The sequence below is a fragment of the Engystomops pustulosus genome, chromosome 11 (assembly GCF_040894005.1).
Source record: "Engystomops pustulosus chromosome 11, aEngPut4.maternal, whole genome shotgun sequence".
Classification (NCBI taxonomy): domain Eukaryota; kingdom Metazoa; phylum Chordata; class Amphibia; order Anura; family Leptodactylidae; genus Engystomops; species Engystomops pustulosus.
In genome coordinates, this window is record NC_092421.1 from 76,899,397 (window position 1) to 77,043,575 (window position 144,179).

The 144,179-nt window shown below is 47.1% G+C and overlaps 6 protein-coding genes across 6 annotated transcripts; all 6 read right to left on the reverse strand.

Moving 5' to 3' along the window:
* Positions 1 to 6,347: 6,347 nt before the first annotated feature.
* On the reverse strand, positions 6,348 to 7,283 carry LOC140105489 (olfactory receptor 5B21-like). Its single transcript, XM_072129435.1, has one exon. The coding sequence runs from the start codon at positions 7,281 to 7,283 to the stop codon at positions 6,348 to 6,350; it is 936 nt and encodes a 311-aa protein (XP_071985536.1).
* Positions 7,284 to 23,961: 16,678 nt separating this feature from the next.
* On the reverse strand, positions 23,962 to 24,897 carry LOC140105490 (olfactory receptor 9G9-like). The gene has a single exon (XM_072129436.1). The coding sequence runs from the start codon at positions 24,895 to 24,897 to the stop codon at positions 23,962 to 23,964; it is 936 nt and encodes a 311-aa protein (XP_071985537.1).
* An 8,804-nt stretch (positions 24,898 to 33,701) lies between these two features.
* LOC140105491 (olfactory receptor 5AR1-like) lies at positions 33,702 to 34,628 on the reverse strand. The gene has a single exon (XM_072129437.1). The coding sequence runs from the start codon at positions 34,626 to 34,628 to the stop codon at positions 33,702 to 33,704; it is 927 nt and encodes a 308-aa protein (XP_071985538.1).
* Positions 34,629 to 49,807: 15,179 nt separating this feature from the next.
* Positions 49,808 to 50,731, reverse strand: LOC140105492 (olfactory receptor 8D4-like). The gene has a single exon (XM_072129438.1). The coding sequence runs from the start codon at positions 50,729 to 50,731 to the stop codon at positions 49,808 to 49,810; it is 924 nt and encodes a 307-aa protein (XP_071985539.1).
* Positions 50,732 to 54,926: 4,195 nt separating this feature from the next.
* Positions 54,927 to 58,921, reverse strand: NPM3 (nucleophosmin/nucleoplasmin 3). The gene is made up of 5 exons (XM_072130062.1): positions 58,766 to 58,921; positions 57,792 to 57,877; positions 57,571 to 57,690; positions 55,623 to 55,716; positions 54,927 to 55,520 (listed from the first exon to the last, which is right to left on the reverse strand). The coding sequence occupies exons 1-5, from the start codon at positions 58,782 to 58,784 to the stop codon at positions 55,411 to 55,413; spliced, it is 429 nt and encodes a 142-aa protein (XP_071986163.1). The 5' UTR covers positions 58,785 to 58,921; the 3' UTR covers positions 54,927 to 55,410.
* A 10,515-nt stretch (positions 58,922 to 69,436) lies between these two features.
* Positions 69,437 to 98,758, reverse strand: OGA (O-GlcNAcase). The gene is made up of 16 exons (XM_072130477.1): positions 98,248 to 98,758; positions 91,423 to 91,474; positions 91,188 to 91,285; positions 88,916 to 89,046; positions 88,657 to 88,828; positions 88,474 to 88,572; positions 86,380 to 86,664; positions 86,107 to 86,265; positions 84,541 to 85,145; positions 82,307 to 82,481; positions 75,598 to 75,683; positions 74,641 to 74,745; positions 73,612 to 73,700; positions 72,116 to 72,308; positions 71,553 to 71,712; positions 69,437 to 70,225 (listed from the first exon to the last, which is right to left on the reverse strand). Exons 1-16 carry the CDS (start codon positions 98,417 to 98,419, stop codon positions 70,089 to 70,091), a joined length of 2,718 nt encoding a protein of 905 aa, XP_071986578.1. The 5' UTR covers positions 98,420 to 98,758; the 3' UTR covers positions 69,437 to 70,088.
* Between the last annotated feature and the right edge of the window lie 45,421 nt (positions 98,759 to 144,179).

Consider the following 144,179-nt stretch of genomic DNA (forward strand, 5'->3'; position numbering starts at 1 on the left):
TATAGGACTCGCCTCCGTCTCAGAAGCACTGTGTTCACCCGGCCTATCAACCCAGCTTGGGTCTGTCACCTCATCATCCTCCGATCCCTCAGTCTGCTCCCCCCTCGGACTTCCTGCCCTGACAACAACTTCACCACTGTCTGACAACCGTGTCTCCTCATCGTCCGACACCTCTTTACACACTTCTTCCACTACGTCAATAATGTCATCATCACCCACAGACTGCGACTGGTGGAAAACCTGGGCATCGGAAAATTGCTCAGCAGCAACCGGACAAGTGGTTTGTGACTGTGGGTATGGTACTAGCTGCACTACTAATGCCAGCAAGCCCAGCCACAAGCAAACAAAAAAAAGGAAAATATAACGCTATTGTAGGCCTAAGTAAGCCGTTGGGGTTCTCCTATGGCTATTTTGTAGCCTACACTGAAAGCACACTGCTTTGCAAGATGAGTTTGAGCTATAAAATGAAATAAAGGTAAAAAAAATAAATAAATCAGCACACTCTGCCTAATTCTAATCAAACCCCTAATAAATTTTCCCACTTTGGTGTTTGAGGTGGATATGTGTGTCACTAAGAGCTAAACACAACGGTCGCAGGTCTCCCAGCAAATTCCTCACAATATGGTACTAGCTGCACTACTAGTGCCAGCAAGCCCAGCCACAAGCAAATAAAAAAAAAAATTTATAACGTTATTGTAGCCCTAAGAAGGGCTGTTGGGTTCTTGTAGAATCACTCCTGCCTAACACTATTCTAATAGAACAGCCTAACGCTTTCCCTGACCAGCAGCAACTCTCTCCCTAGCGGCATCCAGACACAGAATGATCCGAGCAGCGCGGGCAGCGGCTAGTCTATTCCAGGGTCAACTGATCTGGCCAGCCAACCACTGCTATCGACGTGTAAGGGTACCACGTCATGCTGGGTGGAGTGCAGAGTCTCCTGGCTTGTGATTGGCTCTGTTTCTGGCCGCCAAAAAGCAAAACGGCGGGAGATGCCATTTTCTCGAGCGGGCGAAGCATTCGTCCGAGCAACGAGCAATTTCGAGTACGCTAATGCTCGAACGAGCATCAAGCTCGGACGAGTATGTTCGCTCATCTCTAATAGCCATACCACACAAAATGGGTCTGATGTGTTATCTTAATAGTTGTAGGATTCTAAACATGTTCTAGTTCAGGCTGCAGCACCATCCTTGGCCTGAAAGGACGCACGATTGAGTGTGAATTTGTACTTATGATAGCTGAGATGGACAGTATCCACTCACATTTCTCTCCTGGTCTTCACTGTCTGGTTGTAAGGGATCTGGTCCAATCACCTTCTGGACCTGGACCTGGACTTCCCTGCTATCTCAGTGCTTGTTATAAGTCTTATTTGGAGAAAGCTGGTGTTTATCTTGACTTCCGTTTCTTGGATTCCTTGACCCTTTGCATGCTTTTGACCATCAGTTTTGGCTATCGATTCTGTACTGCATTGTCCCCTTGGTTGTTTGTATTCTTCAATCTTTCTCTTTGTGTTTGCACTGATGCAGTAAGAGACGTGTTACCTACTGCTTAGGGTAGGTTAGGTAATTAGGTAGGGATAGCTGGGAAGCAGGTTTAGCCTTTGGACTCACTTTCCTTATCTGTCTTCTAGTCCATTAGAAATAAAGAATGAATTTTAGTGCCTTTATTTTATTAACATGTTTTTCCAGCACCAAATCTTGAGCCCCCTCTTAAGTGGCATTATGATAACTCAACTTTTTTTTCATTTTACAGATGGTATATTGAGTTGGAACACTTCTTTATTTTCAAATAAAATATGAAGGTAGCTTCAAAATATTAATTTTCACAAGGGGCAACAGACAAAAAAGTGGTGGAAATGGTGGTGGCATCACATTTCCCCTTACCGGGTAGACAAATGGCCTTGTGACTTAGGAAGTGGTGGAACAGTTTGGGCCAACTGAAGCAGCAGGGGAAGTCTTAGATGTTTCAAGGCATTTTTGGTGACTCAGCCACTGCAGCTCATCTTAACTCTGCAGGTAGATGCTTTATGGACTGGTATCACAGCGTGCAATTGACATGTGTTTTGCTGCCGACACCCTGTGCAATGGCTTTTGTTTCCTGTGTCCCTGCCCGTGGGTAGTAGCAGGCAAAGACGTGGCTATGGGCTGACTGCTGCGCCTTGGCCCAATTTTGCTTGTTTGGCCAGCGGCCCCTTCCTGGCCCTCACCACTTTATCTGAAGTATCCCTTTCAGGTCCCTTTCAGTATCCCTGGCCCGTGTAAGGTCAAGAACCTCATCATCACCCCTCACTTCTTCTACCATTGAGCCCTCATCAGTACTCTCCTTCTCTACACAGTGCAAAAAGTCACAGCCATTGAAAGTTGTGTTTCAACATCATCATAGGTTTCTTCTGATGGTCCTTTGTTCACACTCTCATCCTCCATTTACATTTTTTGGGAATCTTTTAGATGAATGTAGTGGACGCGTGTTGGGCAGTATGCCACCGAAACACATTGGGGCACACCTACTTACCCGGTCCTGTCGCGATCCAGAGGCACATTCTCGGATGAGGATTCGGGTCTTCCGGCGATTCACATAGGTCATGCGCCCGGTGTCCACCAGGTGTCGCTGGTGGACCCTGAGTAAATGTGCCCCATTGTCCACTACATCCATCGGAAAATAAACGTTTTGAACAAAAGAGCAGGGCGTGTCAGCCTTTGTTGTGTGCTTCTGTGTGATTTGAAATGGGGTGAGGTAGATGGTTGTGCACTTTCAACTGAGAATAAGCGTGATGAAGATGACCCGATTAAAATTGAGGCATTGTCTGCCATGTAAGTGACCAATGTATTAACTTCATGTGGCCTTTTGGGGTCTACTAGTACATACTGCACACCCTGGCACCTACTTGCACCTGAGTAAGTTGAAGCAGAGACGGAACATCTCCTCTACCTACAGCACCAGCTCCATCACCACCAGCAGCCGGGCCCCTTCAATGTCTCTTTATTCCTGATTTTCTCATTTTAAAAGACCTGTGGTGCCAAACTACACCATGACATAATTTTTAAGAACTAGGTATTAATGCACACTAATTACTAACAACAGCACCTTTGTGATCCATATATTAGTGCAAGCTATTCACCAACAACAGCAGCTTTATGCATTGGTATTAGTGCATGCTTTTGACTGACAACAACTTTATGATCTGTATATGAGTGGAAGCTATTCACTGACAACAGAACCTTTATAATCTAGGTATTAGTGTGAACTATTCACTGACAACAGCACCTTTATAATCTAGGTGTTAGGGGTGCTATTCACTGACGAAACCACCTTTATGATTTTGAAGGAGCTGAAAACTATACAGAGGACCTTCAAGATCTTGCTTGTTGATGCAGTAAATGCTAATATTACTGTCTGGTCTTTCCAAGTATTGCTGTATAATCCTCTATAAGCAGTGATAGTATCCCTGCATGATAGCAGCCTATAAGCAGCCTAAAGCAGTTCTTCAGAGTGTCCTTAAAAGGGCAATTATATTGTTTGCTTCTGTACCTAAGAACAGCAGCCTTGCCTCTATACCTAAGAGTTCTTGCCTATCTGATTGACCCTATGAAGAGCAGCAACCTCTCCCTAACTCTGTCTCCTGTGTGGGAATCTTTTAGATGAATGTAGTGGACGCGTGTTGAGCAGTATGCCACCGAAACACATTGGGGCACACCTACTTACCCGGTCCTGTCGCGATCCAGAGGCACATTCTCGGACGAGGATTCGGGTCTTCCGGCGATTCACATAGGTCATGCGCCCGATGTCCACCAGGTGTCGCTGGTGGACCCTTAGTAAATGTTCCCCATTGTCCACTACATCCATCTGAAAATAAACATTTTGAACAAAAGAGCAGGGCGTGTCAGCCTTTGTTCTGTGGTTCTGTGTGATTTGAAATGGGGTGAGGTAGATGGTTGTGCACTTTCAACTGAGAATAAGCATGATGAAGATGACCCGATTAAAATTGAGGCATAGTCTGCCATGTAAGTGACCAATGTATTAACTTCATGTGGCCTTTTGGGGTCTACTAGTACATACTGCACACCCTGGCACCTACTACACCATGACATAATTTTTAAGAACTAGGTATTAATGCACACTAATTACTAACAACAGCACCTTTGTGATTCATATATTAGTGCAATCTATTCACCAACAACAGCAGCTTTATGCATTGGTATTAGTGCATGCTTTTGACTGACAACAACAACTTTATGATCCGTATATGAGTGGAAGCTATTCACTGACAACAGAACCTTTATAATCTAGGTATTAGTTTGAACTATTCACTGACAACAGCACCTTTATAATCTAGGTGTTAGGGGTGGTATTCACTGACGAAACCACCTTTATGATTTTGAAGGAGCTGAAAACTATACAGAGGACCTTCACGATCTTGCTTGTTGATGCAGTAAATGCTAATATTACTGTCTGGTCTTTCCAAGTAATGCTGTATAATCCTCTGTAAGCAGTGATAGTACCCCTGCACGATAACAGCCTATAAGCAGCCTAAAGCAGTTCTTCAGAGTGTCCTTAAAAGGGCAATTATATTGTTTGCATCTGTCCCTAAGAACAGCAGCCTTGCCTCTATACCTAAGAGTTCTTGCCTATCTGATTGACCCTATGAAGAGCAGCAACCTCTCCCTAGTTCTGTCTCCTGTGTGTAATGGTGTCTGGACATGTGACCCTGCTCTTATATTGCAGAGTCATGTGTTGAGCCCGGCCAAACACAGGCTCTACAGGGGAAATGTCTGTAGCTAATAAGCGGCTGCAAGCTATTCGCTTGGCTGCTTCTGCAAACATGGACCCGGATCATGAGCAGCAATGCTTGTTCAGTCTCCTGGTCCATGGATGTCATTCGCACACTGAGCCACCAGTCCAAAAAGCCATAACATAGACTCTGGCACAGTCAAGTCGTGTAGGATGTGACTGGTTCAGCATAATGAAAGTGAGGATGTCCACATTGTCTGTAGATAACTGGATACTCTTGTCGGTGATGACACCCCCAACCACGCTCTGACAGCACAATAGTCGCAAGGAAGGACAGCACCTGCAAGGCATAGAGGGTAGGCTCCAGCCACATGTCTTATTTTTCCACCCAGAAATTGAACGGGGAGGACCCATCCTTCAGTACCAGGAGGTGTGTGGACAGATAATCCTCCACATTCTACCTCCTGGTACTTGGCGGTGGGGGTTCTTAAAGAGAATTGAACCACATTCCACATTGTGGCCATGATCACTCACCCTCCCAAGTTTTGGTTTGATTTTTTTTTCCAGTAAACTTTTGTTTTGGTCCAAAATATTTCACTTGCTGAAGGGGTATTAGCTAAAAAGCAACCAATAATTTCCTCTGGATTCATAAATTACCCATATGATTTCAGTTTTATTTTAAAAAGCAAAAATAAATCTCCAATCTGTTTTATAAAGTGTCTCTTTTCTGTTGGCTCTGAAAGTAATGGATACATTCAACCTATTCTAGCTTCTTCTAATTTCAGATTTTAACCTATATTTGCTGGGCCATGGGAAAATTTAGAGGAAAAAATAATGGACCACATTTATTAAAGTGTTTGCCCCAGTTTTCTATCTGATTGCGCACTGAAAATAACTTATAATCTAAGTGTTTGCACCAATTTTGCATCACAAAATTCTGTACCTAAAGAAACGTTCTGCTGATTCGGATCCTGCATATTGTGTCACACTCTGTCCATGGCAACCAATTACAGCCCCCCCCCCCTTTAAAATATTCAAGAGCACTGGTAAAATGAAAGCTGAGCTGTAATTGGGCAACTAGGAATTTTCTGACTTTCAGACAGCTTGATAAATCTGCCCCTGTATGTTAAAGATGCACCCAAAAAAAGCAAACATCCCGGTATCGGTATTCAATAATCTGCCGCACCCTGTACATTAGAGAGGAAACTGCACATAGTACACTCTGCACTACTTTTGATAAATCTGGCCCAATATGTGTCAGTTAGGAAAAAATGTACTTTACTGCTTGTCTAAAAAAAACACAACCGTTTTTTCTACCCTGTCCTTGAAAATAACACAATGGTGTTTAGAAGCACTTGAAATGAATATGACAGAAAAAAATGAAAAATATACATTTCTCAGTCAGAGGAAATCTTTACTGTACATACACATTTTTGTGTAAATTTTTCACATGAATGGGAAAAAATGTTAATAAAATTCTCCCATTTTTATATGTAGATTTTCTTGCACAAATTGTCAAGAATTTAGGGGTTAACCTTTACTTAAGTCAAAAACACACCACAAATATTTAAACATTTGATGTAAACAAAGAACAGAAGATTATATCAGAGATTACAATAGACCTAAAGATTAGTCAAAATTTGCTTCTTTATCCTGCGCAGAGCGTCCTTCACCTCCTGATTTTTCAAGCTGTAAATAAGAGGGTTGAGCATTGGAATGACTCCTGCGTACAATATGGCAAACACCTTGTCCTGGTCCATGGAGAAGCTGGACTTGGGTCTCAGATACATGCCAAATAATGTTCCATAAAACAAGAGGATGACTGTGAGATGCGAGGAGCAGGTGGAGAAGGTTTTGTGTCTTCCTTCTTTAGAGTTAATCTTTAGGATTGTTGAGATGATGTATATGTAGGACACCAATGTCATCCCTGAAGGGAAAAAGCTAATGGCTGCACTTGGTCCATGTATTACTGTCTCTATAGTACGCGTGTCACTACAAGAGAGCATCATTAAGGGCTTCATATCACAAAATAAATGGTCGATCTTGTTAGAGTCACAAAATCTACAAGATGAAAAGAGGATGGCATAAATAATGCCCTCAAAGAATCCCAAGGTCCACGACATCCATGACATCAAGGAACAGACTTGTAGACTCATGAAGTGAGAGTAACGTAGAGGGTGACATATGGCCACATAGCGATCATAAGCCATGGCCGCCAGGATGAAGTATTCTGTCACCATGAGCAACACAAAGAAGAAGACCTGAGTCATACAACCATTGTAGGAGATGACATTGTTACCAGTTAGAAAGATGTCCAATAACTTGGGCAAAACCATCGAAGAGAAGGACATGTCCAATACAGACATGTTACACAGGAAGATATACATGGGACGGTGAAAGTGATGATAAAAGCAAAACAGACAAGTTGTTAGAGAATTTCCAATTAATGTTGCTACATAGATGGCCAGAAATATGAAGAATAAACCCAACTGGAAGCTCGGAAGCTCATGGAAGCCAAGGAGGACAAATTCAGTGATGGTGGAGTTTTTTAACTTCATGTAACATCATAGATCAGATAATTATCTTTTGAGAAATAATTGATCTCACATGTAGCAGAAAGCGCGACTCACCAGAATGACAATAGAAAAAGAGAAGATTTTCAGAGAACATTATATAGAAGATTCATTCAATGGAACATTGCACTGGAGGTTTGAACTTTTGTAATGAAGAAACCTGGGAATTGTAACAAGTCTAGTTAAATTGTATGTAAAAATTGTTGGGAGTTTTAATAATTAAGATGTTGTAATGATTACATTGTAGGTTAAAACTTATTGAAGACAAAAGGTAGATTGACATCTGTTCCTAAACCATCCCAAAAACCCGAATTTCTGAAAAATTCAACAAATCTGGTCAACAAGTGCAATTCAAATCCAAATGATTTCACTTGGGCCACTGGGAAACTCCAATTACTTCACATGTAAAGAATATATTTGGTAAGCTGGGTGCATGACTCTTTATGACTAGCTAATCAAGAGTAACATACGGATATATATTACAATATTACACAATGACCCCCCCCAAATAAAAAAAATCACCCCCCAAAACAACACTAAACTAGAAGCTACTTAAAATTTCAGGATGAGTTCCTGGGGAAAACCTGCTTTATCATTTTCATTCAGTTTGTGTTCAGCTTAGGCCTGAGTAAGGGATGGCCCAGTCAGCTGCAGGGGATGGCGTTCATTAGTCCCTTATATGTCCACTATATGTTTACTTGACTATCTCTGGCCTCTCGAATTTGTGATTCGCCGTTATCCAGGATTTGACGCAATCTGTCTGACTTTGCTTGTCTGTTTTCTCTCGTTTTTGTCCCTCTGTGTCTTGAAATCTTTCCTGTGTACCCCATCAAAGTAGGGATTTTCAACCAGAAGTATCTGACTAGAGATGGGCGAATCGATTCAAACGAAGTGGAATTCGGTCCGAATTTCATGGAAAATTCGATTTGTCACGTCATTCTTTTTTTCCCGCTTTTTTAGCTAAATGGCATCAAGCACAACATGCTACATGAGGCAGAGAACTCTGGAAAGGAGAAAGGAACACCCTCGATGACATCTGCAAACCTGTAAGCCAATCAGCGACGGGCAGGCTTATGTGATATCACACAGGCTCACAGCCCTATAAAAACTGTCAGCCATTTGCAATTTCGGCATTTCACACTACATGTGCTGTCTGTAGCGTCTAGTTGCTTTACTGAACTGTGCTGTAGCGATTTCTGCTCCAATCCCAGGGTGTGTGTTTAGGGGGATTTGTATACCCCAAATAGCAGTTCTTTTTTGTTACCAAAGCCACTAGGAAGAAATCTGTTTAATATCTACACAGCACCCTGGGAGAGGACTTCTGCTCCTCTCCCAGGGTGTCTGTTGTGGGGTATCTGTATAACACAAATTCCCATACTTTTGTGTTGATAAAGTTGAAAGCAAGAAATACATGTCAAATCCACAAAGTTTATAGTGATTTTCACTCCAATTACAGGGTGTCTGTTGTGGGGTACCTGTATAACGCAAATTCCCATACTTTTCTGTTGCTAAAGTTGAGAGCATGAAATACGTGTCAGATCTACGTGGTTGATTAACCACTATGTCAGACAGAAAGGTAGCAGGTGGAGTAGGCAGAGGTCGCAGCACAGTAAGGGGATGATGCAGCAGGGGTGACTCTGTGATGCCAGAACTGCCATTGTCATCTAGCAACAGTGTGTTGATCAACAACCCATAGGTTGTTGATTGGTTGACTAGGTCGGTGAATTGTTGGCAGTGAAATCACCACCTCTGCAGTGTGGCAGTTTTTGGTTAAGACACCAGAGGAGCCGAGCGTATGTTTATGTCAAATCTGCGGGCAGAAAGTGAAGCGTGGCCAGGGAGCTAACGTTGGCACCATGGCCCTGCGCCAACAAATGCAGCATCACCATCCAATGGCCTGGGAAAAACATGGAGCAGATGTGGTGGTTCATCCTGCCGCCGCAACAACAGCAGCAGCAGCACCTAGTGGCACACATGCCATTTCAGCCAGGCAAGGCTCCAGCACCTCTACCTAAGGGAGCTGTTTGTCTTTGACATCATCTCCTGGTCCAGATGCTCCTGCTCCACGCTATGCTTGGCACCAGCAGTCGTTGAGTGAGGCAATTACAAAGTGACAACTGTATGCGTCCAGCCATTGTCCAAGTTGTTGGTACTGCAGCCCCTCCCTTTGCAAGTCGTGGACTCTGCACCCTTCAGAGAACTTATGGTTTGTGCCGAACCGAGGAGGAGAGTTCCAAGCCACAATTTTTTTTCCAAAAAGGCATTGCCAACTCTTCATAAAAATATATAGAACAGAAGGTGGGCCAGTCCTTGAGCTTATTGGTTTCTTCCAAGGTGCATGGCAGACATATGTGGAGCTGTAACTACAGTCAGGGCCTGTAAATGTCCTTTATGGCCCACTGGGTGAATGTGCTTCCTGCCCAGCCATACCAACAACTTGAACAAGAGACGCCGCTTTCTCCTCCAGGTTGTCCTCCTCCAAACTGCTGCTCCTGCGCCAGTGTCCGCCTCCTCCTCCTACAATGGCCAGGAAACTGTGCATTCACTTCAGCCATTCTTACAAAGCCAAACACACCCTCCTCGAGTTTCAGTGTCAGAACGGCCTCCCCCAACATAGTCTGATATGCGATGTTTCCACCCGTTGGAATTCCAGCCTCCATATGTTAGACCGCCTGTATGAACAGAGAAAAGCCATTAGTGATATTTTGATGATGCAAGCGGACCGTAGTACTCCCCTGTGTAACTTTGATTTTAGCCACTGGCAGCTCATGCATGACACCTGGTGTTTTCTCAGGCCCTTTGAAGAGTCCACGTTATTTGTCAGTCGCCAGAACTGTGGGATGAATAACGTAATTTCACTGCTTCATGTCCTGGAACTGATGCTGCAAAATCTGTCTGGCCAGGGCACTGGAGAAGTGGAGACTACATCTCATGGCCACATGAGTCCGGTGGTGCAGAACTGGAGGAGGAAGAGGAGGACTTTGGAGCACAAGCAGAGTCTGGTGAAATTAGTGGTTTTTATACAAGAGAGGAGGGGCAGGAGCATCCGGAGCAGGTAAAAGACAAAGCAGATGACCCAGAAGCACCGTGGCAGTATACAGTGGAGTTGGAGGCCGGGAGTCCCTCAGAGTCACTTGCGCAGATGGCCCGCATCATGCTGCTTTGCCTAAATAGTGACAGCTAAATAGTCAACATCCGGCATAGGCATGACTTTTGGCTCTCCACTAGAGATGAGCGAACACACTCGTTCGAGCTTGATGCTCGTTCGAGCATTAGCGTACTCGTAACTGCTCGTTGCTCGGACGAATACTTCACCAGCTCGAGAAAATGGCATCTCCCGTCGTTTTGATTTTTGGCGGCCAGAAACAGAGCCAATCACAAGCCAGGAGACTCTGCACTACACCCAGCATGACGTGGTACCCTTACACGTCGATAGCAGTGGTTGGCTGGCCTGATAGACTAGTCCCCGCCCGCGCTGCTCGCATCATTCTCTGTCTGGATGCCGTTAGGGAGAGAGCTGCTGCTGCTGCAGGGATAGCGTTAGGCTGTTTTATTAGCTTACTTTTAGGCAGGAGTGAGTCTACAAGAACCCAACAGCCCTTGTTAGGGCTAGAATGGCATATATTTTATTTTTTTTTTGTTTGCTTGTGGCTGGCCTTGCTGGCACTAGTAGTGCAGCTAGTACCATATTGTGACGAATTTGCAGGGAGACTTGCGAACGTTATATTTAGCTCTTAGTGACACACATATCCATCTCAAACACCTAAGTGGGACAATTTATTAGGGGTTTGATTGAATTAGGCACAGTCTGCTTTTTCTTTCTTTTTTTTTACTTTTCTTTTTTTTTATAACTCAAAGTCATCAGGCACAGCACAAAATCCAGTAGTGTGCTGTCAGTGTAGGCTAGAAACTAGCCATACGAGAACCCATCAGGCCTTCATAGGGCTACAATAGCGTTATATATTTTATTTTTGGTTGATTTGCTTGTGGCTGGCCTTGCTGGCACTAGTAGTGCAGCTAGTACCACATTGTGATGAATTTGCAGGGAGTCTTGCGAACGTTCTGTTTAGCTCTTAGTGACACACATATCCATCTCAAACACCTAAGTGGGGCAATTTATTAGTGGTTTGATTGAATTAGGCATAGTATGCTTTTTCTTTTCTTTTTTTTTTTCAAAACTAAAAGTCATCAGGCACAGCACAAAATCCTGTTGTGTACTGTCGGTGTAGGTTAGAAACTAGCCATAGCAATAGGATAGCATCGTTTTGTTAAAAAAACAAAAACACAGGAAAAAAACACAAAAAAAAACACAAAAAAAACCACAAAAAAATTTACAGTTAACACTTTAATTTTGAAAATGTTGAACCTGAGGGCTAGGGGTAGAGGACGAGGGCGTGGGCATGCAACTACTGCAGGGGTCAGAGGCCATGGTCCTGGGTGGGGTGAGACACCACCTGCTGATGAGGGAGCAGGGGAACGCCGCAGAGCTACACTCAACAATTCTTCTAGCCATTTTTACACCAGTCAGTCTTCCACGCAGTCCACCCATGTCACCGATATCAGCACTCCTCCAGCTCCTCCACCTCAGCCTCCTCCCCCCCAGTCTGCCCCCTCCCAGGAAAATTTGGCATTTGAACCGGCATACTCTGAGGAACTGTTTTCTGCACCCTTCCCAGAGTCACAAACCACTTGTCCGGTTGCTGCTGAGCTCTTTTCCGATGCCCAGGTTTTCCACCGGTCGCAGTCTGTGGGTAATGATGACATTGTTGACGTAGTGGAAGAAGTGTGTAAAGAGGTGCCGGATGATGAGGAGACACGGTTGTCAGACAGTGGTGAAGTTGTTGTCAGGGCAGGAAGTCCGAGAGGGGAGCAGATTGAGGGATCGGAGGATGATGAGGTGACAGACCCTAGCTGGGTTGATAGGCCGGGTGAACACAGTGCTTCTGAGATGGAGGTGAGTCCTCGACGAGAACAGGTTGGAAGAGGCAGTGGTGGGGCCAGACGAAGAGGCAGGGCCAGAGCTGGTGCAACAGCGTAAAATGTTTCATGTAGTGAAGCTCCCGTGGCGAGGGATAGATTTTCAGAAGTCTGGAGGTTCTTTAAAGAAACACCGGATGACTGACGGACTGTGGTGTGCAACCTGTGCCAAACCAGGATCAGCAGGGGTTCCACCACTACTAGCTTAACTACCACCAGTATGCGCAGGCATATGAATGCCAAACACCCCACTCAATGAAACCAAGGCCGATCACCTCCCGCTGGGCACACCACTGCTCCTTCCCCTGTGTCATCTGCTGCCTCTGCTAGTCAGCCCCCTGCCCAGGACCCCGGCCCAAACACCTCCCGTGCAAAAAACACACCTTTGCCTCCACGATCCTCCACAGCATCCACCAATGTCTCCATGCAAAGCGTTCAGCTCTCCATACCCCAGATGCTGGAGCGCAAGAGGAAATACAGTGCATCGCACCCACACACCCAAGCCCTCAATGTCCACATCTCCTAACTACTTAGCCTGGAGATGCTGCCCTATAGGCTGGTAGAGACCGAGGCCTTTTGCAACCTCATGGCGGCGGCTCCCCCTCAGTGTTCGGTCCCCAGCCGCCACTACTTTTCCAGATGTGCCGTCCCAGTCCTGCACCAGCACGTGTCAGACAAAATCATCCCTGCCCTGACCAACGCCGTTTCTGTCTGCCGGACAGGGCCACTATATATCGCTGACGGCACATTGGGTTAACTTGGTGGAGGCCGGGACCGAGTCTGACCCTGGGGCTGGTCATATACTGCCGACGCCGAGGATTGCGGGGCCTACCTCGGTCCAGGTCTCTCAGGCCTACTATGCCTCCTCCTCCTCCCACTCCTCCTCCACCTCCTCTCCAAATTACCATCCGTGGGCATGGCGCCATCAGTCGGTAGCTTTAGGCACAGCAGCAGTGCCGACGCTAAGCGACAGCAGGCAGTGCTCAAACTGCTGAGCCTAGGCGATAAAAGGCACACCGCCCAAGAGCTATTACAGGGCATCACGGCGCAGACTGATCTGTGGCTGGCACCGCTGAACGGCCGTAACCTGGTGGCGGCTCTGCAACTTGGCAGACTGACACATGTGCCATGCCTGGCCCATGTGTTAAATCTCATAGTTCAGCGGTTCCTCAAGACATACCCCAATCTGTCTGATTTGCTCACGATGGTGCCCCGCATCTGTGCGCATTTCATGAAGTCCAGCACAGATACTGCCACTCTAAGGACAGTGCAGCGCCGCCTCCAACTGCCCGCTCACCGACTGTTGTGCGACGTGCCCACGAGGTGGAATTCAACAATAACCATGTTATCCAGAGTTTACCAGCAGCGCAGAGCGATTGTAGACTGCCAGATGTCAACTTCCACCAGAACTGGTAGTCAGGTCAGTCAGCTTCCTCAAGTCTACAATGAGGAGTGGACGTGGATGTCTGATATCTGTCAGGTGCTGAGTAACTTTGAGAAGTCAACACAGATGGTCAGTGGCGATGCCGCCATCATCAGCCTCACCATCCCGCTGCTTGGCCTGTTGAAAAACTCTCTGGCCAGCATGAAGTCAGAAGCTTTGCGCTCGTCACAAGAGACGGGGGAAGAAGATTCCCTTGTTGATAGCCAAAGCACCCTCAGGTCTGTTTCTCAGCGCATATCAGAGGAGGTGGAGGAGGATGAGGAGGAAGAGGAGGAGAATGTTGGCGAGACAGAAGAGGGGAGCATTGCTCAGACCTTCACTGTTCAGCGTGTATGGGCAGAAGAAGAGGAGTTGGAGGAGTTGGAGGAGGAGGAAATGGAGAGTCAGGCCAGTGAGGGGAGTGATTTCTTGCGAGTTGGTACTCTGGCGCATATGGCAGATTTCATGCTAGGCTGCCTATCCCGTGACCCTCGTGTTCAAAGAATTTATTCCAGCACCGATTACTGGGTATTCACTCTCCTGGACCCACGGTACAAGCAGAATCTTTCCACTCTCATCCCTGGAGAGGAAAGGAGTGTGAGAATGCATGAATACCAGCAGGCCCTGGTGCACAAGCTGAAACAGTATTTCCCTTCTGACAGCGCTAGCGGCAGAAGGCGTACTTCTGCGGGACAAGTAGCGAGGGAGAGTAGGCGAGCAGGCAGCTTGTCGTGCACTGGCAGGGGTACGCTTTACAAGGCCTTTGCCAGTTTTATGTCACCCCAGCAAGACACTGTCACCTGTCCCCAGTCTCGGCAGAGTAGGGCTGATCTTTACAGAAAGATGGTGAGAGAGTACGTAGCTGACCATACCATCGTCCTAAATGATCACACAGCTCCCTACAACTACTGGGTTTCAAAGCTGGACATGTGGCACGAACTGGCGCTGTACGCCTTGGAGGTTCTTGCCTGCCCTGCCGCTAGCGTGTTGTCTGAGCGTTTTTTCAGTGCAGCTGGTGGCATCATCACCGATAAGCGTATACGCCTGTCGACTGACAGCGCTGACAGGCTGACGCTTATCAAGATGAATAAAGCCTGGATTTCTCAGGATTTCCATTCTCCACCAGGTGAAAGAAGCTCAACCTGAATAATGTATGCACTCCTCCTCATTTTCCTCCTTCTCCTCCTCTTTGTACACTAAAGCAGAGGAAACTGGTTATTTTTTGCCAGGGCCAACTGGCTCTAGGTATAGTACTCTATGTATTTAATTTTTCTGGAGGGCCACCTACCTGGTCCTCTGGTTTGAAAACTTTTTTGGACTGCCACATACAGGCACTCAATCTATTTAATTTTTCTGGAGGACCACCTACCTGCTCCTCTGGTTTGAAAACTTTTTTGGACTGCCACATACAGGCACTATCCAAATTTAATTGTCTGCATAGCAGCCTCCACACGTCGTCTTTATAGCTGCCTCCACACATTGTCTCCATTACTACCTCCACACATCATCTCCATAGCTGCCTCCCAAAGTCGTCCATATAGCTGCCTCCATACATGGTCTCCTTTTCAAACGAACTGTGTCAGGCAGAATTTTCGGTTGTTTTCATGGCTTCCACATCAAATTTGTTAACTTTGTCGCCACCCTGCTGTGTTATCCACAAAATATACTGGCAAACTTTTATCATTTACCGATATTATTTTAGCGCTTCTTGCGCATCTGTTTACATTCCCCTCACCACCAGCTCCATCCCAGGATTAGGCAGCCTCAGAGGCATCCATGCATACTGCCCCTGCTGTTTCCTGTCCATTTCGCCTCCACGATCCTCCACAGCGTCCACCAATGTCTCCATGCGCAACTTTCAACTGTCTATACCACAGACGCTGGAGCGCGAGAGGATATACAGCACATCATCCCTTTAGCAAATGAGCTGTGTCAGGCAGAATTTTCAGGTGTTTCACCAGATACATAATAGAACTCGGCGCATCTGTCGCCGCCATGCTGGAGACCTGAAGTTGCAATCATAGCAGCTCAATATGGATGCTCCATACTGTCGCTCTTAATCATGGAACTTTTCCCGGAACAACAATTAAAAATAGAACCACTATGCTATTCCATTATTCCTAGATAAAATATTCAAACGACCCTGCCTGCTTTGAAAATTATAATTTTTTTCAAAGTAAACGCTTCTGGCCCCCAGGCCCATTTTGGGTGGGGAGGAGCCGAGAGACAGGGGCTTGGACAGGCGAAAGCTCGCCTGGCAGCGAACCGCCAGCTCCATCCCAAGATTAGGCAGCCTCAGAGACATCCATGCATGCTGCCCCTGCTGTTTCCTGTCCATTTTGCCTCCACGATCCTCCATAGCGTCCACCAATGTCTCCATGCGCAACTTTCACCTCTCTATACCCCAGACGCTGGAGCGCGAGAGGATATACAACACATCATCCCCTTATCAAACAAGCTGTGTCAGGCAGAATTTTCAGGTGTTTCACCAGATACATAGTGGAACTCGGCCCATCTGTCGCCGCCATGCTGGAGACCTGAAGTTTCAATCATAGCAGCGCAATATGGATGCCCCATACTGTCGCTCTTAATCATGAAAGTCGTCTCCATGGCTGCCTCCACATGTTGTCCCCTTATCAAACGAGCTGTGTCAGGCTCATTTTTCGGGTGTTTCACCAGATACGTTATGGAACTTGGTCACTATGTCACCACCATTCTGTGTTATCGACTAAATATACCGTCAATCTTTTGTTCACATAGGAAATCATTTCAGCGCTTCTTTCTCACCTCCTTTGGTTCCTCTCTGCCGCCTTAACCAGGCAAAATACTGATACATACAGTGCTACACGTTATCCTCGCCAAAAGAAATTTTTTTAATTGGTTTGAAGCCTGTGTCCATTTTGGGTATGTCGCCATGCCACTCTCTAGCCTGCCACTGCTGCAGCTGCCTCTGCATGCCGTCCACTATAGTGCCAGGGTCAATTATTGGATGTTTTAGATGCTATCTAGCTTCATTCGGTCACTCTGTCATCACCATGCTGTTGCCCATAATTTTGGCATAATGGTGCAATTAAGCAGCCTCAGAGGCATCCATGCATGCTGAACCTGGTGTTTCCTGTCCATTTCCATGGTGTTTCCATCATTTTCTGAGGTTTCCAGGTGTTTGGCCAAGCTTCCCTGTGCAGAGCCTTGGTCCCCTTAAAAAATGCTTGAGTCTCCCATTGACTTCAATGGGGTTCGTTATTCGAGACGAGCACTCGAGCATCGGGAAAAGTTTGTCTTGAATAACGAACACCCGAGCATTTTAGTGCTCGCTCATCTCTACTCTCCACCCTTTTGGACCCTCGCTACTGGTCAAAAATAGGTGACATTTTTCCAGCTGCCAAGAGGGAGGAACAACTGGTGTACCATAGAGAAATACTGAAAGGACAGTTGGCCGCTGCCTTTGTGGGCAATTGTCCATCCTCTGCCAGGTCTGACTGAGGTATTCCTGGTAGTGATCGATCACGTACTACTGCCACGGCTGCTGTGGGGAGATTGGGGGGAAGGAGCAGTAGCAGCTCCATCAGCAGCTTAAGTCTGGAGTCCTTAATGAGAAACTTCCTTTACCCCCCCAAGTGAGGAGGGTAGCCGCCACCAGGAGCAGCAGCAGGACATGGAACAGACCCTGCACCAGCACATGGTGGCCTACTTGGACAGCACTTTACCACCTCAGGTAGAGGATCCCCTGGACTACTGGGCAGCCAAACTTGATGCGTGGCCGCAACTTGCGGAGTTTTCAGTAGAGAAGCTGTCCTGCCTGGCTAGTAGGGTGACATCAGAGTGGGTCTTCAGTGCGGGGGGGGCAATCGTTACCGCCACCTCCACACTGTATCATTGTGCCACTCTGTGGGCTCCTCCTGCTGCCTACGCCACCTCCACACTGTATCATTGTGCCACTCTTTGGCTTATCAGGTTGCCACCACCTCCCAACTCTATCATTGTGCCACTCTGTGGGCTCCTGATGCTACTGCTGCTGATGCTACCTCCACACTGTGTCATTGTGCCACTCTGTGGACTCCTGCTGCTGCTGCTGAAGCCACCTCCAAACTATATCATTGTGCTACTCTGTGGCTTACCAGGTTGTCGCCACCTCCATAATTTGTTATTGTGCCACTCTGCGGCCTACTCATGCTGCTGCCAACTGACCGCTATCTCCCTGGAACACCCTGTGATTTCCATAATGCTGTTTTTACCCTCCATCACTCTATGACGTTGCCACTATGTTTAGTTCCCCTTCATTTCATCTGTCAGAAGGAATAAAAAGCTTCAGGATTGATAGCCAAAAGCAGGAGTGGATACAGAACACAAAGGACATGCAAGTATCCCACTTACTGGTCATTTCTGTTTTGGATCAACTCCTATTTGTTTTTGGCTTTAGCAATACTGATGATGGTTTATTGACCCATTGAAAGCGGACACTGATGGATGAAATGAAGGGAAAAATGATTAGTGATGTCAATGCAAAATTACTGCCGACACCCTCTCCACTCTTTTGGGGGGCTTTCCACATGTATCCGCGTTTAACAGAACAAGTTCTGTCGTAATCTATGGAATCATATGAATCATTGTCAGTGTAAAAAGAGTGCACTCTTTGATGTTATAGTGGGATCTTGGCCCTCAGCTCAGTCCTTTCGAGCTGGCACAGACGTTACCTTGTCAGGCTGCGTTCCCGCTTCGCTTATTTGGTGAAGTTGGCCTCTGTAAGTGCACATGGAAGTGAAAAGTGAAGAAATTCTAAGAGCCGCGGCTGTCATGTGAGTGTCATACTAAAACACATTGTTTGAAGACCAAACCACGCTCCCTATGCATATTTAAGCATGGCACAACATTCTACAACACCCTACAGGCTCTCTGCAGCCAGGAAATGCCTGTTTTTTAACGTGATTAGCCATGATTTGATTCGGGTCGAATTGAATTTTAAAAAAAAATTCTGCAAATCTGGTCGAACCGAATTTCAACAAATTCACCAATCTCTATCTCTGACCTTTAGGGTTTGCAAGGATTGTTAGGTAGGTGACAGGGGTTGTGGGTGATTTTAAGGCCTGCACCTCATCCTCTACCTTGAGAGATTAACCAGCCTAATACAATTACTGTATAGACAACAAATAAGCAGGACCTGGTTCAGATGGTTCAGAACCTGGCTGAGCATGTTGGACTGCATGAACAGAACCCATTTTCATCTTCAGGTCAGTCTGTATCTGAACCCAAGGTCAAGTTACCAGATGATTTTAAGTGGAGATAAAAACTTTTTCTTTTCTTTTAGAGAGAGATGTAAGTTATATTTCTGCCTAAGACTCCCATCCTCTAAGAACAATGCCCAAAAGGTGGGCATTATTCTCTCCTATGTGAGGATCCTCAGGAATGGGCATTTTCTCTGTACAGGTATTTCCCGAACTAGTTATAACGAGGGGTTAATACTGCTCCCTTGACTAAAGGTACTATTACTTTTCATACTCTAGAAATGTGGAAAATATTCAAGGGATTAATGAATTGGTGCACGGCTGAAAATGGTCCAACTCTATATTCATGAAGGTGAAACAGAACACCGTAGAGCAGATTTTTGCTGCTCTAAATTTGAGCCCAAGATTTCACCCAAAAAACATTCAAGTAAACTTGAAGAGCCAGAAAAGTGTCGGATTCCCAATCACCGTCAGCTCCACAGAGAATAATGGAGCAGAACGGTCATGCAAAAAATGCAATAAAAAGTGATCAAATAAACATATCAACTCCAGAATGATAGCGTTGCAAAGTACAACATGTCCCATAAAAAACAAGCCATCAACCAGCTCCGTAGCCAAAAAAGTAAAAATGTTATGCCATTTGGAAGATGGTGATGAAAAATGGATAAATTTTTCCCCACATTAGGGTTTTATTTGGCAAATTTAGTAAGTATATAAGTGCACTCGCATGCGCGCAGGGGGGAAGGGGGGGCGTTACCAATAGGTCACTGACCGATGGTAGATATACGCTACAGCATCCAATAGGCTAATCGTAGCTGAGGGTTCTGATTGGCTGAAACCAGCACCATGTCATCAATGACATCACAAACAGAGGTATTATTACCTTGAGTCAAGTGAACAAGAGCACACTCTAGCCCCGGCACCCCTGAGGACGCCACAGTAGTCAAGAGGGCTGAACTATCTATTTTAGCCAGCAGTCAGAGTTAGTGGGATAATGGACAGTCAGTATATGTGATGAATAAGGGGATAATACAAGCTAGTGACAAAGAATCTTAGTGTAACGAGCTCGTGTGGATAGATCTGGATAGCATAGCCGCCATGAATGTGTGTATGTTGATCACTCATTATGGCAATTTAGAGCTATTTAAAGAATCATAATACTGACCCGGCAGTGAGGATCAACCACCGAATACACATAATAGGAAACACATAATAGCACAACGAATACAGAGGCATCGAGTTATACAATGTTGCAAAAATGTATGAAACGTAATTGTGCAACTGGTTGAAAAACAGATATTGTTAATAATGAAAGTGTTACATATTCAGGGAGATTTATCATTAGGCAGGATTTTGAGCAGTTGTCTATGGGGCTCATTTACTAAGGGTCCGACGGATTCGGAAAAAATGCTGAATTTTAAAAACGTTTTATGTTGCAAGATCACGCACTTACATGCACAAGGAAGAAGGTGAACTCCAGCGCACCTCGGCGCAGCAGCGACACCTGGTGGATATCGGGGACACGACCTTAGTGAATCCCGGCAGACCCGAATCCTCATCGGACAACGGGCCGCAGGATCGCAACTGTACCGGGTAAGTAAAAGAGCTCCTATGTGTTAGACCGGCAGGTTTCCAGCAGATTTATAGTCCCGTGTATACCTCACCAGTCGCACGTATGTGTAACATCTACTCAATTTCTGCCTTTTTTGTGATGTTTTTGCACAGGAAATTCTCAGATACCTCAAACATAAAATTGAGCAAAAACTTCGAAATTGAGCAAAAGCTTCGAAATTGTGCAAGTTTGAGTCAAAGGGCATCTACCACCTGGATGAAGGACTGTATGCAAATGAGCCTGACGGGCTCCAGGCTCCATTAACACTTATAGAGTCTGGAGCCCCTCAAGCTCATTTGCATACAGTCCTTCATCCTGGTGGTAGATGCCCTTTAAATCTCCCCCCTGGAGTAGCAATGGTCCCACATACACCACCTTCTATGTGGTGTAGTTTTGCAATAAAATTTACATTCTTTTGAAAATTCTTAGTTGATAAATGTGGTTTATTTTTTCCGCCATTGCGTGACTTTAGAGTTGCGTTTTCTCGCAAAAAAAAATTGCGACAATTACATGCCAAGAAGCTACATAGGACTAATGATAAATCTCTCCTACGCGGCTGAAAGGCTGGCCGTCACACACAATGTAAAATAAAAACAACCCCACAACAGACTACATCATTTTTAATTGTGTGTTGGGAAACCTCTTCCCACGAGGCACATAATAAATATTTTTGTAGTTTCTTTTAAAATATAATTAATAAAAGTGATGTTTTAGCATTATTCTGACCAATGGGTCTCAGTGAGGTCTTTTAGACCTTTTTTGTAAATAAATTTTCAAGTATATGGACCCAGTCAACGATTGTCCACAATTTTTTGGTGTTTAACCCCAAAATGGTAACGCTGGAAAAAGCATCTCGTTCCGCAAAACAATTGTCATCACATGGCCCCAATAACGCAAAAGCTAAAATTTTATAGCCTACAGAAGGGGCCAATGAGGAAAGTAAAATCCTGGCATCCTGGCTCCTTCCCTTCTGCGCCTCGCTGTGCCCCCATAAAACAAGTAACAGCCACATGTGGGGGGTCTCTGCACTCAGGAGAAATTGCAGAACAAATTGTATGGTGGGTTTTCTATTTTTATCTTTTGGAAATGTGTAAATTTTAGGGCTAAATGAACGTATAACCGGCACAATTTGACCATTCTAAATTTCACCTCCATTTTGATTTAATTACTATGAAGATCTCAAGGGGTTAACGATCTTCCTAAAATCTATTTCTGATAGCTTGATATAAATTATCCAGACATTTCATAAATTATGAAAATGTAAAGTAGACATAAGGGAAATGTTATACAGCAACTAATTAAGCTGGTAATTCTATCTGCTTGAAAACGCGAGGATTTAGAATTTTGAAAAAGAAAAAATTTTGCGAATAAACACAAAATTTACCACTACAATGAAGTGCAACATGTAAAAAAAATTATACAACAGAATCGCTTTGATGAGTAACGGTGTTCAAAAGTTATAACTATATAAAGCGACGCAGGTCAGAATCCAACAAATGGGGCTGAGCCGTCAGCTCCAAACTGGCAACGTCCTGAAGGGGTTAATAAAGTGTCCTAGCCAGTTTTGTCTCGCAGCTGCTCTGGGTCCACAAAATTCTGCCTATAAAGAGGCGTTTATTACTGAGACTCGACAGAATTGTGTCACACGCTCTGTGTTAAAGGTGCACCAAAAAAAAAAAAAGTTGGTGCCCACTTCCCGAGCAGTGCAGGAGGCGCCAGTAGTCAATATTCTGCTGCCATCGGTTAACACAACCCCTTACACGCTGCGGTCAAGCATGACCGTGGCGTGTAAGAGTCTTCCTCCTATGGATCAGATCCCGCGTGCCGTCTACTGGGGGATCCGATCCACTTTAGAGCATCGCTGGTTCATGTTTAAGTATGGAAAAGTATAAAAAAAAATAAAAACAGAAAAGTTTGCACATTAGAATAAATGAAAAATAAGTACATAAAAATATAATCCCCTGAATGTCACTTTCCCATAAAAACAATTAATAATGTATAAAAAAACACAAAAAAACACCACATATTTGGTATTGCCTATTCTGTTACAATCTGTATAATAAAACAGAATCATTACTGGACCTGCACGCTGAACGCCAGGGGAAAAAAAAACAAAAAAACGTTCCGAAAACAGAGCATTTCTAATTACATTTTAATTTTAATAAAAAGTGATTAAAAAATGTTCCGCACTCTAAAATAAACCCACTAAAAAGAACAACTCTTTTCGCAAAAATGAAGCCCCTCATCAGATTTGTCAGCTGAAAAAATAAAAAAGTTCTGCATATGAAAAGATGGTGATGCTAAAATGTACAAGATTTTCTCCAAATTAGTTTTTATTCAGTAAAATTGAATAAAATACACAAAACCCCCCACATATTTGGTATCGCTGCATCCGTGACAATCTGCATAATAAAACAGAATTGTGATTAGATCCGCAAAGTGAACCCATAAAAAAAAAACCAAAAATATGCTCCAAATAAAGATAATTTTTCATTAATTCCCCATAAAAAATGCTCTAGAAAGTGATTAAAAAAATGTTATGCACTCTAAAATAAGAACACTAAAAAGAACAATCCTTCTCTCAAATAAAAAAAAAAAGCCCCTAACCAGATTTGTGAGACGAAAAATTTAAAAGTTATGCATACGAAAGACGGTGATGCTAAAATTAACAACTTTTTCGCCAAATTACTTTTTATTCAGTAAAAATGAAAAAAAAAAAAAAAGATCCCCAAGTACCCGAAGGGGTTAAAAATAATGGTATTTAGAAGCACTTTGAATATATGAATATATCAGAACATCAGAACATTTTTCATCTTTACTGTATGTACATTTTTTGTGCACATTTTTGTAAACAATGGGGCAGATTTACTTACCCGGTCCATTCGCGAACCAGCGGCGCGTTCTCTGCGGTGGATTCGGGTCTTCCGGCGATTCACTAAGGCAGCTCCTCCGACGTCCACCAGGTGGCGTTGCTGCGCTGAAAAGCATCTGAATGCACTGAAGTTCACCAAGCCATCGTGGGTGAAGGTAAGCGCATGTCGAGCGACACTTTTTTTTATTTCAAGTGCGGCAGTTTTTCCGAATCCGACGGGTTTTTTTTACGGCCACGCCCCCGATTTCTGTCGCGTGCATGCCAGCGACGATGCGCCACAATCCGATTACGTGCACCGAAATCCCGGGGCAGTACAGGGAAAATCGGCGCAAAACGGAAAATTCTGTTAACCCGTCGCAAAAACGTGAATCGGGCCATTAGTAAATGACCCCCAATATGTAGAAATTCTTGAACAAATTGTAAAGAACTTAGAGGTTAACTTTTACTTAAATCAAAACACCACAAATATGTAAACATTTGAAGTAAACAAAGAACAGAAGATTATATCTTTCATTGTAAAAAATCGTTTACATTTTTTACCAGAGATTACAATAAACCTACAGATTCGTAAAAATTTGCCCTTTTATCCTGCGCAGAGCGTCCTTCACCTCCTGATTTTTCAAGCTATAAATAAGAGGGTTGAGCATTGGAATGACTCCTGCGTACAATATGGCAAACACCTTGTCCTGGTCCATGGAGTAGCTGGACTTTGGCCTCATGTACATGCCAAGGACCGTGCCATAAAACAGAAGTATGACTGTGAGATGTGAGGAGCAGGTGGAGAAGGTTTTGAGTCTTCCTTCTTTAGAGTTAATCTTTAGGATTGTTGAGATGATGTATATGTAGGACACCAAGGACAAGACCGAAGGAACAAAGCCAATGACTGCACTTGGTCCATGTATTACCATCTCTATAGTACGCGTGTCACTACAAGAAAGCATCATTAGAGGCTTCATATCACAAAACAAATGGTCAATCTTGTTAGAGTCACAAAATCTACAAGTTGACATAAGGATGGCATAAATAATGCCCTCAAAGAATCCCAAGGTCCACGACATCCATGACATCAAGGAACAGACTCGTAGACTCATGAAGTGAGAGTAACGTAGAGGAAGACAGATGGCCACATAGCGATCATAAGCCATGGCCGCCAGGATAAGATATTCCGTCACCATGAGCAACACAAAGAAGAAGACCTGAGTCATACAACCATTGTAGGAGATGACATTGTTACCAGTTAGAAAGATGTCCAATAACTTGGGCAGAACCATTGAGGAGAAGGACATATCCAATACAGACATGTTACACAGGAAGATATACATGGGACGGTGAAAGTGATGATAAAAGCAAAACAGACAAGTTGTTAGAGAATTTCCAACTAATGTTGCTACATAGATGGCCAGGAATATGAAGAATAAACCCAACTGGAAGCTCGGAAGCTCATGGAAGCCAAGGAGGACAAATTCAGTGATGGTGGAGTTTTTTAACTTCATATAACATCATAGATCAGGTAATTATCTTTTGAGAAATAATTGATCTCACATGTAGCAGAAAGCGCGACTCACCAGAATGACAATAGAAAAAGAGAAGATTTTCAGAGAACATTATATAGAAGATTCATTCAATGGAACATTGCACTGGAGGTTTGAAGTTTTGTAATGAAGAAACCTGGGAATTGTAACAAGTCTAGTTAAATTGTATGTAAAAATTGTTTATAGTTTTAAAAATTAAGATGTTGTAATGATTACATTCTAGGTTAAAACTTATTGAAGACAAAAGGTAAATTGACATCTGTTCCTAAACCAACTCAAAAAAATCAGAATTACAAAAAGTTGAACAAATCTGGTCATCAAGTGCAATTCAAATCCACATAATATCACTTGAGCCACCGGTATACTCCTATCGAAATCCATTACTTTACATTTATAGAACATATTTGGTAAGCTGGCTGTCACGCACTGGGGTGCGGGAAGAGTCTCTGGGGCTGAAGTCTATGGACTCCCTGGACCTTCGTGGGGGGTAAAGATACTAGACGCAACCTGGGAGCGGAGTCTAACTGGAATCCTGGTCTTCACCAGAGCCTGCAGGAAAGCGGGATGGTCTTTCTGAGGCAGGGAGCCACCAGGTTGCTCCACAGGTGCGACTAGGCCTGCGGTGGTAGCCAAGGTAGGGACACGGGTAGGCAGGACCACGGGTAGGCAGGACCACGGGAAGGCAGGACCATGGGAAGGCAGGACCTCGGGATGGCAGGACCTCGGGATGGCAGGACCTCGGGAAGGCAGGACCTCGGAGCGACGGCTGGCAGTCCCTCGGAAGGACGGCTGGCAGGACCTCGGAAGGAGGGCTGGCAGGACCTCGGAAGACCACTGTGAAGCTGCAGAGGCACAGCAGCAGCTTGCAGGAAAGCCGGAGCAGCTCTGGGAAGCTTCAGAGACGCTGGAGTGGCTTGTGGGAAAGCCAAAGCAGCGATGGGAAGCTGCAGAGGCTGAGGTGCCGCTGGAGCAGCTCTGGGAAGCTACCAAGGCTGAGGCGCAGTTGAAAAAGCTCTGGGAGGCTGCGGAGATTGAGGCATCACTGGAACAGGTCTGGGAGGCTGCAGAGGCTGAGGCACCGCTGGAGCAGCTCTGGGAGGCTGCAGAGCCACTGGAGCAGCTCTGGGAGGCTGCGGAGGCTGAGGCGCCCCTGGAGCAGCTCTGGGAGGCTACGGAGGCTGAGGCACCACTGGAGCAGCTCTGGGAGGCTGCGGTGGCTGAGGCTCCTCTGGAGCAGCTCTGGGAGGCTACGGAGGCTGAGACACCGCTGGAGCAGCTCTGTGAGGCTGCGGAGGCTGAGGCACCGCTGAAGCAGCTCTGGGAGGCTGCAGAGGCTGAGGCACCGCTGGAGCAGTTCTGGGAGGCTGCAGAGGCTGAGGCGCCGCTGGAGCAGCTCTGGGAGGATACGGAGGCTGAGGCGCCGCTGGAGCAGCTCTGGGAGGCTGCAGAGGCGGAGGCGCTGCTGGAGCAGCTCTGGGAGGCAGCGGAGGCTGAGGCGCCGCTGGAGCAACTCTGGGAGGCTCTGGGGACACCAGGACCAAGCAGGACAGGCGAGGTAGCCGAACTTGAGGTGGTTCAAACCTGGACCGCATTTTTGCCAGGAACTTGGTATGGGTAACCATGTCCGGGTCACCACTATCCCATAGAGAAGTAGCCGAGGCCAGGGCCTCTCCAGAGAGCAAACAGTAGACAAACGCCACCTTAGAGCGTTCGGTGGGGAACTGGGAGGACATCAGTTCAAGGTGCTGCGAGCACTGGGAAACAAATCTCTTGCACAACTTGGGGTTGTCATTTGTCAGGCAAAAAATTTTCAGGTCCAGTCTCTACTGCCGGAAAACATAGTGGGGTGACTGGAGCAACAGGAGGAGGAGTCACGGGAGCCTGCTGTTGGGAGACAATCATCCTTTGAAGGGTGGCAGCGAGTTTGTCCAGGAGTTCTTTTTGGGCAGCAACTCCTTGGCAGAGTCCATGGCCGTATCTTACTGTCATGCAATGGGGTGCGGGAAGAGTCTCTGGGGCTAAAGTCTGTGGACTCCCTGGTCCACTGCGGGGGGTAAAGATACTAGTCGCAACCCGGAAGCGGAGTCTAAGTGGACTCCTGGTCTTCGCCAGAGCCCGCCGCAAAGAGGGATCGTCTTGCTGTGGTGGGAAGCCACCAGGTCTCTCCACGGGTGCAACTAGGCCCACAGTGACAGCCAAGGGAGGGACACGGGTAGGCAGGACCAACGGGTAGGCAGGACCACGGGAAGGCAGGACCACGGAAAGGCAGGACCTTGGGATGGCAGGACCCTTGGATGGCAGGACCCTTGGATGGCAGGACCTCAGGATGGCAGGACCTCAGGAAGGCAGGACCTCGGAAGGACGGCTGGCAGGACCTCGGAAGGATGGCTGGCAGGACCTCGGAAGGACGGCTGGCAGGACCTCGGAAGGATGGCTGGCAGGACCTCGGAAGACCACTGGGATACAGGACCACCACAGGATAACCGAGCCGCCACAGGATTACAGGACCACCACAGGATTACAGGACTGTCACAGGATTACAGGACTGCCACAGGATTTCAGGACCGTCACAGGATTACACCACGGAAACACCACAGGAACACGGGAACACCACAGGAACATGGGAACACCACAGGAACATGGAGGCTTCTGGAAATGCTCAAGGAACTAGGAGGTGTCTGGAAACACTCAGGAATCACGGAAGCGTCTGGAAACACTGAAGATCCAGCATCCCCTGCAGGAGTTGCCAGGCTATATAGAAGAAGTGGATGCTGGCCCTTTAAATTCCTGAAGAGTCAGGCGTGCGCGCCCTAATGAGCGAGAACATGTGCGGCCTAGTCCACGAGCAGAAGCGCCGCCAGACAGACGGGAGCCAGGAGTCAGAGACCAGAGTCAGGAACCCGGAGAGGTAAGTTGTTGGACGGGACCATACATATCGGAGAACGGGTGCACCCACAATCCTCGACACCCATGATTCGGGACCGGGTCGGGGCTGTGCCATAGGGGGGGAACATATATATGGATCGCGGAATCACCCATGACACTGGATACATGACTCTTTATTACTAGCTAATCAAGAGTAACATACTGATTTATGTTACACAATGACACCCCCCCCCAGAGAACCCCCCCCCCCCCCAACATCATTAAACTAAAAGCTACTTGGAATTTCAGGATGAGTTCTTTGGGAAAACCTGCTTTATCATTTTCATTCTGTTTGTGTCCATCTTAGGCCTGGTTAAGGGATTGGTTGAACAAGTCAGTTGCAGGGGACAGTGTCCATTACTACCTTATATGTCCACTCAGTTTTTCTTAACAGGTTGCTGGTTAATTTCAGTCCTCTAACATTTGTTGTTTGATTTCCTTACTATTGCTCTTGATATCCTAACTCTGCTATGTTTACTTGACTATCTCTTGCCTTTCGAATTTGTGCTTTGCCACTATCCAGGATTTGACCCAATTCTGCCTGACTTTGCTTGTTTTCTCTGTTTTTTGTCCCTCTGTGTCTTACCACCTTTCCTGTTTACCCCATCAAAGTAGGGTTTTTCGACCAGAAGTCTCTGACCATTAGGGTTTGTGAGGCTTGTTAGGTAGGTGACGGGGGTTGTGGGTGAGTTTAGGGTCTGCACCTCATCCTCTACCTTGAGAGATTAACCAGTCTAATACAATTACTGTATAGACAACAAAGAAATAGGACCTAGTTCAGATGGTTCAGAACCTGGCTGAGCATGTTGGACTGCATGAATAGCGCCCATTTTCATGTTCAGGTCAGTCTGGGTCTGAACCCACAGTAGTATTCCGCCCCTGGTGATAAGTATTCAGTCCCTGGTGATAAGTATTCGTCCCCCGGTGATAAGTATTCGGCCGCTGGTGATGAGTATTCATCCCCCGGTTATAAGTATTCATTCCCCGGTGATAAGTATTCAGCCCCTGGTGATGAGTAATCGTCCCCTGGTGATGAGTATTTGGCCCCTAGTGATAAGTATTCGTCCCCCGGTGATGAGTACTTGGCCTCTGCTGATAAGTATTCAGTCCTTGGTGATAAGTATTCAGTCCCTGGTGATAAGTATTTGTCCCCGGTGATAAGTATTCGGCCGCTGGTGATGAGTATTCATCCCCCGGTTATAAATATTCATCCCCCGGTGATAAGTATTCAGCCCCTGGTGAGGAGTAATCATCCCCCGGTGATGAGTATTTAGCCCCTGGTGATAAGTATTCAGCCCTGGTGATGAGTAATCGTCCCCCAGTGATGAGTATTCAGCCCCCGGTGATAAGTATTCAGCCCCAGGTGATAAGTATTCAGCCCTGGTGATGAGTAATCGTCCCCCAGTGATGAGTATTCAGCCCCCAGTGATAAGTATTCAGCCCCCGGTGATAAATATTCATCCCCCGTTGATAAGTATTAAGCCCCTGGTGATGAGTATTCAGCCCCAGGTGATAAGTATTCGTCCCCCGTTGATAAGTATTAAGCCCCTGGTGATGAGTATTCAGCCCCCGGTGATAAGTATTCAGCCCCCGGTGATAAGTATTCAGCCCCTGGTGATGAGTATTCAGCCCCCGGTGATAAGTATTAAGCCCCCGGTGATAAGTATTCAGCCCCTGATGATGAGTATTCAGCCCCTGGTGATAAGTACTCAGCCCCCGGTGATAAGTATTAAGCCCCCGGTGATGAGTATTCAGTCCCTGGTTATAAGTATTCAGCCCCCGGTGATAAGTAGTCAGCCCCCTGGTGATGAGTATTCAGCCCCTTTGCTCAATGTTGAGTAGAAGCAGCTTTGGAGCTGGTGCAACCAGGAGTCTTCTTGGAAGGACAAGTTTTTCACCCCTGGATTTGGGAATCCTCTGCCTCTCCCTTGCAGATCCTCTCCAGTTCCAGCCCAGGCTCTGGCTGGGACGGTCAGGAATGGTCACAGAGATGTTCTGAAGCCTCTGCTGTGTTATTTTAGCTCTGGGCTTAGGGTCATTGTCTTGTTGGAAGGTTCGGCCCAATCTGAGGTCCAGAGCATCTGGAAGAGTTTCTCATCCAGGATCTTTCTGTACTTGGCCGCTTTCATCTTACCTTCCATTACAACCAATGATCCCGTCCCCCACAGCCTGATGCTGCCCCCACCATGTATCACTGCTGGGATTGTATTTGGCAGGTGATGAGCGGCGCATGGTTTTCTCCACCGCTTAGAATTTACACCAGAAAGTTCGATCTTCGTCTCATCAGAGCAGAGAATCTTATTCCTCAGTCCAGGTCCTTCATGTGTTTTGCACACTGTATGCGGCTTTCTTATGTCTTGCACTGAGGAGAAGCTTCCAGACTCTGCCAAAAAGCCCCGACTGCTGGAGGCTGCAGTGATAGGTGACTCCCATCTCCCACTGCATCTCTGGAGCTCAGCCACAGGGATCTTTGGGTTCTTCGTTACCTCTCTCACCAAGACTAAGCCCAGAGTCAAACCATAGTCACAAACCTACATGTAACTACAGCTATGTTTCATAGTGTTACACATGGATTGCCATAAACATGGATGCTGGAAACTTATTTATGGACAGCAATTCTTCTTCATCTCACTACATACCACATACACATCCACACATGACTCCATCAACAGGTCCCACTGAAATCGGCATGAACATAATGATGACTATATTCTTACGCTGCTCTTCAAAGTCACCGGATGCAAATATACTATACATCTGAAGTTGGTCAAACAAGATGATATTTCTCCATTATGTACATAGCTGTTATTCAGGTAAAATTAGACTGTAAGTGACTTAGGGGCGCAGTGTGTAAATGTGCTACTATGAGCTGAAGAGATCTGGGGCTGAATGCAGTGGCCAAAAGTCAAATCTGGGAGAAGTCCTCATGAATTTCTACACTACAAGCAGAAGATTTTTGCTTCTTCGACTGGTGTCTGATCAGTTCGTCAGTCTCTGAATAACTGTGTGTAACAATAATATGTAGGTGAAATGGTGATAAAATGGGATTTGCATGCTGGGATAGAGAGCGGTCCCCAAAATTGTCCTATATGGAGCACCAAATTCCTGATGGTGGCCCTCCACACAAATACTAAATTAAAGGGACAATGTTGCCTATATCTTATATACACCCCATTAGAGGAACACTACAGGTAGCTGGAACACTGCACTATGGAGGACTTGACGAGGGAAGGTGGGAGGTATGAGGGAGGGGCATTCTCTCCCTCTATCTGTTAAATCCTTGTACCATATAATAATTTCAATATTTGAGTAACAAAAACATTTTCTACATTTTGGTTGTTACAAGAGGGGATCAGATTGAGAGTTCTGAATTAGGGATTAGATCAGTAGGACCCAGAATCTGTCTAGGAGGACAGAGATTTGAGAGGACATACAGAAAGGCCTTTTTCAAAAAATCGTAGAAACTCAGTACTCAGTCTCTGAAGAAGGTCTAACATAGACTGAAACGGTAAAAAATGGATGTGGATTGCCAATCGGTGATGCTTCAATAAAGAATATTTGCAATTGAACTTTCGAGTTTATACGATTTATTGAAATAAAGACTTACTATATTTTTGTTCCGCATGGTTCCGCATATATTCCGCATATATTCTAAATACAGAAAGACTTGGCACTGTGGGTATATTTGTGGCTGTATTATAGAATGGGGGGGCTACTGGTATAGAGGTTGGACAGAAAGTTGACGCTGGCACTTGGCAAAGCATCTTGCATAAGCTTTGCCCAGAGTGTTCATTTAGGCTTCTGGCGCCCAAGTCATCAGTAATTGTGTTGCTGATTGTTTTCCCGTTGAGTTCATTCCCAAGCGATGAGTTTCAAAGTTATTGCAGTTAAACATACAGTGCAGATCCAAAGTTTGAACCCACCTTCTTATTCAAAGCGTTTTCTGACTATAAAAATTGTAGATTCACACTGAAGGCACCAAAACTATGAATTAACACACGTGGAATTATATACTTAACAACTGAATCAACTGAATACATGCCTTATATTCTAGGTTCCTTTTGCTTTGATTACTGCTTTGCACACTCTAGGCATTCTCTTGATGAGCTTCAAGAGGTAGTCACCTGAAATGGTCTTGCAACAGTCGTGAAGGAGTTCCCAGAGATGCTTAGCACTTGTTGGCCCTTTTGCCTTCACTCTACGGTCCCAAACCATCTGGATTGGGTTCATGTCTGGTGACTGTGGAGGCCAGGCTCACTCTCCTTCTTGGTCAAATAGCCCTTACACAGCCTGGTGGTGTGTTTGGTTTTATTGCCATGTTGAAAAATAAATAACGGTCCAACTAAACGCAAACCATTGCAAGATGCTGTGATAACCCTGCTTGTTCAGTATACCTTCAATTTTGAATAAATCCCCAAAAGTGTCACCAGCAAAGCCCCCCCCCCCACCCCACACCATCATACCTCCTCCTCAAGGCTTCATGGTGGGAACCAGACATGGAGAGGCCATTTGTTCACCTTTTCTGCGTCAAACAAAGACACAAAATCTCAAGTTTGGACTCATCAGACCAAAGCCCAGATTTCTTTTGGTCTAATGTTTATTCCTTGTCTTCTCTTCTGCTTGTTGCCTGCCCTTAGCAGTGGTTTCCTAGCAGTGATGTCACCATGAAGCTGCTGCACACAGTCTCCTCTTACCAGTTGTTGTAGAGATATATCTGCTGCTCAATGTGGCAGTGACCTGGTCTCTAATGTGAGATTTCTGAGGCCAGTGACACGGATGAACTTCTCCTCCGCAGCAGAGGTGACTTTTGGTCTTCCTTTCCTGGGGCGCTCCTCATGTCACCCAGTTTCTTTGTAGGGCTTGATGGTGTTTGCAACTGTACTTGGGGACACTTTCAAAGTTTTCATAATTTTTCGGACATACCGACCTTCATTTCTTAAAGTAATGATGGCCGCTCATTTTCTTTACTTAGCTGCTTTTTTCTTGCCATAATACAAATTCTACCAGTCTATTCAGTAGGACGATAAGCCGTGTATCCCCATGACTCCTGCACAACACAACTGATACTCCAAACCCCATATATAAGGCAAGAAATCCCACTTATTACCCCTGACAGGGCACCTGTGATGTGAGAACCTCTTCAGGTGACTACCTCTTGTATCTCATCAAGAGAAGCCAAGACTGTGCAGAGCAGTAATCACAGCAAAACCTGGAATATAAGACCTATTTTCAGTTGTTTCACACTTATTTGTAAAGTCTATAATTCCACATGTGATAATTCATAGTTTTGATGCCTTCAGTGTGAATCTACATTTTTTATAGTCATGAAAATACAGAAAAGTCTTTGAATGAGAAGCTGGGTCCCAACTTTTGTTCTGCACTGTACTTATCAATGATTTGCATAGGATCCTCCAGAATTCTTATTCTTCCTTCACACTTTCAACTTCCAAACATAATTTCCTCCAATGATCCAGGTCTTCTCGTAGAATAACCAACATAGTAAAATAGAAAAGTTTGTTTTGATTTTCTGCTTTGAAACAATTCATTATCAGAGAATATACATCATTGCTATGAATTAGAGTCCTTCTCCAACTATGTCATGTTACGTAGAGGATTATAATGTAATCCAGTCAACGATAGTTGGGAGAAGAATGGGGTTTTTTTACTTTTATTGGGAAACGAACATTAGAGTAGAGATGTCTCATATTGTTGGGACATCATGAGTGTAAAGTGTAGACAAACTGGGCCATACCTCTACTGAAACTCCTTACTCTTGGTACAAGGAGTCTCAAGCCAGGACTCCTCTTCTCAAAGTTCACTCCATGTGTTTAACACAGTCTTCAATAAACATATACCTTTTTAACAATTTTGAACAAAGTTTTCTTCACCTCTTGATTTTTCAAGCTATATATGAGAGGGTTGAGCATTGGAATGATCCCTGCATAAAATATGGCAAACACCTTGTCCTGGTCCATGGAGTAGCTGGACTTTGGTCTCATGTACATGCCAAGGACCGTGCCATAAAACAGGAGGATGACTGTGAGATGTGAGGAGCATGTGGAGAAGGTTTTGTGTCTTCCTTCCTTAGAGTGAATTTTTAAGATTGTTGAGATAATATACAAGTAGGACACCAAGGTCATGACTGATGGAACAAAGCCAATGACTGCACCAAATCCAAATATTACCATCTCTATAGAATGTGTGTCAGTACAAGAAAGCTTCATGAGAGGCTTCAAGTCACAGAAGAGATGGTCCACTTCATTCGACCCACAAAATGCACAAGACGATATCAGAATGACAAAAGGAATTCCTTCAAGGGTTCCTAGACTCCAAGATGTAGAAGACATCCAGAAACAGAGCCGTAGACTCATGAAGTGAGAGTAACGTAGAGGATGACATATGGCCACATAGCGATCATAAGCCATAGCCGCCAGGATGAAGTATTCTGTCACCATGAGCAACACAAAGAAGAAGACCTGAGTCATACAACCATTGTAGGAGATGACATTGTTACCAGTTAGAAAGATGTCCAGTAACTTGGGCAGAACCATTGAGGAGAAGGACATATCCAATACAGACATGTTACATAGGAAGATATACATGGGACGGTGAAAGTGATGATTAAAGCAAAACAGACAAGTTGTTAGAGAATTTCCAAATAATGTTGCTACATAAATGGCCAGGAATATGAAGAATAAACTCAACTGGAAGCTCGGAAGCTCATGGAAGCCGAGGAGGACAAATTCTGTGGAGTTTGTCTCCTCCATTTTCCTATAAAGATATGAAAGGTTGATCAATTTTTTTTTTTTTAAAGACTCCAGAAGATGTATAGATGGAGTATTGAAAACATAAAGCACCCGGGGTGTATTTATATATAACTGTGTCTAATGAGGCTTCACCTTAGATGTTTACGATGGTGGTTTGTGAAGCTCCTGGGAATGACAACTATTAGGATAATGAATAGAGATGAGCGAACACTAAAATGCTCGGGTACTCGTTATTCGAGACGAACTTTTCCCGATGCTCGAGTGCTCGTCTCGAATAACGAACCCCATTGAAGTCAATGGGAGACTCGAGCATTTTTCAAGGGGACCAAGGCTCTGCACAGGGAAGCTTGGCCAAACACCTGGGAACCTCAGAAAAGGATGGAAACACCACGGAAATGGACAGGAAACAGCAGGGGCAGCATGCATGGATGCCTCTGAGGCTGCTTAAACGCACCATTATGCCAAAATTATGGGCAACAGCATGGCCATGACAGAGTGACAGAATGAAGCTAGATAGCATCTAAAACATGCAATAATTGACCCTGACACTATAGGGGACGGCATGCAGAGGCAGAGGCAGCAGCGGCAGGCTAGAGAGTGTCATGGCGACATACCCTAAATGGACTCAGGCTTCAAACCAATGGGTGGCAGAGAGGAACCAAAGGAGGTGAGCAAGAAGTGCTCAAATAATATCGGTACATGATAAAAGTTTGCCAGTATATTTTGTGGATTACACAGCAGGGTGGCGACAAAGTTAACATGGAAGCCATGAAAACAACCCAAAATTCTGCCTGACACAGCTCGTTTGATAAGGGGACCATGTATGGAGGCAGTGAACTAGTAGTAGATTAAAGGTGCTGCAGTTAAAACTATGTTAGTTGGATCTTGGCATGGAGCTGGCGCTCCGCTGCCAGGCGAGCTTTCGCCAATCCAAGCCCCTGTCTCTAGGCTACTCCCCAAACAGCACTTCTAAGAACCTTTTGTATAAGATCAAGTGTAGTAGCGTTCTTATAAGTTTAGGATATGCCGGGTGAGGGGAATGTAAACAGATGCGCAAGAAGCGCATGATGCGCATGGAGCTGGCGCTCCGCTGCCAGGCGAGCTTTCGCAAATCCAAGCCCCTGTCTCTAGGCTACTCCCCAAACAGCACTTTTGTATAAGATCAAGTGTAGTAGCGTTCTTATAAGTTTAGGATATGGCGGGTGAGGGGAATGTAAACAGATGCGCAAGAAGCGCTGAAATAATATCCCTAAATGGTAAAAGTTTGCAAGTATATTTTGTGGATTACACAGCAGGGTGGCGACAAAGTTAACAACTTTGATGTGGAATCCATGAAAACAACCCAAATTTCTGCCTGACACACCTCGTTTGATAAAGGGACGATGTATGGAGGCAGCTATATGGACGACTTTTGGAGGTAGGAATGGAGACAACGTGTGGAGGCTGCTATGGAGACAATTTAATTTGGATAGTGCCTGTATGTGGCAGTCCCAAACATTTTTCAAACCAGAGGAGCAGGTAGGTGGCCCTCCAGTAAAATGGGATAGATTGAGTGCCTGTATGTGGCAGTCCCAAAAATTGTTCAAACCAGAGGAGCAGGTAGGTGGCCCTCCAGTAAAATGGAATAGATTGAGTGCCTGTATGTGGCAGTCCCAAAAATTGTTCAAACCAGAGGAGCAGGTAGGTGGCCCTGCAGTAAAATGGAATAGATTGAGTGCCTGTATGTGGCAGTCCCAAAAATGTTTCAAACCAGAGGAGCAGGTAGGTGGCCCTCCAGTAAAATGGAATAGATTGAGTGCCTGTATGTGGCAGTCCCAAAAATTGTTCAAACCAGAGGAGCAGGTAGGTGGCCCTCCAGTAAAATGGAATAGATTGAGTGCCTGTATGTGGCAGTCCCAAAAATTGTTCAAACCAGAGGAGCAGGTAGGTGGCCCTGCAGTAAAATGGAATAGATTGAGTGCCTGTATGTGGCAGTCCCAAAAATGTTTCAAACCAGAGGAGCAGGTAGGTGGCCCTCCAGTAAAATGGGATAGATTGAGTGCCTGTATGTGGCAGTCCCAAAAATGTTTCAAACCAGAGGAGCAGGTAGGTGGCCCTCCAGTAAAATGGGATAGATTGAGTGCCTGTATGTGGCAGTCCCAAAAATGTTTCAAACCAGAGGAGCAGGTAGGTGGCCCTCCAGTAAAATGGAATAGATTGAGTGCCTGTATGTGGCAGTCCCAAAAATTGTTCAAACCAGAGGACCGGGTAGGTGGCCCTCCAGAAAAATGGAATAGATTGAGTGCCTGTATGTGGCACTCACAAAAATTGTTTCAAACAGAGGACCGGGTAGGTGGCCCTCCAGAAAAATTAAATGCATGAAGTATAGCAAGAGCCAGTGGGCCCTGTCAAAAAATAGCCATTTTCCTCTGCTTTACTGTACAAAGAGGAGGAGAAGGAGGAAAATGAGGAGGAGGAGGAGGAGTGGATCAATTATTCAGGTTGAGCTTCCTTCACCTGGTGGAGATTGGAAATTCTGAGAAATCCAGCCTTTATTCATTTTAATAAGCGTCAGCCTGTCAGCGCTGTCAGTCGACAGGCGTGTACGCTTATCGGTGATGATGCCACCAGCTGCACTGAAAACCCGCTCGGACAAGACGCTAGCGGCAGGGCAGGCAAGAACCTCCAAGGCGTACAGCGCCAGTTCGTGCCACATGTCCAGCTTTGAAACCCAGTAGTTGTAGGGAGCTGTGTGATCATTTAGGACGATGGTATGGTCAGCTACGTACTCCCTCACCATCTTTCTGTAAAGATCAGCCCTACTCTGCCGAGACTGGGGACAGGTGACAGTGTCTTGCTGGGGTGACATAAAGCTGGCAAAAGCCTTGTAAAGCGTACCCTTGCCAGTGCTGGACAAGCTGCCTGCTCGCCTACTCTCCCTCGCTACTTGTCCCGCAGAACTACGCACTCTGCCGCTAGCGCTGTCAGAAGGGAAATACTGTTTCAGCTTGTGCACCAGGGCCTGCTGGTATTCATGCATTCTCACACTCCTTTCCTCTGCAGGGATGAGAGTGGCAAGATTTTGCTTGTACCGTGGGTCCAGGAGAGTGAACACCCAGTAATCGGTGCTGGAATAAATTCTTTGAACGCGAGGGTCACGGGATAGGCAGCCTAGCATGAAATCTGCCATATGCGCCAGAGTACCAACGCGTAAGAATTCACTCCCCTCACTGGCCTGACTGTCCATTTCCTCCTCCTCCAACTCCTCCAACTCCTCTTCTTCTGCCCATACACGCTGAACAGTGAAGGACTCAACAATGGTCCCCTCTTGTGTCTCGCCAACATTCTCCTCCTCTTCCTCCTCATCCTCCTCCACCTCCACCTCCTCCGATATGCGCTGAGAAACAGACCTCAGGGTGCTTTGGCTATCAACAAGGGAATATTCTTCCCCCGTCTCTTGTGACGAGCGCAAAGCTTCCGACTTCATGCTGACCAGAGAGTTTTTCAACAGGCCAAGCAGCGGGATGGTGAGGCTGATGATGGCGGCATCGCCACTGACCATCTGTGTTGACTCCTCAAAGTTACTCAGCACCTGACAGATATCAGACATCCACGTCCACTCCTCATTGTAGACTTGAGGAAGCTGACTGACCTGACTACCAGTTCTGGTGGAAGTTGACAACTGGCAGTCTACAATCGCTCGGCGCTGCTGGTAAACTCTGGATAACATGGTCAGTGTTGAATTCCACCTCGTGGGCACGTCGCACAACAGTCGGTGAGCGGGCAGTTGGAGGCGGCGCTGCGCTGCCCTGAGAGTGGCAGCATCTGGGCTGGACTTCCTGAAATGCGCACAGATGCGGCGCACCTTCGTGAGCAAATCAGACAGATTGGGGTATGTCTTGAGGAAACGCTGCACTATCAGATTTAACACATGGGCCAGGCATGGCACATGTGTCAGTCTGCCGAGTTGCAGAGCCGCCACCAGGTTACGGCCGTTGTCACACACAACCATTCCCGGCTTGAGGTTCAGCGGTGCCAGCCACAGATCAGTCTGCGCCGTGATGCCCTGTAATAGCTCTTGGGCGGTGTGCCTTTTGTCGCCTAGGCTCAGCAGTTTGAGCACCGCCTGCTGTCGCTTAGCGACGGCACTGCTGCTGTGCCTAGAGCTACCGACTGATGGCGCCGTGCCCACGGATGGTAGTTCGGAGGAGGAGGTGGAGGAGGGGTGGGAGGAGGAGGAGGCATAGTAGGCCTGAAACACCTGGACCGAGGTAGGCCCCGCAATCCTCGGCGTCGGCAGTATATGAGCAGCCCCAGGGTCAGTCTCGGTCCCAGCCTCCACCAAGTTAACCCAATGTGCCGTCAGCGATATATAGTGGCCCTGCCCGGCAGCACTCGTCCACGTGTCCGTGGTCAGGTGGACCTTGTCAGAAACGGCGTTGGTCAGGGCACGGATGATGTTGTCTGACACGTGCTGGTGCAGGGCTGGGACGGCACATCGGGAAAAGTAGTGGCGGCTGGGGACCGAATACCGAGGGGCGGCCGCCTCCATGAGGTTGCGAAAGGCCTCGGTCTCTACTAGCCTATAGGGCAGCATCTCCAGGCTAAGCAATCTGGAGATGTGCACATTAAGGGCTTGGGCGTGCGGGTGGGTTGCACTATATTTGCGTTTCCGCTCCAGCGTCTGGGGTATGGAGAGCTGAACGCTGGTGGATGCTGTGGAGGATCGTGGAGGCGACGATGGGGTTTTTGTGCCAGGGTCCTGGGCAGGGGGCTGACTAGCAGCTGACACAGGGGAAGGAGCAGTGGTGTGCACGGCCGGAGGTGAACGGGCTTGTTGCCACTGAGTGGGGTGCTTAGCATTCATATGCCTGCGCATACTGGTGGTAGTTAAGCTAGTAGTGGTGGAACCCCTGCTGAGCCTGGTTTGGCAAATGTTGCACACCACAGTCCGTCGGTCATCCGGTGTTTCCTTAAAGAACCTCCACACTTCTGAAGATCTAGCCCTCGCCGCAAGAGCCCTCACCACGGGAGCTTCACTAGTTGACAGTGGCGCTGATGCACCAGCTCTGGCCCTGCCTCTCCGTCTGGCCCCACCACTGCCTCTTCCAACCTGTTCAGGTCGAGGACTCTCCTCCGTCTCAGAAGCACTGTGTTCACCCGGCCTCTCAACCCAGCTTGGGTCTGTCACCTCATCATCCTCCGATCCCTCAGTCTGCTCCCCCCTCGGACTTCCTGCCCTGACAACAACTTCCCCACTGTCTGACAACCGTGTCTCCTCATCGTCGGACACCTCTTTACACACTTCCACTACGTCAAGAAGGTCATCATCACCCACAGACTGTGACTGGTGGAAAACCTGGGCATCGGAAAATTGCTCAGCAGCAACCGGACAAGTGGTTTGTGACTGTGGGAAGGGTCCAGAAAACAGTTCCTCAGAGTATGCCGGTTCAAATGGCAAATTTTCCTGGGAGGGGGCAGACTGGGGGGGAGGAGGCTGAGGTGCAGGAGCTGGAGGAGTGGGGATTTCGGTGACATGGGTGGACTGCGTGGAAGACTGACTGGTGGTGGACAAATTGCTCGAAGCATTGTCAGCAATCCACGACATCACCTGTTCGCACTGTTCTGGCCTCAACAGTGCTCTACCACGAGTCCCAGTAACTTCAGACATGAACCTAGGGAGTGTAGCTCTGCGGCGTTCCCCTGCTCCCTCATCAGCAGGTGGTGTCTCACCCCGCCCAGGACCACGGCCTCTGACCCCTGCAGTAGTTGGACGCCCACGTCCCCGCCCTCGTCCTCTACCCCTAGCCCTGGGGTTAAACATTTTTAAAATGAGAGTTATAACTTTTTTTTTTTTTTACTTTTTTTTTTTTTTTTTGTGTGTTTTTTTTGTGTTTTTTGTTTTTTTTTGTGTTTTTTGTTTTTTTTTGAGTTTTTAGAACCAAACAATCCTATCCTATTGCTATGGCTATTTTCTAGCCAAGTATCAAAGGAAGCACACTACTATGCCAGATGAGATGACACTGAGTTATTGCCTAATAGAAATCCAACCCCTACTGAATTTTGCCACTTCAGCCTTTGCTATGGATATGTGCGCCACTAAGCGCAGAACACAGCGGTCGCAAGTCTCACTACAAATTGCTCAGAATTGGCAAGTACATGCACTGCAGAAACTACAGCCACCAGCAGATCAACCAGAAATCAAATATATAGAACGCTACTGTAGGCTTCAAGAAGCTATTTGTATTCTCCTATGGCTATTTTCTAGCCAAGTATCAAAGGAAGCACACTACTATGCCAGATGAGATGACACTGAGTTATTGCCTAATAGAAATCCAACCCCTACTGAATTTTGCCACTTCAGCCTTTGCTATGGATATGTGTGCCACTAAGAGCTAAACACAACGGTAGCAAGTCCCCCTGCTAATTCCTCACAAAATGGTAAAAGATGCAAATTAAAATAAAAAAATTATAACGTTATTGTAGCCCTAAGAAGGGCTGTTGGGTTCTTTGAGAATCACTCCTGCCTAACAGTAAGCTAATAGAACACCCTAACGCTTTCCCTGACCAGCAGCAGCTCTCTCCCTAGCGGCATCCAGAGACAGAATGATCCGAGCAGCGCGGCCAGCGGCTAGTCTATCCCAGGGTCACCTGATCTGGCCAGCCAACCACTGCTATCGACGTGTAAGGGTACCACGTCATGCTGGGTGGAGTGCAGAGTCTCCTGGCTTGTGATTGGCTCTGTTTCTGGCCGCCAAAAAGCAAAACGGCGGGAGCTGCCATTTTCTCGAGCGGGCAAAGTATTCGTCCGAGCAACGAGCAGTTTCGAGTACCCTAATGCTCGACCGAGCATCAAGCTCGGACGAGCATGTTCGCTCATCTCTAATAATGAACAAAATATAATTAGATCTAAATTATTGCGAATGATGAAGATATTGCTTGGAAATACATATAATGGGGAAGAGAAAAATAACTAATTTACGGAGCCTTACTAAAATGTCAGCAAACATTATATTTATGTAACATTTTATAGTGATCATAAGATGGACATTGAAGATGACCATGTACTGGCAGCCAAGCCTGCAGACTAAATTCTACCAAGTCTTTCAATGTTGATTGACATTTATTTATCTAATGGGGAGTATATAGAGTTCTTTTTTACTTGACGGAGGAGAGAAAGATCAGCCATTTTGTCACCCATGCCCCTCCCCGGCCAACTATGTCCCCCCGAGCTGTGTTACCTCTCCATGCTCCTTCTGTGTCTCCAGCGGGCTGGCGCGTGCGTCCCTGCCTCCTGGGGTGAGCACACTGGCTCTTGGAGATGCCCCATCTGATCTTTGTGCTTCCGTGCCATTATGAAAGCTGTGTTTCTTGCCCTATCTTGATTTCCTGTTGTGACCCCAGTTCCATTACTGACTTTGCTACTCTGCTGCCAACCCTGACCTTCTGCTCGGCTACTGACTGTGATCCTGTGCTGCCTGTCCTGACCTCTTGCCTGTCCCCGATTCTGTCTCACGATTCTGTACTTTGCGTTGACCGCCAGCGACCTGGTGGTATCCCGCTGCTTTGCATTAGGTTTTGGTGAAAACCGGATGCCACTTAGACTCCGCTCCCAGGTGTCGGCTGGCACTTTCGGTGGTCCAGTGGGTCCACTACCCCTGAATCCTGACACATTTTACCTGCCAAATGTTTATTTCTATGGTGTTGATGGCATCATTCTGAAGGGGCAGTACAAGGATCTCTCCAAAGATCTTTTTATACCTAGGCCTGTGACCAGGACAAGGGGGCATCCTCTGCATCTAGAGGAGAGGAGGTTCTACCATCACCATAGACAGGGGGCATCCTCTACGCCCAGAGGAGAGGCGATTCTACCATCACCATAGACAGGGGGAGTCCTCTACACCTAGAGGAGAGGAGGTTCTATCATCACCATAGACAGGGGGCATCCTCTACACCTAGAGGAGAGGAGGTTCTACCATCACCATAGACAGGGGGCATCCTCTACACCTAGAGGAGAGGAGGCTCTACCATCACCATAGACAGGGGGCATCCTCTACATCTGGAGGAGAGGAGGCTCTACCATCACCATAGACAGGGGGCATCCTCTACACCTAGAGGAGAGGAGGCTCTACCATCACCATAGACAGGGGCATCCTCTACACCTAGAGGAGAGGAGGCTCTACCATCACCATAGACAGGGGGCATCCTCTACACCTAGAGGAAAGGCGATTCTACCATCACCATAGACAGGGGGCATCCTCTACACCTAGAGCAGAGGAGGTTCTACCATCACCATAGACAGGGGGCATCCTCTACACCTAGAGGAGAGGAGGCTCTACCATCACCATAGACAAGGGGGTATCCTCTACACATAGAGGAGAGGCGATTCTACCATCACCATAGACAAAGGTTCTTTACTGTACGAGCAGTGAGACTATGGAACTCTCTGCCGCAGGAGGTTGTTATGGAGGACTCTATGTACATGTTCAAGAGAGGCCTGGATGCCTTTCTGGAGAGAAAAATATCACGGGTTATGGGGATAAAACATTTATTTAATTCTTAAAGGTTGGACTTGATGGAGTTGCTTCTTTTTCCGGCCTTATATACTATGATACTATGATTCAGGATATTTGAGTTTCGCTGTCTTTCAAAGGAGAAGGTCCAGTAATATATGACCATGAAAAGTGTTGCAACATACTAGGACTTGAATGCAAGCCAAGCCCAACCCACAGCCAGCATAGTATTGCAGGGAAAGTATGTACCAAGAATGCGCATGCATGGGGAGATAAAATGGTTTCTGCCACATATAATATATGAAGTATTTTAGATAATTTTTAGAAACGTTCATGACTATAAGTCTCCACACGTCTACATGGTTGCCTTCATTGGCAGTCTCCGTCAGTAAAACTCTTACTTCCTGACCCTAGACACAAGCCTCTCTCCCAGCCAAACAAGTCTCCTACACTGTACTGAGGAGACCCAATCAGGTCGAAACAGCACTGTCTACAGTCACCAACTCTGGTTCTTCTTCAAAACTCAAAAATCTTTTGCCTTTTACTAAGAAGACTGGAGGATTTCTGCAGATTAAGCGCAGTATTGTTCTTTTAAGAGCTAGTACTCGCTTAGATCTAGATGCACCTAAAGAGAACCGGAGAAGCACCTCGAGAAGAAACTCTGCTGGGAAGATTTGCATAGCTCCACCCCTTCTTGGAAGCCGAGCAAAGCAAGCCTCCCTGGAATTTCTTCACACCTCCGGAGCAAGCCTGAAAGAAGCCATGGCCTCTTCAAGCAAAGCCACCGGAACAGAGAAACAAAAGAAGACCAAGCACACCCAGGAAGAGAGGATGGAAGAGGAATCCCAGGCCCCAGCAGCTGCTTCTACCCCTGAAGCCTCCTCCTCTGAGCAGCAGCCACCAGCGGCTAAGCAGACCAGCCAGGAGCCCCCCAAGCTACCGCCCTACATGAGGGACACGGTGGCGCTGCGACTGAAAGAGGTAGATGGAAGGGTGCTGGACATGACCAAGGAACTGTTCTGCAAGAAAATGCTGCTGGACCAGGGGGTGAAAACCTCGGACATCTTCGGAAGCCATGGTCACCGGACTCTTCGACGTGACGTTCATCTTGGTGAATGTCTGCAGAAGTTACTGGGAAGTGATCAAGGCGGCGGCCCCGGACTCTCCCTTCTCCAACTTTGTCGGCAACTGCTTGCTGCAGAGGGAAGAGAGGAAGATTACGGTGTCCATGTGGAACCTGCGGACCCCCGGAAGCGACATCAACACCCTCCTCTCGAGGGATGGGTAAGTGGATGGCAACCGTCCGGCTCCTGCCGGACCCGGAAGCCAAGGACGGACTCAAGCACCTGCCCCAGTCCTTCACGCTGGGGAACTCCTATGGCCTGATTTACTAGTCGGACATGCCGCGGACCTGCCGGAAATGCGGACTAGAAGGGCACGTGATCAAGGCCTGCAAGGAGGAGGCGTGCAAGAACTGCCGGGTGGCGGGTCACGTCTCTAAGGATTGCCCGAGGAGAACCACATGTAACCTCTGCAGACTAGCTGGACAGCTCTACAAGGATTGTTCAGAGAGGAAAAGGACCTGGGCAGACGTTGCTGCACTGGCTCTGGCCAAGGGCTTTGAAGCGTGGACGCCCGCTGTGTCGACACCTCAGCCCAGGAAGAAGGCGTCAAAGAATGCGAACAAGCAGTCGGAGGCGTCAAAACCCAAGTCTGGTAAGACAAAGAAGGTGACACCTTCCACCTCCTAGCCCTCCCCAGCTGAGAATGTCACCAGCCCCTAAGGCAACCCTCCCGCCCCAGTCCATCCCCAACTCCTTTGAAGAGGTTACACTAATGACCTCCTCCCCCGCCACCTCTCCTCTTGCCATGACAGAGACAAACTTCCCCTACCTCCCCCAAGCCCTTGTCTCCGACCCTGTCTCCCCAAAGCCAAGGCAAAGGAAGAGGAAACAGAGGGACAGCCCCGTCAGCCGGAGCCGCCCCAGGCGGCCGAACAGGACGCAGAAAAGGAGGAGTTCTTCGAGGTTCAGGGAACACGGCCCCCTCTCCAGCTCCATCGACCTGACCGCATGGATGAACAGCATCTGGACGAGGTGCTGGAGAACCTCAAAAAGGTTCCGGACGGTATCGTCCCAACCTAACCCTCTTTTTCTTCCCTCATGATGGCTAACCTAACCGTTTTTTTCCATCAATGTTAGAAGCATTAGAGATAAGTTTCGTTGTCAGACTGCACTAACTTAGCTTGCCTCCCTTTCATGTGATGTTTACATGTTACAGGAATGCGGTATCCCCTCCTCTAGGTCCTACGACCATCTGGCCAGGGGCTGGAGTCACGGTCCTTCCTACTGGTCCGGTGGGGGCAATTGCAGGTCTGCTGGTACCGCCATCCTTCTCAGGGGGAGCGCTTTCACACTTGATTCTGTCCAGGAGCTAGTCTGCGGCCGACTTCTGGTCGTAGACGGCTCCTGGGCGGGTGAGCCCGAGCGGCTCATCAGCGTGTACGCTTCCCCTGACAGGGGTGAGCGACTGGAGCTTTTCCAGAACCTCAGGCCGCAACTCGCCACCACTCAGGCGGTAGTGTTGGCCGGCGACTTCAACTGCGTCATAGAGGAAGAGTGACGCAAGCTGGACGCCACGTCCAAACTGCTGATAGAGGTAGTGACGGAAGCATCCCTGAGGGACGCCGTCGGGGCCGGCTCTGTAAATTACACCTGGAGCAGCTCCAACGGCGCTTCCCATTCTAGGATCGACTTTGTGTTCACCTCCAAGGCGATCAGGCAGTGCGGGTCCTCCACGGTCCCCTGCTTCTTCTCCGACCACAGGGCCGTGCAGGTAAGGTGCGCCCTGGGCCACGGCTTCCCACCTGGCCCGGGCTCCTGGAAGCTGAACAAGGTCATGTTCAAGGAGCCAAGCAATGGGGGCAAAGGTATCCCCGACATCTCCACTTTGCTCTGGATCTTCTTTGTTTGCGACTGCGTGCGCAGGACCCTGAGGAACTCTGCAAGATCCGCAGGAAAGTCCATGTCCCGCTTTTTCCTCCTGCCCCTCTGGAGGGGGCTCGGCTGGGACAAGTGGGACAGCTCCATCCCTTACAACTGGGACGCGCCCTGGTACTACGGCCAGGCCGTCCGCTTCGTGAGGGAGCACCAACTGGAGGGACTCAAGCCCGACCTGCGGAAACCAAAGACCGTGCACAAGCTCATCCGAGCCAAAGATTTGGTGGAATTTGTCCCAGGAGTCACCCAGGACACGGCCCAGGCGGCCTGGGCCAACGTGTCCTGGGCCAGACTGCTCAACAGGAACAAGGACATCTCGTGGATGGCCATCCTGCGGGCCTTCACATATGCCCGAAGACTGAGCAACACCCCCTATTGCCCCTGGATGGAGGAGACTCCCCTGCACCTGTTTTGGGGGTGCCCCTTTGCTCAGAGCCTGTTGGACGCCCTGGAGCCCCATTTCCAAGACTCTGTGCCAAGGAACTCCATAACTCACCATGCGGTGCTTTATGGCTGTTCCAGGGCACTCATGCCATCGAAGATATCCAGGCCGCCTGGCCCCTCGTAAATTACTACAAGGACACCATCTGGTACACCGAAAGACTCCTCCCTTGGCACAAGACAGCCTTGACAACGCCTGATTGTCAAACTTGTCCTCAACAGCCTGCTGGATTATTCACAAGTAGGGGGACAGTGGAAGCCCCACCGATGAAGCTCCTCCCCCCCTCCGCCAATGTTTATTGAGCAGCAGAGATGATGATGCTGCAGTGCCGAAACAGGAATCTATGTCTTATCTGTGACAACTCAGTATAAGCAAGCCAGGATAAGGCCTAACTGGATTTTGACCCCCTGCTGTGAGCTAGGATCGTCTCCCCGGGCGCCCACTGCCTCCCTCAGGGAGAATCCAGGCAGAAGCCGCTTTTTTGGACTTTACAAGACATCTACGCTTTGCACAAGTTCAGGACTTTTGTATAAAATGCTCAACTTTGCTTAGATTAGGTGTGTTAGGAATTTCAGGCTGTGGTTATCTGGAAAATACCAGAAAACACTCACTTTTCACTAGATTTGGACTTTTACAGGGGATTCTGGGTCACGCATATATTATGCAAATGCACCAAACCAGGAAGTGGACTTTTGGCAGGTTCCCTTCCTTATTTTTCCCCCTTCTGTGTCTGTCTTTCAATAAAGCTTCAGGCAAGTGTTACCCCCACCCCCTCCCCTTCCACTCCGCACCCTTTTCCGTTTTTACACTTTGTCGTCGCCGTAATTGAAATGCAATGCGCGTTTAGTTAGGTCAATTGAGCAAGCATTGTGCCAGTACAATGTTTTCACTGCATGCTAGAGGATTATATTCCTGTGTGTTCATAACACCATATATCAGTGATGGTGAACCTTTTAGGGACCAAGTGCCTAAACTGTAACCCAATAGTGCCCTCATTTATTACAAAGTGCCAGCCAAAATAAAGCAGTAACTTATTGCTCCCTGTTCTTCAACAACGTTTAATTATAATGGCCTCCTGAGGACAGAAAAAATATGGAAAATTTGCATCATTTTAGCTTCTTTCCAGTGTCCTTCTGTACACAGAGAATCATGGGGCCAGTAGGAGGTCCTCCAAAGATAATTCGGCTCTTCTTCTTACAGTCCCATGTACCCAAGTACGTTTCACTTTAAAAAATCACTGAAAGCAGAATCTTTTAAGTTGTTTGGAACTGCAGGAAAATTCTTTGAGTCCTGTCTGGTGTGCTGGGACGATGGCCCAGGTACCCACAGAAAGAGCTTAGAGTGCCACCTAGGTTCACCACCACTGCCATATATGAATCTTAATTTATTGTATATGTTGTGACACAGTATATGCTGTATGCCTGTGGGAATGTATGTAACTTTGACTTATGCTCATTCTATAAAACCTTCCAGTGCTAGAAGTATTTATATTGTGCAGTATGTTTATATGTATTCTGTTAAATTACCAAATGGTTAATGTGTTTGATAATATAAATTTTGTATTTTCTCCTGAAGTAATGTACGCTCTCTTCCCTGAACTTAAAGGGCCAGAGTCCTTTCCATTGGTGTTGGTCACTATAAGTTTCCCATATAACCCGGCGGTTTCCTTCACTGGTCGGATCTTCAAGTCTTCCCACTGAAGTGAAAGCCTCCTGTGTGTATCCCAAGGTCCTGTTTCCTGAGCATTTCCAGACGCCTCTGTGTCCCTGTTCTTGTGCGTTTCCAGACGCATCCCTGTGGTCCGTGTCCTGTGGTCTGTAGCTTGTGGTCCGAGTCCGGTGGTCCGTATCCTGTGGTCCGTATCCTGGGGTCCAAGTCCGGTGGTCCGTGTCCTGTGGTCCGAGTCCTGTGCTCCGTCTCCTGTGCTCCGTCTCCTGTGGTCCGTCTCCTGTGGTCCGTCGCCTGTGGTCAGTTCCCGTACGACTGTGCTCCTGCTGTGCCGTCCAGGTTTCCAGCCCAGTGGTGACCTCCTGCCTTCCTGTGCTTCTGCCGAGCCTTCCAGGGTTCCAGCCCAGCGGTGTCTTCATTCCGTACCAGCATTTCTAGTACTCCTCTGCGTTCCTGCTGTCATCTCAAGTTGTGACTGTTTCCTGCATCCATTGCCTTGCCCGCCACCGGGTAAGGCACAGACTCTGCCCTCAGAGACTCTTCCCACACCATGACAATACTTCTCAAATAAGGTAATATTCAAATACAGGGTAACATATCACAATCCAAGAGTTCCTGAATACTAAGGAGACAGTAGTGCAAAAAGTGGTATAAGTGGCTACATTACCAATAGGAGTCAGGACTGGGAAAGCGGGAGATCACAAGTGCCCGAATTACCTTAGTTGAGAAGTATTTAGTTCTGTTATATTCTACATATTCTATACGGATCTTTATCTTTATTATACTATCTGGGCTCAGGGAGATCATTGTTCTTTCATTCTCTATATGGGATTTTTAATTGTTTTTATTGTACATATTGGTATTTAATAAAGTTTGACATTTTTTTCATCGCATCTGCCTTTCTTTTTCTTGGTTTACAAGATCAAGTTGTCAACCAATATCTGTGTATGTATGAATATAAGGTGAATTGAGATACAAGATATGTTGGGGTTACTGCGGAATAAAGGGAAGGGGTTCTGGGGAATTCACATATAAAGGATATATTTGTGGGCACAATACAAATAATAGAGGTGAAATATCCCCCTGACTGCCTAGGAAAGTACAGGCAAGAAAATTTGTGCAGCTCAAGAAACATTTTAGATTGTAAATTTTAAATCATGGGTTAAAAACCTGTAGTTTGGGTTGGAGAATAGACTTCCGAATTTTCTTCCCAATAATCCAGAGTTTCTTATAGCATCATCATCATGGAATAGCTCATCTCGATTTTCTGATTCTTCTTATATGTTTGCCAAAATATTCTGAAATATTTAAGTTTTTCTTTGACTACATCATTTTAGAAAGATGAGTATTTTGGCCAACCCTCTTCTTCACGTGTTCCGACTCCATGTCCTAACAGTTGGAAGAAGCAGGTCCTCCCTTAGTTTTCTCAAGTAGTGATCTTTTTAAAGCCAACTGGCCAAATCAAAGGTCAGTCATGGTCAATGGAAACTGAAGCTACTGATGCCTTAGTTCATGGAGAAACATGACTTTCACTCTTTGACTTACTATTGTTCCTCCATTCTACATTTAACAAAGTTTTCAATAAAAAATATACCTTCTTATTTTGTGTAGAGCTTTCTTCACTTCTTGATTTCTCAAGCTGTAAATGAGAGGGTTGAGCATTGGAATGACTCCTGCGTACAATATGGAAAACACCTTGTCCTGGTCCATGGAGAAGCTAGACTTTGGCATCAGATACATGCCGAATAATATTCCATAAAACATGAGGATGACTGTGAGATGCGAGGAGCAGGTGGAGAAGGTTTTGTGTCTTCCTTCTTTAGAGTTAATCTTTAGGATTGTTGAGATGATGTATATGTAGGACACCAAGGTCATGACCGAAGGAACAAAGCCAATGATAGTGCCAAGTACAAGGATCAATGTTTTTATGGTATGAACGTCACTACAAGAAAGCTTTATTACATGCTTCAGTTCACAGAATATGTGGTCTACTTCGTTTGACCCACAAAATGTACAAGATGATATTAGAAAGACATAAAGAGTTCCATCAAGGACCCCTAACGTCCAGGACATCCATGACATCCAGAAACAGACTTGTAGACTCATGAAGTGAGAGTAACGTAGAGGAAGACAGATGGCCACATAGCGATCATAAGCCATGGCCGCCAGGATAAGATATTCCGTCACCATGAGCAACACAAAGAAGAAGACCTGAGTCATACAGCCATTGTAGGAGATGACATTGTTACCAGTTAGAAAGATGTCCAATAACTTGGGCAGAACCATTGAGGAGAAGGACATATCCAATACAGACATGTTACATAGGAAGATATACATGGGACGGTGAAAGTGACGATCCAAGCAAAACAGACAAGATGTTAGAGAATTTCCAACTAATGTTACAACATAGATCGACACAAATATGAAGAATAAACTCAACTGGAAGCTCGGAAGCTCATGGAAGCCAAGGAGGACAAATTCAGTGATGGTGGAGTTTGTCATCTCCCACAATGAGATCAAAGGAAGAAGAACAATGTTTTCGTGTGGTTGATGTACATCTGTAGAAACATTGCTGGGATTCGGAGAGAAGAAGGTTTCCTTCCTGAATTTATACAAAAAAAGTATCCAATAGAAATTTCCTTGGAGATTCGAGGTCGGAGACTGTAAAGCTTCAGGGAATGTCAACCATTAACATCAGTTCAAGAAAATATAGTCATGGGACAGTAATGATCCACGTATCTCACATAATTACATATAACGAGAGGGGAAAATAACAGATGAATCTCTCAATATCAAGAATATTTTGGGTCTAATCAGCCAAGAAATTCCATTTTTTTTATGGATGATTTATGTTGTTTTTTTTTCCATCATCAAATTCCACAATCCATCACTTCATCCATCCCATGATATGACAGCTTGTTTTTTTTTTCGTAGGATGATTTGTATTGTTTAACCGTTTCATAAGTCATTAGCTCCGTATGGAAAGGGCTCCCATTCTGTAAAATTTTACCCAAACATTTGAACCAAATTTTTGTACATCAGTGAACACAAGGGGGCACATTTACTAAGGGTCCACGGACCGCGATTCCATCGGGCTCTCCCGAATATTTCCGTTTTGTGCCGAATTGCCCTGGGCTTTTGGCACACACAATCGGATTTAGCGCATCGGTGCCGGCTTGCACTCGTCAGAAATCAGGGGGCCTGGCCATCGGACAACCCGACAAATTCAGAAAAAAGCTGAATTAAAAAACAAAATGTGTCGCAAGATCAAGCACCAGGAAGAAGGTGAACTCCGGGCGGACCTCGGCGCAGCAGCCACACCTGGTGGATATCGGGCGCACGGACCTTAGTGAATCGTGGCAGACCCGAATCCTGGTCGTACGACGCGCCACGGGATCGCGACGGGATCGGGTAAGTAAATGTGCCCCAATGATGCAAAGAATTGAGAGGTTGTGTCATTCAGACATCGCAGGGGAAAAAGTAGCTCGTAAGAATATGGCACAACTGTAGTTTTTATTTTGGAATTGATGATGAATGTCGAGTGTGAACTATTTGTGGACCTTTCAGAACTTGCACAGCAGATAAGACATCATTACACAATGGGGGTCATTTACTAAGGGCCCGATTCGCGTTTTCCTGACGTGTTACCTGAATATTTCCGATTTGCGCCGATTTCCCCTGAATTGCCCCGGGATTTTGGCGCACGCGATCGGATTGTGGCGCATCGGCGCTGGCATGCACGCGACGAAAACCGGGGGCGTGGCTGAACGAAAAACCGCCGCATTAAAAAAAAAAAAAATCTGTCGCGAGCTTGCACTTACCTTCACTCAGCCCGGCTCGGTGAACTCCAGTGCGTTCCGATGCTTTTCAGCGCAGCAGCGCCACCTGGTGGACGGCGGAGGAACTGCCTTAATGAATCCCGGCCGGACCCGAATCCACCGCAGAGAACGCGCCGCTGGGTCGCGAATGGACCGGGTAAGTAAATCTGCCCCAATGTGTTACAGCCTTTGGTAGAGTTTAATAAGTTTTCAGGGCTGGGGGCCATTTTTAATATTGATGATCTATTCTCAGAATAGGTTGTCAACATCCTTGAAATGTTTCTTCTGGAGCTTCTCCTCCTGGCTGTATGCATCGGGTCATTGTCATGTTGAAGGCCCAACCACAACCCAATTTCAATGCAGTTACTGAAGGAAGGAGATCGTTGGCCAAGATCTTATGATACATGGCTACACCCATCGACCCTTCAATACGGAGCAGTCGTTCTGTCCCCTTTGCAGAAAACCACCCTCGAAACTATGACGTTTCTATCCATATGCTTTAAAACGTGACAGTGGTCTTATGGTTAAACTCATCCTTCCTCCATGACTCGCGCTGATGCCAAAAAGATCCATTTTCATCTGACGACATGACGTTCTTCCAGGCCTCCTCTAGATCATCCAGATGGTCACTGGTGAATTTCAAATGCCCAGGGCAGGTGCTGCGATGGGTCGGGTGACCTTGCATGTCCTGTATTATTTTATTTCATGGCGGCTTATCGTGATACGAACAGTAATCGGTGAGACTGTGGTCCCAGCTGCTCCAGGTCATAGACCAAGTCCTACTGGGCAGTTTCTGGGTCATTCCTGCATTTCTCAGAATCATCCTTATCCCAAGATCTTACCTGGCGCCTCAGACCAAGGAAGATTGACAGACATTTAGTGTTTTTTCCATTTTCCAATAGTGTACCTCTGGCCAATCACAGCCGTGGCTAGTTGCATCAATTTGTTGGGGTGGTTGTTCGACCACCAATCAGGCGATATGTCTGGATCCGGTGGACAAAATTGAACCCATTGAACCCAACCATTAGGTCTGTCATCTATAGTAACACGTTCAAACAGGTGCAATAAAAACTGGTAGTGCAGGGTAGGTGGAGCTACAGGTAATGAGTGCCGAGTAGGTGGAGCTACTAACAGGGTTGAGAGAGCAGATTTTTTGCTGGTTGGTATTAATGTAGGAATTATATTTAGGAATGTGATTTAGATTCTCTCTAGCCCTTAAAATGACCTGCGATAAAAAAATCTCTCCATTATTTGTAGGGCGGGGGGGGGGGGGGGGCGGGGGGGGGGGGGCGGGGGGGTTATCAGATACTTATTTTCCCCACTGTATGAGGTGTCATGAGGTCTGGAGCAGCGGCTTTCCCAGCAGCGGCTGTAATTGGCAGCGCCCTGGTCCTGCGCCATTGGGCACACAAAGATCATTCCACTTCACTTCATCTACAAGGTCTTGTGTGAAGTTCATATATAACACATGAGCTAACAGGCTCCCTGTAAGGGCATCTACCACCAGGATGAAAGACTGCATGCAAATGAGCCTGAGGGGCTCCAGGCTCCATTAACACCTATGGAGCCAGGAAGCCCCTCAGGCTCATTTGCATAAAGTCTTTCACCTTGGTAGTAGATGACATTTAACACAATGTTACATATTTTACACAGAGAAGATATTCTGATGACTTACTATTGTAAGAACAACACAATGAGACGAATGTGCAGAATCCCTCGACACATCAATTACAATAAAACCTGTCTCAGAGAGTTCATTAACGAGCGCTGCTCCTGAGGAGACTTCATCATTACAGGCTACACGGCTTTACCTGATTCTTGAGAGAGGCTGTGATTTCCCAGACTGATCATTATGGATAACGCTTCCACCCTCAGGGGCCTTCTTCAGTCTTACGTTAATGAAGCGTATTCATTTTAACATAATATACAACGTATCAATTTGTACAGACCTGATACTTATCAAAGCTGAAGTTGGTTGCTACGGAGGGTGGACATGGCGGCAGTATAGTTGGTACTGCTCTCAGGGGTCAGGGTTGGGGTCTCCACTCACCAATGGGCTACCACACAGCAGGAGGTACTTCTGTCTAAAGTTCTGAACACCAATCTGACCACTCAGTGATCGGCAGTGCAGTAATGTGAACAGAACTGATTGAACGTTTGCCAATTTCTTTCCACAAGTTTTTAACGTTATTCGCACTTTCCAGGAATCAACCTCCAAGTTCTAAGAGCCCCAATGACCCTCTCATAGAACTGAAACAAGTTTATGACACCCAGAACAAGGGGACCGAGACCTTAGAGGTCCTGAAATGCAGGACAGTCTAGTAAGGCCACGGTCCACAGAGGTATTAGGTAAAGGGCCTCTGCAGGCTCTAGGAGCGATGCACAGTGGCACAGACATTGCTGCCAGTGGGGGCCCTCAAAGCAGTAAATTGGTGGAGGCCCTGGGGTGCATGCCCTGGGATCCCTTCCCATAATCCATCCCTGATTGGGTGGCCTGCTCCCCAATTCCTAGTCATCCACTCAAAGGTCCAACAACTAAGATGCAGCCTGACTTTTTCGATGTGTCCCTCCATGGCCCAATACACCTACACGCCTCCGCAGCCCCCGCTAGTCACATGCCACGGGCAACTAGAACGGTTCTATTCTCGAACACTTCTGATAAATCTGCCCCCTACTTGCGGAAAGCACATTGGATTTGCTGCTAAAATTTTTCATAAAGCATCATGGGAAGCGAGGGCAGCGTGCAATAGACTCTAGTTGAGGGGAAAGAGAAGAAGAGGAGTGTTTTCTTCACCCACGTCACGTCTGAACACAACACCTGAGCACCTTGGCCAAAAAGTTGAGCGTTTGCATTTATATAGATCAACAAAACAACAGGCTGAACTTTGTAAACTGTATTCCCTCCCCCCATTCCTTTTGGAGGGGGGCGTCTGCTTCACCATAAACAAGGACCAGAACCAAAAGACTAAGAATATACAAAAACATTCTAAAAGGTCTAAATTCAAGTACAAAAATAAACATATTGTAAAAGGCACGGTCGTGTCTCGTATCGAGGTGAACGGTTCTCCGGATGTCAGCGCCATTGGGTCAACTGGGTGGAGAACGGCTCGGAGGGGGAAACTTAAAGGGACTCGCTCTTAAGATAGAACTTTTTAAGGCGTCACCAGAAACCGCAATGGAAAGTCAAACTTGAGGTGGACCGGCAGCAGGGACCTCGTTGTCCAAAGCTGGAGCTAGCATGGAGACACCTAAGATTTGTATTTTTCAATCAAGAAAAGCCGAAAGGTTTGATGGATCTTCCAGCTCCTGGAGGTCTCCATTTCTGTGACCACCACAGCCTTAAAGAAAAGCCGTAAAATTTCCTCAGTTCCTCATTTTCTTGTTGGCCGGTTTAATGGGGCTTAATTCTTCCTCATCGTCGTCATCATCATCATCTACATCCTCCTCCTCTTCAAGATCCGAGTCTGGGAGTGCTGCAAGGAGAAGGAGAAGGGTCCAAATTAACATTCAAAAACGGCAGCATATCAACCCAGTTTTCACAACATAAATAGACAAGAAGGCGGAGCAGCACTTACACACTATGATGTTTCCAGAAACCTGAACAGGACCGGAGCCCGACTTCAGACGAAAAGTCACCGGAGGCTGAATGACAAAGTTATCAAGATTCACCTGCACCAGAGAGAGAACATATAAAGTAACACAGAATATAATACAGGATGTAACTCAGGATCAGTACAGGATAAGTAATGGCATGTATGTACACAGTGACTGCACCAGCAGCAGGATAGTGAGTGCAGCTCTGGGGTATAATACAGGATGTAACTCAGGATCAGTACAGGATAAGTAATGGCATGTATGTACACAGTGACTGCACCAGCAGCAGAATAGTGAGTGCAGCTCTGGGGTATAATACAGGATGTAACTCAGGATCAGTACAGGATAAATAATGTCATGTATGTACACAGTGACTGCACCAGCAGCAGAATAGTGAGTGCAGCTCTGGAGTATAATACAGGATGTAACTCAGGATCAGTACAGGATAAGTAATGTCATGTATGTACACAGTGACTGCACCAGTAGCAGAATAGTGAGTGCAGCTCTGGAGTATAATACAGGATGTAACTCAGGATCAGTAGAGGATAAGTAATGTCATGTATGTACACAGTGACTGCACCAGCAGCAGAATAGTGAGTGCAGCTCTGGAGTATAATACTGGATGTAACTCGGGATCAGTACAGGATAAGTAATGTCATGTATGTACAGTGACTGCACCAGCAGCAGAGTAGTGAGTGCAGCTCTGGAGTATAATACAGGATGTAACTCAGGATCAGTACAGGATAAGTAATGTCATGTATGTACACAGTGACTGCACCAGCAGCAGAATAGGGAGTGCAGCTCTGGAGTATAACACAGGATGTAACTCAGGATCAGTACAGGATAAGTAATGTCATGTATGTACACAGTGACTGCACCAGCAGCAGAATAGTGAGTGCAGCTCTGGAGTATAATACTGGATGTAACTCAGGATCAGTACAGGATAAGTAATGTCATGTATGTACACAGTGACTGTGCCAGCAGCAGAATAGTGAGTGCAGCTCTGGAGTATAATACTGGATGTAACTCAGGATCAGTACAGGATAAGTAATGTCATGTATGTACACAGTGACTGCACCAGCAGCTGAGTAGTGAGTGCAGCTCTGGAGTATAATACAGGATGTAACTCAGGATCAGTACAGGATAAGTAATGGCATGTATGTACACAGTGACTGCACCAGCAGCAGGATAGTGAGTGCAGCTCTGGGGTATAATACAGGATGTAACTCAGGATCAGTACAGGATAAGTAATGTCATGTGTGTACACAGTGACTGCACCAGCAGCAGAATAGTGAGTGCAGCTCTGGAGTATAATACTGGATGTAACTCAGGATCAGTACAGGATAAGTAATGACATGTATGTACACAGTGACTGTGCCAGCAGCAGAATAGTGAGTGCAGCTCTGGAGTATAATACAGGATGTAACTCAGGATCAGTACAGGATAAGTAATGTCATGTATGTACACAGTGACTGCACCAGCAGCAGAATAGTGAGTGCAGCTCTGGAGTATAATACAGGATGTAACTCAGGATCAGTACAGGAAAGTAATGTCATGTATGTACACTGTGACTGCACCAGCAGCAGAATAGTGAGTGCAGCTCTGGAGTATAATACAGGATGTAACTCAGGATCAGTACAGGATAAGTAATGTCATGTATGTACACAGTGACTGCACCAGCAGCAGAATAGTGAGTGCAGCTCTGGGGTATAATACAGGATGTAACTCAGGATGAGTACAGGATAAGTAATGTCATGTATGTACACAGTGACTGCACCAGCAGCAGAATAGTGAGTGCAGCTCTGGGGTATAATACAGGATGTAACTCAGGATGAGTACAGGATAAGTAATGTCATGTATGTACACAGGGACTACACCATCAGCAGCATAGTGAGTGCAGCTCTGAGGTATACTATAACATGTACTCACCATAGTCTGACAGGACAGTTTGAGGGTAGCGATGGGCACGGTGATGTCCTTATTGTTGTAATCTCGCGCTGTCACTTCCACCACATTATACTCGTCTTTGGCGCCTTCCCCAAGACTGATCTGTGGGGAAACTCAGTTTCATTCATCTCCAGTAGAAGTCATTAAAAAAATACTCATCCACATTGGAAACAAGTGCGCCCCCCACTGGTAGGATAACTTACTGTGCACAGGGACAGGTTAGGGTCGTAGTCGTCCTCCTCGTCCACCTTGAAGGTGTAGTAGGTGGTCTTGGAAGAAAGTTCACAGCCTGAGGGGAGAACAGGACAGGCAGGGTGACAATACATACATACAGGGGTGACTATATACAGCCGGAGTGTGGGGGGGCACCGCAGGGACCTACGGGGGCGACCATATATACAGCCAAGGGGAGAACAAGACAGACGGGGTGACTATATACACAGCCGGGGAAGACTAGCCATACAGGGGGGCAACCGCAGGGATGGCCGGGCGAGACTAACCCTAGGGGGTGGGGGGGACAAGACGGCCGGGGCGACCACAGGGACAGTCGAGGGGCCATACCAACCGTCCCCCAGCTTTCCAGGCGCGCCAACCGTCCCCCAGCTTTCCAGGCGCGCCAACCGTCCCCCAGCTTTCCAGGCGCGCCAACCGTCCCCCAGCTTTCCAGGCGCGCCAACCGTCCCCCAGCTTTCCAGGCGCGCCAACCGTCCCCCAGCTTTCCAGGCGCGCCAACCGTCCCCCAGCTTTCCAGGCGCGCCAACCGTCCCCCAGCTTTCCAGGCGCGCCAACCGTCCCCCAGCTTTCCAGGCGCGCCAACCGTCCCCCAGCTTTCCAGGCGCGCCAACAGTCACCCAGCTTTCCAGCCGCGCTAAGTCACCCAGCTTTCCAGCCGCGCTAACAGTCACCCAGCTTTCCAGCCGCGCTAACAGTCACCCAGCTTTCCAGCCGCGCTAACAGTCACCCAGCTTTCCAGCCGCGCTAACAGTCACCCAGCTTTCCAGCCGTGCTAACAGTCACCCAGCATTCCTGGCAAACTAACCGTCCCCCAGCTTTCCTAGGTGCAGTTAACTAAAAGTTACAAAGTTGGTCCAAGATTAAAGATCAAGAAGAAAGTAACAGAATGCAGCTGATAGAGGCGGGCGTGCTGGGTCTTGTAGTACTTCCTCTACAATCTTACCGAACACGTAGCTGTCCATGGCGCTGCCGAGAATCCTGCGAGAGATCACACACGTGGGTCACCCTGCGCTGCCGGTACAGAGGCGGAAGGGGAGGTGCTAGTCGCGGCGTGACGTCACCGCGCGTATAAGCCACGCCCACCATTCATGCTGCTTCCCTTATAGGCGCCGCGTGCAAGGACCCGCCCATCATTCTTCTACCTGTCCCTTTCCTTACAGGCGCCTCATGCGGAGGGGAGGAGCCGGCGGCGTGACATCACCAACCCCTCCCCCACCTCTTCAGGATCGCTAGACTAACCGCCCAGTAGCTCACTCCAAAGAGGCGGGGTCATCGCGCTGACGTCACGGCACCTTTTCTCACACGTGTTTTAACTTACACTTCTAGGGACGATGACGTCATCACCTCACATCACGTGTTAGTGTAAGTTGGTGCTGGGCAACATTTTGGTGTTTCGAAATAGTTAAAACAAAGTTGGAAGCGGAGTGTCTAAACCAATCATGCTGCCTCCTGAAACAGAATCTACTCTTTTTTTGGCTTTTAAAATTATGCAAATGAGCCTCAGGGGCTCTTGGTAACATCACAGAAGCCCCTTCTGACTGTGGTGGGTGCAGGGTGATATTTTGGTGGCTGCTGAAAGATACACTCTGGGGTGTGAGGGTGCGGCCACACGGTGCGCTCTTGGTGCGTTTTTCGCATGTTTACCATGTTGTTTTTTCTTCATTTCTGAAAGTTTTCAGTGCGTTTAAAAATGGACCAAAAACGCCAGAAGACCTGGTGCCACACGTGCCATTTTGTCTGCGATTGCAAACACAAACGCAGATAAAGGCGCACCCATCGGGGCAGGCTGCGGCCCAATCGCATCGGCGTTTCTATGGTAACGCCTGCGATTGGGAACCGCCGGTGTTTTGCATTAAATAAATGCAGGCTCGTTCCCAATCGCAGGCGTTTCCATAGAAACGCCGATGAAATCGGCCCGTCCCGGTGGGTGCGGCTTTGTTTACGTTTGCAAATGCAGAAAAAGGGGCACGTGTGGCACCAGCCTAATGAGATGACCCTCCCATCACCCTGTAGTCACTGAAATGACCTCGGTTCAGGCACTGCTGCTGACAGGACTCCTGTAGGACACCTATCTGGTGCTCCCAGCTTGCCTGCTGCTGACAGGTCACCTATCTGGTGCTCCCAGCTTGTCTGCTGCTGACAGGTCACCTATCTGGTGCTCCCAGCTTGTCTGTTGCTGACAGGTCACCTATCTGGTGCTCCCAGCTTGTCTGTTGCTGACAGGTCACATATCTGGTGCTCCCAGCTTGTCTGCTGCTGACAGGTCACCTATCTGGTGCTCCCAGCGTGTCTGCTGCTGACAGGTCACCTATCTGGTGCTCCCAGCTTGTCTGCTGCTGACAGGTCACCTATCTGGTGCTCCCAGCGTGTCTGCTGCTGACAGGTCACCTATCTGGTGCTCCCAGCTTGTCTGCTGCTGACAGGTCACCTATCTGGTGCTCCCAGCTTGTCTGCTGCTGACAGGTCACCTATCTGGTGCTCGCAGCTTGTCTGCTGCTGACAGGTCACCTATCTGGTGCTCCCAGCTTGTCTGCTGCTGACAGGTCACCTATTTGGTGCTCCCAGCTTGTCTGCTGCTGACAGGTCACCTATCTAGTGCTCCCAGCTGTCTGCTGCTGACAGGTCACCTATCTAGTGCTCCCAGCTGTCTGCTGCTGACAGGTCACATATCTAGTGCTCCCAGCTGTCTGCTGCTGACAGGTCACATATCTGGTGTTCCCAGCTGTCTGCTGCTGACAGGTCACATATCTGGTGCTCCCAGCTTGTCTGCTGCTGACAGGTCACATATCTGGTGTTCCCAGCTGTCTGCTGCTGACAGGTCACCTATCTGGTGCTCCCAGCTTGTCTGCTGCTGACAGGTCACCTATCTGGTGCTCCCAGCTTGCCTGCTGCTGACAGGTCACATATCTAGTGCTCCCAGCTTGCCTGCTGCTGACAGGTCACATATCTAGTGCTCCCAGCTTGTCTGTTGCTGACAGGTCACATATCTAGTGCTCCCAGCTTGCCTGCTGCTGACAGGTCACATATCTAGTGCTCCCAGCTTGTCTGCTGCTGACAGGTCACATATCTAGTGCTCCCAGCTTGTCTGCTGCTGACAGGTCACATATCTAGTGCTCCCAGCTTGTCTGCTGCTGACAGGTCACATATCTAGTGCTCCCAGCTTGTCTGCTGCTGACAGGTCACATATCTAGTGCTCCCAGCTTGTATGCTGCTGACAGGTCACATATCTAGTGCTCCCAGCTGTCTGCTGCTGACAGGTCACATATCTGGTGCTCCCAGCTGTCTGCTGCTGACAGGTCACATATCTGGTGCTCCCAGCTTGCCTGCTGCTGACAGGTCACATATCTAGTGCTCCCAGCTTGCCTGCTGCTGACAGGTCACATATCTAGTGCTCCCAGCTTGTCTGTTGCTGACAGGTCACATATCTAGTGCTCCCAGCTTGTCTGCTGCTGACAGGTCACATATCTAGTGCTCCCAGCTTGCCTGCTGCTGACAGGTCACATATCTAGTGCTCCCAGCTTGTCTGCTGCTGACAGGTCACCTATCTGATGCTCCCAGCTTGTCTGCTACTGACAGGTCACATATCTAGTGCTCCCAGCTGTCTGCTGCTGACAGGTCACATATCTGGTGCTCCCAGCTGTCTGCTGCTGACAGGTCACATATCTAGTGCTCCCAGCTTGCCTGCTGCTTGCCTGCTGCTGAGTGCGGGTGGGAGCTCTGGGCTCACTGCAGAACTAACAGTAGTAGCAGAGTGTATAGGTGATCAGGCTCCTCTGTACACTGTATACAGCGCTGAGCTCTGGGCTGAGGAGATACGAGGTGCGGGCAGGGGTGGCTGCTGTTACCTGTGGGGTGGCTGGGCCTTGTGGTGCACTGACCTGTCACGCTCTCAGGTGGACAAGAGGGCTTCCACAGGAACGGACTGTAGAGGTTTTAGGGGGTCTGCGCCATGTTTGTGGCGGTCATTGGTGTGGCCCTTGATGATGGTTGAGGTGCAGCTGGACCGGACAACAGTGAGACAAGGAGGAGGAGATGTAATAATAACTCTTAGGCCGCGGTCACACGTTCCACTAGTGTTGCGCTCATAACCTGGCCCCGATCTCTTCCCCTCCCCTTTTTGGCTGAGCCAAAAACTATAACGTGTGTTTCCTAGAATAATCCATGGACTTCTATGTCACCTGACTGCTCCGAGAACTTCTGTCCATCTTGTTAGCAGGAGGGAATCCAGCAGTTACATCTTATAGTCAGCTGATCGCAGCTAAATTGGCCGATTTCAATGAAATATTTAAAGGTCTCATCTGTGACAAGGAGGGGACCACAGGAGGTCTCAAGTCTTCAGGGTGTACATATTATCCCCCCCCCCCCCCCCAAAAAAAAAATGTTATAACCCAGACCACCTGTACACAAGTGTAACAAATTGTACTTCTTAGAGCGGCATTTATTTCATGTACTGGGTGTATAAACGTATTTGCGCCATTTTCTTGGGGGCTTTTTTTTTTTTTTTTTACAGCTTTCATTGAGCGCTTCAAATTACACAACTACTTTATTCTTTGGCTTGGTACCAAATCTATAAAAGGTTTTATTGCGTTATAATACATTTTAAATTAAAACCTTGTGTACAAAATAAAACTTTTTTTCTGGTGCTTATAACTTTTTTTTTTTTTTTTATACGGAGGTTTTCACTGCTACTATTTTGAGGACCGTAAGACTTTTTGATCACTTTTTGTTACTTTTGTTTATGCAAAAAAAAAGTAGCATTTTGTTTGGGTGCGATTTTCCCCTTATGGGGTTGACGAGGGTCCAATCTCGTGGCCATAGCTTTTATATCCAATAACAACCCATTATGGGATGAGCGCACCCTTTAACCCTCCATGACTTATCTTTATGTCAAGAAGTTACCGGTATTATGGATTTATGAAGAGGGATAGAATTTGAGATTTAAAGGGGCATTCACTTTCAGTTTCATTAATCTTCCATATACAAACATTTCTTCAATTGGATGCTATTAAAAAAAATGTTCCTGTGTGAAGATAATTTCTCATAAATGTAGTCATATGGTCCCTTAGAAACTAGTCTGTGTCCTTGGTTACGGCCACCTCTGCTGGAGGGATTGCACAAAGATACAAAAGTTTTTGTGTATGAAATGTCCGGATGTTGCTACATGTCGCACAGCCGTCCTGTGGTAATGATCGCTGAATCCTGTTGGTCCGGCAGGACTCTATAGCGCAAGTCTGGCCACCACTGCTAGAGTGTGACGTGGTCGTAACCGAGGAAGCTATCTCGTTTCTAAGGGACAACATGACTACATTTATGAGAAATTATCTTCACACGGGAACATTTTTTTTAATAACATCCAATTGAAGAAATGTTTACAAATGGCAAATGAATTTAATTAAATGTAAATGCCCAGATGAGAATACCCCTTTAAGGTAGCGACTACAGGACTTCCATGCCAAACTTCCATGCCAAGACGGCAGCGCCCACATATATGATTGTCGGCAGCATCGATAGCAAGAGTTAGTGGTGGTGTTTGCTCCTGTGCCACCGTGTTATAGCAACCACGCCCCCTGTGTCCCACTGAATACATCAAGAGAACGAAGCCTCAGGTAGGACCACGCCGCTCGCCGTGTACATCAAGAGGACTAAGCCTCGGGTAGGACCGCACCGCTCGCCGTGTACATCAAGAGGACTAAGCCTCGGGTAGGACCGCACCGCTCGCCGTGTACATCAAGAGGACTAAGCCTCGGGTAGGACCGCACCGCTCGCCGTGTACATCAAGAGGACTAAGCCTCGGGTAGGACCGCACCGCTCGCCGTGTACATCAAGAGGACTAAGCCTCGGGTAGGACCGCACCGCTCGCCGTGTACATCAAGAGGACTAAGCCTCGGGTAGGACCGCACCGCTCGCCGTGTACATCAAGAGGACTAAGCCTCGGGTAGGACCGCACCGCTCGCCGTCTACATCAAGAGGACTAAGCCTCGGGTAGGACCGCACCGCTCGCCGTGTACATCAAGAGGACTAAGCCTCGGGAAGGACCGCACCGCTCGCCGTGTACATCAAGAGGACTAAGCCTCGGGTAGGACCGCACCGCTCGCCGTGTACATCAAGAGGACTAAGCCTCGGTTAGGACCGCACCGCTCACCGTGTACATCAAGAGGACTAAGCCTCGGGTAGGACCGCACCGCTCGCCGTGTACATCAAGAGGACTAAGCCTCGGGTAGGACCGCACCGCTCGCCGTGTACATCAAGAGGACTAAGCCTCGGGTAGGACCGCACCGCTCGCCGTGTACATCAAGAGGACTAAGCCTCAGGCAGGACCGCACCGCTCGCCGTGTACATCAAGAGGACTAAGCCTCGGGTAGGACCGCACCGCTCGCCGTGTACATCAAGAGGACTAAGCCTCGGGTAGGACCGCACCGCTCGCCGTGTACATCAAGAGGACTAAGCCTCAGGTAGGACCGCACCGCTCGCTGTGTACATCAAGAGGACTAAGCCTCAGGCAGGACCGCACCGCTCGCCGTGTACATCAAGAGGACTAAGCCTCGGGTAGGACCGCACCGTTCGCCGTGTACATCAAGAGGACTAAGCCTCGGGTAGGACCGCACCGCTCGCCGTGTACATCAAGAGGACTAAGCCTCGGGTAGGACCGCACCGTTCGCCGTGTACATCAAGAGGACTAAGCCTCGGGTAGGACCGCACCGCTCGCCGTGTACATCAAGAGGACTAAGCCTCAGGCAGGACCGCACCGCTCGCCGTGTACATCAAGAGGACTAAGCCTCGGGTAGGACCGCACCGCTCGCCGTGTACATCAAGAGGACTAAGCCTCGGGTAGGACCGCACCGTTCGCCGTGTACATCAAGAGGACTAAGCCTCAGGTAGGACCGCACCGCTCGCCGTGTACATCAAGAGGACTAAGCCTCAGGCAGGACCGCACCGCTCGCCGTGTACATCAAGAGGACTAAGCCTCGGGTAGGACCGCACCGCTCGCCGTGTACATCAAGAGGACTAAGCCTCGGGTAGGACCGCACCGCTCGCCGTGTACATCAAGAGGACTAAGCCTCAGGCAGGACCGCACCGCTCGCCGTGTACATCAAGAGGACGAAGCTTCTTAGCATTGAAGCCAGCAAATGAATGTTTGGCATGGAAGTCCTGTAGTCGCTACCTTAAATCTCAAATTCTAGCCCTCTTCATAAATCCATAATAACTTCTTGACATAAAGATAAGTCATGGAGGGTTAAAGGGTGCGCTCATCCCATAATGGGTTGTTATTGGATATAAAAGCTATGGCCTGGAGGTTGGACCCTCCTGTATGAGCGGGGAAACCTCTGGATATAGAGAACACAGATGATCAGATTATGTGTCCGAGTCTAGTTTCCCCTTCAGGGTCCCATAGAACAGGCTAATGTGTCGCCCATAACGCTAAGCACCTTCATATAGCTTATTAGGGAAGTGTCACATCCGTCCACCCCCCTCCAACTAGAAATAGATGGTCCCTGCAGTCTAGTGTTTATAACAAGAAGCAGCCAATCACTGACATCATCCAACAAAGCCGTTGATTGGCTGCGACTGTCACATGATGCCCGCAAAAGAGGTTAAAAAGTTTGAAGTCATTTTATCCTTATTGGACGATTCCTTTAAATCCCCTGAACCCCGGCTGCAAAACACATCACCTGTGTCCACACAGAAGATCATGAGCGATGCAAGGACTCGGGTCTTAAGACGTCTTAAGTGAAATCATCGGCTTTTATAGTAAAGATTCACATATTACACACGGCATTCCCAGGAGAGACGTACATGCCCCGCACAATGGCGTCATAGCCCTTGATGGCCACGTACCGACAGCACCACCCAGAAACCCCATGCAAAGAGGACAAACCCAACACAAGCAGCAGAAGAAGAAGAATACAGAGATGGAGGAGCCAGCACCTACCTGGTACACGACGACCCAGGACGAAGATCTGTGCTCTGGATGTCCCTATAGACCTGGTCAGAGGCTCAGAGCTCTACTGTACACTGTGCATATGATTAAAGGGGTGCTGCAGGATGCTCAATAGATGACCTATCCTTAATCAGCTTGAGCTGCAATACCCTGAACTGCCACACTTGGATGTATGGCACTATGGGTACACATTGAGAATCCTACATAACCCCCTTATACGAGGAGCTGCATTGCACTTTGACTTTATCAGAAAGAAGAAATAATAGTGAGAAAAAAAAAAGAAAATTAAAAAGTCCTTGTGGCACCGATACAGGAAACGGAAGGGTCCTGGACAAGTCATAACCTAATATGAATAGATGGGGGTCGCAGTATCTACACTGATCAGTAAGCACCCAGCTTTCCCTGACACAAGAAACCTGGACGAGGACTTGTATTTGCTGGGAACGTTCTATACTTTAGTAGTGATTGCTCCATGAAACCCCCCCCCCGATAAGTGGGGAGTTCAACAATCCTGGAAATAACAGCGCTGCAGAGCAGATTCCTAGCTGTACCCCTCCAGTTCCCAACCGCGGCCTTACAGGGAACACTCCCAAGAGGAAGCCGAGATGGATCATACGAGCTGGCGACATGCAATCTGAACGCCCCTTTAAAGGGAACCTGTCACTAGGAGAGCCATTTTTAGCCCTCCCCCAGTCCCCACAGAGCATAGTACATACACTGCCAAAGGGTTTTTGTATTAAAAATAGGTTTTACAGAAAAAAAGATCTGTTATATTGTACCTTTCATTAGCATCTGCTGTGTGACTAGGCAGTTGCCAATTGGGAGGGGCTGGAAAGGAGCAGTTCCCCCCCCCCCCCCCACCCTTGGGAAACTTGTGACCTTTTCAAATATATGAATAACTCTCCACACTCGGGATTGGCTGTAGAGGAGCAGGGGGCGTCGCTAAGCCCAGTGATGGGTGTTTTCATATATTTGAAAAGGTCACATGGAGGAGCTGTTCCCCAAGGGTGGGGGGGGGGGACTGCTCCTTTCCAGCCCCACCCAGTGGGCAACTGCCTAGTCACACAGCAGATGCTAATGAAAGGTACAATATAACATAACTTTTTTTCTGTAAAACCTATTTTTAATACAAAAGCACTTTGGCAGTGTATGTACTATGCTCTGTGGGGACTGGGGGAGTGCTAAAAATGGGTCTCCTGGTGACAGGTTCCCTTTAAATGTGACTTAAATGTAAAAATTACTCCTTCAACTTTTGGCAGGTTTAGAATAGTCTGAAATCACAATATTGGGATTTTCTGCAGATCATCCCACGTCACCATTAAACTTACCCCATGCACAGTCCAACCAGCAGTTCCCCTTAATACATTACTAGCGCTCCATTCACTTCTATGGGGCTGGGGGAGACAATCATAGAGCGGTAGACTAAATCTCCCGGTAATGAGGTGCTGGTCCAATGCACTTGACCAGTGCTCCGTTCACTTCTGTGGCAATGGCGGGCTTCAATTAAGGGACATCACCACCAGGATGAAAGATTGTATGCAAATGTGCCATAGGGATTCTATTAACACCTATGGAGCCTGGAGCCCCTCGGACTCATTTGCATACAACCCTTCACCCTGGTAGTAGATGCCCTTTAAAAGAGGTGTTGTGTCATTCCTTATATTTATCAACCAGATATGGGATAATATAGGTGGACCCCCACATTCAGCAGTACGGAGGAGAGGTAGACCTCCTCATTTGCTCTATGCTGATCCGGAAGTTCCATACAAGTTAATCCTATGCTCCATGAACTTCTCTAGGATTTCCCATCAGCTAACAGATCCCCCATTCGGCTGATTGCAGGGGGTCCACATCTAATTGTGTGGATGGGCCATAAATAATAGTATTTGTAACGTTACTTCTAGACAATTATTTTATCTGCCACATGGTTCCCTATAAAAGTGAATGAAGCACTGATGACACAGAGATTCGGCCCTTATCCCCTCTCCTGTGGGCAAAGGACACTTGTCAGGGAGAATTGGGACAAACCATCCATCGGTAGTTTAGTTCCCGTTTAGTTCCCCAAATTGACCTTTAATAAGTCCCTCTACGTCCCTTATTAAAATAAAAACCGAAGCACAGGCAGCACCAAATATGGGTCCAATAAGCACCTCATCGGACCCATCTCTAGGGAAATATAAGAGGATTATCATTATTTAATAGCAGGAACAGAGGGAATAACTATAGGACCATAACGTCCTGTGGATGGTTTAGTGTCTCAATTCACCCTGACAGGTTCTCTTTAAAGGGGTTGTCCATTTTCAGCAAATAACTGTTTTTGTTTGGAAAGTTGTAGAACTCCATCCCACAATGTACTTTCTATAGCAATTACTCAAGGTTTTCTAGATCTCTGCTTGCTGTCCTGCTATAGAAAGCTTCTGTATGGTTAAACACCGATTCCTAAGCATGTGATGTCACACAAGTCCAGGCTTATTGTATCCCCGGTCATGTGATGTCACACAGGTTCACGGCTCATTATTTCCCTGGTCATGTGATGTCACACAGGTGCACGGCTCATTATTTCCCTGGTCATGTGATGTCACACAGGTGCATGGTTCATTATATCCCTGGTCATGTGATGTCACACTGGTGCACGGCTCATTATATCCCTGGTCATGTGATGTCACACAGGTGCACAGCTCGTTATATCCCTTATCATGTGATGTCACACAGTTGCACAGCTCGTTATATCCCTGGTCATGTGATGTCACACAGGTGCACAGCTCGTTATATCCCTTATCATGTGATGTCACACAGTTGCACAGCTCGTTATATCCCTGGTCATGTGATGTCACACTGGTGCACGGCTCATTATATCCCTGGTCATGTGATGTCACACAGGTGCACGGCTCGTTACATCCCTGGTCATGTGATGTTACACAGGTGCACGGCTCATTATATACCTGGTCATGTGATGTTACACAGGTGCACGGCTCATTATACCCCTAGTCATATGATGTCACACAGGTGCACGGCTCATTATACCCCTAGTCATATGATGTCACACAGGTGCACGACTCCTTATATCCCTGGTCATGTGGTAATGAGCTGTGCACCTCATTTTATCCACAGTTAAGCACATGTAATAAGAAAGTACTTGGCACTCAACTAGGATGCAATCTTCTTTAATTAATTATTATTATTTTTTTTTTTTCCCCAAATACTTTTTATTAAGTTTCATTACATAACATCATACAGTACTTCCCGTTGCATATTTATTAATCATTATATTTACATCTGACTTTCAGCATGCACACCAGGATAAATAATAATTTTGGTTTGCATAGTGAAAGTCCACTGTAAATATAATATTGTTGAATTAAATAACATTGCATCGCATCTGAGCGCCAAGTACTTTCCTATCGTATACGATTAGAGGCGATTCCCTAACCTGAACCACATACTAGCAGGAGTGACGACTATTCAACCATTAAACAATGACGCTTCCTATAGAATGACAGCAAGCAGAGATCTAGAAAACCAAGAGGAAATGATACAGAAAGTAGAATGGAAAATTCTAGAACTTGTCATTAAGCAAACAATAATCAATTATTGGCTGAAAAGTGAAGAAGTTTAATTGTCAGGACCAACCTTTTAACATTCAGGTTCAAAAAACGAAAGTGACATAAATAGAAGAAGGCGCAGGCGGGAGGGGTTTATGTAACCATCGTATTACGTGGACCATGCCGGATCAGTACTTGTAAAAAGAAACAGAATATAATGTACAAAAACATAAACGTGGTCAACACAGACTGTACAGAGAGTTTTCTACATCACATTTACAGAGAGGCTTCCTGTCCCGGGGCTGACCCCTCCCCCTAGCACACGTGAGGGGCGGGGCTTCGTGTCCTACCCATCAGTGGCCCCCTATACCAAGTGCTACATGTATCATCCAAGCCTTTTCCTCTGGCTTACAAAAAAAAAAAAAACAAACAAAAAAAAGAAACAAATTGGCAACGTAGATTTCATGGCGCGGGAAGAAGAAAAAAGGAAAATCCTGCGAGATCCTCTGTCCGCGAGGGAAAACATAGCGAATCAGGAGAAGGCAATGACATGAGAACAGACCATGGAGCCCCGCGCTGCTCCCGGGGGCCAGAGCTCATGCAAACAACCAATAGAGGGTTAAAGACATTTGCCGGAAAAACTTTTTTTTTCCCTTATCCGTGGGCTCGTGGAGTCGTGTTATGCATAGGAGTCGACCTGCGGGTAAAGCGGCCGCCATCTTCCACGGCTTCCCCAGGATACAATCCCTTTTCTAGCTTATTCTGCAGAGGATCTGTCACAGTCTTCATAGGGTTCTCCCCAGAATTATTAGATCCTTAGGGAATCCTTCCATTTTGGCAATTTCAAAGCAGCCGAGTTTACTGTAGAAATCCAGGATCCGCTTGTCGTCGGGTCGCACCTCACAGAAAGCACCGCGTGAACCTAAGACCAGGAATTAGAGATTCTAGTTTTAGATTATTTGGTTACAGAACTACTAAAACAAACTGTTGTTCACTTCCATATAATATTGTAATATAATACAAAATGTATGGTCCCTCATACATAGAAAAGCCAGGCCAGAGGAATATTCTCCATGATTGTGCAGTAGTAATCTGCTCAGCACCTCCTGCTCTATAACATTCTGCCTGCAGATAAGACACTATGTATAATCTGCTCAGCTCCATCTGCTCTATAACATGCTGCCTGCAGATAGGACACAATGTACAATGTGCTCAGCTCCTCCTGCTCTGTAACATGCTGCCTGCAGATAGGACACAATGTACAATGTGCTCAGCTCCTCCTGCTCTGTAACATGCTGCCTGCAGATAGGACACAATGTACAATGTGCTCAGCTCCTCCTGCTCTATAACATGCTGCCTGCAGATAGGACACAATGTACAATGTGCTCAGCTACTCCTGCTCTATAACATTCTGCCTGCAGATAAGACACTATGTACAATCTGCTCAGCTCCACCTGCTCTATAACATGCTGCCTGCCGATAGGACACAATGTACAATGTGCTCAGCTACTCCTGCTCTATAACATGCTGCCAGCAGATAAGACACTATGTACAATCTGCTCAGCTCCACCTGCTCTATAACATGCTGCCTGCAGATAGGACACAATGTACAATCTGCTCAGCTCCACCTGCTCTATAACATGCTGCCTGCCGATAGGACACAATGTACAATGTGCTCAGCTACTCCTGCTCTATAACATGCTGCCTGCAGATAGGACACAATGTACAATGTGCTCAGCTACTCCTGCTCTATAACATACTGCCTGCAGATAGGACACAATGTACAATCTGCTCAGCTCCTCCTGCTCTATAACATGCTGCCAGCAGATAGGACACAATGTACAATCTGCTCAGTTTCACACACGTTGCCTGTAGATAGGACACTATGTACAATCTGCTCAGCTCCATCTGCTCTATAACATGCTGCCTGCAGATAGGACACAATGTACAATGTGCTCAGCTAGTCCTGCTCTATAACATGCTGCCTGCAGATAGGACACCATGTACAATCTGCTCAGTTTCTCACACGTTGCCTGTAGATAGGACACTATGTACAGTATTCTCAGCTCCTCCTGCTCTGTAACATTCTGCCTGCAGATTGTATATAGTGTCCTATCTGCTCAGCTCCTCCTGCTCTATAACATGCTGCCTGCAGATAGGAAACTATGTAATTCAAGTTTTACTCTCATAATAACCATGCTGCCAGTAGATGAAACACACAGCGGTGCAGTCCCTGCGCTTGTACTCACCATTGGCTTTGAGAGAAGACAGGAGACAGGCCATCATTCCTTTGGCTACACTCGGATCTGTGACTTTCTTATGAATATCCACTTTTATTAAAGAAGGAAAATTAGCCAGGAATGTGTCGGGTAATATCTCTTGTTCCTCGTGGAAACTCAGCATCATTTTCTATAGGGAAGAAAGAGAAGATGTAAGTGGTAGATAATGTCATGAATATAAGATCATTGATCCATCCCAAGAGTGGTTAAAGGAACCCTCCGATTCATTGCATTATACCTTGTGCAGGGAGGAGCAGGACTCCAGGTTCTAGGAATACAAAGGGAATGAGTCCTGCTCCTCCCCCGAGGCCCTGCACCATGTATTATTCAATAGATTATATGTGGAGTCACTTCGGTTTCAGGTCCCCTCCGGAGCGGAGAGAAGGTACAGACAGTATATACAGCCCCCTACACTGCGAATGGTCATTATCCAATGTTATTTTACTTTAGTTACAAATCTCCCCAAATGAGATTGCTCTGGGGGGGGCATAAGGTAATGGGACTCATAATTGGGGGAGTGTAGACCCTCTTACCTCAGCTGCTGACAGCTCTTTGTCCTCTTTCGGTTTTGTATATTTCTCCTGCATGAAAGGGATCCAGGAATGTTTGCACTTTGTAAGATAAGGCGTCACGTCTACAGTGCCCACAGCATAACCGCATATCCCGTCCTCATCCTCCAGCACAAAGCAGTAGTCCAGACTGTGAGACAGGAGTCCTCCGACGAGCCTGGGTGATAGAAATACACGGCATTACAAAGGGTTCAGCGCTGAAGACTCATATACAGGCGGTCCCCTACTTAAGAACACCTGACTTACATACGACCCCTAGTTACAAACGGACCTCTGGATATTGGTAATTTATTGTACTTTAGTCCTAGGCTACAATAATCAGCTGTAACAGTTATCACAGGCGTCTGTAATGAAGCTTTAGTGTTACTCCTGATTCTTATGACAATCCAACATTTTTAAAATCCAATTGGCACAGAGACCAAAAAAGTTCTGTCTGGAATTACAACGATAAAATATACAGTTCCGACTTACATACAAATTCAACTTAAGAACAAACCTACAGACCCTATCTTGTATGTAACCCGGGGACTGCCTGTACACATCATATACGCATCTAGGTTCTGCCGGAGACCCTGCCAGAGGATGGGTCAATCGCTTTCCAATATTCCTTGTTCATGGACCGGAATATTACAGGAACACTCAAAGCTAATTCAGCGAATGATACAGGGTGCAGCCAGGCCTAAAGGGAGGAGCACGACTTTTCATTGTATTCCTAGAACCATCCTCCAGGCCCTGCACAAGGTATAATCCAATGAATCCGCTGTGATTGGAGTGGTCCTTTAACTGTAGACACTGACAAATACACTTTGTCCTGCAGAAAACAAGACCTCAGATGGCGCTATCAAAAAACGTTAGGGCTTTTGGAAGGTGGAGAATGAAAATCAGAAACACAAAAATAAAAAAAAATAAAAAATAAAAAAATGGGCCATGTCGTTACCTGCATCCACCTACGACCTGTTGCTCACAAAAAAGTCTTCCGCCTGTGGAAATAGACCTGCGTATTGGTCCGATAACACAGACTGCAGAGGACGGCAGTATATGAAATATGATGCAAGGACTCTGTGCCTGCCAGAAGAACTTTTAGGTTAGTACTGTATACAGCACCAATGTAGACAGAGTCCTGGCATCAAATTTCTGTATGATGAAAGGACTCCCCTCCTGCACAATGTGTATAGTCCGTGGGATATGACCATATTACAGGTCCATTCCCACATGCAGCTGTCCGGAAATTAAGGCGCGTTTCTAACATATTTCTTTGGGACTATCACCTTAATGTCCTACAAGTTCTTAAAATATTCATGCCTATTCAGTAAACCAAAACAGTGTAAAAACACCACATTGGTGGGGGTCTGACGACCAGAACCCCCAATCACCAGAGGTCCAATAGTCTTTTTAGAGTAGGTTGAATAAATAAGCAGAAACATCCGAGCTGCTGTCAGCGATACTCCCCGGGCACTTACCTGTCTCCTATCAGGTCAGGTTGACTCTCGAACGGCAGATCGTCCATCGCATCATCGTACATTTCTCTGCAGATCTTGTAAACAGATGCCTAGATAGGGAAATTAGAAGTAAATGAGATAGATATATTATATATATTGCAGCGGTCATTTGTGATATATGAGGTGTCATGACTGCACCATCGAGGAGATGTAGATCTGAAACTTCTGCAGGTATAGCTGGCACCTGGCAATCACATGGGACTGGGGCAATTAGAGACAATAAGCACCTTGCCTAATTTATGGAGACTGTGCCCCCTGTACCCAGTCAGGTTTTACATTGACCACCTGACTATCCAATCTCTTCCATCAGCAAGAGCTGAGCCTCCTTACACTAATGGACTTTTGGTAAGGATTACAGCTTTATTACTTTAAAAAGTCACAATTTAATGAAATTAGACAACCCCTTCAGCATTTGAGCTGTCCTTATCTGTCCGAGGTGTACAGTGGAGGGAGCCAGAGAAGGCTTTCAGATACAATGCTCACTACAGGAGAAAGGAGCAGAAAGAGGCACAGCAATGCTGACGGAATGAAAACAAATCCACCATCAAAATCCATCATGATAAACAAGGGAGACTTACTCACAGATCCAGGCACCGTGACTGTGCTGATCTTCTTAGATTTGTTATTCATGGCCTTCTTGCTTGTAAAATTAACTTTTGCAGTTATGCTAATGAGCATGAGGGGCTCTGGTGGGCACTTATAGAGCCCCCCTGTGATGTCTTTTCACTTACTATAATAAGCAGAGCAGGTCTTCTAGGGGAAAACTGTATTGCTCATTATAACATCCTATGAAGCTACACCAGTGAAGGGCTCTGGATACACCCACCAGAGCCCCACAGGCTCACTAGCATAATTTTAACAGTTTAGAAGGAAAGAAGATACCAGCATAAGAAGATTACCAGTGTCACGGTGCCTGGATCTATGAATAAAATGTACCTGGTTTATCATGATGGATTTTGATTTAGATAGACATAAAAGTTAGAGACTCACCTCATCTTTGGGGTAATAAGGTCTTATGGTGTAGACTTTAGAAGTCGGTGTCAGGGGAGGAGGCTGAAAAAAGAGGTCATTTGCTCCCTCAATCGGAAGCATCCGCTGTGGAAAAAGAAGAAAAGACGAGGAGACAAAAATCAGACCGGGAAAGAATGAACAAAAGCAAAAATGGAAAACAAAAATAAATAAAAACAAAAAAAAAAATAAACAAAAAAGCTTTATGGGTAGTTAAAAAAATAAAAACTAAAATTAAAAAAAAAAATAACATGCCATTGCAGGAATCTCGGCAAATAAAAAATGAAAATATATAAGAAAAACAAATATAAAAAAAAAATTGCACACTGAGTTCAATTCACATAGTTGCGCCCTGTAGGGTTAACATTTTTTCGGTAGCCATGTTCAAGCTTTACAGGTGAAGGAAAGCACCAGAGTGCGTCTGGCGCAAAGGGTTGGTCTGAAGAGGGGTTGGCTGTGACCAGGAGGAGGCGCGCCATCCCGCACAGTGCTCCGCCCCCACATGCAGCGCACGCGCCAGCACACCTGTGAGAGGGAAAAAGATCAGCGCGCGCATGAAAGTCCATGAGCAAGTTCCATCCTCTCCCCCCAGTTACAGTTCCCCAAAACCACTTCACCTTTGTTCATGGAGTTTCAGTTCGCATGAGCCAAGCCTGCGCCAGCTGTGCGCGAAAGAGAGGGGGCGAGCGCAACGCAAACCTGCAAAGGAACAGTGTGAAATGCAAAACGCGCTGCGCAGCTTGCTGCCGGCGCTTGGGGCTGCAACGTCTCCTCCGCCTGAAAAACAGGATGGTTACAAAAAATAAAGGAAAGATGCATTAGGTTGTGACAGTCTCCGCCTTCAGCAGACCAAGCCTTTCATCCTCAAAAAAAACGGATTGTCGAAAAATAACGTGTGAACAAAAATAAAGTCATTCAGTTTGGAAGTCATATTGATACCTGAAACTCTCCTGCTAGACCTCCTCTAAAGGCCCAGGGCTCTTGGTCTCCACTTAAGAACTCTGCTGAAGATTGACTACGACACCCTGTTGAAATCAGATCCAAGCGGAGAACGTTACACGGTGGGGTTTTTAGGCGTTTTTAAAAAAAATTTTTTTTTTTTTTTGAGAGAGTCTACATTTCCAGCAAAAATACTTAAACTGCGGAAAGGGGCTCTAACTTCTCCAATCCTCCAGGCTGTAATAAATCTGTGACCCCTTACACCCGAACCCTCCCCCTCCCCCCCAACTGATCTCGGCACAAGACCTCGGATGCTCACGGCTACTGGAAGCCAGTATTATTACAGCCCATAATTCTCTGAAGTCACATTTATTCGGCCATTTACTCCGCTGCCACCGGTGCCATACAGGTCATCCAGAGATTATCATAAAAAGCATTAAAGTATTTTTCCCTCCCAGCAGCCACAATCAGTCCCATACCATTCCCTCCCATACACAATGGGGCAGATTTATCAAGCAGTCTGAAAGGCAGAATATTTCCAGTTGCCCATGGCAACCAATCACAGCTCAGCTTTCATTTCACCAGTGCTCATGAATATTTTAAAGGGGAGCTGTGATTGGTTGCCATGGGCAATTGGAAATATTCTGACTTTCAGACTGCTTGATAAATCTGCCCCATTGAGTCTCCTTCCCCGCCCCGGCATCCAACAATACAGAATCAATCTCCCTCTCCTTCTGGGAGCTGAAAATACATAATAAGGCTTCCTCCACCTCCAGCAGCTAATACAGAATCGGGCTCCGTTCCCATCCGGCAGCTAGTAGTAGAGGCCGAGTCTGCCCCCCCCCCCCCCAACCCTCGAGCAGCTAGTACAGAATGAGGCCGCCCCGCTCCCCCTCAGGCAGCTAGTACAGAATAAGGCTGCCCCCTCCCCCCCTATCCCCTCGGGCATCTAGTACAGAATCAGGCTGCCCCCTCCCCCCCTCAGGCAGCTAGTACAGAATCAGGCTGCCCCCCCTCCACCTCGGGCAGCTAGTACAGAATCAGGCTGCCCCCCCTCCCCCTCGGGCAGCTAGTACAGAATCAGGCTGCCCCCCCCCTCCCCTCGGGCAGCTAGTACAGAATCAGGCTGCCCCCCCCCCCTCCCCTCGGGCAGCTAGTACAGAATCAGGCTGCCCCCCCTCCCCCTCGGGCAGCTAGTACAGAATCAGGCTGCCCCCTCCCCCCCTCGGGCATCTAGTACAGAATCAGGCTGCCCCCTCCCCCTCGGGCAGCTAGTACAGAATCAGGCTGCCTCCCCTCCCCCTCGGGCAGCTAGTACAGAATCAGGCTGCCCCCTCCCCCTCGGGCAGCTAGTACAGAATCAGGCTGCCTCCCCTCCCCCTCGGGCAGCTAGTACAGAATCAGGCTGCCTCCCCTCCCCCTCGGGCAGCTAGTACAGAATCAGGCTGCCCCCCCTCCCCCTCGGGCAGCTAGTACAGAATCAGGCTGCCCCCCCTCCCCCTCGGGCAGCTAGTACAGAATCAGGCTGCCCCCTCCCCCCCCTCGGGCAGCTAGTACAGAATCAGGCTGCCCCCTCCCCCCCTCGGGCAGCTAGTACAGAATCAGGCTGCCTCCCCTCCCCCTCGGGCAGCTAGTACAGAATCAGGCTGCCCCCTCCCCCCCTCGGGCAGCTAGTACAGAATCAGGCTGCCCCCTCCCCCCCTCGGGCAGCTAGTACAGAATCAGGCTGCCCCCTCCCCCCCTCGGGCAGCTAGTACAGAATCAGGCTGCCCCCTCCCCCTCGGGCAGCTAGTACAGAATCAGGCTGCCCCCCCTCCCCCTCGGGCAGCTAGTACAGAATCAGGCTGCCCCCCCCCTCCCCCTCGGGCAGCTAGTACAGAATCAGGCTGCCCCCCCTCCCCCTCGGGCAGCTAGTACAGAATCAGGCTGCCTCCCCTCCCCCTCGGGCAGCTAGTACAGAATCAGGCTGCCTCCCCCTCGGGCAGCTAGTACAGAATCAGGCTGCCCCCCCTCCCCCTCGGGCAGCTAGTACAGAATCAGGCTGCCCCCTCCCCCTCGGGCAGCTAGTACAGAATCAGGCTGCCCCCTCCCCCTCGGGCAGCTAGTACAGAATCAGGCTGCCCCCCCTCCCCCTCGGGCAGCTAGTACAGAATCAGGCTGCCCCCCTCCCCCTCGGGCAGCTAGTACAGAATCAGGCTGCCCCCTCCCCCTCGGGCAGCTAGTACAGAATCAGGCTGCCTCCCCTCCCCCTCGGGCAGCTAGTACAGAATCAGGCTGCCTCCCCTCCCCCTCGGGCAGCTAGTACAGAATCAGGCTGCCCCCCCCCCTCCCCTCGGGCATCTAGTACAGAATCAGGCTGCCTCCCCTCCCCCTCGGGCAGCTAGTACAGAATCAGGCTGCCTCCCCTCCCCCTCGGGCAGCTAGTACAGAATCAGGCTGCCCCCTCCCCCCCCTCGGGCAGCTAGTACAGAATCAGGCTGCCCCCTCCCCCCCCTCAGGCATCTAGTACAGAATCAGGCTGCCTCCCCTCCCCCTCGGGCAGCTAGTACAGAATCAGGCTGCCCCCTCCCCCCCCTCGGGCAGCTAGTACAGAATCAGGCTGCCCCCTCCCCCCCCTCGGGCAGCTAGTACAGAATCAGGCTGCCCCCTCCCCCCCCTCGGGCAGCTAGTACAGAATCAGGCTGCCTCCCCTCCCCCTCGGGCAGCTAGTACAGAATCAGGCTGCCCCCTCCCCCCCTCGGGCAGCTAGTACAGAATCAGGCTGCCCCCTCCCCCCCTCGGGCAGCTAGTACAGAATCAGGCTGCCTCCCCTCCCCCTCGGGCAGCTAGTACAGAATCAGGCTGCCCCCTCCCCCCCTCGGGCAGCTAGTACAGAATCAGGCTGCCCCCTCCCCCCCTCGGGCAGCTAGTACAGAATCAGGCTGCCCCCTCCCCCCCTCGGGCAGCTAGTACAGAATCAGGCTGCCCCCTCCCCCCCTCGGGCAGCTAGTACAGAATCAGGCTGCCCCCTCCCCCCCTCGGGCAGCTAGTACAGAATCAGGCTGCCCCCTCCCCCCCTCGGGCAGCTAGTACAGAATCAGGCTGCCTCCCCCTTTCGGCAGCAAATACAGATCAGGCTCCTTTTCCTTCTGGCAGTTGAAAATATAGAAGACGACTCCTTCTCCCTCCAAGATCCGAGAATACAGGATCAGTCTCCTTCCCCCCTCCGGCATCAAATAATGCAGAATAAGTCTCCAACATTGCAGAAAGTTTCCACTTCTCCCTCCAATATCCGAGAATACAGAATCAGCCTCCCTCTCCTTCTCGCAGCTGAAAATACAGAATCTCTCTCCTCCTCCTTTTGCTGAACATATGTAACCAGCCTACTCCTCCTTTCTCCTTAAAGCTGACAGTATAGTCCTTGGGCATAAGGAGTCGTCTTGACTATACTGCAGATGTTCTGCTCATCGATTACAAGGACAGAAAACCATTTCTAGAGGCTGCCACAAAGCGAACAGTCATGCTGAGGCCTGGCTTTAATCCTTTACTACCTGAAGTAGTAACCTTTTCAGCTATACTACGATGCACTCCAGAGGCGAAGCTCCTGTCCTCCTGTCCATTTTCATAGGATCACTACCTGGCTTCGAGGAGCTCATTAGGTGCATGAGCACATATGTATGCAAGAATTACAAAATGAATTATTTTTTTGTTTTTTTAATGCTTGTTAAAAGAAACCCCTCTAAAATGCACAACCTTTTGCATTAGTGGATTATTATTTCACGGTGACCTCTCCGGGGAGGGCGAAGCCTTCCACTCCATAAACTTCAGGGTTGTACATGGCTGCCAAAGCCAAAGATTAAGGAGGGGCTCAGCAATGGGAATAGAAGACAAAGTAGAAATAGAAGAGTGTGCCGGGAGGTGCGATGGACACAGACAACTGTGTATCACTAGCCTGATAACAGCAAGCAATAGCGTGCATCTTTACGCCCAATGACAGCCCTGTATACGGAGGCAGCAGCATCAGTTATGTTATACATTGTTCACTTAAAGGGGTTTTCTTATCTTAAGGTGCCGGTAAGAAACTATTTCAGGACTTTACCCAGAGAATTGTTGACCTAAATTAAAACAGCAGAGTAAAGGCATCACCCATAGATGATGTGATAGCTGTATACAGGCCACTACCTGCAGCGGTGTCCTGGTGGAGAATGGTGATCACTATATAGGGGGTAGAAGTAATCGTAATACTTATATAATAAGATGACAAAATTGGAGTCAAGGAAGGAGATTAAAGGTAATGTACCCATACATTGTATAGTGGCCGTGCTTGCTATTGCAGCTCAGCCTCATTAACTTGCACACAGACCACGTGACGTCAGACTGTAAGCTCTTGTGTCACCCCCTCATCCTCATAGACTGTAAGCTCTTGTGTCACCCCCTCATCCTCATAGACTGTAAGCTCTTGTGTCACCCCCCCCCCCATCCTCATAGACTGTAAGCTTTTGTGTCACCCCTCATCCTCATAGACTGTAAGCTCTTGTGTCACCCCCTCATCCTCATAGACTGTAAGCTCTTGTGTCACCCCCTCATCCTCATAGACTGTAAGCTCTTGTGTCACCCCCTGATCCCCATAGACTGTAAGCTCTTGTGTCACCTCCTCATAGACTGTAAGCTCTTGTGTCACCCCCTCATCCTCATAGACTGTAAGCTCTTGTGTCACCTCCTCATCCTCATAGACTGTAAGCTCTTGTGTCACCCCCTCATCCTCATAGACTGTAAGCTCTTGTGTCACCCCCTCATCCTCATAGACTGTAAGCTCTTGTGTCACCCCCTCATCCTCATAGACTGTAAGCTCTTGTGTCACCCCCTCATCCTCAGACTGTAAGCTCTTGTGTCACCCCCTCATCCTCATAGACTGTAAGCTCTTGTGTCACCCCCTCATCCTCATAGACTGTAAGCTCTTGTGTCACCCCCTCATCCTCATAGACTGTAAGCTCTTGTGTCACCCCCTCATCCTCATAGACTGTAAGCTCTTGTGTCACCCCCTCATCCTCATAGACTGTAAGCTCTTGTGTCACCCCCTCATCCTCATAGACTGTAAGCTCTTGTGTCACTCCCTCATCCTCATAGACTGTAAGCTCTTGTGTCACCCCCTCATCCTCATAGACTGTAAGCTCTTGTGTCACCCCCTCATCCTCATAGACTGTAAGCTCTTGTGTCACTCCCTCATCCTCATAGACTGTAAGCTCTTGTGTCACCCCCTGATCCCCATAGACTGTAAGCTCTTGTGATCAGGGCCCTCACTCCTATTGTCCCATTGACGGTTTGTATTATGTAATGTATTTTATTTGTACATATCCCCTATGGTTTGTAAAGTGCTAGGTAATATAATGGCACTTTATAAAAATTATCATTATCAAATTGAGATCGACCAACATCAGATACATCTACTGACCCAGGTGTAGGAGTGTCCCTGTAAATGGAGTATCCAGTATTATCTGAAAAAATCCAGGTGGCTCTAAACCGGAGCGTCCCTTGAATGCCAAGGGCATTTACAGTACAAGAAGTAGAAATGGCTGAACACATGTGACCCCAGGATTCCCTACACTGCCTGTCTACAGAGGTCATGTATAACATGGCTGCAGAGCGCTGTATGCATCTTTCTTTCTCCATCCATTAGCAGCAGACACTTGTGCTCAGCTCTCTCCCATCTGTGCACAATGAGGAAGACACAATACAATCGTTAGTAAGCGAGAGAATAGGACACACACTCCATCTGCGTCAGGTCTGAAGGCACCTGCGGCTCCGAGACGCCATTGTGGCTCAGGACCTCTCACCAATTCTGTATTTGCAGTCCATTAGAAATATGGTTCTAGTACTATTGGACTATTTGCATCTATGGAAGCAAAGGCTCCTTTATCCAAACATCTCTCAAATTTTGGCTATCATTAAGATTTGAACAAATTTGAAGCCACGTAGGTGGCAAGCATTGCCCATTATCAGGGTGCTCCCTAGTAGTACCCAAGTAACGCTGCCTGCTGTGTCACAGAAAAGCAAAAAAACTTCCACACTGCTCCTTTAAGCGACTTTGAAACCTGAAAATAAAATGACGGCTACGCTAGTAGTCTAGGCCGTGCTGGTGCATGTAGTGATCTTACAGAAACTAACAATACTGGGAAATTTACCTGCAAATCCAAACCAGTGCATCTATCTCCATAGATGCACAACATTGGCTTTTGCCCAAATTCAACTTCAATCGTGTCCCACCCCATTTATGGATATAGACGCCCCTTAAGCACCAGAATAGCCTTGCGCAGAGCTCGCGTGCGCTGAGGGGGAGGGTTGAAGGGTCACCTTTTTCTTTTCCGGTGGGTGTCAATTGTAGTTCTTGAATAGGTCTGTTAAAAATAGCAATGACGTTATCGCTACACAGCAAGCAGCGGGTTATTGGGTACATGATAGGGTAACACAAAGTCACGGGGATGACCCTCGCTATAGGACGGAGCCCAATTGTTTTCAGACCGCTCCACAGTCACAGATATCAGTTTACACATTTCATGACTGTCAGACCACAGGGGGAATAAAACGCTCTCGGAAAAAAGAGGAAGAGGAAATCTTCACTCTACATTGTATGATCTCAATTATTATCAAAGTGGGTTTTTTTAAGAGCTTTGTTCACCCCTGGAGCAAGTAACTGTGGGTTCAAGAGCGAAGGATTTCTTCCATCACGTACCTAGCCACTGCACAAAAGACTTCACCATAGAAATGATACTTTTGATATCCCAGACGTAGGGGTACAAGTCGTAGAGGATGGTCCTGTTAGGACAGTTTGAGAGTCGAGTGAACATGGTCGTCACCACTCCACACATCTCTTCAAACTTTGTTGCTCGGGATCTCCATTCAGTTATCTGCAATACAAAGACGACAATAGCATGTCAATAAACACGAAGACAAGATGGTAGCGACTGTATGTTGCGTTGAAGGGGTACGCCGGATAGACAATATTAGTTTGGGGGTCCTACACCTAGCGCCCCGCTTCACAGGTCAGTGACTTCACAAGCTTTTGGCACAAGGCCTCTTTGTAGCTCAGTCCCATTCAAGTTAAAACCATCCACTGTACTATGCATGGCACTGTGAATAATAGCCTGCGAAAAGCTACAAGGCTCACCCAAATGCTGAACGGCTAGGGGTGTCAGGTGTCGCTCCACCAAGATCTGATATACTGATCACCCGTCTTATGGATTTCAGATTAATAAATATTTCCAGTAATAACCCTTGAAGGCCGGAGCAACCCGCTCTTCTTGTTGAAGAGCTCCCGTTAGGGCACCTGCCATCCAAGAGTGGTTGTTAGGTGGCTATAATAGATAGGACTAGAGCAGTGGAGGCGAACCTATGGCACGGGTGCCAGAGGTGGCACTCAGAGCCTTATCTGTGGGCACTGAGGCCATTGTCCCAGGACAGAGTTCACGGAACAGACTAAATCCACTGAATCTTCCTGCAGTACCAGGAAACTTAAAGAGGACCTGTCACCTAAATTTTCAGCACTAGGAGATGCTTACTAAGGGAAGCAGCTCCTAGTGCTTGATCAAATGCCGCAGTGTTAGAGTGATAGCGCTATCAAACACTGCGGCGGGGTACAATGCAATCAACGGACCGCTTGCAAAGCTGTCCGATGTATTCATGAGGGGGCGGTCCGAGGCGCTGCCTCTTCCCGGAGCGCCCCACTCGCTCCATAGGCCGGCAGCGACTGCCGCGCGATAGGCGGCCGTCAACGGCCCTAGCCACGCCCCAACCCCGTCCCCCTCATGAATACGTCGGACAGTTTTGCGAGCTGTCCGACAATTACACTATACCCTGCCGCAGTGTTAGATAGCGTTACCGGAGGTTTCCGGTAACGCTATCACTCTACTGCGGCGTTTGATCGAGCACCAGGAGCTGCTTACTCTAGTAACATCTCCTAGTGCCGATAAATTGGGTGACAGGTCCTCTTTAAGAGATGCTGCTCTCAGCGCTATTTTAAAGCGACATTTCATTGGCTGTTTGGAACTGTGGGAAAGTAAGAAGGGATTAACAGAACTGCATTATCTTTGGAGGTCCTCCTGCTGGACCCACCATTCTTCTGCTACAGGGAAAACCTGGAGAGAAGCTACAATGATAATCTGAATTTGCTCTCCTTCTTTCAACTATATTGATGGCCGATACAATTGAAAAATGTGGAAGAACAGATAGCAATAAGTTCCTTCTTAAAATTCCATGTTGGCGCTTCACGATGAACAAGTGGATACTCTGTTTCTAAAAGGTTCGCCATCACTGGACTAGAGGATCGGATCACTCCAATTCCAGATATTTAAAGGGGTTATCCAAGAGCCCAAAAAATTGCCATGTGGTTTGGGGGTGGCAGAAATGAGAGATAATAAATAACCATGTACTTTTCTCCTCAGTCCCTCTCGGTGTCCTGCACCGAGCTCCACTCAGACAGCTTGTGGCTGGCTGGGCAAACTCACCTGTCACCATATCCCAGTCAGCACCCTATACAGCGCTGGGACATGGGATGGATGGATGTGCCCAGCCGGAAGCTGTCTGAGTGGACATTCCAAGCACCTGTAAATGCATCGGGAAGAGGCCCGGACAGCCCATGGTGCGGAACATTAAGGGGTTGGGTGGAGCGATGAGGCAAGTAAACGTTTATATCTTTTGTGTAGACCTACACAAACCTCAATACTGTACTCTAAGCCTTTTACTGTATGAACGTTTGGCTGCCAGCACTTTTATACAGCTCGGCTGAATGTACACGTGTCATGAAAAGAGAAAGTCCAGCATCCAACCCCCTCCCCTGCCATCTGAGGCCCAATGCACACACTCTGGGGGCCTAATAGTAGCCAGAGGACACACAAATGAGAGATACAAATGTTGACTTGTTGTATCTGGTCCTCAATAGCCAGCATGGTTACAAGAAGTGCTCCTTACTTTGTCTGCGTCTTTCCCCACACAGTTCACGCTGACCACGCTGCTGTTGGCTCTCAACCACTGAAACTCCTTTAACATCTGTGCACCTTTTGGTCCGTGCTCGTAAGGCAAGTAAAACAAGTCTGCGAGTAACTGTAAATCCTCCAAGCTGACGGCTTCGGCGGTGTACAGGGGCTTCTCATTAGGACCAGGGATAAACAGCTCCTTATTAACCTGTTCGTCAGTCTGCATAGGCGCAATGTCATTACACACGTCCTCCTGCATACAGGACTCGGAGGACTTGCCTTCACCCACAATCTCCTTATCAGTGTCCATCGGCTTCAGCTCCTCAGACATCTTGGCCTCCACAATGTCTGTTAAGATTTGGTTCTTATTTACATCTTCAATCTTTTCCACCACCATCTCCATGGGCTCCTCGTCTAGTTGCTTCTTCTCCTCCTCCTTGGGCAGCATGGGAGGCTCGGCGCTGTGTCCGGTTCCTTGGCTCATGATGGGCTGCTGGTAAACGGTTGTGACGGTGGTCGCTGCATTGAGGGATGGAGTGGAAATTAACGGAGCCATTCCGACAACGGGGACCTTTGCTCCACTGTGGGCGACCTGGCGGTCTAGGAAAAGAGAGAGTACATATCAAAAACACATTGATAATGCACATGCACACCTGTAAATAACACCAAAGTGTGAAAATCATTCCTTCCTTACCACTAGGGGAAGGGGTGGGGGGGGCAGGTAGAAGACCCCACATATGCAATAATAAATCACAGGAGCTAGAAACAAGGACAGTAGAAGTATATTCCCATGTAATGAAGTAACATGTAGAGGACCAGCAGCCTCATATCCACTTAATGGGGCTAATTCATGGAGACCGCATCAAGTCTCCCTGCTAATTCTGTGATCCACCCGCCTGTAGTTTATTAAGTATTATGTAAATTGCTTTACTTAAACCCACTCACAAGCCTTGAAGGTGGATTAACTCAAAATGAACATTACTAATGAATTCCCTATTTTATTTAGGTCATTTTGATATATAATATGTATAGTCTCGGGCAAAGCAGGCGACTATGGCAATGTTTTTTGTAGTGTAGTGGGTATTATTAGTTTTTTTGTGCATGTGTACTTGATATGTCCCCCATGAAATCTTAGAAGACCCCTAAAGGACATTTTCACGGTTTATTTCTCGCTTTTTTTTTTCTTTTACAAGTTTTCCAATGTAATTGGGTCATTTCTAAAACTGCTGATGGACCGAGCTGTACTGGGTCTTTTCTAGGTGGTCACCTTGTGTCAAGACTAGTGACGGACAGCTCCGGGATTTTCCTTTCATTATGGAAATCTGAAATCCATCAGTTTCTCCCTCACTCCGGTAATTCTGCTTTTCGTTCCTCACCCGTCCAAAGTTCCAGTGGGTCACAGGACGTGCTTCAGCCAATGAGTGTCCTGTCTGGACTGAGGACAACAAAGTAAAGTCCCCTCGAAAACGTATGTGATGTCCCAAAGTCCGAGGAGGCAACTCATTGGCTGTAGCAGATCCGGTGACCCCCCCGCAACTTCTGACCCGATGCGTAAACTTACTGCTATACTGGAGCGGGACACCAAACTCTTGCAGCCAATCAGTCAGCGCCAATTTAAGAGCCATTTGGGGGCTATACAGTACATCGGTTTCCAAGTCTTCGTCGCTGCCTTCGTTCTCCAATTTTATCTGTATGGATATTGTGCTGTCCTCACTGTCAGCTGCAAAAGAAAAATAAGGATAATGATATTCCAGACAAACACACACACACACACAGAAGGTACAAGTAGCCGCAGATACTTTTGATGACCTATTGTACAGTGTGTTATACTTACTCATTACCACGTCTTTCCTCACGCCGTTCATGTTGGATTTATACCAGGTGGCCAACGTGTGGATCGCCACGTAGTTGGACTCAAATTCACAGTTTGGATTAGTAAGAACTCCCTGAAGCCGCGGGATCAGTTCGGTAGAACGACCCTTGTACGGTCCCAGGAAAAGTCTCTTCTGATCGTAATCGTTTGCATGGATGTTGTCCCAGATCACGGGAGACCTCTTGAGAATTCTGGATACCTCTTCGATGGTGTCCACTGGAATGTCTTTGGAAACAACTTTAGGACCTGAAAGAATTAGAAACCAAGTAAGTAAAGGAAAAAAAAAAAGTGAAAAGATCACAGCAGGGGACGGAGTTTTGCACCATTTTAGGATCACAAGAAACGTCCGCAACTACAACATTTCACCCCTGTCCATTTCTAACTTTTCTCAGGAGGTTAGAGACTTGGTCTTCTTTTAACGTTCCCTCTCTGATGCCAATAAAAAAAAAAACTTTTGATAAAACCTTTTAACCCCTTCAAGACTAAGTTTTTATTTCACCTTTTGTATTTCTGTTTTACATGACGCTCCTTCCACAAGCCGTAACCATTTTCCTTTTACAAGGCTCTATGAGGGGTTTTTTTTTTATCCGGGAGACAAAATTGTATTTTCTAGTTGCACCATTTCATATTTTGTGGCATGTTCTGGGTAAATGGAAAAAAAAAAATTCCAGCTTCCACCTCTTTGGATGAGTGCGATTGCAGAGATACCACACTTATCCATTTAGTTATGTCTTAAAGAATCCACAAACCTTGCAGCAAAAAAACTAAATATTGCCATATGCCGACACGTGTAACTTTTCCTATACGTCGCTGTATGGAGCCATGTAAGGTGTCAGAGATTTCATAGATTCCATTTTGAACTGTAAGACCTTTTTAATCACTTTTTACTCATATTTTTATTGGAGACAAAATTGCAAAAAAAGCGATATCTGACATGTTTATGATTTTACTTTATTTTGTATGTTCGAGGGAAAGGAAGGGCGATTTAAATATTTTTACATACTTTATTACCATTTCAGCCCCCTAGGTTAACTGAACCCTAAGGAGTCTGATCCCTTACACAATATACTGCTATACAACTGTATTGCTGTATAGGGTTGATCTACTGCTTCTATTTTACAGCCCGTCTCTTGTTTTTATACCAAAAAAAGTCAATTATAAATAAAACCCACGGTTCTAGACACCAGTCGTCTCTCATCAGGAAACACCACAAACTTCTGTGCCAGACACAATGGGGCAGATTTACTTACCCGGTCCATTCTCGATCCAGCGGCGCGTTCTCTGCGCTGGATTCGGGTCCGGACGGGATTTATTAAGGTAGTTCCTCTGGAGTTCACCGGCTCGGGCTGAGTGAAGGTAAGTGCAAGCTCCGTGACAGATTTTTTGTTTTAAATGCAGTGGTTTTTCCGAATTCGTCGGGTTTTCGTTTGGCCACGCCCCCCGATTTCCGTCGCTTGCATGCCAGCGCCGATGCGCCACAATCCGATCGCGTGCGCCAAAAACCCGGGGCAATTCAGGGAAAATCGGCGCAAATCGGAAATATTCGGGTAACACGCCGTGAAAACACGAATCTGGCCCTTAGTAAATGACCCCCAATGTGCGAACCTGAAATCCATCATTGCGAGCAGATTACTGTGGAGGTTAGCCATTGCACTGATCACCACCCTCCGACGACACCACAGACGGTGCCAACCGGCATTTAAAGATGGCGGAACCCAGGAAATGTAACATTTTCCAAGGAAAGGGAATACTAAGCTAAAATCGGTAGGTGTCCAACTAGTGGCACCCACACAAGCACAAGAACATGGATCTGGTTCTGGTCATGATTGTGGGTTGTTACCCCATTAATTCTCTACACCGCTTTTGGAGATAAAGAGGAGCGCTGCCACATGACACTGCGACAGTCCATGAAGATGAGCAAACATGACCAGAATTCTTTGATCTTCAAGTCATCTATTATCCTCGGGATAGAGAATAACCTTCTGATCTCAAAGGCAACCGGTGATCATCAATGTAAGAAAAAAAAAAAAAAAAACTTTCACAAATCAAAATTACCAGTCCAGAGAACTTCTATGCCTGGGAGCAGCTTCTCTCCCACGGTCCTCAGATACGGCGACTGGGCAACGTTGGGATAACAGAACGTCCCGCAATATTCTGCAGAAAGAGATTTGTCATGAGTTTATGTCGCTTCTTACAATGAGACGGCTTAACTGATCAGGGGGGGTTCCTTGCACTTACCTGTGGGACAAAATAAAAAGGTTTCAGGTTCACCTAAATATTGAAAAATCTCATTGGTTATTGATACTTGTGCGTGGGCGAAGGAGCTGAACACTTCCTTATCGGCTGGGCACATATTGTGATCAATGTCATCAAACAGAAGGGCAAAAGACTTGCATCCAAACTGCGTGACCTGGAAATAGATGAAACGGGGGTCATGTGGTCAGAAGATTCGCTCTCTCCGCAGCTCAATGCCAGTATCTAGCAGTCTGTATCTCACCTGGTCCAACTTCCGCTTCAACGTGGACACTTCCTTTTGGTTAGAAAAAGTTATATCAAGTCCCGGAGAGATGGCGTAGATGAACTCGATCCCAAATTCCTGGGAAGCGGCGATCAACGTCATGAGCTGATCTGTAGGAAACACAAAGCTGGTTAAAGGGCGTATTGAAAGGTTTTAGATCTCATGGTATTTCTATGCACTGATAATTCAGTACAGAGGTGGCAAAGGTGCCCGCAGGACCAACTAGTGCTAAATAAATGGCCGACAAAACATCCAATCTCTGGTTTACTGCTGTGCGTGGCGACAGGCAGAATCTCTGGTTAAATTGTTATTCTTATCTAATAAAGCGATATAACTATTACTTCACAAGTATAACACTGCCGAGGCCGACTGCTCCGAGGACTGATACACAGACAGGAGAATGGGAGAAAGGACCATAGAGCTAAATCAGTGCTCCAGCCCTCCTTCATTCAGGGAATCAGCACTATAATCCAGAGCTGCACTCACTATTCTGCTGCTGGTGCAGTCACTGTGTACATACATGACATTACTTATCCTGTACTGATCCTGAGTTACATCCTGTATTATACCCCAGAGCTGCACTCACTATTCTGCTGCTGGTGCAGTCACTGTGCACATACATGACATTACTTATCCTGTACTGATCCTGAGTTACATCCTGTATTATACCCCAGAGCTGCACTCACTATTCTGCTGCTGGTGCAGTCACTGTGTACATACATGACATTACTTATCCTGTACTGATCCTGAGTTACATCCTGTATTATACCCCAGAGCTGCACTCACTATTCTGCTGCTGGTGCAGTCACTGTGTACATACATGACATTACTTATCCTCTACTGATCCTGAGTTACATCCTGTATTATACCCCAGAGCTGCACTCACTATTCTGCTGGTGCAGTCACTGTGTACATACATGACATTACTTATCCTGTACTGATCCTGAGTTACATCCTGTATTATACTCCAGAGCTGCACTCACTATTCTGCTGCTGGTGCAGTCACTGTGTACATACATGACATTACTTATCCTGTACTGATCCTGCGTTACATCCTGTATTATATCCCAGAGCTGCACTCACTATTCTGCTGCTGGTGCAGTCACTGTGTACATACATGACATTACTTATCCTGTACTGATCCTGAGTTACATCCTGTATTATACTCCAGAGCTGCACTCACTATTCTGCTGCTGGTGCAGTCACTGTGTACATACATGACATTACTTATCCTGTACTGATCCTGAGTTACATCCTGTATTATACTCCAGAGCTGCACTCACTATTCTGCTGCTGGTGCAGTCACTGTGTACATATATGACATTACTTATCCTCTACTGATCCTGAGTTACATCCTGTATTATACCCCAGAGCTGCACTCACTATTCTGCTGGTGCAGTCACTGTGTACATACATGACATTACTTATCCTGTACTGATCATGAGTTACATCCTGTATTATACCCCAGAGCTGCACTCACTATTCTGCTGCTGGTGCAGTCACTGTGTACATACATGACATTACTTATCCTGTACTGATCCTGAGTTACATCCTGTATTATACTCCAGAGCTGCACTCACTATTCTGCTGCTGGTGCAGTCACTGTGTACATACATGACATTACTTATCCTGTACTGATCCTGAGTTACATCCTGTATTATACCCCAGAGCTGCACTCACTATTCTGCTGCTGGTGCAGTCACTGTGTACATACATGACATTACTTATCCTGTACTGATCCTGAGTTACATCCTGTATTATTCCCCAGAGCTGCACTCACTATTCTGCTGCTGGTGTAGTCACTGTCTACATACATGAAATTTCTTAATCCAGAAGATCAGTAGTGGCATTAACAAATCTGGCATTTAAGCAATAAATGGTTTTAAAGGTGAACTAACAGTACGTCTTATTTATTGCCAAACAGGTTGGACCGTGTTCAGGCTGCACAATTTTCTGTCTTGAGCAGCAACAAACACGAGCAGGAACAAGAGCTCATAAGAGGAAGCACAGAGCAGTCTCACGAGACCCTCCTAGTGTCTTTCAGTTCTCCGGTTTTCGGATTTAACAGATCACAGTTAACCATTCTTAAAGGATAACTAGTATTGTAAACTATTCGGACTAGTCATAGTGACAAGTCAGAGGTTTCTCTTGAGAGGAAACACTAAGGAGTAGACCACAGTGACTCTGGTATGATGTGATCTGCAGTCCCTACAGCCTTAGAGTCGGTAAGGTGTAAAGTGTGAATAGTTACCGGCTTCTTCCACAGAATACATCTCTCTCCAGAACATCCTGTGCTTGTAGTCATCCTTCGGAGCATACAGGTAGGTGTTCAGGCCCCATTTCTGAAGTCTAGGATAGTAAGACAATAAGTTTAAAAAACAAAAAGTGATGGAAGCTTCAAACAACATGCTCATAGTCGTGGGGTTTTGGGTAAATCCGTATGGGTGACAGGAGGACAGATCTGTATGACACAGCGCAGCACTCACCTCCTGAACAGCTCCTTTCTTTGTTCCATAGTCCATGGGCGTCCATAGAAACCTGTGCAAGGAGAGAAACTGAATGAGGACAGATCCTGCTGCATACAAAGCTCCGCCCACTTCCATAAATACTGGGAATCTGAAATTGATGACCAATCCTAGGAAGGATCCTCCTGCCACATACAAGTTAGCTGCTACCCACAGGATAGGGGCTCACTTGTTGATCAGTGGGGGTCTCCAGCGGATCACAAAAATGGGAGTTCAATCCGCAAGTTAGCCCCTACCCTGTGTACGGAGGCTACCAAGTATGTGGCTGGAGAACCCCTTTAAGGCCCCTACCTCTCAATTATTATTCGGTGCCTTTGTTACAGGAACAATAGTGTTTACAGAAAGCTCAAATCCCAAATTATTCAGGTTATTCAAATAAAACAGAGACATTGGGGGTCATCTACTAAGGGCCCGATTCGCGGTTTTCCGCCGTGTTACCCGAATATTTCCAATTTGCGCCGATTTTCCCTGTATTGCCCCGGGTTTTTGGCGCACGCGATCGGATTTTGGCGAATCGGCGCTGGCATGCACGTGACGAAAACCCGACGGATTCGGAAAAATCGCCACATTGAAAAAACGGAAAGTGTCGTGGAGCTTGCACTTACCTTCATCCAGGATAGGCCGGTGAATTTGATTGCGTTCTGATGCTCATCAGCGCAACAGCGCCAGTCGGAGGAACTGCCTTAGTGAATCCCGGCCGGACCCGAATCCACCGCAGAGAACACGCCGCTGGATCGCGAACGGACCGGGTAAGTAAATCTGCCCCATTGTGTCTGGGGAAGTCCTGGGAGATGTATAGACACCATATGTGGACAGGAGATGGTATTTTTCTGATGACGTGGTTCCTGCTCTGCTGCTGGCCTGACACATCTATTGGATTCCTCGACCCGACATCTATACAAGGGATTCCCTGCCCCACATCTCCTCTGAGGATTCCCCTGCAGACAGATACTAGGAGTCTGTACAACAGCAGAAGTCATTCAGTACATGACAGAATCCCGGGATTGAACCGTATGAAAGTATCACACAAGTATTAAGGTTTCAATGCATTATGCAACCCTAATAGGATAACCTACAGATTTCCCCCGCTGCTGTGTCCCTCTCCATTAGTCAAGACTCCTGAACACACCAACCCGCCTCTCCACTCATTAGTATGAACAAGACCCCGGATCTCAGGATTCCTGGAGGTCACAGCAGTCGGACCCTCTCCAATACGCTTGTTAGGGATATTTTGTAAACTTGGAAAAAACCCCTTAAAAACTATTTTAATTTGATAAACCATATATACATGATACAGACGGAGCTCTGCAGTTCCTGTATTTCTGTTCTCGCTTATTAGCGGCTGAATAATACAGAATAGTAAACTAGAAGAATGTTAATCCGCAGCAGGAAAGCCCTGGGGGCAGCCGGGCAGCTGCCAACACCACAAGTCATCACTCCGCTGCCAGCGCTCGCCTATTCAATTATCTCCCATCATCAGCAGAACTTTCCCCTGACCGGCAGCAGATGGGAGATAAAGGGCAACTCCACTACATATACATATATAGCTTCATCCCTTATGGTCATTCCAAAGGTGATCAACAGGAAGCGATGTCATTACAGAGGTAACACTCTGCATTCATCAGCCAGCCCTGGACTCCCAGAACCAGTACCTCCACGCGGGACTCCTGTCCTGTACTACAAGTATAAAGGCTGTAACATTCCATGTGCTTTATAGGACACGTGTTCTTTCCATAATTACCATAATAACTTTCTATGAGAAATTAATAACCATAAGATACGCATCTCGCTCCGCTCATGCATCTTGGATCAGACCCAGCTGCGACTGCGAGGAACCCGGATGAAGCTCTACCACACTTTTTTTTTTGTCCCTAATAGACCAGAAATATTAACTCCTTACAGAAGTGCTGATATTAAAGGGATAGAGGAGAAGTATCTGATTTATTGGACCTCGGAGGCCTTTGAGCACCCATTGCAATGGGCACTTACCCACCAGACATCACAGCTTCACCAGTCATATGAGGCACGAGGGGAACCTCTGGGTGGGTCAGTGGTAACTATGTTGCCCATACAGTATCTGGAAGTCAGGCTTTACTCTGGGTTACTCGTATGTATGTTACCCAGACTTACTGCCCCTTTAAGGAAACCCACACCGACGCAATGTAATGTGTCCCTGAAGCCTTCACAAGTTATAAATGCCTGCACCTTGTCAGTGGCGGCCGCTGCTCAGTGACATTTCTCTCCTCCGGTGATGTGTCCCTGAAATCTATTAGTGTCAATCCTCAGCGGCCGTGGATGGCTGCCAGGGGCCCGGGCGCTGAACACCAATTATAAGTATTGGAGACGCCTGACAACTCGTCACAGGATCAGCTGCTGAGGTCACCATTCCTGGGGGACGATAGATCCTCATAGATGACACAAATACTCTACCCGGAGGGGTGACCTGTGAGCCCCCGCTACCCTGATATCCATCACCTGTGCACAGGGGAGGGGATTATTCTACATATAGAAGTCACATCGTCCCCAGTCACTGGGCCCCATCATGTAATAATCACTAGATGGCACCCATCATGGGATCACATTGATGGCTTCATCTGAAGACATTTGCTGAAGGACACATCTCTCCCCTTTAAATAAATGTGTTGGGTCATTTAGGTAACAATTCAGCGCAAGTCAGAAAAGCTTCATGACGCCTCCGACAGAGCTCAGAAAATATATGTACAATTTTCCCACCCGTCCTCCAATTACTTTGGCTGTGACTACAGCTCAGTTACTCCATCTACAAGGAGTCTAAGACACACCCTCTGCCTCTGATTGGTTTAGGATGCTGCTCTTACTCCCCTCTGAACCTGTGCCTTCTCTGATTGGTTGTTCTGCAGCGTCACAAGCATTAGCGGGGCACGGAAGATAAGTCAGAAAGACTGTCAAGTATGAATGCAGTCTGCTGGGTCCAAAGTGGTAACAGAGCAGAGGATAGAGCATTAATAGGAAGTAATGGCCAAGTGTCTGCAGGTTTGGGGCCCCTTTGGTCAATGAGGGAGCCTGGTAACTTGTGTCAGCTTAGAAACCCTGCACAAAGAGAAGCCAAAATCAATACATCTAAATTCACCTCACACGCACCCGTTATTCCATTGACGTGTTCCTCAAGAGGACCCAAGTCCAGTGACCCCCCCCCCCCCCCAATGCCTTGCAGGGCCTCAGAAATTGGCCCCACACGGGTCCTTTGCAACTTACAGCTGTCAATCACGATGTTTCCATGCTTCTGGAGGGGAACTTGTAACCCTACGTGTAATCAACCAGGGGTCTGTATATATGGACATCATGAGCAGTAAAGTAATGTGTACTCACCACAGCTCCACCACGCATGGTGCATGTGAGAGGAGAGAGTAAAAGCAGAGGAGTAGCTCCTGTCACTTATTTGTTCTCACCCATTTTCACCCACACCTGCTTTAAGCTGGAAATGCATCCACCATGTTAACAAGCGCCCACCAGATTTGTCGCCTTTCTCCGTCAAAAAGCTTAGGAACTGGGTGACCTGCAGCTGCATGAAGGCAATGGTTTGGGGGCCCTAAAGGCTCCCTTTAAAGGAACACTCCAGTCACAGCAGACTCACTGAATTATACCTTGTGCGGGGTCTGAAGGGAGGGGGCAGGACTCTAGGTTCAGGCCATGCACTATACACTGAATTAGCTGTGACTGGAGTGTCCCTTTAAGTGGACTGGATGTAACAGTATCGTCAGGCAGTGATACTTTGTGTGTTTGGAGCCAGGTTTCTTACATGGCCTGATTTCTCTCACAGCTGCCCGCTTGGGTGGTGTAAATCCAGGTCATCGCCTGCCATTTTCCTCCATCCTTCCCACATACGCAGCAGAGTCTTCATCACAATCCCACAGTACACAGAAACAGCTGTGATGCCAGTTTTGGGCACGGCTTGCAGATTGGCAGGATGAGAGCACCGAGCGTGAGTCACCGGCAGCAATAAATCAATGTGACAGCAGCCGCCCCTCCACTCTGCCCGGTGCCACTCACATGACAGAAGGTGGGCATAAAGCGGGTAGCAGGGAAATAATGCAATAATTACATGTCTGCCACTCTTTTGTCACTCACTGCTGTCAATCATGAGGTAGTGAAGAGGGGAGGTGGAGCGGCTGCCATGAATGGGAGGAAAACAAAAGAAATGGATAATGAGAAATGTCCAACATGGCCGATGCCCAGGCCAGAGGAAGGACAAGACTCTGCTCAACGAGAGGAAGAGGAATCCTACAATTCAATGCCCCTTACACACGGCCATGTGCCCTCCCTGGATGTACCTGAGCATAACATGTAGACAGGTACAGGTGTGAGGGGGCAAGGGGTTGGGGGGTAATGAGCGCTCCTCACACAACCCGCCTTCCCCCCCATAAGAAGCCAGACGGACGGGCTGTAAATCCAGCACAAGAAAGGACATCGCCTATTTCTTCCCGACACCTTATGGTTTGCAATGCGGCCATTCAAACTGATGACTGTATTACCCATCAAAGTGAATGTGGCCGTGTGCAAGGGGCCTCGGCAGGACACATTTATTACAAATGATGCACTACCTGGTCAATGAATGATTTAAAGGGGTATCATACAAAAGAATTGACTCTTCCCTTTCCCTGGGCACCACATGAAATACTAGTGGCAGCTGTTCAGCCAATCAATGGTTGGAGTGATGACCCGCCCCCGTCAGTGATTGGCCGAGTCTGTGGAGTCTGGAAACCCCCAGGAAGTGCAGATGGGTTAAAGTTAAAGGAAACCTACCACTTGAAGTGAGGTCAGGGTGAGCTGGTGCCGGAGCTTATTCTTGTTAGTGTTTTAAACTGCGGTATCGCGGTTTAAAACACTTTTTAAACTTTATAGCCGGCGCAGGGAGGTACGCGCTCGGTGCTTACCATGCGCGCGGCTCTCCTTCACTTCCTATGTAGCTGCGCGCATGGTAAGCGCCGAGCGCGTATCTCCCTGCGCCGGCTATAAAGTTTAAAAAGTGTTTTAAACCGCGATACCGCGGTTTAAAACACTAACAAGAATAAGCTCCGGCACCAGCTCACCCTGACCTCACCCTGAGCTGGTGCCCGGTATTTCCATCTGAAACCTGCCACTACAAGTGGTAGGTTTCCTTTAAGCGGTAAATACCCCACATTACATGAGTGGGTGAGGGTCTGACCACACACAGCGAATGGAGCAGCTACCCCTGGTAATGATGGCGGGGGGGTAATCACAGAGCTATCCATAACTAACCCTTCCCCAGTCTCCCTCCCGTGCCTCACCCCGAATACAAGATTGGGGAAGCATTAGCCGTCACTCAAGTTCTCTTTCTACCTGTCTATACAAAATATACACAGCACCTCCCTACCCCTTCTAGTCTATAGCCATCTAGGGGATGATGGAGGCAGAGGGGTGTCAATCAGGGCCCACAACTACCCCTCTAAAATGAATACCAGACATCCCCCTCACCCATCCATGTAATATGGTCTGGTTTAATACTCTTCCTGAGTTGTGATGAAACGTGTCCTTCTGTGAGAGACACTAAGAAATACTTCCTAGAAAAAAAAAATATATAATATATATATTTTTTTGTTTTACCCCCACTCTAAAGCAATGGACTGATCCAGACAACCCACCTACAGGATGCAGGGCCCAGTCTCAGATCAATCAAAACCGCCCATGCCAATAATAATGGTCTGCTCCAGATCCCACCCCTCTTTATAACATGGGCTGGCCTGATACATTAGACACAGGCTGGGACTGCACCAACCATACAAATAACGGACTTATCCAGACCCTTCCCTGCAACAAGTGACAACCTAACAGGCTCAGATCACGATGGGACATGTAGTTCACCAAAACACACTAAGCAGTCACTTTCTACCCCCACCCACATAGTGGACTGCTTCATTACCCCCCTCCCCTTTGTAACATGGATCAGTCTAACACTCTTGGTCATGATAGAACTTGTAGTTCTCCAAGATACTCTAACACTACACAATCCATGTTGCTTTTGATACCAACCATTGCAGATAATGGACTGTTTCAGACTCCCTCCCCCATTAAACATGGACTGGTCCAACCCACTAGGACAGGATGGGACTTGTAGTTTTATAAGCTTAGGCTCTTTATATCTCCTACCCCCAAACCCTCCTCGTAACATGGGCTGTGCCGATACATTAGGGGCATGATGGGAGTTGTAGTTCTATAAGCAAAGAGTTTGTATGTTCTCTCCGTGTTTGCGTGGGTTTCCTCCGGGTCCTCCAGTTTCCTCCCACACTCCAAAACATACTGGTAGGTAGATTAGATTGTGAGCCCCTTTGGGGACAGGGACTGATCTGACAAGCTCTGTGCAGCGCTGCGTAATCTGTGTGCGCTATATAAATAAAGGAATTATTATTTATGTCTCCTATTTCCACCGCTGCACATAATGGACTGCTCCGCCCCCCCTCCTTGTAACATGTGCTGCGCTGATAAATTAGAGCCATGATGGGACTTGTAGTTCTATAAGCTAAGGTTCTTAGTCCCCACTCCTGCACATAATGGATTGCTCCAGGGCATGATGGGAGTTGTAGTTCTATAAGCTTAGGCTCTTTATGTCTCCTAGCCACATCCCTGCATTTAATGGACTGCTCCACCACCCCCTCCTTGTAAAATGGACGGTACTTATATGAGGGGCATGATGGGACTTGTAGTTCTATGGGAGACCCTACGACCTGCCACCACTCGCCCCCCAGGAGGTTTTATCATCTTGGGGTTCCCTGAGCCCAGGCCACGTACCCTCCACCACGCCGCACAGGAACCTCCTCCCGGCAGAGGTCTCGGTCTCCGTGTCGGTGTCTTCTCCCGCGGGCGCGGGGGCCGCCAGCTCGGGCGCCAGGGGGTTGGTTCCGCCCTCCTTGTCCGGTTCGGAGATGACGGCGCCCGCCGCTTGCCCGTCTTTCTGCACCATCCTGTCAGCTTCCTGCCCGGAACTCAGTGCGCAGGCGCAGGAACCGGATGGAACCAGTCGCCTCAGAGACCGAAAACAAAAAACAACCCGCGGCGCCGGGAGTTGGCGATAAAACAGCCGCTGCTCGGCAGCCGGATATCAATCTCGCTTTTTCCCGCTCAGGACGCGCGGTTCCTTCGCTGATAGTCACCGGCAGCGAGTTACGGAGCCGCCGAACGTCTTCAACCCGGACTCTGTTTACTTCACACCGCGCATGCGCCCGGACCTGCGGCGTTCCGTCAGAGGGCGGAGCCTCACGGACTACTGGCAAGACTGCGCTAGACACTGCGGCGTGACGTCAGGAGGCGGGGTCGGCCCTGACGGCTGTCTTCATGTTCTGTCAGAACCAGTCGCGGAGCTCCTACGTCACGGGGCGGGAACATTTAACTCTATTGATTCTGGAATATTCTGAATAGCGCAGAAGACAGGTCTGACGGAGGAGGGACTCTAGCTAGGAAGGAGTTAAAGGGGGCGTGTCTTTCTCATATTCAAACCAGACACATAAACAAGAGGTTGCAATGCAGGGAGAGGCTTACTGTCAGTGGCTACAGGAAGATGGAGGAGAGGGCTGCATCATAGACATCCCCATTAACCTAAGGGACTGATCCAAGTGACTACTAGGCCAAGTCCACTAAGAGCTAAAAGTATTGTAACCGTACACACAGCAGCCAGTGTCCTGGGGAGATGTGTAGTCAGACCTCTGTGTATGTAGCAGCAGGACTGTGATATATGGATTTATATTCCAGGATTGTAGCTTCTCCTAGTGCCCTCACACTGCTGTGCTCTGTTCTCTCTGCAGCCAGTGTTATGTATTGTCCCTGGAGAGATCTGTATTCAGACCTTTGTGTATCTTATAGGAGCAGCTGGACTGTGATATATGGATTTATATTCCAGATTTGTAGCTGGATTTAGTTCTCTGGTACACTGCTGTGTGTGAAATGTCTTCGCTGAACGCAGCATAACCCTTCTCTGAACAGTTACTGTAGTATTCAATCATTAGTTGGAGGCGCTGTACTGTGTATGGTGAAGAGATCTCACACAGCTGTGCTCCAAATCCAGCTACAATCCAGGAATATAAATGCAACAGTATAGACCAGCAGTGTGGGATGTATCATCTAATAGGATACACTGGAGACTCTGCACACAGTATATACAGGCCATGTGAGTGACAGGAGAGCAGTGTGGGATGTATCATCTAATAAGGATACACTGGAGACTCTGCACACAGTATATACAGGCCATGTGAGTGACAGGAGCGAAGTGTGATGTATCATCTAATAAGGATACACTGGAGACTCTGCACACAGTATATACAGGCCGTGTGAGTGACGGGAGAGCAGTGTGATGTATCATCTAATAGGATACACTGGAGACTCTGCACACAGTATATACAGGCCGTGTGAGTGACAGGAGAGCAGTGTGATGTGTCATCTAATAGGATACACTGGAGACTCTGCACACAGTATATACAGGCCGTGTGAGTGACAGGAGAGCAGTGTGATGTATCATCTAATAGGATACACTGGAGACTCTGCACACAGTACATACAGGCCGTGTGAGTGACAGGAGAGCAGTGTGATGTATCATCTAATAGGATACACTGGAGACTCTGCACACAGTACATACAGGCCTTGTGAGTGACAGGAGAGCAGTGTGATGTATCATCTAATAGGATACACTGGAGACTCTGCACACAGTACATACAGGCCGTGTGAGTGACAGGAGAACAGTGTGATGTATCATCTAATAGGATACACTGGAGACTGCACACAGTATATACAGGCCGTGTGAGTGACGGGAGAGCAGTGTGGGATGTATCATCTAATAAGGATACACTGGAGACTCTGCACACAGTATATACAGGCCGTGTGAGTGACAGGAGCGCAGTGTGTGATGTATCATCTAATAAGGATACACTGGAGACTCTGCACACAGTATATACAGGCCGTGTGAGTGACAGGAGAGCAGTGTGATGTATCATCTAATAGGATACACTGGAGACTCTGCACACAGTATATACAGGCCGTGTGAGTGACAGGAGAGCAGTGTGATGTATCATCTAATAGGATACACTGGAGACTCTGCACACAGTATATACAGGCCGTGTGAGTGACAGGAGAGTAGTGTCAGGTATCATCTAATAGGATACACTGGAGACTCTGCACACAGTATATACAGGCCGTGTGAGTGACAGGAGAGCAGTGTGATGTATCATCTAATAGGATATACTGGAGACTCTGCACACAGTATATACAGGCCGTGTGAGTGACAGGAGAGCAGTGTGTGATGTATCATCTAATTGGAGACACTGGAGACTCTGCACACAGTATATACAGGCCGTGTGAGTGACAGGAGAGTAGTGTCAGGTATCATCTAATAGGATACACTGGAGACTCTGCACACAGTATATACAGGCCGTGTGAGTGACAGGAGAGCAGTGTGATGTATCATCTAATAAGGATACACTGGAGACTCTGCACACAGTATATACAGGCCGTGTGAGTGACAGGAGAGCGGTGTGATGTATCATCTAATAGGATACACTGGAGCCTCTGCACACAGTATATACAGGCCGTGTGAGTGACAGGAGAGCGGTGTGATGTGTCATCTAATAGGATACACTGGAGACTCTGCACACAGTATATACAGGCCGTGTGAGTGACAGGAGAGCAGTGTGATGTGTCATCTAATAGGATACACTGGAGACTCTGCACACAGTATATACAGGCCGTGTGAGTGACAAGAGAGCAGTGTGAGGTATCATCTAATAGGATACACTGGAGACTCTGCACACAGTATATACAGGCCGTGTGAGTGACAGGAGAGCAGTGTGATGTATCATCTAATAGGATACACTGGAGACTCTGCACACAGTATATACAGGCCGTGTGAGTGACAGGAGAGCAGTGTGATGTGTCATCTAATAGGATACACTGGAGACTCTGCACACAGTATATACAGGACGTGTGAGTGACAGGAGCGCAGTGTGATGTATCATCTAATAGGATACACTGGAGACTGCACACAGTATATACAGGCCGTGTGAGTGACAGGAGAGCAGTGTGGGAGGTATCATCTAATAGGATACACTGGAGACTCTGCACACAGTATATACAGGCCGTGTGAGTGACAGGAGAGTAGTGTCAGGTATCATCTAATAGGATACACTGGAGACTCTGCACACAGTATATACAGGCCGTGTGAGTGACAGGAGAGCAGTGTGATGTATCATCTAATAGGATACACTGGAGACTCTGCACACAGTATATACAGGCCGTGTGAGTGACAGGAGAGCAGTGTGATGTATCATCTAATAGGATACACTGGAGACTCTGCACACAGTATATACAGGCCGTGTGAGTGACAGGAGAGCAGTGTGATGTATCATCTAATAGGATATACTGGAGACTCTGCACACAGTATATACAGGCCGTGTGAGTGACAGGAGAGTAGTGTCAGGTATCATCTAATAGGATACACTGGAGACTCTGCACACAGTATATACAGGCCGTGTGAGTGACAGGAGAGCAGTGTGATGTATCATCTAATAAGGATACACTGGAGACTCTGCACACAGTATATACAGGCCGTGTGAGTGACAGGAGAGCAGTGTGGGATGTATCATCTAATAAGGATACACTGGAGACTCTGCACACAGTATATACAGGCCGTGTGAGTGACAGGAGCGCAGTGTGTGATGTATCATCTAATAAGGATACACTGGAGACTCTGCACACAGTATATACAGGCCGTGTGAGTGACAGGAGAGCAGTGTGATGTATCATCTAATAGGATACACTGGAGACTCTGCACACAGTATATACAGGCCGTGTGAGTGACAGGAGAGTAGTGTCAGGTATCATCTAATAGGATACACTGGAGACTCTGCACACAGTATATACAGGCCGTGTGAGTGACAGGAGAGCAGTGTGATGTATCATCTAATAGGATATACTGGAGACTCTGCACACAGTATATACAGGCCGTGTGAGTGACAGGAGAGTAGTGTCAGGTATCATCTAATAGGATACACTGGAGACTCTGCACACAGTATATACAGGCCGTGTGAGTGACAGGAGAGCAGTGTGATGTATCATCTAATAAGGATACACTGGAGACTCTGCACACAGTATATACAGGCCGTGTGAGTGACAGGAGAGCAGTGTGATGTGTCATCTAATAGGATACACTGGAGACTCTGCACACAGTATATACAGGCCGTGTGAGTGACAAGAGAGCAGTGTGAGGTATCATCTAATAGGATACACTGGAGACTCTGCACACAGTATATACAGGCCGTGTGAGTGACAGGAGAGCAGTGTGATGTATCATCTAATAGGATACACTGGAGACTCTGCACACAGTATATACAGGCCGTGTGAGTGACAGGAGAGCAGTGTGATGTGTCATCTAATAGGATACACTGGAGACTCTGCACACAGTATATACAGGCCGTGTGAGTGACAAGAGAGCAGTGTGGGATGTATCATCTAATAGGATACACTGGAGACTCTGCACACAGTATATACAGGCCGTGTGAGTGACAGGAGAGCAGTGTGAGGTGTCATCTAATAGGATACACTGGAGACTCTGCACACAGTATATACAGGCCGTGTGAGTGACAGGAGAGCAGTGTGAGGAATCATCTAATAGGATACACTGGAGACTCTGCACACAGTATATACAGGCCGTGTGAGTGACAGGAGAGCAGTGTGATGTATCATCTAATAGGATACACTGGAGACTCTGCACACAGTATATACAGGCCGTGTGAGTGACAGGAGAGCAGTGTGATGTATCATCTAATAGGATATACTGGAGACTCTGCACACAGTATATACAGGCCGTGTGAGTGACAGGAGAGTAGTGTCAGGTATCATCTAATAGGATACACTGGAGACTCTGCACACAGTATATACAGACCGTGTGAGTGACAGGAGAGCAGTGTGATGTATCATCTAATAGGATATACTGGAGACTCTGCACACAGTATATACAGGCCGTGTGAGTGACAGGAGAGCAGTGTGTGATGTATCATCTAATAGGAGACACTGGAGACTCTGCACACAGTATATACAGGCCGTGTGAGTGACAGGAGAGTAGTGTCAGGTATCATCTAATAGGATACACTGGAGACTCTGCACACAGTATATACAGGCCGTGTGAGTGACAGGAGAGCAGTGTGATGTATCATCTAATAAGGATACACTGGAGACTCTGCACACAGTATATACAGGCCGTGTGAGTGACAGGAGAGCGGTGTGATGTATCATCTAATAGGATACACTGGAGCCTCTGCACACAGTATATACAGGCCGTGTGAGTGACAGGAGAGCAGTGTGATGTGTCATCTAATAGGATACACTGGAGACTCTGCACACAGTATATACAGGCCGTGTGAGTGACAGGAGAGCAGTGTGATGTGTCATCTAATAGGATACACTGGAGACTCTGCACACAGTATATACAGGCCGTGTGAGTGACAAGAGAGCAGTGTGAGGTATCATCTAATAGGATACACTGGAGACTCTGCACACAGTATATACAGGCCGTGTGAGTGACAGGAGAGCAGTGTGATGTATCATCTAATAGGATACACTGGAGACTCTGCACACAGTATATACAGGCCGTGTGAGTGACAGGAGAGCAGTGTGATGTGTCATCTAATAGGATACACTGGAGACTCTGCACACAGTATATACAGGCCGTGTGAGTGACAAGAGAGCAGTGTGGGATGTATCATCTAATAGGATACACTGGAGACTCTGCACACAGTATATACAGGCCGTGTGAGTGACAGGAGAGCAGTGTGAGGTGTCATCTAGTAGGATACACTGGAGACTCTGCACACAGTATATACAGGCCGTGTGAGTGACAGGAGAGCAGTGTGAGGTATCATCTAATAGGATACACTGGAGACTGCACACAGTATATACAGGCCGTGTGAGTGACAGGAGAGCAGTGTGATGTATCATCTAATAGGATACACTGGAGACTCTGCACACAGTATATACAGGCCGTGTGAGTGACAGGAGAGCAGTGTGAGGTATCATCTAATAGGATACAATGGAAACTCTGCACACAGTATATACAGGCCGTGTGAGTGACAGGAGAGCAGTGTGGGATGTATCATCTAATAAGGATACACTGGAGACTCTGCACACAGTATATACAGGCCGTGTGAGTGACAGGAGTGCAGTGTGTGATGTATCATCTACTAAGGATACACTGGAGACTCTGCACACAGTATATACAGGCCGTGTGAGTGACAGGAGAGCAGTGTGATGTATCATCTAATAGGATACACTGGAGACTCTGCACACAGTATATACAGGCCGTGTGAGTGACAGGAGAGTAGTGTCAGGTATCATCTAATAGGATACACTGGAGACTCTGCACACAGTATATACAGGCCGTGTGAGTGACAGGAGAGCAGTGTGATGTATCATCTAATAGGATATACTGGAGACTCTGCACACAGTATATACAGGCCGTGTGAGTGACAGGAGAGTAGTGTCAGGTATCATCTAATAGGATACACTGGAGACTCTGCACACAATATATACAGGCCGTGTGAGTGACAGGAGAGCAGTGTGATGTATCATCTAATAAGGATACACTGGAGACTCTGCACACAGTATATACAGGCCGTGTGAGTGACAGGAGAGCAGTGTGGGATGTATCATCTAATAAGGATACACTGGAGACTCTGCACACAGTATATACAGGCCGTGTGAGTGACAGGAGCGCAGTGTGTGATGTATCATCTAATAAGGATACACTGGAGACTCTGCACACAGTATATACAGGCCGTGTGAGTGACAGGAGAGCAGTGTGATGTATCATCTAATAGGATACACTGGAGACTCTGCACACAGTATATACAGGCCGTGTGAGTGACAGGAGAGTAGTGTCAGGTATCATCTAATAGGATACACTGGAGACTCTGCACACAGTATATACAGGCCGTGTGAGTGACAGGAGAGCAGTGTGATGTATCATCTAATAGGATATACTGGAGACTCTGCACACAGTATATACAGGCCGTGTGAGTGACAGGAGAGTAGTGTCAGGTATCATCTAATAGGATACACTGGAGACTCTGCACACAGTATATACAGGCCGTGTGAGTGACAGGAGAGCAGTGTGATGTATCATCTAATAAGGATACACTGGAGACTCTGCACACAGTATATACAGGCCGTGTGAGTGACAGGAGAGCAGTGTGATGTGTCATCTAATAGGATACACTGGAGACTCTGCACACAGTATATACAGGCCGTGTGAGTGACAAGAGAGCAGTGTGGGATGTATCATCTAATAGGATACACTGGAGACTCTGCACACAGTATATACAGGCCGTGTGAGTGACAGGAGAGCAGTGTGAGGTGTCATCTAGTAGGATACACTGGAGACTCTGCACACAGTATATACAGGCCGTGTGAGTGACAGGAGAGCAGTGTGAGGTATCATCTAATAGGATACACTGGAGACTGCACACAGTATATACAGGCCGTGTGAGTGACAGGAGAGCAGTGTGATGTATCATCTAATAGGATACACTGGAGACTCTGCACACAGTATATACAGGCCGTGTGAGTGACAGGAGAGCAGTGTGAGGTATCATCTAATAGGATACAATGGAGACTCTGCACACAGTATATACAGGCCGTGTGACTGACAGGAGAGCAGTGTGGGATGTATCATCTAATAAGGATACACTGGAGACTCTGCACACAGTATATACAGGCCGTGTGAGTGACAGGAGTGCAGTGTGTGATGTATCATCTACTAAGGATACACTGGAGACTCTGCACACAGTATATACAGGCCGTGTGAGTGACAGGAGAGCAGTGTGATGTATCATCTAATAGGATACACTGGAGACTCTGCACACAGTATATACAGGCCGTGTGAGTGACAGGAGAGTAGTGTCAGGTATCATCTAATAGGATACACTGGAGACTCTGCACACAGTATATACAGGCCGTGTGAGTGACAGGAGAGCAGTGTGATGTATCATCTAATAGGATATACTGGAGACTCTGCACACAGTATATACAGGCCGTGTGAGTGACAGGAGAGTAGTGTCAGGTATCATCTAATAGGATACACTGGAGACTCTGCACACAATATATACAGGCCGTGTGAGTGACAGGAGAGCAGTGTGATGTATCATCTAATAAGGATACACTGGAGACTCTGCACACAGTATATACAGGCCGTGTGAGTGACAGGAGAGCAGTGTGGGATGTATCATCTAATAAGGATACACTGGAGACTCTGCACACAGTATATACAGGCCGTGTGAGTGACAGGAGCGCAGTGTGTGATGTATCATCTAATAAGGATACACTGGAGACTCTGCACACAGTATATACAGGCCGTGTGAGTGACAGGAGAGCAGTGTGATGTATCATCTAATAGGATACACTGGAGACTCTGCACACAGTATATACAGGCCGTGTGAGTGACAGGAGAGTAGTGTCAGGTATCATCTAATAGGATACACTGGAGACTCTGCACACAGTATATACAGGCCGTGTGAGTGACAGGAGAGCAGTGTGATGTATCATCTAATAGAATATACTGGAGACTCTGCACACAGTATATACAGGCCGTGTGAGTGACAGGAGAGTAGTGTCAGGTATCATCTAATAGGATACACTGGAGACTCTGCACACAGTATATACAGGCCGTGTGAGTGACAGGAGAGCAGTGTGATGTATCATCTAATAAGGATACACTGGAGACTCTGCACACAGTATATACAGGCCGTGTGAGTGACAGGAGAGCAGTGTGATGTGTCATCTAATAGGATACACTGGAGACTCTGCACACAGTATATACAGGCCGTGTGAGTGACAAGAGAGCAGTGTGAGGTATCATCTAATAGGATACACTGGAGACTCTGCACACAGTATATACAGGCCGTGTGAGTGACAGGAGAGCAGTGTGATGTATCATCTAATAGGATACACTGGAGACTCTGCACACAGTATATACAGGCCGTGTGAGTGACAGGAGAGCAGTGTGATGTGTCATCTAATAGGATACACTGGAGACTCTGCACACAGTATATACAGGCCGTGTGAGTGACAAGAGAGCAGTGTGGGATGTATCATCTAATAGGATACACTGGAGACTCTGCACACAGTATATACAGGCCGTGTGAGTGACAGGAGAGCAGTGTGAGGTGTCATCTAATAGGATACACTGGAGACTCTGCACACAGTATATACAGGCCGTGTGAGTGACAGGAGAGCAGTGTGAGGTATCATCTAATAGGATACACTGGAGACTCTGCACACAGTATATACAGGCCGTGTGAGTGACAGGAGAGCAGTGTGATGTATCATCTAATAGGATACACTGGAGACTCTGCACACAGTATATACAGGCCGTGTGAGTGACAGGAGAGCAGTGTGATGTATCATCTAATAGGATATACTGGAGACTCTGCACACAGTATATACAGGCCGTGTGAGTGACAGGAGAGTAGTGTCAGGTATCATCTAATAGGATACACTGGAGACTCTGCACACAGTATATACAGGCCGTGTGAGTGACAGGAGAGCAGTGTGATGTATCATCTAATAGGATATACTGGAGACTCTGCACACAGTATATACAGGCCGTGTGAGTGACAGGAGAGCAGTGTGTGATGTATCATCTAATTGGAGACACTGGAGACTCTGCACACAGTATATACAGGCCGTGTGAGTGACAGGAGAGTAGTGTCAGGTATCATCTAATAGGATACACTGGAGACTCTGCACACAGTATATACAGGCCGTGTGAGTGACAGGAGAGCAGTGTGATGTATCATCTAATAAGGATACACTGGAGACTCTGCACACAGTATATACAGGCCGTGTGAGTGACAGGAGAGCGGTGTGATGTATCATCTAATAGGATACACTGGAGCCTCTGCACACAGTATATACAGGCCGTGTGAGTGACAGGAGAGCAGTGTGATGTGTCATCTAATAGGATACACTGGAGACTCTGCACACAGTATATACAGGCCGTGTGAGTGACAGGAGAGCAGTGTGATGTGTCATCTAATAGGATACACTGGAGACTCTGCACACAGTATATACAGGCCGTGTGAGTGACAAGAGAGCAGTGTGAGGTATCATCTAATAGGATACACTGGAGACTCTGCACACAGTATATACAGGCCGTGTGAGTGACAGGAGAGTAGTGTCAGGTATCATCTAATAGGATACACTGGAGACTCTGCACACAGTATATACAGGCCGTGTGAGTGACAGGAGAGCAGTGTGATGTATCATCTAATAGGATAAACTGGAGACTCTGCACACAGTATATACAGGCCGTGTGAGTGACAGGAGAGCAGTGTGTGATGTATCATCTAATTGGAGACACTGGAGACTCTGCACACAGTATATACAGGCCGTGTGAGTGACAGGAGAGTAGTGTCAGGTATCATCTAATAGGATACACTGGAGACTCTGCACACAGTATATACAGGCCGTGTGAGTGACAGGAGAGCGGTGTGATGTATCATCTAATAAGGATACACTGGAGACTCTGCACACAGTATATACAGGCCGTGTGAGTGACAGGAGAGCGGTGTGATGTATCATCTAATAGGATACACTGGAGCCTCTGCACACAGTATATACAGGCCGTGTGAGTGACAGGAGAGCAGTGTGATGTGTCATCTAATAGGATACACTGGAGACTCTGCACACAGTATATACAGGCCGTGTGAGTGACAGGAGAGCAGTGTGATGTGTCATCTAATAGGATACACTGGAGACTCTGCTCACAGTATATACAGGCCGTGTGAGTGACAAGAGAGCAGTGTGAGGTATCATCTAATAGGATACACTGGAGACTCTGCACACAGTATATACAGGCCGTGTGAGTGACAGGAGAGCAGTGTGATGTATCATCTAATAGGATACACTGGAGACTCTGCACACAGTATATACAGGCCGTGTGAGTGACAGGAGAGCAGTGTGATGTGTCATCTAATAGGATACACTGGAGACTCTGCACACAGTATATACAGGCCGTGTGAGTGACAAGAGAGCAGTGTGGGATGTATCATCTAATAGGATACACTGGAGACTCTGCACACAGTATATACAGGCCGTGTGAGTGACAGGAGAGCAGTGTGAGGTGTCATCTAGTAGGATACACTGGAGACTCTGCACACAGTATATACAGGCCGTGTGAGTGACAGGAGAGCAGTGTGAGGTATCATCTAATAGGATACACTGGAGACTCTGCACACAGTATATACAGGCCGTGTGAGTGACAGGAGAGCAGTGTGATGTATCATCTAATAGGATACACTGGAGACTCTGCACACAGTATATACAGGCCGTGTGAGTGACAGGAGAGCAGTGTGAGGTATCATCTAATAGGATACAATGGAGACTCTGCACACAGTATATACAGGCCGTGTGAGTGACAGGAGAGCAGTGTGATGTATCATCTAATAGGATACACTGGAGACTCTGCACACAGTATATACAGGCCGTGTGAGTGACAAGAGAACAGTGTGTGATGTATCATCTAATAGGATACACTGTAGACTCTGCACACAGTATATACAGGCCGTGTGAGTGACAGGAGAGCAGTGTGAGGTGTCATCTAATAGGATACACTGGAGACTCTGCACACAGTATATACAGGCTGTGTGAGTGACAGGAGAGCAGTGTGATGTATCATCTAATAGGATACACTGGAGACTCTGCACACAGTATATACAGGACGTGTGAGTGACAAGAGAGCAGTGTGGGATGTATCATCTAATAGGATACACTGGAGACTCTGCACACAGTATATACAGGCCGTGTGAGTGACAGGAGAGCAGTGTGAGGTATCATCTAATAGGATACAAGGGAGACTCTGCACACAGTATATACAGGCCGTGTGAGTGACAGGAGAACAGTGTGTGATGTATCATCTAATAGGATACACTGGAGACTCTGCACACAGTATATACAGGCCGTGTGAGTGACAGGAGAGCAGTGTGAGGTGTCATCTAATAGGATACACTGGAGACTCTGCACACAGTATATACAGGCCGTGTGAGTGACAGGAGAGCAGTGTGAGGTGTCATCTAATAGGATACACTGGAGACTCTGCACACAGTATATACAGGCCGTGTGAGTGACAGGAGAGCAGTGTGATGTATCATCTAATAGGATACACTGGAGACTCTGCACACAGTATATACAGGCCGTGTGAGTGACAGGAGAGCAGTGTGATGTGTCATCTAATAGGATACACTGGAGACTCTGCACACAGTATATACAGGCCGTGTGAGTGACAGGAGAGCAGTGTGATGTATCATCTAATAGGATACACTGGAGACTCTGCACACAGTATATACAGGCCGTGTGAGTGACAGGAGAGCAGTGTGATGTGTCATCTAATAGGATACACTGGAGACTCTGCACACAGTATATACAGGCCGTGTGAGTGACAAGAGAGCAGTGTGGGATGTATCATCTAATAGGATACACTGGAGACTCTGCACACAGTATATACAGGCCGTGTGAGTGACAGGAGAGCAGTGTGAGGTGTCATCTAATAGGATACACTGGAGACTCTGCACACAGTATATACAGGCCGTGTGAGTGACAGGAGAACAGTGTGTGATGTATCATCTAATAGGATACACTGGAGACTCTGCACACAGTATATACAGGCCGTGTGAGTGACAGGAGAGCAGTGTGAGGTGTCATCTAATAGGATACACTGGAGACTCTGCACACAGTATATACAGGCCGTGTGAGTGACAGGAGAGCAGTGTGATGTATCATCTAATAGGATACACTGGAGACTCTGCACACAGTATATACAGGATGTGTGAGTGACAAGAGAGCAGTGTGGGATGTATCATCTAATAGGATACACTGGAGACTCTGCACACAGTATATACAGGCCGTGTGAGTGACAGGAGAGCAGTGTGAGGTATCATCTAATAGGATACACTGGAGACTCTGCACACAGTATATACAGGCCGTGTGAGTGACAGGAGAGCAGTGTGATGTATCATCTAATAGGATACACTGGAGACTCTGCACACAGTATATACAGGCCGTGCGAGTGACAGGAGAGCAGTGTGATGTGTCATCTAATAGGATACACTGGAGACTCTGCACACAGTATATACAGGCCGTGTGAGTGACAAGAGAGCAGTGTGGGATGTATCATCTAATAGGATACACTGGAGACTCTGCACACAGTATATACAGGCCGTGTGAGTGACAGGAGAGCAGTGTGAGGTGTCATCTAATAGGATACACTGGAGACTCTGCACACAGTATATACAGGCCGTGTGAGTGACAGGAGAGCAGTGTGAGGTATCATCTAATAGGATACACTGGAGACTCTGCACACAGTATATACAGGCCGTGTGAGTGACAGGAGAGCAGTGTGATGTATCATCTAATAGGATACACTGGAGACTCTGCACACAGTATATACAGGCCGTGTGAGTGACAGGAGAGCAGTGTGAGGTATCATCTAATAGGATACAATGGAGACTCTGCACACAGTATATACAGGCCGTGTGAGTGACAGGAGAACAGTGTGTGATGTATCATCTAATAGGATACACTGGAGACTCTGCACACAGTATATACAGGCCGTGTGAGTGACAGGAGAGCAGTGTAATGTGTCATCTAATAGGATACACTGGAGACTCTGCACACAGTATATACAGGCCGTGTGAGTGACAGGAGAGCAGTGTGATGTATCATCTAATAGGATACACTGGAGACTCTGCACACAGTATATACAGGCCGTGTGAGTGACAGGAGAGCGGTGTGATGTATCATCTAATAGGATACACTGGAGCCTCTGCACACAGTATATACAGGCCGTGTGAGTGACAGGAGAGCAGTGTGTGATGTATCATCTAATAGGATACCCTGGAGACTCTGCACACAGTATATACAGGCCGTGTGAGTGACAGGAGAGCAGTGTGAGGTATCATCTAATAGGATACACTGGAGACTCTGCACACAGTATATACAGGCCGTGTGAGTGACAGGAGAGCAGTGTGATGTATCATCTAATAGGATACACTGGAGACTCTGCACACAGTATATACAGGCCGTGTGAGTGACAGGAGAGCAGTGTGAGATATCATCTAATAGGATACAATGGAGACTCTGCACACAGTATATACAGGCCGTGTGAGTGACAGGAGAACAGTGTGTGATGTATCATCTAATAGGATACACTGGAGACTCTGCACACAGTATATACAGGCCGTGTGAGTGACAGGAGAGCAGTGTGTGATGTATTATCTAATAGGATACACTGGAGCCTCTGCACACAGTATATACAGGCCGTGTGAGTGACAGGAGAGCAGTGTGATGTATCATCTAATAGGATACACTGGAGACTCTGCACACAGTATATACAGGCCGTGTGAGTGACAGGAGAGCAGTGTGTGATGTATCATCTAATAGGATACACTGGAGCCTCTGCACACAGTATATACAGGCCGTGTGAGTGACAGGAGAGCAGTGTGATGTATCATCTAATAGGATACACTGGAGACTCTGCACACAGAATATACAGGCCGTGTGAGTGACAGGAGAGCAGTGTGTGATGTATCATCTAATAGGATACACTGGAGACTCTGCACACAGTACATACAGGCCGTGTGAGTGACAGGAGAGCAGTGTGATGTATCATCTAATAGGATACACTGGAGACTCTGCACACAGTACATACAGACCGTGTGAGTGACAGGAGCGCAGTGTGATGTATTATCTAATAGGATACACTGGAGACTCTGCACACAGTATATACAGGACGTGTGAGTGACAGGAGAGCAGTGTGATGTATCATCTAATAGGATACACTGGAGACTCTGCACACAGAATATACAGGCCGTGTGAGTGACAGGAGAGCAGTGTGAGGTATCATCTAATAGGATACAATGGAGACTCTGCACACAGTATATACAGGCCGTGTGAGTGACAGGAGAACAGTGTGTGATGTATCATCTAATAGGATACACTGGAGACTCTGCACACAGTATATACAGGCCGTGTGAGTGACAGGAGAGCAGTGTGAGGTGTCATCTAATAGGATACACTGGAGACTCTGCACACAGTATATACAGGCTGTGTGAGTGACAGGAGAGCAGTGTGATGTATCATCTAATAGGATACACTGGAGACTCTGCACACAGTATATACAGGACGTGTGAGTGACAGGAGAGCAGTGTGGGATGTTTCATCTAATAGGAAACACTGGAGACTCTGCACACAGTATATACAGGCCGTGTGAGTGACAGGAGAGCAGTGTGATGTATCATCTAATAGGATACACTGGAGACTCTGCACACAGTATATACAGGCCGTGTGAGTGACAGGAGAGCAGTGTGAGGTATCATCTAATAGGATACAATGGAGACTCTGCACACAGTATATACAGGCCGTGTGAGTGACAGGAGAACAGTGTGTGATGTATCATCTAATAGGATACACTGGAGACTCTGCACACAGTATATACAGGCCGTGTGAGTGACAGGAGAGCAGTGTGAGGTGTCATCTAATAGGATACACTGGAGACTCTGCACACAGTATATACAGGCCGTGTGAGTGACAGGAGAGCAGTGTGAGGTGTCATCTAAAAGGATACACTAGAGACTCTGCACACAGTATATACAGGCCGTGTGAGTGACAGGAGAGCAGTGTGATGTGTCATCTAATAGGATACACTGGAGACTCTGCACACAGTATATACAGGCCGTGTGAGTGACAGGAGAGCAGTGTGATGTGTCATCTAATAGGATACACTGGAGACTCTGCACACAGTATATACAGGCCGTGTGAGTGACAAGAGAGCAGTGTGGGATGTATCATCTAATAGGATACACTGGAGACTCTGCACACAGTATATACAGGCCGTGTGAGTGACAGGAGAGCAGTGTGAGGTGTCATCTAATAGGATACACTGGAGACTCTGCACACAGTATATACAGGCCGTGTGAGTGACAGGAGAGCAGTGTGAGGTATCATCTAATAGGATACACTGGAGACTCTGCACACAGTATATACAGGCCGTGTGAGTGACAGGAGAGCAGTGTGATGTATCATCTAATAGGATACACTGGAGACTCTGCACACAGTATATACAGGCCGTATGAGTGACAGGAGAGCAGTGTGAGGTATCATCTAATAGGATACAATGGAGACTCTGCACACAGTATATACAGGCCGTGTGAGTGACAGGAGAACAGTGTGTGATGTATCATCTAATAGGATACACTGGAGACTCTGCACACAGTATATACAGGCCGTGTGAGTGACAGGAGAGCAGTGTGAGGTGTCATCTAATAGGATACACTGGAGACTCTGCACACAGTATATACAGGCCGTGTGAGTGACAGGAGAGCAATGTGATGTATCATCTAATAGGATACACTGGAGACTCTGCACAAAGTATATACAGGACGTGTGAGTGACAAGAGAGCAGTGTGGGATGTATCATCTAATAGGATACACTGGAGACTCTGCACACAGTATATACAGGCCGTGTGAGTGATAGGAGAGCAGTGTGAGGTATCATCTAATAGGATACACTGGAGACTCTGCACACAGTATATACAGGCCGTGTGAGTGACAGGAGAGCAGTGTGATGTATCATCTAATAGGATACACTGGAGACTCTGCACACAGTATATACAGGCCGTGTGAGTGACAGGAGAGCAGTGTGATGTGTCATCTAATAGGATACACTGGAGACTCTGCACACAGTATATACAGGCCGTGTGAGTGACAAGAGAGCAGTGTGGGATGTATCATCTAATAGGATACACTGGAGACTCTGCACACAGTATATACAGGCCGTGTGAGTGACAGGAGAGCAGTGTGAGGTGTCATCTAATAGGATACACTGGAGACTCTGCACACAGTATATACAGGCCGTGTGAGTGACAGGAGAGCAGTGTGTGATGTATCATCTAATAGGATACACTGGAGCCTCTGCACACAGTATATACAGGCCGTGTGAGTGACAGGAGAGCAGTGTGATGTATCATCTAATAGGATACACTGGAGACTCTGCACACAGAATATACAGGACGTGTGAGTGACAGGAGAGCGGTGTGTGATGTATCATCTAATAGGATACACTGGAGACTCTGCACACAGTACATACAGGCCGTGTGAGTGACAGGAGAGCAGTGTGATGTATCATCTAATAGGATACACTGGAGACTCTGCACACAGTACATACAGACCGTGTGAGTGACAGGAGCGCAGTGTGATGTATTATCTAATAGGATACACTGGAGACTCTGCACACAGTATATACAGGACGTGTGAGTGACAGGAGAGCAGTGTGATGTATCATCTAATAGGATACACTGGAGACTCTGCACACAGAATATACAGGCCGTGTGAGTGACAGGAGAGCAGTGTGAGGTATCATCTAATAGGATACAATGGAGACTCTGCACATAGTATATACAGGCCGTGTGAGTGACAGGAGAACAGTGTGTGATGTATCATCTAATAGGATACACTGGAGACTCTGCACACAGTATATACAGGCCGTGTGAGTGACAGGAGAGCAGTGTGAGGTGTCATCTAATAGGATACACTGGAGACTCTGCACACAGTATATGCAGGCTGTGTGAGTGACAGGAGAGCAGTGTGATGTATCATCTAATAGGATACACTGGAGACTCTGCACACAGTATATACAGGCCGTGTGAGTGACAGGAGAGCAGTGTGGGATGTTTCATCTAATAGGATACACTGGAGACTCTGCACACAGTATATACAGGCCGTGTGAGTGACAGGAGAGCGGTGTGATGTATCATCTAATAGGATACACTGGAGACTCTGCACACAGTATATACAGGCCGTGTGAGTGACAGGAGAGCAGTGTGAGGTATCATCTAATAGGATACAATGGAGACTCTGCACACAGTATATACAGGCCGTGTGAGTGACAGGAGAACAGTGTGTGATGTATCATCTAATAGGATACACTGGAGACTCTGCACACAGTATATACAGGCCGTGTGAGTGACAGGAGAGCAGTGTGAGGTGTCATCTAATAGGATACACTGGAGACTCTGCACACAGTATATACAGGCCGTGTGAGTGACAGGAGAGCAAAGTGAGGTGTCATCTAAAAGGATACACTGGAGACTCTGCACACAGTATATACAGGCCGTGTGAGTGACAGGAGAGCAGTGTGATGTATCATCTAATAGGATACACTGGAGACTCTGCACACAGTATATACAGGCCGTGTGAGTGACAGGAGAGCAGTGTGATGTGTCATCTAATAGGATACACTGGAGACTCTGCACACAGTATATACAGGCCATGTGAGTGACAGGAGAGCAGTGTGATGTATCATCTAATAGGATACACTGGAGACTCTGCACACAGTATATACAGGCCGTGTGAGTGACAGGAGAGCAGTGTGATGTGTCATCTAATAGGATACACTGGAGACTCTGCACACAGTATATACAGGCCGTGTGAGTGACAAGAGAGCAGTGTGGGATGTATCATCTAATAGGATACACTGGAGACTCTGCACACAGTATATACAGGCCGTGTGAGTGACAGGAGAGCAGTGTGAGGTGTCATCTAATAGGATACACTGGAGACTCTGCACACAGTATATACAGGCCGTGTGAGTGACAGGAGAGCAGTGTGAGGTATCATCTAATAGGATACACTGGAGACTCTGCACACAGTATATACAGGCCGTGTGAGTGACAGGAGAGCAGTGTGAGGTATCATCTAATAGGATACACTGGAGACTCTGCACACAGTATATACAGGCCGTGTGAGTGACAGGAGAGCAGTGTGATGTATCATCTAATAGGATACACTGGAGACTCTGCACACAGTATATACAGGCCGTGTGAGTGACAGGAGAGCAGTGTGATGTATCATCTAATAGGATATACTGGAGACTCTGCACACAGTATATACAGGCCGTGTGAGTGACAGGAGAGTAGTGTCAGGTATCATCTAATAGGATACACTGGAGACTCTGCACACAGTATATACAGGCCGTGTGAGTGACAGGAGAGCAGTGTGATGTATCATCTAATAGGATATACTGGAGACTCTGCACACAGTATATACAGGCCGTGTGAGTGACAGGAGAGCAGTGTGTGATGTATCATCTAATTGGAGACACTGGAGACTCTGCACACAGTATATACAGGCCGTGTGAGTGACAGGAGAGTAGTGTCAGGTATCATCTAATAGGATACACTGGAGACTCTGCACACAGTATATACAGGCCGTGTGAGTGACAGGAGAGCAGTGTGATGTATCATCTAATAAGGATACACTGGAGACTCTGCACACAGTATATACAGGCCGTGTGAGTGACAGGAGAGCGGTGTGATGTATCATCTAATAGGATACACTGGAGCCTCTGCACACAGTATATACAGGCCGTGTGAGTGACAGGAGAGCAGTGTGATGTGTCATCTAATAGGATACACTGGAGACTCTGCACACAGTATATACAGGCCGTGTGAGTGACAGGAGAGCAGTGTGATGTGTCATCTAATAGGATACACTGGAGACTCTGCACACAGTATATACAGGCCGTGTGAGTGACAAGAGAGCAGTGTGAGGTATCATCTAATAGGATACACTGGAGACTCTGCACACAGTATATACAGGCCGTGTGAGTGACAGGAGAGTAGTGTCAGGTATCATCTAATAGGATACACTGGAGACTCTGCACACAGTATATACAGGCCGTGTGAGTGACAGGAGAGCAGTGTGATGTATCATCTAATAGGATAAACTGGAGACTCTGCACACAGTATATACAGGCCGTGTGAGTGACAGGAGAGCAGTGTGTGATGTATCATCTAATTGGAGACACTGGAGACTCTGCACACAGTATATACAGGCCGTGTGAGTGACAGGAGAGTAGTGTCAGGTATCATCTAATAGGATACACTGGAGACTCTGCACACAGTATATACAGGCCGTGTGAGTGACAGGAGAGCGGTGTGATGTATCATCTAATAAGGATACACTGGAGACTCTGCACACAGTATATACAGGCCGTGTGAGTGACAGGAGAGCGGTGTGATGTATCATCTAATAGGATACACTGGAGCCTCTGCACACAGTATATACAGGCCGTGTGAGTGACAGGAGAGCAGTGTGATGTATCATCTAATAGGATACACTGGAGACTCTGCACACAGTATATACAGGCCGTGTGAGTGACAGGAGAGCAGTGTGATGTGTCATCTAATAGGATACACTGGAGACTCTGCACACAGTATATACAGGCCGTGTGAGTGACAAGAGAGCAGTGTGAGGTATCATCTAATAGGATACACTGGAGACTCTGCACACAGTATATACAGGCCGTGTGAGTGACAGGAGAGCAGTGTGATGTATCATCTAATAGGATACACTGGAGACTCTGCACACAGTATATACAGGCCGTGTGAGTGACAGGAGAGCAGTGTGATGTGTCATCTAATAGGATACACTGGAGACTCTGCACACAGTATATACAGGCCGTGTGAGTGACAAGAGAGCAGTGTGGGATGTATCATCTAATAGGATACACTGGAGACTCTGCACACAGTATATACAGGCCGTGTGAGTGACAGGAGAGCAGTGTGAGGTGTCATCTAGTAGGATACACTGGAGACTCTGCACACAGTATATACAGGCCGTGTGAGTGACAGGAGACCAGTGTGAGGTATCATCTAATAGGATACACTGGAGACTCTGCACACAGTATATACAGGCCGTGTGAGTGACAGGAGAGCAGTGTGATGTATCATCTAATAGGATACACTGGAGACTCTGCACACAGTATATACAGGCCGTGTGAGTGACAGGAGAGCAGTGTGAGGTATCATCTAATAGGATACAATGGAGACTCTGCACACAGTATATACAGGCCGTGTGAGTGACAGGAGAGCAGTGTGATGTATCATCTAATAGGATACACTGGAGACTCTGCACACAGTATATACAGGCCGTGTGAGTGACAAGAGAACAGTGTGTGATGTATCATCTAATAGGATACACTGTAGACTCTGCACACAGTATATACAGGCCGTGTGAGTGACAGGAGAGCAGTGTGAGGTGTCATCTAATAGGATACACTGGAGACTCTGCACACAGTATATACAGGCTGTGTGAGTGACAGGAGAGCAGTGTGATGTATCATCTAATAGGATACACTGGAGACTCTGCACACAGTATATACAGGACGTGTGAGTGACAAGAGAGCAGTGTGGGATGTATCATCTAATAGGATACACTGGAGACTCTGCACACAGTATATACAGGCCGTGTGAGTGACAGGAGAGCAGTGTGATGTATCATCTAATAGGATACACTGGAGACTCTGCACACAGTATATACAGGCCGTGTGAGTGACAGGAGAGCAGTGTGAGGTATCATCTAATAGGATACAAGGGAGACTCTGCACACAGTATATACAGGCCGTGTGAGTGACAGGAGAACAGTGTGTGATGTATCATCTAATAGGATACACTGGAGACTCTGCACACAGTATATACAGGCCGTGTGAGTGACAGGAGAGCAGTGTGAGGTGTCATCTAATAGGATACACTGGAGACTCTGCACACAGTATATACAGGCCGTGTGAGTGACAGGAGAGCAGTGTGAGGTGTCATCTAATAGGATACACTGGAGACTCTGCACACAGTATATACAGGCCGTGTGAGTGACAGGAGAGCAGTGTGATGTATCATCTAATAGGATACACTGGAGACTCTGCACACAGTATATACAGGCCGTGTGAGTGACAGGAGAGCAGTGTGATGTGTCATCTAATAGGATACACTGGAGACTCTGCACACAGTATATACAGGCCGTGTGAGTGACAGGAGAGCAGTGTGATGTATCATCTAATAGGATACACTGGAGACTCTGCACACAGTATATACAGGCCGTGTGAGTGACAGGAGAGCAGTGTGATGTGTCATCTAATAGGATACACTGGAGACTCTGCACACAGTATATACAGGCCGTGTGAGTGACAAGAGAGCAGTGTGGGATGTATCATCTAATAGGATACACTGGAGACTCTGCACACAGTATATACAGGCCGTGTGAGTGACAGGAGAGCAGTGTGAGGTGTCATCTAATAGGATACACTGGAGACTCTGCACACAGTATATACAGGCCGTGTGAGTGACAGGAGAGCAGTGTGAGGTATCATCTAATAGGATACACTGGAGACTCTGCACACAGTATATACAGGCCGTGTGAGTGACAGGAGAGCAGTGTGATGTATCATCTAATAGGATACACTGGAGACTCTGCACACAGTATATACAGGCCGTATGAGTGACAGGAGAGCAGTGTGAGGTATCATCTAATAGGATACAATGGAGACTCTGCACACAGTATATACAGGCCGTGTGAGTGACAGGAGAACAGTGTGTGATGTATCATCTAATAGGATACACTGGAGACTCTGCACACAGTATATACAGGCCGTGTGAGTGACAGGAGAGCAGTGTGAGGTGTCATCTAATAGGATACACTGGAGACTCTGCACACAGTATATACAGGCCGTGTGAGTGACAGGAGAGCAGTGTGATGTATCATCTAATAGGATACACTGGAGACTCTGCACACAGTATATACAGGATGTGTGAGTGACAAGAGAGCAGTGTGGGATGTATCATCTAATAGGATACACTGGAGACTCTGCACACAGTATATACAGGCCGTGTGAGTGACAGGAGAGCAGTGTGAGGTATCATCTAATAGGATACACTGGAGACTCTGCACACAGTATATACAGGCCGTGTGAGTGACAGGAGAGCAGTGTGATGTATCATCTAATAGGATACACTGGAGACTCTGCACACAGTATATACAGGCCGTGTGAGTGACAGGAGAGCAGTGTGATGTGTCATCTAATAGGATACACTGGAGACTCTGCACACAGTATATACAGGCCGTGTGAGTGACAAGAGAGCAGTGTGGGATGTATCATCTAATAGGATACACTGGAGACTCTGCACACAGTATATACAGGCCGTGTGAGTGACAGGAGAGCAGTGTGAGGTGTCATCTAATAGGATACACTGGAGACTCTGCACACAGTATATACAGGCCGTGTGAGTGACAGGAGAGCAGTGTGAGGTATCATCTAATAGGATACACTGGAGACTCTGCACACAGTATATACAGGCCGTGTGAGTGACAGGAGAGCAGTGTGATGTATCATCTAATAGGATACACTGGAGACTCTGCACACAGTATATACAGGCCGTGTGAGTGACAGGAGAGCAGTGTGAGGTATCATCTAATAGGATACAATGGAGACTCTGCACACAGTATATACAGGCCGTGTGAGTGACAGGAGAACAGTGTGTGATGTATCATCTAATAGGATACACTGGAGACTCTGCACACAGTATATACAGGCCGTGTGAGTGACAGGAGAGCAGTGTAATGTGTCATCTAATAGGATACACTGGAGACTCTGCACACAGTATATACAGGCCGTGTGAGTGACAGGAGAGCAGTGTGATGTATCATCTAATAGGATACACTGGAGACTCTGCACACAGTATATACAGGCCGTGTGAGTGACAGGAGAGCGGTGTGATGTATCATCTAATAGGATACACTGGAGCCTCTGCACACAGTATATACAGGCCGTGTGAGTGACAGGAGAGCAGTGTGTGATGTATCATCTAATAGGATACCCTGGAGACTCTGCACACAGTATATACAGGCCGTGTGAGTGACAGGAGAGCAGTGTGATGTATCATCTAATAGGATACACTGGAGACTCTGCACACAGTATATACAGGCCGTGTGAGTGACAGGAGAGCAGTGTGAGATATCATCTAATAGGATACAATGGAGACTCTGCACACAGTATATACAGGCCGTGTGAGTGACAGGAGAACAGTGTGTGATGTATCATCTAATAGGATACACTGGAGACTCTGCACACAGTATATACAGGCCGTGTGAGTGACAGGAGAGCAGTGTGTGATGTATTATCTAATAGGATACACTGGAGCCTCTGCACACAGTATATACAGGCCGTGTGAGTGACAGGAGAGCAGTGTGATGTATCATCTAATAGGATACACTGGAGACTCTGCACACAGTATATACAGGCCGTATGAGTGACAGGAGAGCAGTGTGAGGTATCATCTAATAGGATACAATGGAGACTCTGCACACAGTATATACAGGCCGTGTGAGTGACAGGAGAACAGTGTGTGATGTATCATCTAATAGGATACACTGGAGACTCTGCACACAGTATATACAGGCCGTGTGAGTGACAGGAGAGCAGTGTGAGGTGTCATCTAATAGGATACACTGGAGACTCTGCACACAGTATATACAGGCCGTGTGAGTGACAGGAGAGCAATGTGATGTATCATCTAATAGGATACACTGGAGACTCTGCACAAAGTATATACAGGACGTGTGAGTGACAAGAGAGCAGTGTGGGATGTATCATCTAATAGGATACACTGGAGACTCTGCACACAGTATATACAGGCCGTGTGAGTGATAGGAGAGCAGTGTGAGGTATCATCTAATAGGATACACTGGAGACTCTGCACACAGTATATACAGGCCGTGTGAGTGACAGGAGAGCAGTGTGATGTATCATCTAATAGGATACACTGGAGACTCTGCACACAGTATATACAGGCCGTGTGAGTGACAGGAGAGCAGTGTGATGTGTCATCTAATAGGATACACTGGAGACTCTGCACACAGTATATACAGGCCGTGTGAGTGACAAGAGAGCAGTGTGGGATGTATCATCTAATAGGATACACTGGAGACTCTGCACACAGTATATACAGGCCGTGTGAGTGACAGGAGAGCAGTGTGAGGTGTCATCTAATAGGATACACTGGAGACTCTGCACACAGTATATACAGGCCGTGTGAGTGACAGGAGAGCAGTGTGTGATGTATCATCTAATAGGATACACTGGAGCCTCTGCACACAGTATATACAGGCCGTGTGAGTGACAGGAGAGCAGTGTGATGTATCATCTAATAGGATACACTGGAGACTCTGCACACAGAATATACAGGACGTGTGAGTGACAGGAGAGCGGTGTGTGATGTATCATCTAATAGGATACACTGGAGACTCTGCACACAGTACATACAGGCCGTGTGAGTGACAGGAGAGCAGTGTGATGTATCATCTAATAGGATACACTGGAGACTCTGCACACAGTACATACAGACCGTGTGAGTGACAGGAGCGCAGTGTGATGTATTATCTAATAGGATACACTGGAGACTCTGCACACAGTATATACAGGACGTGTGAGTGACAGGAGAGCAGTGTGATGTATCATCTAATAGGATACACTGGAGACTCTGCACACAGAATATACAGGCCGTGTGAGTGACAGGAGAGCAGTGTGAGGTATCATCTAATAGGATACAATGGAGACTCTGCACATAGTATATACAGGCCGTGTGAGTGACAGGAGAACAGTGTGTGATGTATCATCTAATAGGATACACTGGAGACTCTGCACACAGTATATACAGGCCGTGTGAGTGACAGGAGAGCAGTGTGAGGTGTCATCTAATAGGATACACTGGAGACTCTGCACACAGTATATGCAGGCTGTGTGAGTGACAGGAGAGCAGTGTGATGTATCATCTAATAGGATACACTGGAGACTCTGCACACAGTATATACAGGCCGTGTGAGTGACAGGAGAGCAGTGTGGGATGTTTCATCTAATAGGATACACTGGAGACTCTGCACACAGTATATACAGGCCGTGTGAGTGACAGGAGAGCGGTGTGATGTATCATCTAATAGGATACACTGGAGACTCTGCACACAGTATATACAGGCCGTGTGAGTGACAGGAGAGCAGTGTGAGGTATCATCTAATAGGATACAATGGAGACTCTGCACACAGTATATACAGGCCGTGTGAGTGACAGGAGAACAGTGTGTGATGTATCATCTAATAGGATACACTGGAGACTCTGCACACAGTATATACAGGCCGTGTGAGTGACAGGAGAGCAGTGTGAGGTGTCATCTAATAGGATACACTGGAGACTCTGCACACAGTATATACAGGCCGTGTGAGTGACAGGAGAGCAAAGTGAGGTGTCATCTAAAAGGATACACTGGAGACTCTGCACACAGTATATACAGGCCGTGTGAGTGACAGGAGAGCAGTGTGATGTATCATCTAATAGGATACACTGGAGACTCTGCACACAGTATATACAGGCCGTGTGAGTGACAGGAGAGCAGTGTGATGTGTCATCTAATAGGATACACTGGAGACTCTGCACACAGTATATACAGGCCATGTGAGTGACAGGAGAGCAGTGTGATGTATCATCTAATAGGATACACTGGAGACTCTGCACACAGTATATACAGGCCGTGTGAGTGACAGGAGAGCAGTGTGATGTGTCATCTAATAGGATACACTGGAGACTCTGCACACAGTATATACAGGCCGTGTGAGTGACAAGAGAGCAGTGTGGGATGTATCATCTAATAGGATACACTGGAGACTCTGCACACAGTATATACAGGCCGTGTGAGTGACAGGAGAGCAGTGTGAGGTGTCATCTAATAGGATACACTGGAGACTCTGCACACAGTATATACAGGCCGTGTGAGTGACAGGAGAGCAGTGTGAGGTATCATCTAATAGGATACACTGGAGACTCTGCACACAGTATATACAGGCCGTGTGAGTGACAGGAGAGCAGTGTGAGGTATCATCTAATAGGATACACTGGAGACTCTGCACACAGTATATACAGGCCGTGTGAGTGACAGGAGAGCAGTGTGATGTATCATCTAATAGGATACACTGGAGACTCTGCACACAGTATATACAGGCCGTGTGAGTGACAGGAGAGCAGTGTGATGTATCATCTAATAGGATATACTGGAGACTCTGCACACAGTATATACAGGCCGTGTGAGTGACAGGAGAGTAGTGTCAGGTATCATCTAATAGGATACACTGGAGACTCTGCACACAGTATATACAGGCCGTGTGAGTGACAGGAGAGCAGTGTGATGTATCATCTAATAGGATATACTGGAGACTCTGCACACAGTATATACAGGCCGTGTGAGTGACAGGAGAGCAGTGTGTGATGTATCATCTAATTGGAGACACTGGAGACTCTGCACACAGTATATACAGGCCGTGTGAGTGACAGGAGAGTAGTGTCAGGTATCATCTAATAGGATACACTGGAGACTCTGCACACAGTATATACAGGCCGTGTGAGTGACAGGAGAGCAGTGTGATGTATCATCTAATAAGGATACACTGGAGACTCTGCACACAGTATATACAGGCCGTGTGAGTGACAGGAGAGCGGTGTGATGTATCATCTAATAGGATACACTGGAGCCTCTGCACACAGTATATACAGGCCGTGTGAGTGACAGGAGAGCAGTGTGATGTGTCATCTAATAGGATACACTGGAGACTCTGCACACAGTATATACAGGCCGTGTGAGTGACAGGAGAGCAGTGTGATGTGTCATCTAATAGGATACACTGGAGACTCTGCACACAGTATATACAGGCCGTGTGAGTGACAAGAGAGCAGTGTGAGGTATCATCTAATAGGATACACTGGAGACTCTGCACACAGTATATACAGGCCGTGTGAGTGACAGGAGAGTAGTGTCAGGTATCATCTAATAGGATACACTGGAGACTCTGCACACAGTATATACAGGCCGTGTGAGTGACAGGAGAGCAGTGTGATGTATCATCTAATAGGATAAACTGGAGACTCTGCACACAGTATATACAGGCCGTGTGAGTGACAGGAGAGCAGTGTGTGATGTATCATCTAATTGGAGACACTGGAGACTCTGCACACAGTATATACAGGCCGTGTGAGTGACAGGAGAGTAGTGTCAGGTATCATCTAATAGGATACACTGGAGACTCTGCACACAGTATATACAGGCCGTGTGAGTGACAGGAGAGCGGTGTGATGTATCATCTAATAAGGATACACTGGAGACTCTGCACACAGTATATACAGGCCGTGTGAGTGACAGGAGAGCGGTGTGATGTATCATCTAATAGGATACACTGGAGCCTCTGCACACAGTATATACAGGCCGTGTGAGTGACAGGAGAGCAGTGTGATGTGTCATCTAATAGGATACACTGGAGACTCTGCACACAGTATATACAGGCCGTGTGAGTGACAGGAGAGCAGTGTGATGTGTCATCTAATAGGATACACTGGAGACTCTGCACACAGTATATACAGGCCGTGTGAGTGACAAGAGAGCAGTGTGAGGTATCATCTAATAGGATACACTGGAGACTCTGCACACAGTATATACAGGCCGTGTGAGTGACAGGAGAGCAGTGTGATGTATCATCTAATAGGATACACTGGAGACTCTGCACACAGTATATACAGGCCGTGTGAGTGACAGGAGAGCAGTGTGATGTGTCATCTAATAGGATACACTGGAGACTCTGCACACAGTATATACAGGCCGTGTGAGTGACAAGAGAGCAGTGTGGGATGTATCATCTAATAGGATACACTGGAGACTCTGCACACAGTATATACAGGCCGTGTGAGTGACAGGAGAGCAGTGTGAGGTGTCATCTAGTAGGATACACTGGAGACTCTGCACACAGTATATACAGGCCGTGTGAGTGACAGGAGAGCAGTGTGAGGTATCATCTAATAGGATACACTGGAGACTCTGCACACAGTATATACAGGCCGTGTGAGTGACAGGAGAGCAGTGTGATGTATCATCTAATAGGATACACTGGAGACTCTGCACACAGTATATACAGGCCGTGTGAGTGACAGGAGAGCAGTGTGAGGTATCATCTAATAGGATACAATGGAGACTCTGCACACAGTATATACAGGCCGTGTGAGTGACAGGAGAGCAGTGTGATGTATCATCTAATAGGATACACTGGAGACTCTGCACACAGTATATACAGGCCGTGTGAGTGACAAGAGAACAGTGTGTGATGTATCATCTAATAGGATACACTGTAGACTCTGCACACAGTATATACAGGCCGTGTGAGTGACAGGAGAGCAGTGTGAGGTGTCATCTAATAGGATACACTGGAGACTCTGCACACAGTATATACAGGCTGTGTGAGTGACAGGAGAGCAGTGTGATGTATCATCTAATAGGATACACTGGAGACTCTGCACACAGTATATACAGGACGTGTGAGTGACAAGAGAGCAGTGTGGGATGTATCATCTAATAGGATACACTGGAGACTCTGCACACAGTATATACAGGCCGTGTGAGTGACAGGAGAGCAGTGTGATGTATCATCTAATAGGATACACTGGAGACTCTGCACACAGTATATACAGGCCGTGTGAGTGACAGGAGAGCAGTGTGAGGTATCATCTAATAGGATACAAGGGAGACTCTGCACACAGTATATACAGGCCGTGTGAGTGACAGGAGAACAGTGTGTGATGTATCATCTAATAGGATACACTGGAGACTCTGCACACAGTATATACAGGCCGTGTGAGTGACAGGAGAGCAGTGTGAGGTGTCATCTAATAGGATACACTGGAGACTCTGCACACAGTATATACAGGCCGTGTGAGTGACAGGAGAGCAGTGTGAGGTGTCATCTAATAGGATACACTGGAGACTCTGCACACAGTATATACAGGCCGTGTGAGTGACAGGAGAGCAGTGTGATGTATCATCTAATAGGATACACTGGAGACTCTGCACACAGTATATACAGGCCGTGTGAGTGACAGGAGAGCAGTGTGATGTGTCATCTAATAGGATACACTGGAGACTCTGCACACAGTATATACAGGCCGTGTGAGTGACAGGAGAGCAGTGTGATGTATCATCTAATAGGATACACTGGAGACTCTGCACACAGTATATACAGGCCGTGTGAGTGACAGGAGAGCAGTGTGATGTGTCATCTAATAGGATACACTGGAGACTCTGCACACAGTATATACAGGCCGTGTGAGTGACAAGAGAGCAGTGTGGGATGTATCATCTAATAGGATACACTGGAGACTCTGCACACAGTATATACAGGCCGTGTGAGTGACAGGAGAGCAGTGTGAGGTGTCATCTAATAGGATACACTGGAGACTCTGCACACAGTATATACAGGCCGTGTGAGTGACAGGAGAGCAGTGTGAGGTATCATCTAATAGGATACACTGGAGACTCTGCACACAGTATATACAGGCCGTGTGAGTGACAGGAGAGCAGTGTGATGTATCATCTAATAGGATACACTGGAGACTCTGCACACAGTATATACAGGCCGTATGAGTGACAGGAGAGCAGTGTGAGGTATCATCTAATAGGATACAATGGAGACTCTGCACACAGTATATACAGGCCGTGTGAGTGACAGGAGAACAGTGTGTGATGTATCATCTAATAGGATACACTGGAGACTCTGCACACAGTATATACAGGCCGTGTGAGTGACAGGAGAGCAGTGTGAGGTGTCATCTAATAGGATACACTGGAGACTCTGCACACAGTATATACAGGCCGTGTGAGTGACAGGAGAGCAGTGTGATGTATCATCTAATAGGATACACTGGAGACTCTGCACACAGTATATACAGGATGTGTGAGTGACAAGAGAGCAGTGTGGGATGTATCATCTAATAGGATACACTGGAGACTCTGCACACAGTATATACAGGCCGTGTGAGTGACAGGAGAGCAGTGTGAGGTATCATCTAATAGGATACACTGGAGACTCTGCACACAGTATATACAGGCCGTGTGAGTGACAGGAGAGCAGTGTGATGTATCATCTAATAGGATACACTGGAGACTCTGCACACAGTATATACAGGCCGTGTGAGTGACAGGAGAGCAGTGTGATGTGTCATCTAATAGGATACACTGGAGACTCTGCACACAGTATATACAGGCCGTGTGAGTGACAAGAGAGCAGTGTGGGATGTATCATCTAATAGGATACACTGGAGACTCTGCACACAGTATATACAGGCCGTGTGAGTGACAGGAGAGCAGTGTGAGGTGTCATCTAATAGGATACACTGGAGACTCTGCACACAGTATATACAGGCCGTGTGAGTGACAGGAGAGCAGTGTGAGGTATCATCTAATAGGATACACTGGAGACTCTGCACACAGTATATACAGGCCGTGTGAGTGACAGGAGAGCAGTGTGATGTATCATCTAATAGGATACACTGGAGACTCTGCACACAGTATATACAGGCCGTGTGAGTGACAGGAGAGCAGTGTGAGGTATCATCTAATAGGATACAATGGAGACTCTGCACACAGTATATACAGGCCGTGTGAGTGACAGGAGAACAGTGTGTGATGTATCATCTAATAGGATACACTGGAGACTCTGCACACAGTATATACAGGCCGTGTGAGTGACAGGAGAGCAGTGTAATGTGTCATCTAATAGGATACACTGGAGACTCTGCACACAGTATATACAGGCCGTGTGAGTGACAGGAGAGCAGTGTGATGTATCATCTAATAGGATACACTGGAGACTCTGCACACAGTATATACAGGCCGTGTGAGTGACAGGAGAGCGGTGTGATGTATCATCTAATAGGATACACTGGAGCCTCTGCACACAGTATATACAGGCCGTGTGAGTGACAGGAGAGCAGTGTGTGATGTATCATCTAATAGGATACCCTGGAGACTCTGCACACAGTATATACAGGCCGTGTGAGTGACAGGAGAGCAGTGTGAGGTATCATCTAATAGGATACACTGGAGACTCTGCACACAGTATATACAGGCCGTGTGAGTGACAGGAGAGCAGTGTGATGTATCATCTAATAGGATACACTGGAGACTCTGCACACAGTATATACAGGCCGTGTGAGTGACAGGAGAGCAGTGTGAGATATCATCTAATAGGATACAATGGAGACTCTGCACACAGTATATACAGGCCGTGTGAGTGACAGGAGAACAGTGTGTGATGTATCATCTAATAGGATACACTGGAGACTCTGCACACAGTATATACAGGCCGTGTGAGTGACAGGAGAGCAGTGTGTGATGTATTATCTAATAGGATACACTGGAGCCTCTGCACACAGTATATACAGGCCGTGTGAGTGACAGGAGAGCAGTGTGATGTATCATCTAATAGGATACACTGGAGACTCTGCACACAGTATATACAGGCCGTGTGAGTGACAGGAGAGCAGTGTGTGATGTATCATCTAATAGGATACACTGGAGCCTCTGCACACAGTATGTACAGGCCGTGTGAGTGACAGGAGAGCAGTGTGATGTATCATCTAATAGGATACACTGGAGACTCTGCACACAGAATATACAGGCCGTGTGAGTGACAGGAGAGCAGTGTGTGATGTATCATCTAATAGGATACACTGGAGACTCTGCACACAGTACATACAGGCCGTGTGAGTGACAGGAGAGCAGTGTGATGTATCATCTAATAGGATACACTGGAGACTCTGCACACAGTACATACAGACCGTGTGAGTGACAGGAGCGCAGTGTGATGTATTATCTAATAGGATACACTGGAGACTCTGCACACAGTATATACAGGACGTGTGAGTGACAGGAGAGCAGTGTGATGTATCATCTAATAGGATACACTGGAGACTCTGCACACAGAATATACAGGCCGTGTGAGTGACAGGAGAGCAGTGTGAGGTATCATCTAATAGGATACAATGGAGACTCTGCACACAGTATATACAGGCCGTGTGAGTGACAGGAGAACAGTGTGTGATGTATCATCTAATAGGATACACTGGAGACTCTGCACACAGTATATACAGGCCGTGTGAGTGACAGGAGAGCAGTGTGAGGTGTCATCTAATAGGATACACTGGAGACTCTGCACACAGTATATACAGGCTGTGTGAGTGACAGGAGAGCAGTGTGATGTATCATCTAATAGGATACACTGGAGACTCTGCACACAGTATATACAGGACGTGTGAGTGACAGGAGAGCAGTGTGGGATGTTTCATCTAATAGGAAACACTGGAGACTCTGCACACAGTATATACAGGCCGTGTGAGTGACAGGAGAGCAGTGTGATGTATCATCTAATAGGATACACTGGAGACTCTGCACACAGTATATACAGGCCGTGTGAGTGACAGGAGAGCAGTGTGAGGTATCATCTAATAGGATACAATGGAGACTCTGCACACAGTATATACAGGCCGTGTGAGTGACAGGAGAACAGTGTGTGATGTATCATCTAATAGGATACACTGGAGACTCTGCACACAGTATATACAGGCCGTGTGAGTGACAGGAGAGCAGTGTGAGGTGTCATCTAATAGGATACACTGGAGACTCTGCACACAGTATATACAGGCCGTGTGAGTGACAGGAGAGCAGTGTGAGGTGTCATCTAAAAGGATACACTGGAGACTCTGCACACAGTATATACAGGCCGTGTGAGTGACAGGAGAGCAGTGTGATGTGTCATCTAATAGGATACACTGGAGACTCTGCACACAGTATATACAGGCCGTGTGAGTGACAGGAGAGCAGTGTGATGTGTCATCTAATAGGATACACTGGAGACTCTGCACACAGTATATACAGGCCGTGTGAGTGACAAGAGAGCAGTGTGGGATGTATCATCTAATAGGATACACTGGAGACTCTGCACACAGTATATACAGGCCGTGTGAGTGACAGGAGAGCAGTGTGAGGTGTCATCTAATAGGATACACTGGAGACTCTGCACACAGTATATACAGGCCGTGTGAGTGACAGGAGAGCAGTGTGAGGTATCATCTAATAGGATACACTGGAGACTCTGCACACAGTATATACAGGCCGTGTGAGTGACAGGAGAGCAGTGTGATGTATCATCTAATAGGATACACTGGAGACTCTGCACACAGTATATACAGGCCGTATGAGTGACAGGAGAGCAGTGTGAGGTATCATCTAATAGGATACAATGGAGACTCTGCACACAGTATATACAGGCCGTGTGAGTGACAGGAGAACAGTGTGTGATGTATCATCTAATAGGATACACTGGAGACTCTGCACACAGTATATACAGGCCGTGTGAGTGACAGGAGAGCAGTGTGAGGTGTCATCTAATAGGATACACTGGAGACTCTGCACACAGTATATACAGGCCGTGTGAGTGACAGGAGAGCAATGTGATGTATCATCTAATAGGATACACTGGAGACTCTGCACAAAGTATATACAGGACGTGTGAGTGACAAGAGAGCAGTGTGGGATGTATCATCTAATAGGATACACTGGAGACTCTGCACACAGTATATACAGGCCGTGTGAGTGATAGGAGAGCAGTGTGAGGTATCATCTAATAGGATACACTGGAGACTCTGCACACAGTATATACAGGCCGTGTGAGTGACAGGAGAGCAGTGTGATGTATCATCTAATAGGATACACTGGAGACTCTGCACACAGTATATACAGGCCGTGTGAGTGACAGGAGAGCAGTGTGATGTGTCATCTAATAGGATACACTGGAGACTCTGCACACAGTATATACAGGCCGTGTGAGTGACAAGAGAGCAGTGTGGGATGTATCATCTAATAGGATACACTGGAGACTCTGCACACAGTATATACAGGCCGTGTGAGTGACAGGAGAGCAGTGTGAGGTGTCATCTAATAGGATACACTGGAGACTCTGCACACAGTATATACAGGCCGTGTGAGTGACAGGAGAGCAGTGTGTGATGTATCATCTAATAGGATACACTGGAGCCTCTGCACACAGTATATACAGGCCGTGTGAGTGACAGGAGAGCAGTGTGATGTATCATCTAATAGGATACACTGGAGACTCTGCACACAGAATATACAGGACGTGTGAGTGACAGGAGAGCGGTGTGTGATGTATCATCTAATAGGATACACTGGAGACTCTGCACACAGTACATACAGGCCGTGTGAGTGACAGGAGAGCAGTGTGATGTATCATCTAATAGGATACACTGGAGACTCTGCACACAGTATATACAGGACGTGTGAGTGACAGGAGCGCAGTGTGATGTATTATCTAATAGGATACACTGGAGACTCTGCACACAGTATATACAGGACGTGTGAGTGACAGGAGAGCAGTGTGATGTATCATCTAATAGGATACACTGGAGACTCTGCACACAGAATATACAGGCCGTGTGAGTGACAGGAGAGCAGTGTGAGGTATCATCTAATAGGATACAATGGAGACTCTGCACATAGTATATACAGGCCGTGTGAGTGACAGGAGAACAGTGTGTGATGTATCATCTAATAGGATACACTGGAGACTCTGCACACAGTATATACAGGCCGTGTGAGTGACAGGAGAGCAGTGTGAGGTGTCATCTAATAGGATACACTGGAGACTCTGCACACAGTATATGCAGGCTGTGTGAGTGACAGGAGAGCAGTGTGATGTATCATCTAATAGGATACACTGGAGACTCTGCACACAGTATATACAGGCCGTGTGAGTGACAGGAGAGCAGTGTGGGATGTTTCATCTAATAGGATACACTGGAGACTCTGCACACAGTATATACAGGCCGTGTGAGTGACAGGAGAGCGGTGTGATGTATCATCTAATAGGATACACTGGAGACTCTGCACACAGTATATACAGGCCGTGTGAGTGACAGGAGAGCAGTGTGAGGTATCATCTAATAGGATACAATGGAGACTCTGCACACAGTATATACAGGCCGTGTGAGTGACAGGAGAACAGTGTGTGATGTATCATCTAATAGGATACACTGGAGACTCTGCACACAGTATATACAGGCCGTGTGAGTGACAGGAGAGCAGTGTGAGGTGTCATCTAATAGGATACACTGGAGACTCTGCACACAGTATATACAGGCCGTGTGAGTGACAGGAGAGCAAAGTGAGGTGTCATCTAAAAGGATACACTGGAGACTCTGCACACAGTATATACAGGCCGTGTGAGTGACAGGAGAGCAGTGTGATGTATCATCTAATAGGATACACTGGAGACTCTGCACACAGTATATACAGGCCGTGTGAGTGACAGGAGAGCAGTGTGATGTGTCATCTAATAGGATACACTGGAGACTCTGCACACAGTATATACAGGCCATGTGAGTGACAGGAGAGCAGTGTGATGTATCATCTAATAGGATACACTGGAGACTCTGCACACAGTATATACAGGCCGTGTGAGTGACAGGAGAGCAGTGTGATGTGTCATCTAATAGGATACACTGGAGACTCTGCACACAGTATATACAGGCCGTGTGAGTGACAAGAGAGCAGTGTGGGATGTATCATCTAATAGGATACACTGGAGACTCTGCACACAGTATATACAGGCCGTGTGAGTGACAGGAGAGCAGTGTGAGGTGTCATCTAATAGGATACACTGGAGACTCTGCACACAGTATATACAGGCCGTGTGAGTGACAGGAGAGCAGTGTGAGGTATCATCTAATAGGATACACTGGAGACTCTGCACACAGTATATACAGGCCGTGTGAGTGACAGGAGAGCGGTGTGATGTATCATCTAATAGGATACACTGGAGACTCTGCACACAGTATATACAGGCCGTATGAGTGACAGGAGAGCAGTGTGAGGTATCATCTAATAGGATACACTGGAGACTCTGCACACAGTATATACAGGCCGTGTGAGTAACAGGAGAGCAGTGTGATGTATCATCTAATAGGATACACTGGAGACTCTGCACACAGTATATACAGGCCGTGTGAGTGACAGGAGAGCAGTGTGAGGTATCATCTAATAGGATACACTGGAGACTCTGCACACAGTATATACAGGCCGTGTGAGTGACAGGAGAGCGGTGTGATGTATCATCTAATAGGATACACTGGAGACTCTGCACACAGTATATACAGGCCGTGTGAGTGACAAGAGAGCAGTGTGAGGTGTCATCTAATAGGATACACTGGAGACTCTGCACACAGTATATACAGGCCGTGTGAGTGACAGGAGAGCAGTGTGAGGTGTCATCTAATAGGATACACTGGAGACTCTGCACACAGTATATACAGGCCGTGTGAGTGACAGGAGAGCAGTGTGATGTATCATCTAATAGGATACACTGGAGACTCTGCACACAGTATATACAGGCCGTATGAGTGACAGGAGAGCAGTGTGAGGTATCATCTAATAGGATACAATGGAGACTCTGCACACAGTATATACAGGCCGTGTGAGTGACAGGAGAACAGTGTGTGATGTATCATCTAATAGGATACACTGGAGACTCTGCACACAGTATATACAGGCCGTGTGAGTGACAGGAGAGCAGTGTGAGGTGTCATCTAATAGGATACACTGGAGACTCTGCACACAGTGGGGCAAATTTACTTACCCGGTCCATTCGCGTTCCAGCGGCGGCTTCTCCGCTCTGGATTCGGGTCCGGCCGGGATTTAATAAGGTAGTTCTTCCGCCGTCCACCAGGTGGCGCTGCTGCGCTGAAAGTAAACTCATCGCGCCGGAATGCACCGAGCTGGACCAGGTGAAGGTAAGCGGTCCTTATGCGACACATTTTCGGTTTTTAAATGCGGCGGTTTTTCCGAATACGTCGGGTTTTCGTTCGGCCACGCCCCCCGATTTCCGTCGCGCGCATGCCAGCGCCGATGCGCCACAATCCGATCGCGTGCGCCAAAATCCCGGGGCAATTTAAGTACAAGCGGCGCAAAACGGAAATATTCGGGTAACACGTCGGGAAAACGCGAATCGGGCCCTTAATAAATGACCCCCAGTATATACAGGCCGTGTGAGTGACAGGAGAGCGGTGTGATGTATCATCTAATAGGATACACTGGAGACTCTGCACAAAGTATATACAGGCCGTATGAGTGACAGGAGAGCAGTGTGATGTATCATCTAATAGGATACACTGGAGACTCTGCACACAGTATATACAGGCCGTGTGAGTGACAGGAGAGCAGTGTGATGTATCATCTAATAGGATACACTGGAGACTCTGCACACAGTATATACAGGCCGTGTGAGTGACAGGACAACAGTGTGTGATGTATCATCTAATAGGATACACTGGAGACTCTGCACACAGTATATACAGGCCGTGTGAGTGACAGGAGAGCAGTGTGAGGTATCATCTAATAGGATACACTGGAGACTCTGCACACAGTATATACAGGCCGTGTGAGTGACAGGAGAGCAGTGTGATGTGTCATCTAATAGGATACACTGGAGACTCTGCACACAGTATATACAGGCCGTGTGAGTGACAAGAGAGCAGTGTGGAATGTATCATCTAATAGGATACACTGGAGACTCTGCACACAGTATATACAGGCCGTGTGAGTGACAGGAGAGCAGTGTGAGGTGTCATCTAATAGGATACACTGGAGACTCTGCACACAGTATATACAGGCCGTGTGAGTGACAGGAGAGCAGTGTGAGGTATCATCTAATAGGATACACTGGAGACTCTGCACACAGTATATACAGGCCGTGTGAGTGGCAGGAGAGCAGTGTGATGTATCATCTAATAGGATACACTGGAGACTCTGCACACAGTATATACAGGCCGTGTGAGTGACAGGAGAGCAGTGTGAGGTATCATCTAATAGGATACAATGGAGACTCTGCACACAGTATATACAGGCCGTGTGAGTGACAGGAGAACAGTGTGTGATGTATCATCTAATAGGATACACTGGAGACTCTGCACACAGTATATACAGGCCGTGTGAGTGACAGGAGAGCAGTGTGTGATGTATTATCTAACAGGATACACTGGAGCCTCTGCACACAGTATATACAGGCCGTGTGAGTGACAGGAGAGCAGTGTGATGTATCATCTAATAGGATACACTGGAGACTCTGCACACAGTATATACAGGCCGTGTGAGTGACAGGAGAGCAGTGTGTGATGTATCATCTAATAGGATACACTGGAGACTCTGCACACAGAATATACAGGCCGTGTGAGTGACAGGAGAGCAGTGTGTGATGTATCATCTAATAGGATACACTGGAGACTCTGCACACAGTACATACAGGCCGTGTGAGTGACAGGAGAGCAGTGTGATGTATCATCTAATAGGATACACTGGAGACTCTGCACACAGTACATACAGACCGTGTGAGTGACAGGAGCGCAGTGTGATGTATTATCTAATAGGATACACTGGAGACTCTGCACACAGTATATACAGGACGTGTGAGTGACAGGAGAGCAGTGTGATGTATCATCTAATAGGATACACTGGAGACTCTGCACACAGAATATACAGGCCGTGTGAGTGACAGGAGAGCAGTGTGATGTATCATCTAATAGGATACACTGGAGACTCTGCACACAGTATATACAGGCCGTGTGAGTGACAGGAGAGCAGTGTGATGTGTCATCTAATAGGATACACTGGAGACTCTGTACACAGTATATACAGGCCGTGTGAGTGACAGGAGAGCAGTGTGTGAGGTATCATCTAATAGGATACACTGGAGACTCTGCACACAGTATATACAGGCCGTGTGAGTGACAGGAGAGCAGTGTGATGTATCATCTAATAGGATACACTGGAGACTCTGCACACAGTATATACAGGCCGTGTGAGTGACAGGAGAGCAGTGTGATGTATCATCTAATAGGATACACTGGAGACTCTGCACACAGTATATACAGGCCGTGTGAGTGACAGGAGCGCAGTGTGTGATGTATCATCTAATAGGATACACTGGAGACTCTGTACACAGTAGATACAGGCCGTGTGAGTGACAGGAGAGGAGTGTGATGCATCATCTAATAGGATACACTGGAGACTCTGCACACAGTATATACAGGACGTGTGAGTGACAGTAGAGCAGTGTGTGATGTATCATCTAATAGGATACACTGAAGACTCTGCACACAGTATATACAGGCCGTGTGAGTGACAGGAGAGTAGTGTGTGATGTATCATCTAATAGGATACACTGGAGACTCTGCACACAGTATATACAGGCCGTGTGAGTGACAGGAGAGTAGTGTCAGGTATCATCTAATAGGATACACTGGAGACTCTGCACACAGTATATACAGGCCGTGTGAGTGACAGGAGAGCAGTGTGTGATGTATCATCTAATAGGATACACTGGAGACTCTGCACACAGTATATACAGGCCGTGTGAGTGACAGGAGAGCAGTGTGTGATGTATCATCTAATAGGATACACTGGAGACTCTGCACACAGTATATACAGGCCGTGTGAGTGACAGGAGAGCAGTGTGATGTATCATCTAATGGGATACACTGGAGACTCTGCACACAGTATATACAGGCCGTGTGAGTGACAGGAGAGCAGTGTGATGTATCATCTAATGGGATACACTGGAGACTCTGCACACAGTACATACAGACCGTGTGAGTGACAGGAGCGCAGTGTGATGTATCATCTAATAGGATACACTGGAGACTCTGCACACAGTATATACAGGCCGTGTGAGTGACAGGAGAGCAGTGTGATGTATCATCTAATAGGATACACTGGAGACTCTGCACACAGTATATACAGGCCGTGTGAGTGACAGGAGAGCAGTGTGATGTATCATCTAATAGGATACACTGGAGACTCTGCACACAGTATATACAGGCCGTGTGAGTGACAGGAGAGCAGTGTGATGTATCATCTAATAGGATACACTGGAGACTCTGCACACAGTATATACAGGCCGTGTGAGTGACAGGAGAGCAGTGTGATGTATCATCTAATAGGATACACTGGAGACTCTGCACACAGTATATACAGGCCGTGTGAGTGACAGGAGAGCAGTGTGATGTATCATCTAATAGGATACACTGGAGACTCTGCACACAGTATATACAGGACGTGTGAGTGACAGGAGAGCAGTGTGATGTATCATCTAATAGGATACACTGGAGACTCTGCACACAGTATATACAGGCCGTGTGAGTGACAGGAGAGCAGTGTGATGTATCATCTAATAGGATACACTGGAGACTCTGCACACAGTATATACAGGCCGTGTGAGTGACAGGAGAGCAGTGTGATGTGTCATCTAATAGGATACACTGGAGACTCTGCACACAGTATATACAGGCCGTGTGAGTGACAGGAGAGCAGTGTGATGTATCATCTAATGGGATACACTGGAGACTGCACACAGTATATACAGGCCGTGTGAGTGACAGGAGAGCAGTGTGATGTATCATCTAATAGGATACACTGGAGACTCTGCACACAGTATATACAGGCCGTGTGAGTGACAGGAGAGCAGTGTGAGGTATCATCTAATAGGATACAATGGAGACTCTGCACACAGTATATACAGGCCGTGTGAGTGACAGGAGAGCAGTGTGGGATGTATCATCTAATAAGGATACACTGGAGACTCTGCACACAGTATATACAGGCCGTGTGAGTGACAGGAGTGCAGTGTGTGATGTATCATCTAATAAGGATACACTGGAGACTCTGCACACAGTATATACAGGCCGTGTGAGTGACAGGAGAGCAGTGTGATGTATCATCTAATAGGATACACTGGAGACTCTGCACACAGTATATACAGGCCGTGTGAGTGACAGGAGAGTAGTGTCAGGTATCATCTAATAGGATACACTGGAGACTCTGCACACAGTATATACAGGCCGTGTGAGTGACAGGAGAGCAGTGTGATGTATCATCTAATAGGATATACTGGAGACTCTGCACACAGTATATACAGGCCGTGTGAGTGACAGGAGAGTAGTGTCAGGTATCATCTAATAGGATACACTGGAGACTCTGCACACAGTATATACAGGCCGTGTGAGTGACAGGAGAGCAGTGTGATGTATCATCTAATAGGATACACTGGAGACTCTGCACACAGTATATACAGGCCGTGTGAGTGACAGGAGAGCAGTGTGATGTATCATCTAATAGGATACACTGGAGACTCTGCACACAGTATATACAGGCCGTGTGAGTGACAGGAGAGGAGTGTGATGTATCATCTAATAGGATACACTGGAGACTCTGCACACAGTATATACAGGCCGTGTGAGTGACAGGAGAGCAGTGTGATGTATTATCTAATAGGATACACTGGAGACTCTGCACACAGTGGGGCACATTTACTTACCCGGTCCGTTCGCGATCCAGCGGCGCGTTCTCTGCACTGGATTCGGGTCCGGCCGGGATTCATCAAAGCAGTTCCTCCGCCGTCCACCAGGTGGCGCTGCTGCGCTGAAGTTCGCTGGAATGCCTCGAAATACACCGGCCTATCCAAGATGAAGGTGAGTGAAATTTTCGCGACACAAATTTTTTTTTAAATGCGGCGGTTTTTCCGAATACGACGGGTTTTCGTTCGGCCACGCCCCCCGATTTCCGTCGCGTGCATACCGGCGCCGATGCGCCAAATTTCGATCGCGTGCGCCAAAAACCCGGGGCAATTCAGGTACAATCGGCGCAAATCGGAAATATTCGGGTAACACGTCGGGAAAACGCGAATCGGGCCCTTAGTAAATGACCCCCACTATATACAGGCGTGTGAGTGACAGGAGAGGAGTGTGATGTATCATCTAATAGGATACACTGGAGACTCTGCACACAGTATATACAGGCCGTGTGAGTGACGGGAGAGCAGTGTGATGTATCATCTAATAGGATACACTGGAGACTCTGCACACAGTATATACAGGCCGTGTGAGTGACGGGAGAGCAGTGTGATGTATCATCTAATAGGATGCACTGGAGCCTCTGCACACAGTATATACAGGCCGTGTGAGTGACAGGAGAGCAGTGTGATGTATCATCTAATAGGATACACTGGAGACTCTGCACACAGTACATACAGACCGTGTGAGTGACAGGAGCGCAGTGTGATGTATCATCTAATAGGGTACACTGGAGACTCTGTACACAGTATATACAGGCCGTGTGAGTGACAGGAGAGCAGTGTGATGTATCATCTAATAGGATACACTGGAGACTCTGCACACAGTATACATAGGCTGTGTGAGTGACAGGAGAGCGGTGTGATGTATCATCTAATAGGATACACTGGAGCCTCTGCACACAGTATATACAGGCCGTGTGAGTGACAGGAGAGCAGTGTGATGTATCATCTAATAGGATACACTGGAGACTCTGCACACAGTATATACAGGCCGTGTGAGTGACAGGAGAGCAGTGTGATGTATCATCTAATAGGATACACTGGAGACTCTGCACACAGTATATACAGGCCGTGTGAGTGACAGGAGAGCAGTGTGATGTGTCATCTAATAGGATACACTGGAGACTCTGCACACAGTATATACAGGCCGTGTGAGTGACAGGAGAGCAGTGTGTGATGCATCATCTAATAGGATACACTGGAGCCTCTGCACACAGTATATACAGGCCGTGTGAGTGACAGGAGAGCAGTGTTATGTATCATCTAATAGGATACACTGGAGACTCTGCACACAGTATATACAGGACGTGTGAGTGACAGGAGCGCAGTGTGTGATGTATCATCTAATAGGATACACTGGAGACTCTGCACACAGTATATACAGGCTGTGTGAGTGACAGGAGAGCAGTGTGATGTATCATCTAATAGGATACACTGGAGACTCTGCACACAGTATATACAGGCCATGTGAGTGACAGGAGAGCAGTGTGTGATGTATCATCTAATAGGATACACTGGAGACTCTGCACACAGTATATACAGGCCGTGTGAGTGACAGGAGAGCAGTGTGAGGTATCATCTAATAGGATACACTGGAGACTCTGCACACAGTATATACAGGCTGTGTGAGTGACAGGAGAGCAGTGTGATGTATCATCTAATAGGATACACTGGAGACTCTGCACACAGTATATACAGGCCGTGTGAGTGACAGGAGAACAGTGTGATGTATCATCTAATAGGATACACTGGAGACTCTGCACACAGTATATACAGGCCGTGTGAGTGACAGGAGCGCAGTGTGATGTATTATCTAATAGGATACACTGGAGACTCTGCACACAGTATATACAGGCCGTGTGAGTGACAGGAGAGCAGTGTGAGGTATCATCTAATAGGATACACTGGAGACTCTGCACACAGTATATACAGGACGTGTGAGTGACAGGAGAGCAGTGTGATGTATCATCTAATAGGATACACTGGAGACTCTGCACACAGTATATACAGGCCGTGTGAGTGACAGGAGAGCAGTGTGATGTATCATCTAATAGGATACACTGGAGACTCTGCACACAGTATATACAGGCCGTGTGAGTGACAGGAGCGCAGTGTGATGTATCATCTAATAGGATACACTGGAGACTCTGCACACAGTATATACAGGCCGTGTGAGTGACAGGAGAGCAGTGTGAGGTATCATCTAATAGGATACACTGGAGGCTCTGCACACAGTATATACAGGCTGTGTGAGTGACAGGAGAGCAGTGTGAGGTATCATCTAATAGGATACACTGGAGACTCTGCACACAGTATATACAGGCCGTGTGAGTGACAGGAGAGCAGTGTGATGTATCATCTAATAGGATACACTGGAGACTCTGCACACAGTATATACAGGCTGTGTGAGTGACAGGAGAGCAGTGTGATGTATCATCTAATAGGATACACTAAAGACTCTGCACACAGTATATACAGGCTGTGTGAGTGACAGGAGAGCAGTGTGATGTATCATCTAATAGGATACACTGGAGACTCTGCACACAGTATATACAGGCCGTGTGAGTGACAGGAGAGCAGTGTGATGTATCATCTAATAGGATACACTGGAGACTCTGCACACAGTATATACAGGCAATGTGAGGCGGGAGTTTCATAAGGACATATCTGTAGACAGGGGCACAATTATTAAAGCCCCTGCATCAGTTTTCTGTCGGACTTTGCAAGTTCCTTTAGGTATATATCTACCATTAGAGTCCAACATGATAAACCAGGGACATTACTTAAAGATCCAGGCACTGTGACTGTGGTATCTTCTTATATTTCTTATCTGTGGCCTCCTTCTTTCCAAGTTCAACTTTTATAATTATGCCAATGAATCTGAGTGTTACCAGAGCCCCTCAATGGTGTGGCTTCAAGGGCTGTTACACTGTGCAGGAGCACTTCCCTCTCCCCCTGCACTACCATGCTGCTAGGTTACACTAGGCAGAGGGACAGAGCAAGACGTGTAACAGCTCATTGTAACAGTCTGTGAATATGCAGCACGGAGGAACTCTGGTAACACCCCCTAGAGCTCTCATGGCTTATTAGCAGGATGATAAGTTGATTTTAAAAGGAAGGAGTCCATGGGTACCAAATATAAGAAGATCTTTGAGTAAGTGTCCCTGGTTTATCATGATGGATTTTGATGGTAGATTTCCTTTAAAGAAATGGGCAGGAACTGGATCTTTACCTGCAACTCACATTTCCAATTCTGTATTTTAGGTTCCATAGCACACGGATCCACAAGCCTGATGCTACCTTAAAGATAATCGGACACCAGAATCTTGTTTCTAGGTACAAGATGTCTGAAGTGTCTTTTCCCCTACAGCCTATTAACTTGACTCATCTCAGACGAAAAAATGACTCTTCTCTGCTCATTGTCACATGACTTTGATGGAGATTTTTTTTTTTAATTGCTAAACGGGTGAGATTTTACATAAAAGAGAAATCTAGAAAGGATATTTAATCTAGTAAAAGCGGGGATTGA

Coding starts and splice junctions, on each gene's coding strand:
- LOC140105489 (XM_072129435.1), bottom strand. CDS start 7,283: ATGAAGTTAAAAAACTCCACCATCACTGAATTTGTCCTCCTTGGCTTC.
- LOC140105490 (XM_072129436.1), bottom strand. CDS start 24,897: ATGAAGTTAAAAAACTCCACCATCACTGAATTTGTCCTCCTTGGCTTC.
- LOC140105491 (XM_072129437.1), bottom strand. CDS start 34,628: ATGGAGGAGACAAACTCCACAGAATTTGTCCTCCTCGGCTTCCATGAG.
- LOC140105492 (XM_072129438.1), bottom strand. CDS start 50,731: ATGACAAACTCCACCATCACTGAATTTGTCCTCCTTGGCTTCCATGAG.
- NPM3 (XM_072130062.1), bottom strand. Junction 57,691..57,791: donor CTAACCTGTCCCTGTGCACA/GTAAGTTATCCT, acceptor GTTTCCCCACAG/ATCAGTCTTGGGGAAGGCGC. Junction 55,521..55,622: donor TTCTGGAAACATCATAGTGT/GTAAGTGCTGCT, acceptor TTCTCCTTGCAG/CACTCCCAGACTCGGATCTT.
- OGA (XM_072130477.1), bottom strand. CDS start 98,419: ATGGTGCAGAAAGACGGGCAAGCGGCGGGCGCCGTCATCTCCGAACCG. Junction 91,475..98,247: donor CCTGTGCGGCGTGGTGGAGG/GTACGTGGCCTG, acceptor CTCCTTGCACAG/GTTTCTATGGACGCCCATGG. Junction 85,146..86,106: donor TGTCCCGCTCCAGTATAGCA/GTAAGTTTACGC, acceptor CTCTTTTCCTAG/ACCGCCAGGTCGCCCACAGT.